Genomic DNA, 144179 nt, shown 5'->3' with positions numbered 1-144179 from the left:
TATATCTGAAGAATCATAAAGTATTAAATTTATTAAATCGTAAATATTTTCCAAGTAATTATTATATAGGTACGACCTCGGCAGTCAAACGACAAAAAATCTTAAACTGCTGCCAAAAATTGAATTGTTAATGATAAATTCGACACATTACTTAGAGTCAGTCTAACCTAACTTTGCACCGACGTGAGCAAAACGAAGTGAGGCAGTGTCCCGATGTTACTTATGGTTGTTGTACGTGATGAGGCATATACCCGGAACTGATTTTGAGAATATTATTTAATATGATATCACGCGTTCACGCTCATGTCATTAGTGCGAAAGGAAACAAGGAGTTCGGTACGATATCGGCATCTTATTGTTTATCTAAATACGGCTTCTTACTGCCCGATTCGAACTTTAAGATACGTCAATTAATAGATCTAGAAACGATACGGATTAGATGTGTCAGTGTCATAAGTGACGTTTTTGTTTGAAGAAAAAGAGGCATATCGTTTCTAGATCTATTAACTGACGTATCTTACAGTTCGAATCGGGCCGTTATTCGAATTTTCACTCCGGTGCTACGTGATTCGTAGCACGTTCTTCGGCCCCCTACGCTACGTCTCGCCGCTACGCAAAAGGCTACTACGCAGTTGCTACGCTTATGTAACACGCGGCGCGTCTAGTCTTTTGTTTGGTGGAGCGGGACCAACGAATAAACAATTTAGGGAAGTTGTTTGAAGAATCTAAATTGTTTTGAAACAAAAGCTTTTGTAAACAAGATGGACTTGCTAAGAAGTTAGTTAGTGTTTTGATTTAAGCCGAAATACATTAGTTCTAGGCAGTTTGTTTATTGACTTTTTGTCTACTGCGAGCAAAAAAATATACGTATATTGAAACTGAAATGTTATTTATACCCTTTCATACTTTTGTAGGTACCTATCTTGATAGTATCTCACAATTTCCATGCAAAACCTCTGAGGACCTAAAATCGCCATACAAAAACGGCTTTTGGAGAATGACGTTGCGTTTCACGGTGGCCCTAATAATTTGTATGCGTGATCAGAAAGCGTTTAAGCACCCATTAAAGCAAAGAGTGACGGCCTAATTCTCTCTCTCTCTCTCTCTCTAATTACTACAATTTTCTCTATTCTACAAACTTTCAGTTTGCCCCTCGTATTTACGTGTAAAAGTCGAATAGGTGCGGTTGCCCCATGGGGGTATATTTGACAAAATTAATATCCATTCATGGAAGCCTTCGTTTAGTTAACCAAGCAATCAGACAGTATTACCAACTAAGGTCACAGCTCTTCAATAACTATCAGTCTATCACTACACCTTATAAAACAAAGTCCCCCGCCGCGTCTGTCTGATTGTATGTTCGCGATAAACTCAAAAACTACTGAACGGATTTTCATGCGGTTTTCACCTATCGATAGAGTGATTTTTGAGGAAGATTTAAGTGTAAGCCGTGCGAACCCGGGGTGGGTCGCTAGTACAGAATAAAGCCATAACAAATATGTCTATTTAAATAATATATTGAATTGAATGGACACCGAAATTGGATTAGGAAATGCTTTCAACGACCGAATCAATAATTCGAGTTGTATGGCTAACTCAAGTCAGTAGCGATGTACAAGCAGCAACACTCCTAACTGTACATCGGTGGACCTTATTACAAAAGGCATAAGGTCCACCTATGTACAGTTAACAGTGTGGGCGATGGTACAGTCGAAGTTAAAGATATGTTTCTAATAAGGTGTAATCTTATACCTATAAACGAGCAATTCTTGTTTATTTATTTATTTATATATGTGTATATATATTGGGGATCTCGGAAACGGCTCTAACGATTTCGATGACATTTGCTATAGGGGGGTTTTCGGGGGCGATAAATTGATCTAGCTAGGTCTTATCTCTGGGAAAACGCGCATATCTGAGTTTTTATATGTTTTCCGAGCAAAGTTCGGTCTCCCAGATATTGAGTTGTAATAAGGCGAAAAGTGTAAACATATCTTTGACGTCGACGGTACAACACTCTCGTGGACACAGTTAGTTGACCATTCGTAAGTCTTATTGCTACGAGATAAGGTATAATAAGGTGAACCATAGGTTAATTAAGGTGCAGAAAACGTAGATTTTAAAAAGGCGTTGCGCTTTTTTGGATTACAATTTAAGCTGCCATAAATTTCATTAGCAGTCTTAAGGCCTTTCTAGAGGGACTGTATCTATCGATTCGAATCCTGAGTATTTTGACTTTCGCTCGATAGAAATGTATGTTGTTGGTACCTACTGTGCTTCAGTTTATTAGGTGTAATTACATTTCCGACCGTCATTCTCTTCGAGCAATACGGAAATGGCAGAAAGATTTGTACGGTGAGATATCGCTTGGGCCCCTCCCTTCCGACGTGTCGGAAGCCGGTGTTGCTCGAAGGTCATTCTAGACCTGTGCCACCTGTGCGTGCAGACGTGCAGATTTAGAATTTTCACACTTCCATCACACAACACTTGTTTGTGAAACTGAATTGTAAAAAGCCTTGGCGTTAGCCGAGTTTTTACTGTTGTAAGCAATGTAATAATAAGGTTGTACATGTTCTGTTTGGGTGGGTATATCAGCTTCTCGCTCTATCTCCGTGTGTCATGGCGCTGCTAGGCAGCACGTAATGTTCTGTGTTGGTTAACAATACATTTTATTTATTCATTTAAACCTATATTGCATTCTTATTTTATCTAGTTTTTCCAATATCAATCTGTACCTTAGATCTTAAATAACAATAACTCATGGACTAGGAAACAAGCCAATTTCATTAGGTAAGGTATTGATTTGACGTTCCTAGCTTTAGCCTTGAACAGACGCCCAACTCCAAGCCGAGCTTTTGTTTCAGGCTTTCAGACGTAACCTAGCGTATATCTCGGACTCGGACCATAGCAAGCTTTCTAGGTCACAACGGTTCTTTGTTCTCTGTCTTTTGGTTATGTATGAATTCATAAAGTAAAAAAAGTTTTAAGTACTTTGTGTAGCACTCGAAACAGAAAATTTTGAGGGTGTTGAATTGTTAATTATGAAAGCATTCAAAATCACGTTTTATTTGTATACTTACTCAAATGTTTTCAGGCAAATTTCTAAAGTTACATATTTTCATTCAATATTTGAGTTAAATTGTAATTCTGGTTAGGAAACAGTCAATTTATGAATTAAGTAGTTAAATTAAACTAAGTCCGTGTTTAATAGTTATTTAATACTTAAATAGGGAACAATGAGAACCTTCATGTTCCTGGAAATGTAGACGTAGTACTCCTGACTCGAATCGTTATCGAATTACCTAGGCCACTGAACATTCGTTGACGGCGTAATTTTAATAGTGTCATTGTTACACTGAATAGTATTTTATACAATCGTTATATAATGGACAGCTTTATAGGTCTGTATCTCCTAAACCATGCGTCGAGCTTTGATTTTTGCGTAGGAATATTAACTATAGTTTGTCAAAGGACTGTCTCATTTCAATCATAGACAGAGAGAATCATACTATCTTTGTCTTACAGATAGAGAGAATCATACTGTCTTAGTACTAGCACCCAAAAGAAAAGGATGAGTAGGTATAGTTTTCCTGGTTCTTACTGGCTGACAAATTGGTTTGACCAACTATAGTATGAGCTAACTGGTTAAAACAATTATTTGAAACAGAAAAGAGAAATGACTACCTACACTGGTTTCGTGTTTTGGTTTTGTAAGGTAGCTTACTTTTCCGTAGGTACTTACATAAAAAAATTGTAATTTATTTTTAAATTCTGGAAATTTTCTTACTGAAAAGTACTTGTAGCTTTTAGTGGGGCTATATGTTCTGATGAAATACAACCAACAACGTTAGATGTCGTTTGTTGCGTTCATTTCATTAATGCCAGGTATTGGTTAATAGATTTGAAGGTAATACCTGGTATACGTAAGTACGTATACATATGGAGTTGTCGGCTAATTCAAATGATCAATGGAATATCGATGACTGCGCGAGTGGCTATCCATCAAGCTAAACCAAACTGTCGGGCGAGACGTATAGCGTCAGCCGCTAATGGATTCTAGTTGTGTGTACATACTGAGGTACTTAAATACAATACATACATACTAAGCTTAGCCGAGCTTAATCGGTATGAATGGTGTGTTAGACGGTGATATCGTCACTCTTAACACCACGCCATTTAAGAGTCCGCAGCAAGCTCGGTTCTCCATACAAACGTAGTTACGCTCTCATTTTAAACCGACTACTTAGCTAGATTTAGAGAAGGTGATATTCAGCCGAGCTTGCTGCGGACTCTTTAAAAAGACTTACACAGTCATTATCACGCTGTTAAAATAGAAAAGTGACCATATATGATATTACATACTATACAAGAAGCCGTTTCGAACTTATAAAATGACGTCACATTTGTTACCTATCATCATGTTCCCGTGCACCTCGCTATGTACAGTACAGCCAAGTGTAAAAATATAGGTGTAGACAACTTACTCAAAAATATGTCCCATAGTTCTTAATTCGTTGACATAAGAGCTATTATGGGACATATTTTTGAGACGATTTGTGCACCCATATTTTTACAGTTGACTGTACATGGGTAAATATTGATGTGAGCAAGATGCGCAACTGGTAATATTTATTTAACCATATTGATAAGTAACAGATTTTCAAATTGCCTTCTCCTAGTGAAGAGTTTTTTTGTAGGTAGGTACCTACTACAGTTTTGCAGTTGCGAATGTTTTTACATAGGTACCTACATAAACATATTTTACCTACTTTTATACTGATTTGCTGATATGCAAGGGTGCTAAAAGGTATTTATTTTTGTTTCAGAATTTGCGAGCAACCCGCAAGAAACGATAATCAAAATTCTACCTCTTCTGATATTACTTTTTTGTCATCGGTGTCAGTGTCAGAATCACAATAATATCAAAGATGATAGACGATAATTGAGCAAAATCTGTCGCATTAACTTTTCTTTTTCAAAACACCTGTGAAAGTGCCACGCTTGTAACCATGGAGAGGATTCACTAGCGTTGTGAGCTAACAAGCTCCCCAACCCACGCTCATCCCATCAATGCTAAACTACAGACTAGTTTCAACACATTTCTTAAAGCAGCCGTAAATCTTTTAAAAACAAAATATAATATTGACTGTTTGTGCCGTACCAATATGTGCCGCGACCGAGACATGTCGGTGCAAAGGAGTGACATCATCAAATAGACTGCAGGAACCTTTTAGATATATATAAGATATAAGTTAAGTGTCAAGTTTCCGTCAAAACGGCGCTGGCTTCCGCCCTGCCGTTTCGTTTTGTTTATTTCCGTTTATTTTATATCAAAGGATAAGCAATAACCCGGTGGTTAAGCGTTTGGTTTTGGATTTCTGGACGGGGTTCAGCCCGTAGGGGCCCCAAGCGACCTGGCCAGCCGCAGTCGGGACAACATTTCTAGGATATTGGACTCCATAGTTGGTGCTGCAAGATACTGCATTGTAAGTAAACCTGAATAATTTTTACTCGTAAGTGACAGTATTGTTTTGGTGCGCCCAATTTGAGACATGAAGCTATCTCATAAACATATTCATAATAATATGATTTTGAGCTCGCTTTTCACAAATTTAGAACTCGTTTAAATTGCACTAGAAGTTTATCATGAGTAAACATATCTGAGTTGGATTTTGTGCTAGACGCTAGCCATGCGCTAATCAAATGATTCCCGAAGACTAAATGTTACCATGTAGGTATTGTAGGTACCTACTGTTCGCGACAAGCCGATTTGGCATTCGGAACGGCAAGACGAGCGACTGGGTGTAAGGTATATAAGTTTATTTCCAGCATGTCGCTCTGGTTGGCTAATGATCATAACTAATTTAACTGATTCCCGTCCGAAATATACTATACTTAGTCAGGATTTACAGCTTTATTTGTTATACCTATTGTGACTTAAATAGATTATGAAAACATCACAACTCTTAGATTATAGATGGCGTTTTTTTAATTCAAATAATAGATCCGTTTCGGCAAATGCGACGCTGCCCACCAAGTTTGTAAAGTTGTATTCGCTCTGTACAGTCACCTGCAATAATATGCTACTCTTCGAAGGCTTCAAAAATATGTGACACGCTCTTATGGCTCTACAAATAAGATCGGGTCAGATATTTTTGCGGTCTTCGTTGTGTAACATATTATTGCAGGTGACCGTACAGTCGGTGCAAAAGTGTAAACATACCTATATTTGACGTCGACTGTACATGGTGATTAAATTCTTACAAAATAAATAGTTCAGCTAGAATTGTGTTCGCAATTTTATTTTAAGATGCAAATATGTTTGTGCAAGTCCCACAGTTCCACTCCATAGTGTGGGTGGTATTTTGATATACGAGATACTACACTAACGAGGTTGTCTTATTTCAAGACAAGTGTAATATGCATCTGCACTCGTGCGTGGGTGTCGTCGACGCTTGCCTTGAAGAATCTTACTGTAGCTTAGACAGGTTTCGTTAAATTTAATTCAGCACCTGCTGTAACTATTAATGTATGATAGTAGCATAGATTTAGGTATTAGTAAGAGCATGACAGTAGCGTAGCTGGTTTACATTTCAATTTGCGGGGTTGCATTGATAGATAATTTGGTCAAGTAAGATAGAATCAGTAGCAAATAAATTAAATGTAAACTTTTCAAATGTAACTGTCAGTTTGTTTATTAATTAATGTCTCTCTGGAAAACTTGTTTATTGCACCTTGTAGTGCAATAAGGGTCAAGTCTCATTTTGATATTTAGCAAATACGCGTGATATACTCTGTCTATTGACACCCGACTTCAAAAAGGCAGCTAAAAGCCTGTAAGGAGGATGCATTTTTTTTTAGTTCATGCCTTTTTCTATTGACAAAATGGGTTGGTCAGAATACCTGTAGATACATTTTGCTGTTATCGGATACAAATATGTAGTAATAAAATTTTACGGCAAACAATAAAAACAGCCAATTCGAGTTGTCGCAAACAGTACCAATTGCCTTGTATTTATCGAGTAGATATTGACAGTATATCAGTTGCACTAGATCCATACATGGTTTATTTCAGAATCCTCACATAACGGCCTTTGGAAATTGGGGATTTTATTTCGAGTAAAGTTTTAAGTCAGAAGCGAACATGGTACAATTGGAAAGTCTGCAGGTACTTTTAAATTCTTAGGTGGTGGTGGGGCTTCACATGTGACATCATTGTAGAAAGTAGTGAACCTATTCTATATACCAATGATAGCTTTATATTCGCTTCTTTTTTTTTCTTAATTGGTACGGGAAAAGTTGTTAAAAAGTAGTCAGTGAAGTACATTAATGTGTTAATTTTTTTACCTAGTGCGACACTTTTCCTGTAACCATTTGTTTTAAAACTGAAATCTTTATGCGTAGATACAGTCACCATCAGATATATCGGAGCGCTCTACCCGCTCACAAATATCTGAACACGCCTCTATTGTCAAGAATGTCAAGGCGCTTGAGTACGTGTTCAGATATTTTTGAGCACCTCGGCCGCTCTGATATATCTGATGGCGACTACACATAAGAGAGCCGTTATTTGACGAAAACGCTTTTTAATCAAATTAACTGTAGTTTTTTGGAACAAGTTGCTTTAGACACGTATTATGCATCTAAGTAAATTACCTATATTAGAGATACCTACAAATACCTACTTACGTATAATTATGTATATTACCTTAATAGTAATTATAATAACACCATATCCCAAGCATATAAACACCCGTTCATTCACAAATCTGAATCCCATTTAAAGCCGCAAATATCAGCTTTAACCCACCTCGAGATTCACATTTGCGCACATTACACCAATACATTGTAACAACTGGTAGGGTTACGGGCACGAAAGCGAGTGCTCGAGCGAGCGGCCCGTTGTTATAACTGGCCCCGGGTGGCGTGCGCAGTGCTGCGAGCGGGAGCGGGAGCGTGAGCGAGCGCGGAACGCGGACGAGATGGCAGCGCCCGAGTGTGAGCGGGAGGCGCGCAAGCGACGCGAGCGGCGCGACTCTGGCTGCGCTCACGAGCGGAAAGAGAGGCGGCCGCACAGCGAAGAGCGAGCGCCACCACCGCCACCTCCACCACCACTACACGACTATAACCGCCTTGAGGTTAGTGTTAATAACTTACAAAATACTTACAATGCATTTATTTTACACATAATTCACAATGGAGAAACGATTACCAATTCATACCATCATATCCATTTACAAATCAATTTTTAAGATTTTCCCTATGGACGTTATTGAATAAGCTCGGGCTAAATTATTCAAGCATCAGGATCTCACCACGTTAAGTTTGCACTAACTTGGCAGTGACAACGCATACATGCCCCACAGGAGCACCATACTTGACGTAGCATTTAGCATGAAAACTTAGCGTGGTCTGATTCTATTCTCTGTATTAACCAAGTACTTATGTTTAGTCCGAGCGACGCGCCGAGCGGTTGTCGCGCGCTCGTCGCCCGCAGTTCGGCGGCAAGCGGAGGCGCGCGCCCGCCCGCCAGCACAAGCAACCCAAAGAGAACGAACTCGAAGACGTGCGGACCGCCACCCCGCCGCACTTGGACTTCACCCTGTTGCAGAAACCACAACGTATGTAAATGTATCCGTTTTATTTAAATTCCTAATGTACTAGACAGGGGCGTATTTTGTAATTTGGCGCCCCGGGCATTGGCATGTTTCGCCGCCCCAGAACTCAAGGAAGAAAAACAAAATGCAATCCGCCAGGGGCGGCATATGCCGCCCCCGGGGGTTGGCGCCCCGGGCCATGGCCCGGATGGCCCTAGGGTAAATACGCCCCTGGTACTAGAGGATCTACTACAGTCACTGTTGACTCATACTTACTTAACATTCAATTAATTTTGTGGTTTAACTGACTTGCGACGCGCGAGCAATGGGAACTGTTCTCCGTTATTAACCCTTCGGGTGGCAGCACCTCCGGTTGAACGGTAGGACAAATGGCGCGGCCATTTTTTTAAATATGCCTCGGCGTGGCAGAGGCCGCGAGAAGGTTCGGTCATAACAAGCCCGTAATTGGCAGAGACCGTCTCGCGGCCTCTGTGCGACGCTGCATTTCGCGCCTAAAATAAAACCGTTAAAACTATGCCTTGCTTGCTCACTCTTGCAAGATGCATTCGTCAATAAACAAGGATGGTATTCCCTAACGGTCGAATTCCCGCGTAAAACAAAGTTTGTTAGAAATGACGTGATGTTCCTGCCCTACCTCGCCCATTACGCGCCGACCGTCGTCGAGCCGCGAACATTCAAACGGAATACGCACTGATAAAAAGTGAAATAAACTGTGTAATCGTGTTAAATGTATTGTTTTGTCATAAAGACTGCTTTTTCTACAATCAATTGTTTTATTTCGTAACTATACGTATTTTTACATGAAAGTAGAAAAAAAGTGGTAATATGAGATTAGAACAAGTCTAGCATAATTCACATAAATAGAATAGAATTCATTGGTATACAATCAAATAACCCATTTTAAGCTGAATTCAGTGATATATAGTTTGTATATATCATTCATAGTTTTTTTTGGGAAACGGTCATATTTCTAACACGCGCCAAATTCGCGATGATCACCCGTTGAGGCCCCGCCACTTGACGTATATTTTTCCAAAATGGCTGTGCCACTCAACCGGCTTGTTATGTCTGTCCGTCTCGCGGCCACCGCCACTTACCGTAGAGACCTCGAGGAGGACAATGCCACTCGAAGGGTTAAGTGAATCTCCGTTATTATTTTTTTATTACCTTGTACCAATGCATTCGATCTCACTAAAATATAAACAATATGAAATCAATATTGGTAAACGGTTGGTACTATGTTCCAGTATGTGAGGAGCCAGAGACCCTAGATGCGGGCGCACTCGGCGTGTCGGCGGCGGAGAACGCGGCGGCAGCCGAGCGCATGCGTCGGGACGAGCGCATCGTGGCGCCGCACTCGCGCCGCGACCAGCCGGCGCCTGACCGCCGCCTCGACAAGATCAACAAGAAGGTAATATGACGGAAGTGGCGGCAAACAGGGCTATAACCGCGAAAACCGAAGTTTGCGAATTGCTCTGTCACTCTAATTGCGCCTTAAATGCAGTAAAGGAGAAAGACGCACGCAATTTACGAACTTCGATGTTCGCGGTAGACCCTCAGGCTCTTGCACTACATGTGAACGCACCTTAACACTTTTGCTGGGTAGTGCTCATAAATAACTGCCTGACCGACCGGTACTAGTACTAGCCCATCTGAGCAAAGCTTGACTTAAAGCTAAATCCCATAGCAGGAAGGCTAGCTTGGCAGGAAGCTGATTTATTATACTTGTAAGATCAGCAGATTTGTTTGAAGTTGACACATTTCCGATGACAAAAGTGACCAAGGCCTCTGGAGGCCTTCGTCCTTTTTTTTAGTCCGTCGTTTATACTGTTTTTTTTAAGCGTTGCATAACAAAATAGTAGTGTCCGACCGAAACATGTTTTTTTGCCGAAACCGAAACCGAAACCGAATGTTCGGCTTTGGCTCTAGTTTCGGCCGAAACCGAAACCGAAACCGAACCTTTTGTAGACTTGTTAAAATCGTTTAAAAAATGTCTTAAAAACGCTTTTACACACATACGAGTATTATGGAGCTGTCAACACCCAATGTCCTTGAAATTGATGTTACTTAAGCAGTTTTTTAAGAAAATTACTAGAGTTAGACCAACATAATTCTGCAACGATTTTGATAACACACGCAGTGCAAGTGTTATTTTAAACGTCAAAACTTCTATGAAATTATGACGTATAAATAACATTTGCACTAGTTGCACTGCGTATGCTATCAAAATAATTGCAGAATTTTCTTAGTCTAACTCTATTCATTCACCAGTCAAGCTAACATGTAGATACAGGGTCAACCAAAAACGCGAGCGCAGCGAGCGCGAATTTTTTTGTTAAAATATCGCAAGGCCGGGTACCGATCTTCACCTGGGCCTAAAAGTCCGAAGTGCCCCAGTGAGGCGAACTTTCATGCGAAGTCAAAGCCGTGTTTCAGGCTTCAGGATGAGTAGTTGAGCACAAACTCCAACCAATGTCCATTGTATTAAAAAGCGAGATATTTCCTTGAGCGCTGGTGGCCTAGCGGTAAGAGCGTGCGACTTTCAATCCGAAGGTCGCAGGTATAAACCCCGGCTCGTACCAATGAGTTTTTTCGGAACTTATAGGTATACGAAATATCATTTGATATTTACTATTTGCTTTCCGGTGAAGGAAAAACATCGTGAGGAAGCCGGACTAGTCCCGATAAGGCCTAGTTTACTCTCTGGGTTCGAAGGTCAGTCTGATGGCAGTGGCTTTCGTAAAAACTAGTGCCTGCGCCAATTCTTGGGATTAGTTGTCAATTGGACCCCAGGCTCCCATGAGCCGTGGCAAAAATTCCGGGATTACGCGAGTAAGATGATGAGTTTCCTTATTATTCCTTTGCCCAGGCCCAGTAACATGCGACAGTGCTATCTCATTGACTCCGATACAATGAGACAGTGTGCGCGTTATAGGTATTAACAGCCTCTTAAGACTGCGTCTAGTGGCGCCCTCATTAGTGGAATTATGTTTTGATAATAAACCAATTAATTACTGTACCTATACATGAATCAGTATATGTAGGTACATATTAATATTGTTGTCCTACTTATATTCCCCAACTTTTGGTCTTTATCACATAGTTAAGTTTCATAGTACGAAGTACCATTTCGTAAGATTCGGCCCGGCCGAAAGGTTCGGCCGTTTTTTGGCCGAAACCGAAACTACAGCCGAAACATGATTTTTTGGCCGAAACTGGCCGAAACCGAAACCGAAACCGAACCTTCGGTCGGACACTACAAAATAGCGACTAAGGAGCTGGCCTTTATCTAAATAATTATTTTAAACAGGTCCGTAACTTGTATGGATAGATACTGAAAAATTTAACCCCTAAGAGAGTGAAAATGGAAATGAGGCGAAGACTAGTCTACACATTAAAAAAAACCGGCCAAGTGCGAGGGACTCGCGTTCCAAGGGTTCCGTATATTACACAATTTTTAACAATCAGTGCCGAATTAAGATATTTTGATGCCCTAAGCATTTCTAGGTGCCCCCTCTTCCTAGGGTCATCAAGATTACATTGATTTTTTGGTAAATTGAGAGAAGTTCATTGCCGCATTACAGCTGAGAATGGAAATCAGTCACATCATTTTATCACGAAAATTGACAGTGCCGCAGCAGTAATGTTGCAACAGAGTACCTAATGCTGTTGCAGTCGCCACCCGAATGTCACCTTTATCATAGCTTAGAAAGTAATAGAAACGCGAGCGAAGCGAGCGCGGAAATTTTTCGATATAAAAACGCAATATGATAGACAGTTATACATTTTTACTTTTAGTATGGAAATCAGTCACATCATTTTATCACGGAAGTTGACAGTACTGCAGCAGTAACGTTGCAACGGAGTAATGTTGCTGCAGTCGCCACCCGAATGTCACCTTTATCATACCTTATAAAGTTATTGAAAACGCGAGCGAAGCGAACGCGAAAATTTTTCGATATAAAAACGCAATTTTAGTTATAAGTAGTCCCAACCAGGCGCGAATCCAGGATTTCATACAGAGAAGGGATGGGACAGTTTTCTATCAGCCTAGCTTCGCATACGGCTCGATATTTAAGGGTCTCAGCGAGGTTGTTTTCATGCATAAAATATGCAAGAAAGCAGAGAGCTTGGAATTGAATTGGCGAAGTGTGAGAAAGGCAGTAGGCCCAGCTGCGAAAGAGGAAAGCTTGGATTTGGATCCACGCCCAAGTGTAATTAAGGCAGAAGATCAACTTTGCCGTAAGGCAGAAGGCCTCGCATAAGACCTAACGCCGAACCGCAAAAGAGTGGGTTGAAATCGAATCTATGCATGTAATCCCGACTCTTCTACTGCTACCGATTGTTTCCCAAATAATTACGCGCCATTATTTTTGCAAATTAGCTTTTGGACAGCTAAAAAAATCGTGTGGTAAAAACGATGTGTGACCTAGAAATGCTTAGGGCATCAAAATATCTTAATTCGGCACTGATTGTTAAAAATTGTGTAATATACGGAACCCTTGGAACGCGAGTCCGACTCGCACTTGGCCGGTTTTTTTTAATTTGACCTTACAATTACTCGTAAGTAGGTAAGACCGTTAAATATTTAAAATGATTATCTTATCAGAAAATTATCACCAATTACTCTAAGAAAACTACTACTCTAAGTAATCCGGCACTGTTAACAATGTATTTTTTATGTGAAACGTGAGTGAAATCTCTTTAAAAAATCCGTAGGGGTCGGATCAAAAACTGTAATTAAGTCCGACTCACGCTTGACTGTACATTTCTAATAGGTTTTCCTGTCATCTATAGGTATAGACCTATTTTATGTATTTTTTTTTAAAATTTAAGACTTAGTAGTTTCGGAGATAAGGGGGGGGGGGGGGGAATGGTCATTTTTTGCCTATTTTCTTGAATAACTTCTAAACTGTTTATTCGAAAATTATAAAAAAATATATTTGAGATCCTTACAATAAGCTCTTTCATTTGATATGTAACATGATTAAGGTTGAAAAATTAAATTTTTTCATTTTTTCATTTACCCCCCAAAAGTGGCCCCCATGTTTAAAATTCATTTGTTAACGTTACATGTCCGTATTTGGGTCACAAACTTACATATGTGTACCAAATTTCAACTTGATTGGTCCAGTAGTTCCGGAGAAAATCGGCTGTGACAGACGGACAGACAGACAGACAGACAGACAGACGCACGAGTGATCCTATAAGGGTTCCGTTTTTTCCTTTTGAGGTACGGAACCCTAAAAACCGGGCAAGAGCGAGTCGGACTCGCGCACGAAGGGTTCCGTACCATCATGCAAAAAAAAACGAAAAAAAAAAAGCAAAAAAAGAACGGTCACCCATCCAAGTACTGACCACTCCCGACGTTGCTTAACTTTGGTCAAAAATCACGTTTGTTGTATGGGAGCCCCATTTAAATCTTTATTTTATTCTGTTTTTAGTATTTGTTGTTATAGCGGCAACAGAAATACATCATCTGTGAAAATTTCAACTGTCTAGCTATCACGGTTCGTGAGATACAGCCTGGTGACAGACGGACGGACGGACGGACGGACGGACAGCGAAGTCTTAGTAATAGGGTCCCGTTTTACCCTTTGGGTACGGAACCCTAAAAACCAAGATCATAAAAATATCAATAATTCACGTTGAGCCTTAAAATTTCAGATCAGCGTGCTCAAAAAGAACATTACGAAGCACGAGGCCGAATACGAAGCAAAGCACGGCTACGCCATCACGCCTGGCGAGCGCATCACTGACGTGCAACTCACGCGCATGTACGAGACGCTGCGGCGGCTCCAGGCGGAGAAGCGGTGCATCAAAGCGGACCCTGTCGAGTACGCGCTCAAGCTACAGGCCGCTAAGCAGCAGAAAGAGAGAGATGATAAGCTGGACGAGGCGCTGAAGAGTGAGAAAGCTATGACTGAGGTTGTGAGGGATATTGAGGAGGTATTGGTTTTTTGTGTAATTTTCCGTTTAACCATTCAATCGTCGGCTTAATGTTGTACGCTCCGATATTCATCCTACTTCTACTGCAGATGGAAAAAGACATACCAATGAATATTCCCACAACGATTGCGGATGACCGTAACTTTAATCTTTGGTGACGTACTAACTATGAATTTTAATTATGTAACTTCTCTGCAAGACAGCTATCGAATTCTATTCATCTTAATTTAGAAGTATTCATCATCTATTTCTTCTAATCTACCGACTGACTGGCTGACACTAATGTTGACTCCATATTGTAGTGAGTTTTATATGAAAACAAAATATGCTTGCTTCCAGTGGTTGGAAGGTTGTCGCCAAGCAGCAGGACGGCTCACTAGCGCCGAGGGCTCATGGACGAGCGCGCAGCTGGCGGCCGAGAAGTCTTGCGTGCAGCGAGCACTGCTACGACTCGAGGCGGCGCGCGGCCGCCCGCCGGCGCACTCCGCCGAGCGCGGCGCCGCCCGGCACCTGTACGAGAGATATAGGGCCGTCAAGCGGGCGCTGGCCTCCTCTAGACCGGATGCGGTAAGTGACACTACTATGGCAAATCCCAGCTACATTCCGGTCAGATAAGAACACATTAGATATTACCAAAATGTTAACACGAGAACGACTCATTAGTGCCGAGGGTTCATGGACGAGCACCTAGCTACCGATCAAAAAGTCATGTGTGCACGTTGGCTTTCTCTTAATAGGTACTTAATTACAACAGAACCTGTTATTTGACAGGTCGGTGGAGTGAACGGGGAGTTGGCGACGATACACGAGCATGAGGCGATGCTGTTCAACACCAGCGTGGACAGCTCCAGCGACAGCCAAGAAAAACCTTCCGACTCTTCACAGGTGAGCAGATTTTATAGTACAGTCAGCAGCAGAAGTTGCTAAGCGGGCCGGGTGTTCAAAATGATCTAGACGCGACTTTATTGTTAAGAGAATACGAGCGTGTCAAGGTAATTTTGAACACCTCGCCCGCTTAGCAACCTCTGCTGATGACTATACCTATTTATGGCTTCTGCTAATCTGCTCGTGAGATAGTCTGCTTAGAATTATGATTCCCGTGGTAAAAAGCTTTTGGTACAATCTTTTATCGCTGACTGTATTTTTTTAACAAACATTCATAGAAGCTCATTGAGGTTGCGTTGTTTTGTCATCTAGTTCCTATTTTTCTAGGCCATTTTCATCTTCCATCATCAAATCAAATCGACGTCATCATAATATTGCATTGTCACCTATGTCAAATTTCTGCGAAATCGGTTACTAAGAAGTAGACACAAAACGGTTTAAAAATTTTGAAGACAATTTACATCCATTATTATGACATACGAATTATAGCTTGTAAAAACCCGATTGCATTGCATACATAAATACCTTTCGGCCATGTACAGGAGACAACAGAAACGCCTCTCCAGTCGCCACCTACTCGCGACGGCGAAGAGCCGCCCTCCTCCACCTCGTCCGCCAAGTCTGGCACCACCAGCGAGGAGGCTACACCGTCCAACGAGGGCCTGCACTGCCTCGGCCTCGAAGACTTGGCCAGAGCTCTTGGAGAAGCAAAACTACAGAAATGTGTAAGTGTAAAAATATTACTGTGTAATTAACCGTAATGATTACGCATTGTCCATATCCATTTGAATCCTATCTGAACTCCAAAATAATCTCGTAGGAGGAAACAACATAAAAAAAGATTTATCTAAATAATTTTATTGTAGGTACACCAGACGTTTGTGTTTTTATGTTTCTTTTCAGGCATAATCCTAATTTGAACCATCAATACTCGATTTTTGGTTTATTGAAACCACTGAAACGGTAAACATATAAATGGGGTGTATGAACACCTTCACATTCCTTTTCAATTTTCACAAATTCATATATGAACGTTTTATTTATAGGTATTGCGAAGGAGCATAAAAGAGTACGAAATAAGCTTTGAACTCCAAAACAGTAGGAAGGTCCAGCGCGACGACAAGAAGGGCCGCGAAGAGGAATATCTCCGCTACAAGGCAGTGAAGGCAAGAATAAAACTTATCAATGCCCTCATCAACAAACAAAAGACTTTAAACTTTTGAACTTTGAACTGAAGCTCAAGAAACGCAAATGCTACAAGCCAAACTTTTGGCATTGCAATGAAGAGCGTAGGTAAAAGAGAAGAGTTCTAAGTTTTGGACCCCGACGAGGGTTGTTCGCTCAGTTTTGTTGGAGCAGAAGGATATATACACCATTTTGAACTCAAGAGCGTCGAGAATGTACAACATGAAATCGGTTAATACTAACCAGATGCGCAACACTGAGTTACACTGCGAAACTTAGTAATGATATATATTATAATGAATAACTAAGCTTGTTATGAGTAGGGTCCATTTTTCTCAGAACGAGGCATTGTCAGTAACCAGACAGTTTTGTTACTCTCTATATACCTACAGGAAAGTAACCGAACGGTATCTTAATTCTGCGTACAATAAGTCTGATTTATTTAAAAGGACTGTGTTTCATTAAAATATTAAATTAGGTAATACTTTGGTTTGTTGGTTCTTATAATAAATGTAGAGATGTCATAGGGACAAGTATAATTAATGAAGTGGATCAAGGAATTGTGTAGCCCAAAGGGAGAAAAGGTATTCAAAGAAAAAGTGCTTCCCTTGATCGATGAAATCCGATGTAAAATATTGGTAGAACGGTTGAGAATCGACTTGAAATACTGAAGTTATTGCACACCCAATAACTGAAAGACAATTAATAAAGCTGTGCGGTGATAATGCGCTTGCTAAAAAACCGCAAGCGCGGTATGCAAACCTTAAATATTTGTAATATTATGTTATTACTCGTAGTTAGTAGTTCGCACGCATTTATAGATACATTTATAATTGAGAGCGAGACACGCTGCGAGTACAATAACATATCGATAACAATTTTTTTATATCAATCTCCGCCCCAGGACGGATCAGCAACTCTAGCGCATGTAGCGATCATGATCAAATACCTACACCCTGATACATATGAACATAGTTTGATCTATGACCAAGATGTTGTATCTACTTTATAGATTACGATTGAATTGGGATATTAACTAAAGTACCTGACATCACCGAGTGTGGTGTGCGAATAGAGGCAAATTTACTACGTTTGAAATACATATATAGCAAAACCAATAAAAAAGGTATTCTTTGAACCTATTATGATAAATGATCTTGTTATTTAAAAATTATACGAAGTGTAAATATATACTACATTTACGAATAACATATAGCACAATATTGCTCTGTGTTGTACAAAGATTACGAAACGCATGGGATACTTTGTGTTAATAATACTTGAGCTGCTGTTTGTCGGTTTGTGTCAAGTTATATTTGCATAAGGTGTTTCATACACGGGCAACTATTTGATATATATGACTGTCCGTCAAAAATAATGGTTAAATCTTTCACTGTAACATCAAAGTAAAGGTCCTGGACATGAGTAAATAATAAATTCTAGTCCTAATCCTAAATTAAAAAAAATCCCTACCTAATATATATTAACATAGGGGGGAGGTTTAATTGCCACGATTTAGGCTGCTAGATACGTTTTGAGAGTCTTCTTTAAAAGAGGAACTTACTTTAGAATCGCTAATAATTAAATTATTGAAAGTAATAATTTATTACTAATAAAAATATTGTCTAGTGTTAAGCTACTTACCTGTGATTTTTTATTACGATTGTAATGTTCTTGTAAGACAAGAAAGTCTTTTTATTAGATGTTTTTAATTTATTGTTATTATGTCTCATGATTTGATTTTTATGTCGTTTTTAACTGTGTTGTATTTAGATATATTGACAATCTTTGTGTTTATAATTGTACAAGTCAAAAGTGACCTGAAAGATTTCTAAGAGGTGTCAAACAGATGTCTGCACTGCACCTCCTCTGTGTTGTTTCTAAGATCTTATAAGCAGGTCAGAATTATATTAAATTCAATATTACAAAGATCAACTCACTTTTTATATAGAAAAACTTTAAAATGTATCCGGACTGCAATTTTTATACTATTAAAGATTATTATTATTATAAAATAATGTGTAGCTTGTGGTAGATGCCTGCAAGGTATCGAGGTACCAGTGAAATTTGTACATATACATATCTTTATAAAAATGATGGTAAAGTACCACTTTGTTCTGTAAGTCGTTTAATGTCAAACGAATTATTTTAAGTTTATGTACTTACCTACTACAAAAAGGTCCTTCCAGATATCTAGAACATAGCCCTGGTACCTACCTAGCTCGAGAGAAAACTTTGTATGGTTGAACGCTGATGTACCTTGCCTAATGTTATTAAAGTAATCAAACAGTAATTAGGTAGATTTCTGTAAATTGCCATGATTATCCATATGCGAATATGTTTAAAAATAAAATACTGATCTATCCGACTGCGTATTATTGGAAACTTATTCCTAGGTCTCCAGATAGTGCATGATGTAACAAGAGGGAAGCACGCAGGTACCGTACCTACCTACATATTATCTTGTGTACACATACACAATTGTGTATACATACACAATCTATACATACTTAATAACTTAGGCATTAAAAAGCGAGAGATTGACGGTTACACATTACCTACTTACTTGAATTTATTATTAAATAATTAAATGCGTATGTACAGTCAGCACCAAAAGTAATGGATCAGGGGGCCGATTTTTGAATTTCGATCGCTCGATTTCGTCACTCGAAAATCGGTGGAAAACGGCGAAATGCTAATTTTTGAAATACGAGCGATCGAAATTTGGAATCTATTGGTATTGACCACTCGATTTCAATTGTATTAGTAGAATTTAAATGCCTAGTAGTGGAGATATTATTTAACGAAATACACGAAATCGAGTGGTCCAAATTCAAAAATCGGCCCCCAGGCTACGATTCTAAAGTATCAGTTTCATTAATTATCATTATGTTTCTCCGTTTTGGATTTAACGGGCCTATAAAACCCGGTCTGTTGATAGGCTTGCGTGGGGATATAGACCCAACACGTAGAGGCCCTTTGGAGAGCTTTAATGTCATGTATAACGCCTGCTGGAACCCGTTCAAAGGAACTTCTAAAATCGGCCCGATTTTAGAATTTCGACCACTCGATTTCATGTATTTCGTTCAATAATATCTCCAGTACCCGGCATTTAAATTCTACTAGTAGAATTGAAAACGAGTGGTCAATACCACTCGATTCCCAATTTCTATCGCTCGTATTTCAAAAATTAGCATTTCGATGTTTTCCACCGATTTTCGTGTGACGAAATCGAGCGCTCGAAATTCAAAAATCGGCCCCCCGGCTCAACAATAGACACCCATGAACCGGTCGCAGAAGGCATTGGGACTATTTATCATTATTATTAAGTAAGTTTAAGTTTTATTAATTATCATTATTATTCCCTGTGACAGATAGGTACTTACTTTAGAACGCGAACTGTAGAAATCTCTCTCTCTCTCTCTCTCTATTTGGAAAAAAAAAACATCTGGAGTGTTGTTTCATCCGCTACCAACTATTATTGATGCTGACTGTACCCTGTAGTCTATAGTTACAAATACCTGCTTACTCAACCCAACCTACCTATTTACGTTAATACGATCTACATACCTATACTCTGTATCTTTAGGTATTTCAATAAAAGTAAACAAACAATTTGTACATTTTCGGGTAGTTATAACTTATAACTGTTGTAGTTGACCTCTTTTGTGCAGACAACTGTTAAGTTTTCTATTTTCTATTTTTGATATACATGTATTTTAAATTTGCCTAGTTACCTTACTTCGAATAAAACACTCTTGTCATGAACATCTCTTTCTTACTTTATTTTACAAATACCTAATTTTCACAACACGTTATCAGCACGAATGCTATAATTTATAATGCAAAGTTTAGTGTAATGTGTATTTCGTAAAATATTGAGTTGTAGTGATTCTGTGATTGATGAAAATAATAAAAATCGTAAAAATGTCACACGAATCGGGAGATGCTTCGAGTGGTTCTAATTCCCGTTCGAGCTCATCTTTTCCATCGTTTTGCCTGAGGAGCAAAGATGGATATCCTGCGTGGAAATTTAAGATGCGCAATTACCTATTGCACGAGGATCTGTGGGAGACAATCGGTGGCTACGCTGAAGGAGACACGACCCCTGCCTCTACAAAGGTACGAAAAGATTCGAAAGCCCTGGCAAAGATATGTTTGACAATAGATGGTGCGGCAATCATTCATGTTAGATGTGCGAAAACCGCAGCCGAAGCATGGAAATCTTTGCAGGAAGCTTTTGAGGACAAGGGAATGGGACGAAGACTTACTTTAGAGCGAAAATTGTACAGGTTGAGTCTGTCGGACTTTTCGAATATGGAACTGTACATTAACGCAGTTATGTCAACCGCACAGGATCTGGCGGATATAGATGTAGTCTTAGAGGATAAGTCTATTGCTGCGATACTTTTGGGAGGTCTCACTCCAAAATATGAACCTCTCATTATGGCTTTAGAAAACTGTAATGTTGATGTGACTACAGACTTAGTTAAGACAAAACTGCTAAATGAAATGTCCAAGGATGCGGCTACACCACTAGAATCGGTTTTTCATGCGAAAAGGAAGCCGAAGTCAAAGAAGAAGGATCTGGTTTGTTACGAGTGCAAAATGCCTGGACATAAGCGACCAGACTGTCCGATGAGAGGCAAGAAGGAGAAAGCCAATGAGGTAACTGTCAACGATACGACATTTACACTTACAGCTCTTAATACTTCTGGCAGCTCAAGTAAGGACATCATTTATGTAGATTCGGGCTGTACTAGACACATGGCTTCTAGACGAGATTGGTTTCAGAGTCTTACGATACAGAATCAAGGTACCGTTACTGTCGCAAACGGAGAACAGATTAAGTGCTGCGGAATTGGAAACATATCAATAAACACACCCGAGAACGTGGTCAACAAGATCAGTGATGTTGATTTTGTACCAGATTTAAAAGCTAATTTGTTGTCTGTATACAAAACTGTTGAAAAGGGTTTTATATGTGTTTTTGATATTAATGGATGTAACTTTTATAAATCTGATAATTTTCGTTTTACAGGTGAATCTGTTGCTCATGCCTCGCCCTGTGGTGGACTGTACGTTTTAGACGGTACTGTCAATGTTCCCGAGAATGTGGCAGATAATTATATGACACAGGATGTGCACTCTGACTGTCAGGATAGTTATCAACTTTGGCATAAGAGGCTAGGACATTTGTGTCGCATAGGCATGAACCAACTGAAGAATCACGAGGTAGGCGTAAAGTATTCAGTAGTAGATAAAAATAGTTGCATCGCTTGCGTGGAAGGTAAACAAGCGAGGAAACCTTTCAAGAAGGTAGCGTTTAATAGAGCTACTTCCCCGTTAGAGCTGATCCATATGGATCTCATGGGACCGGTGTCTACAACCTCTTTTCAAGGAAATAGGTATATGTTAACGATAGTAGACGATTATACACGAAAGGTGTTTGCTTATTTCATTTCTTCCAAAACAGAAGTAAAAAATAAATTCTGTCTGTTTCAAACCTTTGTTGAAAATCAATTAGACAAGAAAATAAAAGCGGTTAGGACTGACGGAGGTAAAGAGTTCGTAAATAAAGAGTTTGTTGATTATCTTGCTTCGAAAGGTATCGAGCATCAAACGACGACGCCTTACAGTCCTCAACAGGTTGGTGTCGCGGAGCGCACACATCGTTCGGTTACAGAGAAGGCGCGGACGTTGCTAGCTGAGAGCTCACTGTCGAAAGCATTCTGGGAAGACGCATTTCAAGTTGCCGTGTACCTAAAGAATAGGTCTCCTCATCGAGCCTTAGGTGGAAAAATTCCTTATGACAGGTGGTATGGTCGTAGAGGTGATCTTAGTCACCTGAAAGTGTTCGGATGTAGAGCACTTGTCCATATACCCTCGTGTCAGAGAAGGAAATTAGATGTCAAGGCACAGGAAGCGATTTTCGTCGGTTATTCAGAAAATCCAGGTACTTATATTTTTAGGGATCCTGCTAACCCACGAAAAATGTATATGTCCAGAGATGCAACCTTTTTTGAGAATTGTTTTACAGAGCTGAAGCAGAGGTCACCAGAACCTGAGGTACAGTCAGACTCTATTTTATTGTTCGAAGATAAAAGGGAGACCGAGTCTGAAAACTGTCAAGATTGTCAATTTTATGACTGTGACGAGAGCAATGACCCTGCACCACCGCCTTCTCCGATAAATCTAGAAAGTGCCGAAGATTTAGTATCTATGGAAGAGCGAGAGCCCTTCAGTGAACCACGGCTACCTAGTGCGGATGAAGAGCCTGCAAGTGTGGAAGAGGAAGCTCATCCTGAGCCGAGATACCCCTCAAGAGATAGGAAACCACCAGATTTCCTAACATACAACGTGTCTACGGTTGATTCTAAAGAACCTACGACATATCTTGAAGCTACTCATGCCGATGATGCAGATAAGTGGAAGCATGCTATGGCTAATGAGTATAGTTCACTGAAAAAACTCCACACATGGGACCTAGTAGATAAGCCTAATAAAAAGGTCATACCATGTAAATGGGTATACAAAATTAAAAAGGACGCGTACGGTAATATAACCAAGTATAAAGCGAGACTCGTCGTGAAAGGCTTTCATCAAGTCGAGGGAGTAGACTACGATGAGACGTTTGCACCTGTGATTCGCCATTCTTCCCTCCGCACTTTATTTGCATTAGCTGCAGAGATGGGGTTAAGAATGAAGCACTTGGACGTTGATACCGCGTTCCTAAACGGAGATTTAGAAGAAGAAGTTTTCATGGAGCAACCTCTTGGTTTCATCGAAAAGGGCAAAGAAAACAAGGTTTGTTTGCTGAAGAAATCCCTTTACGGCCTTAAACAGGCACCGCGAGCATGGAACAAAAAGTTAAATGAAACGCTTTTAAAAATAGGTTTTACAGGAACTCCTTCCGAGCCTTGCGTATATACGAAACTTTTTGGTAAGGAACTCGTGATATTGGGTATTTTTGTCGATGACATAATAGTCTTCTTTAAATCTGATTCGACGTTTGACGCTGTCAAAAGGAATTTGTCGAAATATTTTTCTTTGAAAGATCTCGGAATATTAAAATGTTATTTAGGTTTACAAATTGATTGCGATTCCGAGTGTATTAAATTAAATCAGCGAAGTTATATTCTTTCTATATTGGAAAAATTTAACATGAAGGATTGTAAGACTGTGGATACTCCTCTAGTTAAAAAGAATATGGAAAGAAGAACTGATGGTCAAGAAGGTGAGTCTTATCCGTATCAGAACTTAATAGGATGCCTCATGTATCTTACGGTAAACTCACGACCCGATATCGCTTACGCTACGAGCTATTTAAGCCAGTTTAATACGTGCTTTACTAAAGAACACTGGAATGCTGCGAAAAGGGTTCTGCAGTACCTGAAGGGTACTTTAAATTACTCCTTGGTTTACAGGAAGAGTGGAGAACCTTTAAAAGGCTTTAGTGACGCGGACTGGGCAAATTGTCCGATTGACAGAAGGTCGTACACTGGATACACCTTCAAGTTAAGTGGAGGTCCAGTATCCTGGGAGTCCAAGAAGCAGCCTACAGTGGCTTTATCTTCAGCCGAATCGGAATATATGGCACTAGCGTCTGCCACAAAGGAAGCATGCTACTTACGACGGTTTATCTATGAGATAACAGGTAAATTGCATATAGTTCATTTAGCTTCTGACAGTCAGAGTGCCATCAACCTCGTTCGAAATCCTGTACACCACAACAGGACGAAACATATAGATACCAGATTTCACTTTATTAGGGAAAAGGTCTCAAATAATGTTGTTAAATTAGAATACATCAAAAGTAGTGATATGCCTGCCGATGTACTAACGAAGCCACTAGGACCTATAGTACATAAACGGTGTATACTTAACTTAGGAATAGAGACTTAAGTTTTTGTTTTGTGTTTGTCTGGCACAACTTCGATTAAGGGCGGATGTTGTAGTTGACCTCTTTTGTGCAGACAACTGTTAAGTTTTCTATTTTCTATTTTTGATATACATGTATTTTAAATTTGCCTAGTTACCTTACTTCGAATAAAACACTCTTGTCATGAACATCTCTTTCTTACTTTATTTTACAAATACCTAATTTTCACAACAATAACAATTATTGGTTAACCAACTGATCTGTCACTGGACGACCTGACTTTAACCATGGTATAATAATATACTCCGCCTGGTACTCTATTCCGAGATTCGCGTATGACCTAACTGACACGGGCCTACGTCATCATGCTGTTTACAGGTTCTCAAACTTTAAAAATGTGGGAGAATTTTAACCAACGGTGAAAATTATTTTAACGGCATTAATTTTAAGTTATTCATGTAGAAACATAGTAAAATAAAACAAATCTAATGTATTAAATTAAACTTTATTTATCTATACAAGACAAACGTTTGAAAAACTAATTCACAGTTACACATTAATTACCAAGCTTACGACGTGAAAAGTTTGGAAAACACTGCGACTGCTGACACTGAGCGAGAAGGAAATAACAATTAACACGCGTTCGACAAGGATGACGGTCAGTGCATGAAGTTATCTAGATCCGAATTGTCAAATGTGACAGCGCTATCCTGTGTTGCCAGTAATGTAAACAGAATTACCCGAACGTCTGAAATTTCTTTTGTGAATCGGAAGATATTGCTAACGAATAATTAAAAATGACGTGTTATTGTAAAATTTAAGATAAAATACATATAAATGAAAATTATAAAATTATAAAGAAATATTTTAACTTATTAACCATAGGTATAATGTACCCATGTAACATGTTATGTTGAAATAAAGTGGCAATGTTATTGTGACGTAGGCCCGTGTCACTCTGGGAATAGAAGACCATGTTTTATTAGACCATGACTTTAACCTACATCATTTGATCATGTAATGTTTTCATCTACCTCAGTTAACTGGCTTAAGGTGCCATTTGAGGGTAGATTTTGTTTACTTTTTTACCCGACTACGGCAACGCAAAAGGAGGGTTATGATTTTGACCGGTATGTATGTGGGTATGTATGTATGTTCATCTGTTCCCCCATAAGTACTCATTGAAATTTGACGATGTGTCATTCGAATTGTCTTAATCGTCCGCTGGTTATAGGCTATATGACGTCACAAAAAAAATTACACGGCGCCCTCTAGAGGTCATAAAGTCACGAACCAAAAAAATAAAAATAAGTAATGATGACGTGTTGTATATCATTTGAAAGAGCTCAATTAGCACATTTCAAATATATACATATTGTTAGCTTTTGCACCCGGCTTTGCTGGGATGCACGTGATAAAACATTAATTTATCGGGTAGGTAATTCGAACAACGAATCTACACGCGCTCTGGATTCTATCCGCGTATTACCCGACTACGGCGATACAAGAAGGTATTTGCAAAAGAAATTTGTTTGATAACGTGAATAGGTATAGAAGTCCAGATCAACCAAAATGTATGAAACAGCCGTACAAGAGACGTACGAGGTACGCTGTACGCGTTCCAAAACCGGGCGCCGAAGGCGCCCTCATACCAAAAGAGTCGGGCGTAGCCCGACGTACGAGGCACGCTGTACGTGTTCCAAAGCCGGGCGCCTTCGGCGCCCTCATACTAAAAGAGTCGGGCGTAGCCCGACGTACGAGGCTCGATGTACGCGTTCCAAAGCCGGGCAACTTCGGCGCCCTCATACTAAAAGAGTCGGGCTTCGCCCGACGTACGAGGCACGATGTACGCGTTCCAAAGCCGGGCGCCTTCGGCGCCCTCATACTAAAAGAGTCGGGCGTAGCCCGACGTACGAGGCTCGATGTACGCGTTCCAAAGCCAGACGCCGAAGGCGCCTTAATGCCAAAGGTTGTCGGGCGTAGCCCGATATATGCGGAGCTCTGCGTGCATTTCTGTACTGAGGACGCCCTCGCAAAAGTAATATAAAGTGACTTCAAATATTATTAGTAAGTAACGAAATCCTGACCCCAAAATGAATTAAATAAAAAATAATTTCAAAAACTAAAACCCGACTACTTACTGCAAATCGCGCTCTAAAAAGTATGAAACAAGATAGAATTCTTATCTGAAATTATCATACAGGAAAATTATAAGAGTTATCATTTTTTTATATATTTACAGAGCATCAGAGGATAGCCGTTGTCGTATGCCACTTTACCTTTAAGTTTATAATCGTGGCATACGTCCACGGCGATCCTTTGAATATCTCTGTAAATATATAAAAAAATGATAACTCTTATATGTTTCCTGTATGATAATTTCAGATAAGAATTCTATCTTGTTTCATATTTTTTAGAGCGCGATTTGCAGTAGTCGGGTTTTAGTTTTCGAGCTTATTTTTTTTCCAAATGTTTTGATTATACTTTTTGTGGGTGCGAAATACATAATAAATCAAAATTATAATATTTTTAGCAATAGATATGCATGAAAAATACCTTTGTGAGGGAATGGTTTTAATGGTAGAAGAGCCGGCCGCAAAATTTCTAACCGACTTGATACCACGATGAAATGCACAATGGTTTCCCAGAAAAGTTATGCTAAGTCCGAATTCGATAGTCTGCCACGGCGGAACTTGCCGAAAGTACGAAAAAGAAGGCCACTTCCGGTGCGAAAAAAGGGGCTGATTTAACCCATCTGATACCGAGATAGTAGTTATGGCAGCAGTTAGAAATTTACATGTAGACACAGAAAAGCGAAGTCTGCCACTATTTTTTTTGCCGGAAGTGCTTGGCAGACGCTCTCAAAGGTGACCATCGGGACCCCTAAATTAACCCATCTGATACCACCATGAAACCAATGCCAGTCGGTAGGTATGAACTCTCATGTCAGGAATATATAAGTCTGCCAAGGCTTTTCCTGCCGAAACACCATGGCAGACGAGATTATGTAAGCAAGGTCGCCATCGGTTACCCTACACTAACCCATCTGATACCACCATGAAACCAATTCCATTCGGTAGGTATGAACCCCCATTTTAGGAATATATAAGTCTGCCAAGGTTTTTCCTGCCGAAACACCTTGGCAGACGAGATTATAAGCAAGATGACCATCGGTTACCGTACACTAACCCATCTGATACCGCCATGAAACCAATTCCAGTCGGTAGGTATGAACCCTCATTTCATGAATATATAAGTCTGCCAAGGCTTTTCCTGCCGAAACACCTTGGCAGACGAGATTATGTTAGCAAGGTGTACATCAGTTACCCTACATTAACCCATCTGATACCTCCATGAAACCAATTCCAGTCGGTAGGTATGAACCCTCATTTCGGAAATTTTTAAGTCTGCCAAGGCCTTTCCTGCCGAAACTCCTTGACAGACGAGATTATGTAAGCAACATCCGCATCCGTGGGACCGGTATACGTGATTACTGTAGGCTTATTTATTACTTTATGCTTTTACATATTTGTATATTATTATGTTATTAATGAAATATATTTATAATTTATTAAACCTATACCTAATACATTGGGAATTCATTACCTGCTTACGGCAGTAGTAGGGAGTAGTGGGTGAGTTCTGGCTCACTTATCCAGGCCAACAGTCCCTCCCCCTTTTTTTCCCTTGTTGAGGCCCTGCAACCTTACCTTGAACCCAACCTAATGTCATTGTAGCTCGAATCTAACCTAATCTATTTTTATTGCTTTTAGAAAATATTCTAATAACAATTATCTACTTTTGCAAAGTTAAATGTTGAATTCTTTATTTCGCAAAATGGAATTTTAATGTGACTATAATGTATGTGCAATCTACTTAGAAACTGGGTTTAGAAATATAAAAACACACATTTTATATAGGATAATAAGTTTATTCAAGTAATATTCTGAACATATGAGATATAGTAACATCATTACTTATTCTGTGTACAGTGGAGAAAACATGCAAGTTGACATTTTTCGTTTTAAAATAAAGATAAACTAAACAGTATTTGCCACAAACCGATGTAAAAAAAACTTTGCAGTTGTTGATTACAATACCATATCTTAAGGCCCCAGTACACAATGGGCCATCGCCGGCCATTCCAAGGGACGCATTTATGCGTTAGAGGGAGCAAATGATATTGCTATCTCATTCTACCGCATGGCTGCGTCCCTTGGAGTGGCCGGCAATGGCCCATTGTGTACTGGGGCCTTTACAATTTCTCTCCATGAACATTTTATGATACCCAACCAACCTTCCGGTTTTCGCCCGAATGAATTAAAATATTCACCAACACCATTGACATCAATATAAATGGCTATCCGATGTCAGCCAGGTTTAAAATCCGGATCTAAATTGATAATAAGCAATTTAAACAGGTGAACAGGTAGCTGAACAAACATTGGCATTTTGTTGGCTGCAAATACATTCGATTCCACGCCTATATTCATTTTACTCATATAGTGTTACACAGAACTCATTTGCTGTCAAGAATTACCGACAATTGTCGTGTTTCTTGTGACAATTGTCATTAGCTTCGCAAAATAAGTACTTAGTATTTGGCGATATAATGGAGTTTTTATTTTATTAACATGTTGGTGGCAAACAAGCACACCGCCCGTCTGATGGTAAGCGGTTACCGTAGCCTATGGAGGCCTGTAACGTCAGTACCAACTGTGATGTCGACAAGTGTCGCACCTGCCACCGTAGTGAAATAGAGGCCAGGCCCCAATTTCACATCGGTGACAGGTGCGACGAATTGTAAAATCACTATCGCTGACGTCACAGGCATCCATGGGCTACGATTACCACTTACCATCGGGCGGGCCGTATTCCTGTTTGCCACCATCATTGTATTATTAAAAAAAAACTTTATTATATCGGAAAAAACAGATATTTCTCCTGTGAAGTTTCTGACAATTGTCAAAGATCTAGAAGAATTGTAGGTAATTCTTGACAGGTAATGAGTTATATGTCGGAATTTCGTGACAATTGCAGTGTTTCTGTGACAATTGTCATAAACTTAGCAAGAGAAATATCTGTTTTTTTTCCGATATCATAAAGTTTTTTTTTTAATAATACAATGATGGTGGCAAACAGGAATACGGCCCGCCCGATGGTAAGCGGTAACCGTAGTTCATGGATGCCTGTGACGTCAGCAACAGTGATTTTACAATTCGTCGCACCTGTCACGTTGGTGAAACAGGGGCCAGGAGTTAAGTCAAAAGCTAGTAAACAGTAATCTCCTCCATAGTCCTCTCTAACTTTCAGGCAGTTTTATTAACTTCTTATGGTATCAATGTGGAGTATAAATAGTCTACTATACATATATCCCAAAAACTTTAACGTTTACGTTTTTAAATACAGGGTGACCTTAGCCATTGGACAAACCCTGAAATCCCACATAGGGTTACTTCTCAGAAATGCTCTAACGGTAATTTCTTTTTAATTAGAACAAAAGATAAAACATTAAATTATCAAACAAAAGTTAATTCCAATAATCGACAACAAAAAGAAATATACTGTATTAATCATTGGCAGTGCTTTTGACAATTTGTTTGAAAATGTGCGGCAATGATGACATTTGTCAAAAGTCAGAATCTTATTAATGGCATAAATAAAAAAGATAATCAAAACGGTCGAAGAAAGTTTTAATTAATTTAATTTAATTTAATAATTTAATAATTAATAATTAATCTTATTTAAAGCTGCAACACGACTGATTAATTGACATGATTGTTCTCCCAGAAGGAGGTTCGTGGGGTGTTAGACTTTGGTACGGTCGTATAGAGGGCGGTCTCGTGACTTCAGAAAATTCCGACTTTTGGCCTACCGCTTCCGGTCAGAAAAATGTTCGACGGCCCGGCCAAACGGTAGGAGGTAGGTGGGGGGTGCTCGACCAAATGTCATAGAGGGACCCTGGCAGTTTTTGACGCCGCCATTTTTTTTCAAAATGGCTGACTTTTTTTTTTAATTTTTTCAAGTTTGTCCTAGCGCGCTGAAATTTTGGTCACGGAATCTCGGGGTCCTCTAGATTCGTATGGGAAAAAAAATTCGAAAAAATCCAAGATGGCGGAAAAAATGGCCCCTTTTATTTTGTATGGCAACTTTTAAACGGTGCGAGATAGGTGGGGGGTGCTCGACCAAATGTCATAGAGGGCCCCGAGACAAAATAAACTGCATTTAAAAATTTTCAAACGGGCCGACTTTTTTTTTTTTTTTTTTCAAGTTGGTCCGAGCGCGCTGAGATTTGGAATGGCGAGAGATAGAAGCCTCTAGATTCCTATGAAAAAAAAATTTTTGGAAAAAATCCAAGATGGCGGAAATAATGGTCATTTTAATTTTGTATGGCAACTTTTAAACGGTGCGAGGTAGGTGGGGGGTGCTCGACCAAATGTCATAGAGGGCCCCGAAACAAAGCAAACTGCATTTGAAAAATTTCAAAATGGCCGACTTTTTTTTTTAATTTTTCAAGTTTGTCCGAGTGCGCTGAGATTTGGCATGCGGCGAGCTAGGGGGCCCAGCATTACCATGTAAAAAAAATTTTTGGAAAAATCCAAAATGGCGGGCGACAAGGGCAAAATTCAAATTTCCAAGTAGGGAGGCCGAAGGCCGACCCCGCGTAGGGCCGTCAGGCCCGGAGCTTCACCCCGAATATCCAAGCGTGCCCCGCCCCCAGTAATTTTGGGCGAGGCCGAAGGCCGAGCTGCGGGAATGACGAACAAAGCAAAATCCTATACAAAAAGTGTGTTAAGCGAGCCCGAAGGGCGAGCTTCAGGCCGGGAGGCCGAAGGCCGACCCCGGCGGAGGGCCGAAGGCCCGGAGCCTCCACCCCGACTCCCAAAACGCGAGGCCGAAGGCCGAGCTGCGTGAATTCAGTTCCCCCAAGCGTTCTACAAAGTCAACTGTTTTGATAAGCGAAGCCGGCGGGCCGAAGGCCCGACGGCGAAGCGTCGAGGCTCGCGAAGGCCGAAGGCCGAGCTCCGCGTAGGGCCGAAGGCCCGAAGCGTCACACGAGAGGGGGAAGTTGGCCTACGGCCTTCGGCCTTCGGCCCGCCGTTTCGCTTGTCTAAGACACTTTTCCTATTGGGTCGTGTTTAAGCTCCAACTTCCCGCTTAAGCCCCGAAGCAAAACCAATCCTCCCAACTGTTTTAATAAGCGAAGCGGCGGGCCGAAGGCCCGACGCTGAGCTTCGAAACCCAGCGAAGGACGAAGGCCGAGCTCCGCGTAGGGCCGAAGGCCCGGAGCGTCCCTTACGAGTTCCCAAGCACGCGAGGCCAGGCCGAGCTGCGGGAATGTAGTGCTTTCACGCGGATCTTTTCGTCCTAGCAAAAGTACAACTTTATTTCTTTTTCCCTTTGGAAAACAAACTACTACTACTACTACTACAACAAAAACAACAGCACCAACAACAAACTACAAGAAGACCGCGGGGCCCTCGGGCCCCGCGCACAGGGCAAAATCTAGTCATACTATTTATTACCTCAGGAGCTACTAACACATACAGGTTGCTCCTAAGTAAAAAAGTCGTAATTTGTTATGATACTTTGTATACTGGTTCTAAATACCATTGACGTGTAGAATTGTATTGATTTTATGAATAAATTATTGAATATTGAATATAAATACCCTAATGCATGGACACCCTGTATATCAACTTGATAGAAAATGTTCAATATTTCTTTATAGTGCGACTCCTTAGCTCGATTTAGTATGGAGGTAGAGTCTGGCTAGTAAAAGATGAACCTGCAAAAATGCGGTCCTGGTCTGACCCATCCTAAATCCTGTCCCATCCGGCAGAAAGCACGAAACTTGGCATGCAAACTTCAAACTTCAACATTTATTCAGCAAATAGGCCGCAAGGGCACTATTACATGCCGCTAAAGAAATTTTCACTTCAAAAAGTTTTGAGATGTAATGTGAAACCAAGTCGGTTATTTTAATCAGTGCCAGGGGGTGTTAAAACAGTATCAATAAGATATCTTTAATTTGTAATTTTTAGCGAGTTTTAGCGGTGGGCAAAGTAATCCGGTGATTTGGCATCCATACCAACATTGCCCACCACCAAAAACGGATTAGGGTTGTCACTTTCATCTAATTTACCCAACTTCGCATGTAAAATAAGGTTATGTTTGTACACTAAAGTAAGTTTATAAATATATACTGTATTTAATTTGTCTTATTATCCTTTACTTAGATGTTTTATCCCGTTAACTAATGAAAAACACAGCAAAAATCATATTTTTGGCCATTAAACTATTGTAACAGATTTTCTCAAAAGTGACAACCCTAGCCTTTGTAAAATGCTTAGGCGAGCCTTATATGGAAATGAGCAAAAACGGGTAGGCAACATTGCCCAGCAAATTTATTTAAAAGTTTTTACACTTATCGCTAAGTTATTAACAGGGAATGGTAGGATTGCCCAAAACCAGTGATCCTTAGACATCATCATCATACGAGCTGTATTTGAATACCAAATTGACGTGGGCAATGTTGGCGAAAACTCCGGATATCTTTGCCCACCCTCTAAAACGCAAAAAAATGGGTAAAAACACGATAAAAATATTTTTTCTTCAAATAAACTGATGCGTTTGATCACAATGGACGTGCTGAGCAAAAAAAGTAATTACGATTTGTTTTTTTTTTTGAGAAATTCGTGTTTTTTTTTAAATGCGGGCAAAGTTGGTGATAATGACCGGTACCTACTCTTCGAAGGCCGCAAAAATATATGACATGCTCTTATGGTTCTACAAATAAGATCGTGTCAGATATTTTTGCGGCCTTCGTTGTGTGTTGTGTAACATAAATTGCAGGTGACTGTATATTAGGAATAATTATTTTATTTAGTTTCAACGAAAGTTTCAAGTTTAGTACGAAAATACTTCAGATATACAATATGCACAAAATGTAGACCTAATCGAAATAAAACATTGCTTTTTATAGTAAATTTTTTTTAAAAACATTCGATACATAGGTATACATAACAATAACCAGGCCACAGCGGTATTGGCCTGTAAGCTTTATCTCGGTCTCCAAAGCCGCAAAAACTCGCTAGTACTAGGTGCTGGTCTAGCCGTTATTTTTTCTTGAAGATTTTCAGAGAACAGCACGTACACGCATTATACATATAGACGGAACGAACGGCATAATCATAATCATTTATTCGTCGCAATCCATGGTATTACAGATCTAGGTACAAGACTTTCAGGTATTACTTATACGAATTACATAACGCTTCCTGTTAATAGGCAATATTTTAAGATAAAAGTTCTATAACATATTACAAGATTACAATTGTCATCAAAATTAATTGACGTACAGAAGTCAAATACGTTTTTAAAATGACGCAAAATGAAAATTAATCCCAATCAGTAAAGGATGAGTCTTTAAACTTTTTTCATTTTAAGCGAGTTTTGATTTGAAGGAACATAATACTTAAATTCGACTGTAATCGTATTGTTTTAAGATAGTTTACTGAGGTTTTCAACCATTATGACCCGTAAATAACAGCAAATCAAATTTAAAGGAGACGCGAGCTGATATTTATGTACCCTATTTTTTGAAATACAATTTATCTACTGGTATACTTTCTCGTGTGCGTATATGATTTAATGTCAAATCAAGCTGTCATTTTTATTTGAAGAATTATACGTGTGCTCCGGTGCAGCCCCAGCGGGCATCTGACTTGAAGAAGAATTTTGAGTGATGTCGTCAATGTATGGAAATTGTTCGAAGGTTTACATTTGAGATTGAATTTCTGTGTTGTCTTTGTGAGTAAAAATATAAATCTTGAATTGTCTAGCTTTCAAAATCACACAATAATTCAATTACTGTCAAAGACAAAATTGTTTTGCTTCTTTCTCAAACGGAACTCCATATTTTGATATTTTGATACTTTTAGTGTCGATTTGTAGAGAATAACAGCAAATTAAAAATATAATGGCATGAAGAGTCGGTACACGGTTTCTTCGTGAACAAATTTACGTGTAATAATAATAATTATAATATAATATACAGGGTGGAAAGGCACTACGATCCTTCCCGGAAGTATTAGGTCGTTTAAGTGATACAGAGCAGATTAGTAATGGTAAGAATCGTTAATTGAGTAAAAAATAAAAATACCAAATTTTCTACTTTTTAACTGTGGTGATAACCCTATAGCATGTGCACATGACGGCTAGATTAAGGATCTCCGTCGGGAAAGCTCGGGACTTTACGCTTTTTTCCGATCGTTGACAGAATCGCAATGATGTATGAATGACGCATAAATGACAAATAAATCAAATGAATGCAAAAATATTACAAACAATTTTATTACTTTCTTAGATAATTACTTTTTGCCAATATTTAACACTATCTTCTCTTCACATACGGTGTTCAAATGTAGCTCCGTGTCTTATAATGTACGCCGCAGCCCGCACCCGAGCCCGCGCACATTGCCCATGCGATAGTGTATGCTCTTCGTCATTTTGCCTCCGCAGATTGTCAAAAGCAGCAATTAGCCTTTAATGTCTCATTTCGTCCGCAGTTTCACATTCCGTTTGGTACACCATATCTTTTACACAGCCCCACAAATTGAAATAACCACGAGCATCTAACAACGGCATTTTTATTTGAAGAATATGACATTAGATAAGTTCAGTGACAATTTAATTTCAAATATCAGACGTCTTGTTTGACGTAAGAAGGTTTGATAGTTAGATATTTAAGAAGTATTTATTCTTGATTTATTCTTAGTATTTCATTTTTGCAAGTTCATTTGGTGCATCAAACACAACCTACTTGTAATTTTTTATTATTTTCTTCTTCTCCGTCGAATTACTCTTGGCAGAGCAGTCGTGGTCACGTTAAACGACGAACGATTCTACGCCAGTTCTCCCTGGCAGATGCTTCTCTGGCACATGTGTTAAGTGGGGTGTTGGTAAGGGCTTTTATCTGATCCGTCCAACGCATTGGGGAACGTCCTCTTGACCTACAGCCATTGACCCGTCCCTGGACAACAAGTCTCTCCATGGCCTGCTCTCCACGTCGCGTCACATGTCCGAAGTATCTGAGGCTGAGGATACGCGCTCTGACCGTAGCTGAGAGCCTCTCTTTCACCTTAAGTTCTTCAAGTATGGAGGCGTTTGTACGGTGTTGTGTCCAAGATACTCGCAGCATTCGTCTCCAACACCACATTTCGAGTGCGTCGATTCTTTGTCTCTCTCGCTCCTTCACTGTCCACGTCTCAGCACCATACAGTAATGTAGGGAATACTAGAGACCGCACTAATTGAACATTGGTGGCTTTGGTGATATTTCTGTCCTGCCATATCCTCTTCAACTTCTCCATGGCAGATCTTGTAATAGCAATTCGTCTTTTAATTTCATCTGTAGAGCCTCCAGAATTAGTTACAAGTGATACTAAGTAAATGTAAGACTCTTTTATTATTTTAGATAGTTTCTAATTAGAAACTAATAATAATTATTCGAAAATAATTTTGTGAAACGTGTTAAGAAACTAAAACCTTTTTACCAGTCAAGGAAACCAGAGATATTTATAAGACGATTGCGTACTTTTGAGTGGTTGTCAATGTCACAATTTGAACTGTCGTAAACAATGTTGTGGTTAGTATTATTAATATTAAGGAATAATATAACTACTTCATTCAAGTATTGAACAAGTGGAACCACTAAGAAAGCGAAAATCCTGCAACGATTCTTACCGTGTTGTAAGCAGACCTAAGAATGGTTAGATGGCAACAAATTAGCATAATTTCCTCTCGTATACTGATTGTTTACAAGTAAGTTCATTGACCCTGTCACCTGTTAGGGTTAGAACAAAGTAGTTTTTTGCATGGATGTTTAAAAGGCCATAATTTAGAAACGGTTGCCCATATTAACATAGTTTCTATGGAGAAAATATAGAGCTTAGGCTAAACAATCCCCCTTTTGCGGAAAGGATCGTCGTGCCTTTCCACCCTGTATATTATAGTGGTTTTCCGGGTCAAGGTCCGAGTCCGGGTCCGAGTCTGAGTCCGAGTCCGGGTCCGAATCCGTGTCCGAGTCCGTGTCCGGGTCCGAGTCCGAGTCCGGTTCCGAGTCCGGTTCCGAGTCCGGGTCCGAGTCCGAGTCCGGGTCCTAGTCCGAGTCCGTGTCCGAGTCCGAGTCCGGGTCCGAGTTCGATTCCAAGTCCGGGTCCGAGTCTGGGTCCGAACCGGATCCGGGTATGAGTCCGGTTCTGGGTCCGAGTCCGGGTCGCAGTCCAAGTCAAAATCGAAATTAGAAATCACCAAACGTGTACTATGCGTCGTTGAAGAGTTTTGTTCTGGTCATCATCAGCAGTTCCACTTCATCAAATGCGACAGTTTTTAATGTAAATGCTTGATTTTATGATGAAAATACAAAAAAAATCTATACTTATGCCTTTAATATTTGAGGAGTTCCCTCGATTCCTTATGGATCCCATCATTAGAACTCGAGCTTGACAAAAATGTGGCTTTAAAACTTGACTTGCTTAACAAACATAACGAAGAGGAAAAATCGCCAAACGTGAACTATGCGTGGTTGAAGAGTTCTGTTCTGGTCATCATCAGCAGTTCCACTTCATCAAATGCGCCAGTTTTTAATGAAAATCCTTGATTTTCTGATGAAAATACAAAAATGTCTATACGCATGCCTTTAAGATTTGAGGAGTTCCCTCGATTCCTCATGGATCCCATCATCAGAACTCGAGCTTGACAAAAATGTGGCTTAAAAACTTGACTTGCTTAACAAACATAACGAAGACGACAAATCGCCAAACGTGAACTATGCGTCGTTGAAGAGTTCCGTTCTGATCATCATCAGCAGTTGCACTTCATCAAATGTCACTTTTTTGAATGTGTATGCTTAATTTGATGATAAAAACCCAAAAATCACTATATGTATGAGTTTAAAATTTGAGGAGTTCCCTCGATTCCTCATGGATCCCGTCATCAGAACTGGGTTTTGACAAAAACGGAACCAATCTGTATGCATATACATACGATCAAAAAACTAATTTTCAAAATCGGTCCAGGAATGACGGAGATATAGAGTAACAAACATAAAAAAAATAAAAAATAAAAAAAACATACAACCGAATTGATAACCTCCTTCTTTGAGATTTGGAAGTCGGTTAACAAACTAATATTAGCCCAAAATCTAAAATAAATGAAGTACCGATCACATAAAAAGTAAAAAATTAAATTAAGTAAATAAAAACAGGAAGGTATCATAAAATGTTAATGAAGAGAAATTGTAAGAGATGGTATTATGCCAACCAACAACTGCAAAGTTTTTTAACATCGGTTTGTGGCAAATACTGTTTAGTTTATCTTTATTTTAAAACGAAAAATGTCAACTTGCATGTTTTCTCCACTGTACACAGAATAAGTAATGATGTTACTATATCTCATATGTTCAGAATATTACTTGAATAAACTTATTATCCTATGGGGCTGTCCATAAATTACGTCATCGTTTTTTGACGATTTTTGACCCCCCCCTCCCTACAATCATCCAAAAATCATGCTTCAAATGACCCCGTTTCCTCCTACGTCGTGCTACCGTCATCCGATGGCCGGACCCCCCCCCCTAATTTGAAATGACGTAATTTATGAATAGCCCCTATATAAAATGTGTGTTTTTATATTTCTAAACCCAGTTTCTAAGTAGATTGCACATACATTATAGTCACATTAAAATTCCATTTTGCGAAATAAAGAATTCAACATTTAACTTTGCAAAAGTAGATAATTGTTATTAGAATATTTTCTAAAAGCAATAAAAATAGATTAGGTTAGATTCGAGCTACAATGACATTAGGTTGGGTTCAAGGTAAGGTTGCAGGGCCTCAACAAGGGAAAAATAGGGGGAGGGACTGTTGGCCTGGCTAAGTGAGCCAGAACTCACCCACTACTCCCTACTACTGCCGTAAGCAGGTAATGAATTCCCAATGTATTAGGTATAGGTTTAATAAATTATAAATATATTTCATTAATAACATAATAATATACAAATATGTAAAAGCATAAAGTAATAAATAAGCCTACAGTAATCACGTATACCGGTCCCACGGATGCGGATGTTGCTTACATAATCTCGTCTGTCAAGGAGTTTCGGCAGGAAAGGCCTTGGCAGACTTATATATTCATGAAATGAGGGCTCATACCTACCGATTGGAATTGGTTTCATGGCGGTATCAGATGGGTTAGTGTACGGTAACCGATGGTCATCTTGCTTATAATCTCGTCTGCCAAGGTGTTTCGGCAGGAAAAACCTTGGCAGACTTATATATTCCTAAAATGGGGGTTCATACCTACCGAATGGAATTGGTTTCATGGTGGTATCAGATGGGTTAGTGTAGGGTAACCGATGGCGACCTTGCTTACATAATCTCGTCTGCCATGGTGTTTCGGCAGGAAAAGCCTTGGCAGACTTATATATTCCTGACATGAGAGTTCATACCTACCGACTGGCATTGGTTTCATGGTGGTATCAGATGGGTTAATTTAGGGGTCCCGATGGTCACCTTTGAGAGCGTCTGCCAAGCACTTCCGGCAAAAAAAATAGTGGCAGACTTCGCTTTTCTGTGTCTACATGTAAATTTCTAACTGCTGCCATAACTACTATCTCGGTATCAGATGGGTTAAATCAGCCCCTTTTTTCGCACCGGAAGTGGCCTTCTTTTTCGTACTTTCGGCAAGTTCCGCCGTGGCAGACTATCGAATTCGGACTTAGCATAACTTTTCTGGGAAACCATTGTGCATTTCATAGTGGTATCAAGTCGGTTAAAAATTTTGCGGCCGGCTCTTCTACTATAACTAATTATCAAAGTTAAGTAACTAAAGTGGTATGTTTTTGAATGCAATACCAACGTGGGTGCAAGAGATAACCTCTGCGCCCGATAACTATGTCGTACCATTCTACAAATATGTACAATAGTTGAATTTAAATTGTATCTAATCGTAGCACCGGATGAGAGGTTCGGTAAACAACGAATATTTTTATTCTGTTGATACACAATCTTAAATAACTAGTGTTTATACATTTTTTTATTTTATTTAAAACCATAAACATATTTAATATCAAACTTATTACAATAAAAGAATACCTAAAATTAAAACTACCTACAAAACTAAAACTAATACCTAAAAAATAAATAAAACATAGCATGGGTGACCTAGCCCAATATGTATATATTAGGCTAGATCACCCAGGTCCGATCCCTGTGGAAGGGTTCCCATGAGGCTGGCTGCGTTCCCCCTTTGGATGGCTATGCCAATCCGTTGGGCGAGGAACGAGCCAGCCTTACGGTCCCCGGTGACCTCGATGATTTTTTTTGATATCTGCCGGATTAGTTTGTGAGCTCTTGGGCACCACGGTCCCAGAGTTTCAACTGCAAATGCCGCAAATATATGCCGGTCAGTGAGCGCTATTTTATACATTATTTTTAAATTACTAATTTCATATCACATCTTTTCAGCTTATTTTTGTTTACGGCAGCAAACGAGTTGCCGTCTCCCACCACTAAAGTACATATTACAATAAGTCAATGCTTTAATATTAATAACAAATACTTATTTGATTGTAATTTTGAACATCTTTATAACACATTAATTTATAATTTAATTTAATCAAAATACTAAGACAGAGTGCTAGTGGCTAAAAAAGCTTCTCTCCGTGACTAGGGGCCCGATTCGGATTTTGAAATAGACATCTATTAGACATCTTTTAGACATCACCAAGATACGATAACGATATGTTTAAGATCTAACCTGTCAAATTTGATATTTGCGCGATTCTGGAGATACTGTTGAACGATTTCCACAGGATATGACTTAGAGATCCAATTCACATAGATATCTTACTCTATCTAACGTAAAAGTGACATTGGTTGCCCGAATTGCGCTGCAAAAGAGAACTCGTTGATATCTAAACTATAAGAATGGATCTAGTACGTGTCGTCTCTTGTGAATATCTTGAAGTTCGAATACGGCAGGGTGTCCGTTTAGAAATCTTTAAATTGAACAAAACGCAACGAACATGAACATCCGGAGAATCTTTGTTTATTACTCCGAGGGAGAATCCAACGTTTGTAAACATTTCCCAGAAACCGATAATAATTATCCCCAATGAGGTTAAGTACGCTGTTATCAAAGAGATATAAATATTTATTATCTTATGTTTACTGGGAGACCAGACCTGCTAGCATGAGTTGCGTTCTCGCGCGCGACTCCATACATCTAGCGCGACTTCAAGTAGGTATAGACTCGCGCACGAGAACGCAACTTATGCTAGACCGCCAGAAGACGCAGCATACGAAGGCCACAGACTAGATGGACCGACGATCTGGTTAAAGTGGCGGGAAACCGTTAGTTGAGGGCAGGGAATGACCACTCGTTGTGGAGATTCTTGGGGGAGGCCTTTGTCCAACAGTGGACGTCTTTCGGTTGAGATGATGATGATGATGATGACCGGGAGAGCCGCTTTTTTTGCTTTCTACTTTGGCCTTTGGAGGGTCTACCGCCTTCTGTCCAAAATCGAAAGTCTAAACTTGGCATTGACACTACACACGAATGCAAGAGGATTTGGAAGTGGTCATCAAGTCGGTAGCTACATATCGCTGGCCCTAAGTATTGGGGTTCTATGTTTCTCTTTTATCGAACTGAAATTTGAACATTGTCATAGTGACATTAAGTCGAATTTCTATTGAAAATGTAACATAGAACCCTGTAATATTGGGCCAGCGATATGTAATTGTAAAGACGTGCTTTGACTGTTCTTTGTGAGCTTTTACAGCTTAGGCTACTTATGTTCATTATTCGAGGCCCGGCCGTCTGGAATAATACATGTATAATTATCACCTTATGCTGCTGGAAATTACTGACCGATAAAAGTATTTAATACGTTATCGTATCGTATCGTAAATACACCGTTGCCGGTTACGAATTAGAACTACTTGCATATCGTCCCATAAGTGCATAGTCAAGTACATTACCAAAGAGTATAGATAGTATAGAGGGGTCCTGTCATAGTAAATTTTGTAGTCACAGTACATTTACTGCCATCTAAACACACGACTAAAACTCAAAATGAAAACGTATGAAATTATCAAAACAAAAATATATATGGATAAATGATTTTATTATTTTTATATCATTTTGACCCATGTTCATTCACTGATATCTATGTATTAAAATTGTTAAATATGAAACAGTGTCGTCACGCCATCTAGCCGAACATAGGCCAAAGGTGTGTGCGCCGTCTATCCGAGAATGACTTTTTCTTGATTTCCGAGGCACGTTCTTTCCTTAGACTTTATTCATCTTATACGAAGTTACATATGTCTTTGACATTACTATATTAATTACTGAGGATTAAGTCGGACCCAGGCTACACCAAACTGCACATGTAACATGTATAGTGTAACACATCTCTACGCCTATACCAATAAAGCCTTGTTTGTTTATAGAGTTTGTGCGGAAAGAGAAGAGTCGTGGAATGTATGAGGCCCAATACATTCCACGACTCTTCACTTTCCGAACAGACTCTATTTGGCTATTTTAGCTGCTGCTATGTGATGCCAACTGTACATATACCGGGTGTGACCTGTAACACGAGCAAATAATTAAAACATAGATTGTACTCCTCAAACGATGACACTTTTGTTCAACAACTATTAAAAAATAGTCGCAATTCAACGCGGGAACGCAGCGAGTGTGATGGGCACCTTTGCGCCGGGGGTAGCGCGGGGAGGCCTCTTTGAGTAGTTTTTATATTCCTTGTTTTATTTTAGATATATTTACGGTTGTTAGTTTTAATTTAGTATTATTTATAGACGTATTTAGTTCATAAGTTATTTATTTGTCTTTCTACTGTCTTTTTCCTATGAAATAAACCAAATTATACTATTAAAAATTATAAAGTATTTAGAGTCCCTATTTTTCATACAAAATAAATATTGTCTTCAATGGACGCCATCGCCACGCCATTATCATTGTGATTGACGTTGCTTGTCACGCCTTAAACATAACAAAATTCGCAATACATTGCGTCTTAGAATAAACTTTATAGTGTATTAAAAATCAAACGACAAGTTATTTTTAAAAGTTGCTGAACAAATGTTGGTCAGTATGAGGAGTACAGCCTACAGTTAAATTGTTTGCTCATATTACAGGCCACACCCGGTATACTTAAGTAATCTAAAGTAAGGCACAAAGTACCTATCTGGTTAACAGTGTATATAATACATCTCATTTACTCGGACGTGATAAACCAATGACGGTGACAAACAAGTAAAAACCCGGCCAAGTGCGAGTCGGACTCGGGCACGAAGGGTTCCGTACCATTAAACAAAAAAAAATCACGTTTGTTGTATGGGAGCCCCACTTAAATATTTATTTTATTTTGTTTTTAGCATTTGTTGTTATAGTGGCAACAGAAATACATCATGTGAAAATTTCAACTGTCTAGCTATCACGGTTCATGAGTTACAGCCTGGTGACAGACAGACGGACAGCCAGACGGACAGTTTTTACCCTTTGGGAACGGTACCCTAAAAACCATATTAGTGCTTTAATCAGTTGTTATTGTTAGGTATTTTGCAAAGAGAAAACCTCACCTTTTAGGTATTTGCCTCGTATAGTTAAATAAGTAATAATAAAATAACTAAGTTACTAGTGGTACTGTTTATAAGTATGTACCTAAGTGCTACCTACTTAATTGGTACTGTAGGTACCTACTGAGAGTGTGACAAAAAAAGTTTTTGAAATATCCTATGCTATAGCGGATTTTCTTATCACCAGACATAGGAATCCGCGGGGCAAATTGTGAATGAAGACTTTATGTTTGTGCATAGGTACTAATTACAACAAAATAGTTAAAAATTAGTTTTTAATTGCCTAATCGTTTTAAAACAGCCACAATTTTGTTGTAATTAGTACCATAAGTGCACAAACATAAAGTCTTAATTCACAATTTGCCCCGCGGATTCCTATGTCTGCTTATCACTAATATAGTGGTTTGGTGGATATAGCATAATTCTTTATCACTCTAGCGAGTCAGAACAACCAAGTGTGAATAATTCATATACTTGGTACTTAATTGAACATCGATATACGTTATCTCGTAGCAATAAGGTACACAAAGGGTTAGTTAAATATGTCGTTGATTGTACGTAAGTACGTATATAAGGTGCCCCCGGGAGCAGATTCTTCAGTATATCTGCCACTGCGTAGCCGCATAAAACGTACTCGAATATTTGAAGCTCTAAAATGTTGTGGAAGCTTTTCTGCGTTGCTACACTAGCTGTATGTAAGTACAGCACCATTTACACCATACACTGTACACTATGTACAATGTACCTATGTCAAATAATATTAATTTAAATTATTTAAAATAAGTATAATTTGTGTAACCTTATAATAATAAGTGGGATTAGCATAAGAGTTGCAGACGTGAAAAACCGGCCAAGTGCGAGTCGAACTCGCACACGAAGGATTCAGTACCTTTACGCAAAAAACGGCAAAATAATCAAGTTTGTTGTATGGGAGCCCCACTAAAATATTTATTATATTCTGTTTTTAGTATTTGTTGTTATAACTTCAATAGAAATACATCATCTGTGAAAATTACAATTGTCTAGCTATCACGGTTGATGATATGTCAGACAGACGGACGAACAGACAGACGGACAGCGGGAGTCTTAGTAATAGGGTTCCGTTTTTACTCTTTGGGTACGGAACCCTAAAAAAACCACCGATTTTAAGAAGGGTCACAATTCTAACCTAACTTAATGGCTTTTACAGGATACCGTTTTCAAAAGTTTAAAAACATTAATCGAAATAAGTCCAACTTGACATTTAAGAGCTGGGAACTGAAAATTTTTATACTATAGGAAGTGGGTATAACTATATTACACTTATTTTTTTACAGGTGTGTTCGGACGCACCACGTTCAATGGTGTTTCCAACATCTACGCCTACGACCCCTATGACGAGTACAGTGAAATACTCGCCACAGAATACTGTAAGGCCAGTCATGCTGAACAAAAGATCCCAGAAGTTAAGGTAAGTGTCATATTAAGAAAGAAGAAACGCGGCAAATTTTAGTTAAATTTTTAATGTATTTTTTATTGCTTTAGTATTAACAGGTATTAAGTAGTAACCGATTTGGATACAATTTAACATAATATATTTTATGCCAGATTAAAGTTTTATTTTAAAGTAGTGATTTAAACATTATTTTAATCCCTGTTATTAAAAAAAATATGGTACCTAGTGGTTTTACGGACGTAACCAAAACTGATATTTATGGTTACCCCGGTTTATGCCGGTTTTTGAATCAAAATTTTACGTAGTAGGTATGTGTGTGTGTGTCTAGTAATTAGGTATGTTAAATTCGGTGTAATGTACCTAACAAACTTATTTTTCAGTCTTCCATAAAAGCGTTCGGAAGCTGTTTGCTCGGCTTGTTTGATACTGCTGCTATTAGCGCCGATTTTGAGGCGGCACAGGCTAATGGATCTTATGACACAATAATCAGGAAGTAAGTGCATACATACATTGTTTTCTAAAGTTAACAAACCCCTAAACAGTGGCGTAGCGTGAACCAATCTAGCCGTGGGCAAAAACCACATCTGCGAGGCCCTTATTTTCAATGTATTTTCTTAAGGTAATAATAAGGTTGGCTTTGCGAGGCCTCGTCACTAAGTGCGAGGCCGTGGGCGAAGGCCTCATTCGCCCACACCTAGCTACGCCACTGCCCCTAAAGCTTAGAAAAGGACATTCGTATAAATAGGTAACTGTGTTCATGTTTATAGAAGTTATACATTATAAAACCCAATTAAGTATTAAAATTAGGAATTTCAATATAATATTATTTGAAAAAGGCAATATACATACCTACCAAATTGCAAATAAGTAAATGAAATCTAAATCTAATATCACTACGTGTTTTTAAAAGAAGTTTTAAAATATATATTACTTCATAACGGTAAACCAAAAGTTTAAAATAATCATGGACTGATCTTCTAGGTACTGTACTAAAGCACCGCAGCTGAAGGAATGTGCTCGTGGCCTGGTCGAAGGCATGGCTCCGTGCCTGCCGGTCGAAACTACTGCCACGGGTCTAAAGAGCACCACCACCCTGATCGACTTCGTTTGCGACAACGATGGCGCGAGGGTTTCCTGTACGTACCACCACATTATTTGCTATTTACTTTACAGATCCTTTTCTATAATGTAAATAACCTAAGACCATGTAAAAGGAAATATTTAAATAAAAACAGCCAGTTGGGCTATATAATTGAACTGGCATAAACAGATAAAATTAATTTTAAAACTTGAAAATACTTAAAACTGAAAGGAGATCGTCGATTTTGGGCCCAGAGCAAACCATCACGTATATGGTACAGACTATTACTGTAATTATATACGCATTTTATTACTAAAAAAGATATAATATTGGGTAATAATGAAACGGGAATTAGAAATATATAATTAAAAGACATTATATTATTCATTTCCGTAAATCAATGTATTATATATTTACAAAAGCCTTGCCGTCGTCAACATCTTTATTAGCATTGACATAACGCTCAAATTCATACAAACCGTGAGGTTTTTTCACTAAGGAGTTATAAAATCTCATTGCTAAACTATAAGGTGGGTAGTCATAAGTCATAGTTGACATAAGTGCGTTTCGATACTATTCAGAATATTATGAGTGTCATTCATTATTTATTTATTATATACCTACTTACTTTTAAATTCTAAATCGACTGTAAAAATGTCTAAAATAAGTAAGTTAAGAAATATAGTAATTTGACTTTTTATTTAGTTACATAGTTTGGAGATTTAAACGAATTCAGGATAAGACGACATCATGGTACTTTTATTTAACTAAACGCAACCATTTTTAACAATCCGTCAAATATTTTCAAGTAACGCCAACCTTAAATAAACCTTACTTCATTGAAAGAAGATTTAAAATGAATCTGTTCAATCTCCGTAGAAGTAACAATGAACTTCCGAATAAGATCAAAATATAACTTTTTATTGAACGCGGATATGATTTCAGTTTCATTTACATGTCAGACTTTGTCTATTTTCTCTTAAAAAGTCAAAACAGTTTTACAGAATAGTGTGAGTAGTATACGCTTTTGTATATAAAAGTTTTTCTTGTCATGTTCAAGTCTTTATTGCAGTATTTCTCAAAATTCCCGTTATATTTCGTGATTCTGTTTTATCATCATCATCTAGCAGTTATAACGATTAATTTCCTATATATATTACATGTATACGTTCAATTTGCGAGTGGGCCCAAACGCCTAAGAAAATCGACGATCTCCTGATATATTATAATTTTGATAGAGCTAAATATAATTATTTATTTCTCAGTCACCCGTTGACCACGAATGTTGTAAAGTGTTCGAAACGTCGGGATAAATTCATTATGCGCGATATAATCCGTTTCTATCGTTTTATTTCTTGAAAATACTTCTTGAAGAATTTCCAAATCTTATTCAAATTGATTCTTTTAATCGAGTCTATTTCACAGTTGTGCAGCTGGACATCAAATTTTAACTTTCATGTCGTCTTAAGTTATGTTTTTATGTATTTTGCAGCTTTCGTTAAGGAAGGAGGCCCTCAGTGCATTAAAGAGAACCAACTTGATATGGCATTTTGCCAGCAAGCCATGAAATCCAACGTGACTAAACTTATGGACGCACATGGAGGTGGAGTGGCCGGCTCACTGGCAGTGTCTGAACAGGTAATACCTCTTTGCCTCTCGTTCTTATCCTTAGGGATTAATCAATTTGTAACTCACTCACCATTCAAACCTTATCAATGAGTTTCTCGGCACTCACATACGTACCAAATCTCATTTACATTTCGGTGATGGAAAACATCCAGAATAAACTGAAGAAGATATCCGTACACTGCTACGGCGTACAGGATTACCTACTGGAAGCAATTCATCTAAATTGGCATTTAATTCAAGTAACCACATCGTTTTTACTTTACCACACCTTTGCCCCTTGTAAAACAAGTAAATATTGATCGCAGGAGAGGTGTACTATCACGGACGAGGGTTTGATGTGTCTAGTGAACGTGCTGAAGGGCTGCTCAAACCCCATCCCCAGAAGATTGGGTCAGGAGTTCCACGATGTCTACTTGGAGAGCATGTCCTGCTCTGAGGTGAGAAGCATTGCTAAATAGGTCATGACATGCGATTAATTTTGCTTTTTTAAGTAGAAACATCTGCAAACGATCTCTGCAAAAGTGGAAAAAATCACTATCTCGTGCGATGCCCAAACTCACTCTGGATCACTAGCCTATCGCTCTGCCAACTACGCTACCGAGACCTCATCCACTTTTAATTTATTTCTAAGCTTACTTGTTGTATGTCCCGATTTTTCCGTCAAAATATGCTCAAAACCTTCAATGATTTCATTTATTAAAATTTACCAGATAATTCTTAACATCAATTTCTTAGCTATTTACCTAAATAGCCTATCGATCAACTAGCGAAATTAGATTGTTCTTATGTAGGATAATAAGTGTATTTGAGAAGTAAATTATCATTTAAAAAATATCTTGAAAAATTAAGTCTGCTATAAAAGCTTGTCTCGTAAATTAAATATTAGACATAATTGACATAAACTTTTTTACAGGTAACACAAGAGCATCAAAAAGAAGTTGCTCAGGCGTTATTGGGTCCAGTAACGAGTGAAAACGTGGAGCAACTGAAGAAGAAGAAGCTGGAATTAGAAGTACGGATCGCGGAACTAGAGATGTGGAACAGAGAAAACGAACTGAACGTACAACACACTGTCCTCACTTCGGACATAAAGAGGAATTAAAGATCCATTATAGCTTATATACCAAGCCCCTTCTTTGTAGAACTTCACTACAAAGTGGCCTGTCTGAGTGTCTTTATTTAAGTTTTTCTTGTACTTACGTAATATTAACAAATTGAAATTCAATTATTTATTTCAGCTATTATACCCATGTAAGAGTAGTTACAAATTTTCTTAAAAACAGTGTTAGTAACTATACAAAATTATTATTATAGTAGATGTAAGTATACAAAGCCCAAGTTAATGTTCATATTCCTATAATGGTTTTTCAACAAAAGATTTTTTTGTTGTATACCGGGTGTGGCCTGTAACACGAGCAAATAATTAAAACATAGATTGTACTCCGCAAACGGTGACACTTTTGTTCAACAACTTTTAAAAATTATGAAGTATTTAGACTCCCTATTTTTCATACAAAATAAATATTATCTTCAATGGACGCCATCGTCACGCCATATCATTGTGATTGACGTTGCTTGTCTAAATTCGCAATACATTGCGTCTAAGAATAAACTTTAAAGTGTATTAAAAATCAAACCACAAGTTATTTTTAAAAGTAGCTGAACAAATGTTGGTCAGTATGAGGAGTACAGCCCACAGTTTAATTTTTTGCTCATATTACAGGCCACACCCGGTATATAATTTTTGCATAGAACCTACATGAATGGAAAGTAGGTACCTTTTTTAAAATAATTCATAAAAGCTTTTGAACAAAATTTAAAAAACATATTAAACCCCCAGTTAGACAGTACCTTTATGCATTAAATAAAATGGAAATACCTCTATTTAGTTTACTTTCGTTTCATATCCTACAACTTCCTTATTTAATTAAAAGTTTGAGTGTAATTTATATTAAATTTCTAATAACGAAGTGGATTCTGAAAACATGCATTGGGTTTTAAAGGATATTTTAAATTCTAGTTTCCTATTTAAAGTACCTACTACAAGGATCATGCTTAAAATAGGTACTGGTTAACACATTTGATCTATACAGGGTGGGAATGAGTGAGGGTCTCCCCAGATATATCGACGCGCTTTCGGCAAAAGCCGATAGGGAAAAGCTTTATGTCTGCGCAATAAGTTGTGTATTTCGCGGTAGTTACCTTCTTATAAAATGTAATAAATATCTAACAGTATAACGTTCAGGTATATAACATCGATAACAGACATGTCGATATTTCATTTTGTCAATCACTTTATTTTGCCACAAAAACTTCTATGTCTGCTTATGAATATTATAAGAGTTCACAGCACAAGGAAAAACTTGAGCAGCTGTCTCACTCACTAAGTAACGCCATATCTTTTTTTTTTAACGAACTGGTTTGAAGATTTTTTGGTTTTATTTTTTATCTGGTCAGCGCCTCATCCCAAAGTGAAAACGCGAATTATTATCACCTGTTATCACTTGAATGAGATAGAAGTGTGTGTGTGTGAATACAAACTTACTTGGTTTTGTAGCAGTATTGTGGTGTTTATAACGTGCTCCGCAAGAGTAGGGCTCCAGTTGCAGATGCATATTTGGCACTTGAAACGTTCTCGGAGGTGAATGTGGGGCTTCGATATGTTGTGGAAATTTCTAGTTGTTGCTTCTCTAGCTTTGGGTGAGTACAAAAAAGCTTATTTCGTAAAAATACGAATGCAACATTTTTATTTTATTCACCCATGTAAGTTATTTAAAGAGCTGTTATTTTTTCTTAAATATTAAATGTTTATTTTCTTAACTTTAAACTACTTATATGTATAATTATAAATGTTTATACGTTTATTATTTGTGTGCTTAATAAACTATATAGGTACCATTATCCTATTATCCAGATTTTTTTTCTTTTTTTTAACCGACTTCAATTTCATAGAAGGAGGAGGTTCTGTATTCGGTTGTGGCTATTTTTTTTTTTTTCTATGTACGTTCACCGATTACTCCGACATCCGTAGTCCGATTTGAGTAATTCTTTTTTTGTTTGAAAGGAGCTACCTCCGAGTTGGTCCCATTTTAATTTGGTTCTGTTCTGATGATGGGATCCATGAGGAATTGAGGGAACTCCTCAATTTTTAAAGGCACATGCATGGTGTTTTGGGCGTTTTCTTAAGCAACTCGAGCATTTTCTCTCGAAAACCACTAATTTGATGAAGTAGACCTGATGATGATGATTATTTTGATGATAATGATGATGATTTCTTTAAATGTAAATATGTTCAGCGATTACTCTGGCACCTGTGATCCGATTTGAGTAATTCTTTTTTTGTTTGGAAGAAGTTACCTCCAAGGTGTTTCCGTATTATTTTTGGTTCTGGTCTGATGATGGAATCCATGAGGAATTGAGGGAACTCCTCAATTTTTAAAGGCACGTGTTAAGTGATTTCGGGGTTTTCTAAAGTAACTCGAGCATTTGCTTCCGAAAACCACCAATCTGATGTACTGCAACTGTAGCCTTACCACGAGTTTGACATTGACATATTCGCTAACGTCTTATGCATCTAAATGTAACTTTTTATGCATCTCGCTCACACTAAGGTTAGTACGAGCGAGATGCATAGGAAGTAAGTTACACACATGCTAGCGAATATATCAATGTCAAACTCGTGGTAAGCTGGTAAGGCTACTGATCGGGGGTTAGGGTTAGGAGTTAAGGGGTCAGAGATTAACGGGTCGGGGAATGGCGGTTGAAGGGTTGCTGGTTCAGGATCGAGGGGTTCCTGGATCAGGGGTTGATGTGCTGTGAGGTTGAGTGATCGGGGGGCTGAGGGATTGGGTCAGTGGCGGGGCGGGCGGATGGATTTAGTTGACAGGAATTATAATTTCCCAGACGGACTCGAGACAATTCCTGGTTCAGGGTCGAGGGGTTCCTGGATCAGGGGTTGATGCGCTGTGAGGTTGAGTGATCGGGGCGTTGAGGGATTGGGCCAGTGGCGGGGCGGAGGATGGATTTAGTGTAGTAGTGACAAGAATTATAATTTCCCAGACGGACTCGAGAAAATTCCTGATTACATACATATTTATTAAAGTAATAGGTACACGAATTTAGTGTTAAACATGATCTTGTGTTTCATTCATGCGTCGCGCTCTTACAATGCGTTAAAACTAAAAATGGAAAAATAAAAACTTTTTACAAAAAAAAGCAAACCGACTTCAAAAAGGATGAAATAAAATATTATCCTTTTTGAAGTCTATGCGTTACCAACTGATATGTTTGAAGTCGGTGCTAAGCCAAGTAGTAACAATACCAGTCAAAATAATCAGCTTTATAGCTATAAATCCCATTAGAACTGCACTAATAACTATTACAAATGTGTAAGTAATTTTGTCTGCCTCTTTGTCGCCTTTTCATGGCTAAACAACTGAACCGCTTTAGGTGAAATTTGGCAAGAAGGTAAATTTCTTAAATTGTTTTATATTTTGAAATGTAGTCCTCTGGATAAGGGACGGGAAATTACTCAGTCCCAATCTCACACTTGCGTGCTATAGACTGTTCGAGCATTAGTAAGAAATGCTCTTTAAAAAAACCGACGAAAAAAAAATGCATTGGATTTCCACTAATGTGCCGACAAACATGGTACAGACTGCGCCAAGAAGGTTTGATCGTGTGTTCTGAGGTGTGTTCTTAGATACAATCGACGTCAAAGATATATTTACACTTTTGCACCTTACTCCTTTGTAATAAGGCGAAAAGTGTAAACATATTTTTAACGTCGATTGTACCTACAGAAAGTACGTTCATTGTCGTCGTGTAAGGCAATCCAACGTAGGTACATCCTTATCGAATCGCACCAAAATCATGGTATGCTTCAAAATTTGGCTTGGCACCGACTTCAAACATATCAGTTGGTAACGCATAGACTTCAAAAAGGATAATATTTTATTTCATCCTTTTTGAAGTCGGTTTGCTTTTTTTTGTAAAAAGTTTTTATATAATACTAAATTACGTATGTACTACATATATTAATTTAAGTATGTTAAAATAAGAGAGAAATGAATAGAATAGTGTAATAATAAACAGTGTAATTACTTCTCTCTGACAACTGCAAAGTAATCATCATTAATCAATCATTCACCAAACATGAAATGTTGTAATTTTATTGTAATTCTACGCCAATTTTTATATCAAGCAAGTATGTATTATCACATTTGCATCTTATTCGAGTGTTTCAACCGTTTTAGAATCGCAGCTACCTACATGTTATTTAATGCTGCACACTGGTTTAAGGATGACTCATGCTAGACTGGGCCGACCCAGGGCCGAGGCGTCCAAAATGTAATTTTCTATGACGGCTGATCGCTGGTCGTGGTGCTTTCCATAGTGTGACGTCCAGGCTCCGTTGTGTACTGGGTGATCAAATGAAACAACTGTTATTGCTCGTGCACTCCGCCAGCCACCCGCACGCCATGACACTTCTCCACGGAGTGAAGCTAGCGGGTAGTTGCGTCGTACTGTTTATTGTGTAATCGTCACACATAGAAAACGAAGCGCCGGAAGCTCCGGCCCGGCCCCGGCTCGGTCTAGCGTGAGTCATCCTTAATACACCAACATTTCTGCAATAAATATATGCACTTTAGTAGGTATTCAAAATAATCACTCGACATAACAACAACTAGAGTAGGTAACTTTTAGTTGAGCTGATAACTTATTATTCGTCCTTATTATTCAAACATAAAATATAATTAATGCTCATTATCTTAAACTTATCTGCTTTGTCTGAAGGTTGAGTGCTAGAGAATGCTCATATAACACTGAGTTCGCCTGTTTCTATGCTATAAAGATTAATTAAACAAATGGGTAAAAGCGTACATTTTGTACCTACATGTAAAAATATGTTCCGACTGATGAGCTGGTGATATATATTTCGCCTACCACCGCAAACCAAGCAACTACCGTAGCGTATGGATCAACTCCAGGGGTATCGGGACCTATTACAGGAGAGAAAAACACGCATAACCGCGCAAGTTCTCCTAAAGGCCCCTGTACACAATGGGCCAGCGCCGGCCACTCCAAGGGACGCATTTATGCGTGAGAGGGAGCAAGTGATATTGCTATCTCATTCTACCGCATGGTTTAGTAAATAAGAACTCTATATTAAGCACGTTTCAATATTAAAGAAAAAATTATTTTCAGTTTCAGGTAAGTAGATGGTATAGTCAGACCGTGAAAAGTCTGCAGCGGATTTGATAGCCCCCGCAGTGCAAGTGTCATTTTAAACGTCAAACTTCTATGAAATTATGACGTATAAATATAGATGGTCAAGCAAATCTTGTCAGTAGAAAAAGGCGCGAAATTCAAATTTTCTATGAGACGATGTCCCTTCGCGCCTACATTTTTCAAATTTGCCGCCTTTTTCTACTGACAAGATCTGCTTGACCAACATAACACGTACACTGCGTGGGCTATCAAATCCGCTGCAGACTTTTCTTGGTGCGACTCTAAAAAGAAAAATAAACTAACTTATCTATAAAATAAAACTAAATAAAAACTAATACTAAATAAAATTAAAATACGCCTAAGAAATTGGGCCCCTTTGGCATGGTGCCGAGGACGTCGGCAGCGTTTCCCCGCTGTATTGCGATGGTAATATAATATAATGGCGGGGTAATTTTTATACTGGTCTATTGTCGTTCATAAGTTGCCGATGAAGAACAGCGATGAAAACTTTGAGAGCAGTACCTATATTTGCTTTTTACATTAATTATCTACATACCTATGTTGACTTACGAAATTTCACGTGGAGCGTGACACGGTACCACTTTACTTTTTAAAATAACTTCTAAAATATTACTTATTGTACGATGTCTATCTTTATAACGATTTAACGGTACTTATATTTTTCATAGAAATTAACCGGTAGGTATTCAATTTTGGTATCACGGTTGTTTATGTATATTTTCACATTTTATGCTCTAGAGCATAAAAGTAAAATTTTCTTCTAAGACTAAGGTAATCGGTCTCAACACCCAAACAGTTAAAACATATTGTTATATTATTTTATTTTTGCTACAATTTATGGCAGAAAACCAAGCGTCTGAAACTCTGATCAAATGTTGAAAATTTAAAAAAAAATTTAAAAAGTCAGTTGGCGGGAATTGGTTATGTACAGGGTGGCCAAATAAGAGGTAAACACTTTATTTTTAAAATTTTATTCTATAAAACATAAAAAATATTAAGTATTCCTTGTTAAATATAATATGTAGGGTCAGCAATTACACATGGAAAATAATGTCAGACAAATGTCCACCTCTAGCAGCATGGCAGATGCGAACCCTTTTCATCGCGTTTTTCATCACTTTTTCACAAATTTCTGGCGTTATCTCAGCGACAGTGTTTCGAATATTTTGTTTTAATTGCTGAAGGTTCGTTGGCCTATTAGCATAGACACTACGTCCCTTTAGATAGCCCCACAGAAAAAAGTCAGGAGCTGTTAAATCAGTCGATCTTGAGGGCCAGTCAATGTCACCGTTTCTCGAAATTAATCGACCGGGAAACGTTATTTTTAAGGTTTCTATTGTAACTCGTGCCGTGTGACACGTTGTTCCGTCGTAAAACGCTCCATAATAAATTTGCCGTATCTACACAAACTAATTTTCATGCAATAACTGTCATATTTACCGCCAAAAATATAAAAAATAAAATGGCGGCAAAAAAAAGTTGTATACCTCTAAGTTGGCCACCCTGTATTATGTTCTTTCGCTTTACGACAATTTCGTAGTGTAAATTGCCGTGAAAAATATAATTTATTTTCCTCGCAATCGAAGTGAAAAGCAGAGTGTACAACAAGGGCATAAATGTCAATTTTTACCCTCGTCTACTATATTTTGGTCTTCGCCTCGCTCAGACCAAAAAATTGCCTCGGGTAAAAATGGGCCACTTTATGCCCTTGTTGTACAATCTACTATTTTGCACTTAATTTAGCTAATCTGCTCAATCATTATCCTTACCTAAATACTATTCTATAATAAGTATCAAATAAATATTGTGAATGCTATGAGATATTTTAATTTTTTGTTATACCGGTAACGGCAATGCAGTCGACAGCAATCCTGCGCTGTCGTAACTGGAATTTAACTTATAGGAGCGATCCCTAAAATTGCATTTATTAACAGGAGTATTTGGCCGCTCCACGGTCGATGGTCCTGACAATGCACCTTTTGATGAGTACACTCAACTAGTGATTAAGGAATATTGCAATGTCACTCATGCCGAAGACAAGGTGTCAGAAGTCAAGGTAAGTTCAAAAGTAAGAAGGTAAAAGTCGTATTGTTTGACGCACTGAGATCACATTCCGTTTGTCACCGCTATTCCATATCCTAGCAATTGAGATTAAGCCAGTGGTACATACGGTATTTATTACAGATTATTTCCTAGGCTTACTTAAGTTTTTATAGATAAAATTAAAAATATTTCTCTACAGAACCATCCAACCAGTTCTATGCAAAAAAATTGTACATAGTTAAGCACCTGTAATTAAAGTTTATTGATTCCATTGTGTTACGGCAGTTAAGCCATTTCTATTTAAGTTACATGCATGAAAGTGTGTTAGCGTGTGCTATAGTTATATGTGTACGAATTAAGTACCTACAATAAATACAATACAATACAATTTACATAGGTAATTTTCGTAACACATTGAATCAATTAAGTTAAGACTAATCACAGCTTCTTAACTGCGCTTAATTACGTACAATTTTTTTTGGAACGAACTTACAATTTCAAACTTCAGTGCTTTCAAGATAGAGCATTTAATACGCTTAACCCCTCGTATGCAGCCTGTCAAACTTGATCATTGAAAAAGTGACCTTGATTAAAAAAAGTTTTAAATTCACACGCACGGATTCGGGTCTAAGCGTGGGGTTACTAAGGCGCCATTCAATATCTTGCCTTATAGACGGTCACACACTAAATTACACCAAAATTGCCCGTTTAGGATAAAATGTCATGTATGCGGCCTCCTAATATAACGTATGTAGTATATTTATTCGTAATATATGTAGATTATAAAACAGATATCATCGTGGAAATATAACTTAATCTGTTCGAGATCCTGAAAACGGTGAAAAATAGGGATACTACTCCTAAAAATACGTGTGATACCTCATTAGATTCGTCATGATGCCTAGAAAAATGTATTCGAAGCGTGTATTAGCACACAAAAAATATCAAAAGTTATAAGCAAAAAAAGGGGAAATAAAGTAGATATATTTTATTTCCCCAACATCTCAAAAAGTATTCATATTTAAGAAACGGAAATTAATATTATAAAAAAGGAGGATATTTCCAATAAAACATTCCATACTTGCACAACTGTATCTTCATTATTTATACTTTTTATTCAAAGCTGAACACAGTCCTCCGCGCGTCATTTTCTGGACATGCGCGCGGCGTGAAAAAGCAAAGTCGTAACATTAAATATAATTTTAAAGGTCCATGGGGTCCCAGCGCGCATAAGTTGTTCGCAGAAATCGCGAAGCGTCTGGTTGATGTAACTGGTGACCGAAGAGCTGGCGGCTACCTCGCACAACGTATCAGCATTGCGATACAGCGAGGAAATGCCGCCAGCATCCTTGGTACAATGCCTCAAGGGCCTATTTTAGATTTAAGCTAGTTATTAATTTAGTTTAGTAGTACCACTGTATATATATTGTATGTAAATAAATGATTTTAATCAATTTTAAAGGTATTAAATATTCATTAAAAAAATGGTGTAATTAACACATTTCAACAAATGTACTTCTTGTAGAAATTTATATTAAAATTATTTTTTCAACAAGTTAGGCAATTGTTAATTAGCAAAATTTTCTCAAACTTCCTTCTTTATTGAAAACGAAAAAAAATGTATAAATAACTATCATGTTATTCTAAAACTTATTTTAAGCAAAGTATTAACTTTATAAATTTGTTTATAATGTGATCTTATTAAGCATTTCAATAAAATTTAAGCGACAACATATAACTTTTACAAGTTTCAATAAAGAAGGAAGTTTGAGAACATTTTGTTAATTAACAATTGCCTAAATTGTTGGAAAAATAACTTTAAGATAAATTTCTACAAGAATAACATTTGTTGACATGTTTTAAATACGTCATATTTAAAAAAAAAATTATTCCTTTAAAATTATATTTAATGTTACGACGTCGCTTTTTCACGCCGCGCGCGTGTCCCGAAAATGAGGCGCGGGGCTGTGGTCAGCGTTGAATAAAAAGTATAAATAATGGAGATACAGTTCTGCAAGTATGGAATGTTTTGTTGAAAATATCCTCCTCTTTTATAATATTAATTTCCGTTTCTTAAATATGAATACTTTTTGAGATATTGGGGAAATAAAAAATATCTACTTTTTTCCCCCTTTTTTTGCTTATAACTTTTGATATTTTTTGTGTGCTAATACACGCTTCGAATACATTTTTCTAGGCATAATAACGAATCTAATGACGTAACACACGTATTTTTAGGAGTAGTATCTCTATTTTTCACCGTTTTCAGGATCTCGAACAGACTAACTTATGAAATAATATATGTTTTCTTTGTCAAACCGTACATGTGTTTCTATTTCAGTCTGCAATGATAACATTGGACAAGTGTTTGAACGGCGTGATCGATTTTGAAACTTTCGCGAAAGAAATGGAAAAGGCGGAGAACAGCGGAGTATATGACGAAGTCATCCAAAAGTAAGTGCAGATTTTACACAATAATGTGATTTTTAAGTACCTAGTAACTTATGCCCAGAAAACCCTCTCCAGAGAAATTCACTGACCGACTATAACAGTTTCAGTCCCAGTTCTCGCAGCCTTATACAAAATAGCAATATAATAAAATTAAGGATAACAAAATCCCTTGTTTTCTTTAAAATATATATACTTATGAGTATGTAAATAACGTAAATATGGGACAAGTCAAACCTAAACCATTCAGGATTATTCAAAAATCCAGCCGATATCAATAAGTAGGTACTGCAAGAGTATTTAAAATATGTTCAACTAGACCTTCCGATTCAAGGTCGACTACTTAATTAGGTACTCATTAATTAATTATTATGGTCGATACAAAAAGTTATTATTTACATCACAATGACCTTGACCGCTTGCGCGAGATAATTTAACACACAAAACAAAACAGTATATGATTAATATTATTATAAAATAAGTAATATACCGTCAGGTGACATCCAAAACTTTTTTTGAAGGTAGAGCAATGATTTATCCAACACAGATTAATATTGTCAATATCTGTGTCGGACCGTTTTGCTTTTTTTGATATTTTTGTTTTTTAAGGCGCTAGAGCCCTTCAAAAATGGCCAAAATGGCCTAATTGACTATGCCGCAATGAGAGGCGTGGCATTCAAAACTGATATCAATTAGCCAAAAAAGCAAAACGCTCCGACACAGATAATTTCATAATCATTTAGCTTTCCAAATTTGGTTACGATTGGTTAAGTTTTGGAGGAGGAAACAGAGGAGTACGAAACCTCGATTTTTGAGATTTTTACGCAGGATTTCTCGCCTTGTCCTTATCGCACTACTTTTAGGTGCCGCTTCCGTTAGCGAGACGGGTATATTTACCTAAAATATTTAAAACACAGCTCCTGTTTCGTCTTAACTAATGAGTTTTGGTTGTCACCTGACGATACAATAATGCTGTATAGCTTTTTACTAACCCCTACTATCAGGGATCGAATACCGGTATTTCGGTACCTATGTCAACAGTAAAACTCCTTTATACCTTTACTTTAAACAAAGTATTTTATTCATAACCTACATGGTTCGTATAAATTAGTGTCATAATTTTTAAAAAAGCTATAACTACAGCGGGAACAATATAGGCCTTTGTCCTTCAGTACATTCATATCGACCAGGATCTGAACCGAAACTCTGAAAACTGATGTAATATTTGAATTTTTAAATACTTAAATTGACCAAACCTTAATTTATATTATTACTATCTGTACATATTATTGTTAATGTTATTATCTGTTTGACAATGTATAATCATTACTGAATAAAGGAATATGAATATGAATATGAATACACCTGCATGAAATTAGGTATTTTTCGAGCAAGTGTGATGAAAATATTATTTTGCAAAGCATTGTATAAGGCAGGGATTGGATTTTCCGGGCAGTCATGCAACGGAGCATTTTTGGCCTGGTTCTGTAGTTTAATGCAGATTTATATAAGAAGTATCACCGCTTATCGATGAAGGAACATAACGCGAGGAACCGGACTAGTCCCAATAAGGCCTTGTTTTCCCTGGTCAGACACATCTTTCCTATGTCCATTCTTGGGATTATCCCCGCTACCGATGCTCCCCTAGTGAGCCGTGGCAAAATGCCGAAACAACGATATAATATTTAAAATGTGAGTACCTAACTCTGTCTATTCGTACCTACTTAAGTAAACCGCTAAACAAATTTTGTATGGAGAACATGTAATTTGGTATGAAGATAGTTTGAGGCCCGGGGAAGAATAAAGGATGACTCACGTTAGAATGGACCTTGTCCGGGCCGGAGCTTCCGGCGCTTCTTCTTCTTCTTCTTTTTTAGGGGCTATATAAGGCTCCAAAGCGACCACTGCGACCATTCCTGATCTATTGTGATCGCCACAGACTACCTACAACTCTCGGTCCAAACCTTACTTTTTTATGAAGTGACAGGTGATCACGTGATGCTTTCCATAGAAAATGATGCGCCGGAAGCTCTAACATGACCATGAGTCATCCTTAAATAATAGTTTTTATCAATCATCATCAGCGTTCAAGCTAGTACTATCATACCCGTAAACACTGTTTTCTAGGTACTGCCCTATAGCTCCGCAGATAAAGGAATGTGTCAGCGAGATGGTCAAAGGAGTGGCTCCATGCCTGCCGGCCGGATTGGACCGTGCCGCGGTGAAGAACGCCAACGCCCTGATCGACTTCGCTTGTGATAATAAAGGTGCAAGGATGACCTGTAAGTACAACCCACCAAAAACATTCTGTAAAAAACTAGCCAAGTCTCGATGGAGCTGCTTGTTTATCTCTAAAAAGTAATGAAATCTAGACAAAGTCGTGCCAAGTCTAAGGTTCCTTACTGCGATTTCTTTATTATTATAGTTAATGTTGTGTGACTTGGCCGTTGAAGGGTACACAAGGGTACAAAACCAGGTGCTCCATGACACCATAGCACCAATCTGTCGCCAGAACCGCTATCCATTGACGGTGGAAAATTGCCACTTGGAAAACGTTGATTCAATAACCAGTCAATTGTAGGCTTGATAAAGCTGCGTATTTCAATAATACGTATAGGCGAGCCTGAAACAAACACTTCTTTTTGAAGCGTCAAATCGACCATCGATCTAACATAAAATAGACGTACAGACGGACTTCTATCAATGATTAGAAGCCCGTCTGTACTGGAAATAATTTTTTATACTGTATGTTTGGTGTCATGGAGCACCTGGTTTTGTACCCTTGTGTACCCTTCAACGGCCAAGTCACACAACATTAACTATAATAATAAAGAAATCGCAGTAAGGAACCTTAGACTTGGCACGACTTTGTCTAGATTTCATTACTTTTTAGAGATAAACAAGCAGCTCCATCGAGACTTGGCTAGTTTTTTACAGAATGTTTTTGGTGGGATTTCACTTCTTTTTGTAGAAACGTGGGCATATTGATTTATTTTATTAGATTTTCTTATTTGACACATTTTTTTTCCTTTTAGGAGTAGTTTTTTTATTACCATATCTCTAAAGGCTCTGTCACACATGAGCGTTTTCAAAGCGCAGCGTGAGCGGGGCACGATGCGAGCGTGACGCGAGCGCGTGGCGCTCGCGATCTGCGCTTGGACGCAGCGGCCCGCCGGCGCGCTGCGCGCGCGACCCGCTTTGATCACGCCCGCGCAGTCACACACAACACAGCGCGTGTTGCGAGCGGTCACTCGATTACTGAACGTTGGACGTTGGAAAGCATGATCATGGACGTTGAATAGTTTCACGAGCGTTTTGTAGCCTGCAGCTAGGGTTGCCAGATGGTCGGGATTTGGCGGGATTCTCCCGATTTTTAGCATGTGTTCCCGATTCCCGACAAAGTGAAAATTGTCCCGAAAAACAGCTTCACGTTATAAAATAATAATTTCAATTTCCGAACTGTCGTCGAGCGAGCGAGCGACCCGCGTCGAGCCGCTCGCCGTCGCGATTTTTTTTTTGTTTGCTCAAGTACTCAAAGAATTTATTATATAAAAACGTCTATGGGCAGAACAGCTGCCGTAGTGCCAATAATGTAAAATATCGTTATTTTTAATACAATTACTTTAATTTGAATGTTTTTTTTTCCCCGCCTTAAGTACCAAAATCCCGAAAAAAATATATTTTTTCCCGATAATAGCGCTTTTCGATCTGGCAACCCTACCTGCAGCAGTATATTGCGACAATACTGCCGACTGCATTACTGCAGCAAATGTCAAATACGATGATGCTGACCGAATTTTTGATATTTACCTCAGTAATTCAGTCGGCAGTAGTGCATGCTGCAATCGTGCTGCAGTATAGCTGCCGACTGCATTACTGCCAAAAATGTCAAAGTTGATGTATTTTTAACCGCCTTAAAATAAAGGTTCTCAGTTTGACCCGTATGTATGTTTGTTCGCGATTATCTCTCGTTTGGCTGAACCGATTTTGATGCGGTTTTCAGAAAAGTGTTTGTTACATTCTGGTAAAGATTTAGTATACATAGATCTGAGCTGATGCTGAACCCTGGTTGTACCTAGTGGAACTCAGGTTTGGTGCAACATAAGCCCACGCTATTTTGGTCATCCGTCACATCTTGATGAGCACTTGGGAGAGCAGTGCCTTAGACAGAGCTGATGCTGAACCCTGGCTGTACCTAGTGGAACTCAGGTTTGGTACAACATAAGCCCACGCTATTTTGGTCATCCGTCACATCTTGATGAGCACTTGGGAGAGCAGTACCCAAGATAGAGCTGATGCTGAACCCTGGCTGTACCTAGTGGAACTCAGGTTTGGTGCAACATAGGCACACTTTGTTTTGGTTAACCGACTTGTCGTCGTGTGCCTGTTGCAGAGTTCCACTAGGCGGTCATCAAGATGTAACGGATGACCAAAATAGCGTGGGGCTATGTTGCACCAAACCTAAGTTCCACTAGGTACAGCCAGGGTTCAGCATCAGTTCTATTTCAGGTACTGCTCTCCCAAGTGCTCATCAACATATGATGGATGACCAAACTAGCGTTGGCCTATGTTACACCAAACCTAAGTTCCAGTAGGTACAGCCAGGGTTCAGCATTAGCTCTATCTTAGGTACTGCTCTCCCAAGTGCTTATCAAGATGTGACGGATGACCAAAATAGCGTTGGCCTATGTTGCACCAAACCTGAGTTCCACTAGGTACAGCTAGCGTTCAGCATCAGCTCTATTTCAGGTACTGCTCTCCCAAGTGCTCATCAAGATGTGACGGATGACCAAAATAGCGTGGGCCTATGTTGCACCAAACCTGAGTTCCAGTAGGTACAGTCAGGGTTCAGCATCAGTTCTATCTTGGGTACTGCGTTCCCAAGTGCTCATCAAGATGTAACGGATGACCAAAATAGCGTGGGCCTATGTTGCACCAAACCTGAGTTCCACTAGGTACAGCCAGGGTTCAGCATCAGCTCTATCTTGGGCACTGCTCTCCCAAGTGCTCATCAAGATGTGACGGATGACCACAATAGCGTGGGCGTATGTTGCACCAAACCTGAGTTCCACTAGGTACAGCCAGGGTTCAGCATCAGCTCCATCTTGGGTACTTTTCTCCCAAAGGCTCATCAAGGTTTGTCGGATGACCAAAACAGTGTGTGCATATGTTGCACCAAGCCTGAGTTCCACTAGGTACAGCCAGGGTTCAGCATCAGCTCCATCTTGGGTACTACTTTCCCAAAGGCTCATCAGGCGTGTCGGATGGCCAAAACAGTGTGTACATATGTTGCACCAAGCAAAACGCCTATGTCTGACGAAGCCTTAATACAGCTGAGACCAGCTGAGGGTTCTTCATCAGATACTTCAGACCTTCGATTGTTGACATCAAATGAAGCGGCCCACCAATTTGATTATTTTTTGTAAAGGCGGTATGTCGATCTCCAATAGTTTGGTTGGGCTCTTGTGTTTTCTAATCAGGGTCACCAGGTACTCCAGATCTTCGATTATCCTAGTTTTTATAGTTTTCCCTTTATGTGGCCATTAAACCCTAACTCTGTACCAAATTTCAGCTCTCTGAGTTTATGGGAAGTACTAGTTCTATTCTGATGATCATAAGTGAGTGAGTGTGTGTCATAAATGCCAAACTTTGCTTTCGCTTAACTTCGGAACTAAATGACCTACAGACTTGAAATTTTGGATTTTAAGTATGTGATTATAGCTTACTGGATGACGAAAATTTCTGCGTTCTGGTCTTATCCAGAGGTTCTCAAATAGGGACCTGAAAATGCGGCGAAATGGTTCCAGTAAAGGATGGTACGGCAGTGTTTGCTTCGCGCTCGACTTGGCGGGGGCACTGCCGTGCCCCCCGATACAATACAATACAAATACTCTTGCACACCAATAAAAGAAGACAATACAAAAGAAAACAGAAATACAAGGAGAGTGTGACGTTTATACAATAAAAGTGCAATGCGAACTACCTGCAAGTCGACATTCTGTTGTCAACTGTCATGGCGTACAGGCGGGTCGCGGAGCACACCTGACTGACCAACTGAGTTTTATTTATCACCTTGTAATACAACAGAATCTAGACGTCACAATGGCGACGAGGATAAAGAACGTAAGAAAAAACAAAAAAATCGATGTAGTTGCTAAATAACCGACAAAAAGTTATCAGTTTGAAATTATTTTTTCAATATAAGGGAGGGAGACGAATGACCCAAATAGCACAGGTATGATGGACCCATTGTGGACTTAATTTATAGCTCTGAGCACATAAACATCTTTATAAGGTACACTTCTGGTATTTAAACTATATTTTGATCGAGAAAAGAACTATTTTTACGCTAATATTATTACTATAGGGCACATTTCAACGTCTTATTCAGTTTAAATACTATTTAATGCTTTTACCTTTCCAAAAAACGGGTCGGTGAACAGAAATTAAGCCAAATACAGTAAAATAAGTTATTATAAAATAGAAATAAAACTTTTATAGCGACTGTGTATTTAAGGAAGCGTGTAAAACTATAATTAAGTTATACGTATAATAAATAAACTGTCGCGCATATTGCTGTGTAGTGCTGAATATGTCTGTTCACCGGTTATTTACTACAGGTAAGTAAGTATACCCACGTGGTGCTGTCTGCGTTAACGGTTGTTGAAACAATATCTGGGTGCGCTGTAGTTTATTATTAGCTCACAAATGTATCAAATTAACGACAAATGCTTAATAATAGTTCACATAATAGGGTTAACACTTTTAACCAGAAGTTATCTACCTAAATAAATAATAAGTGTACGCTTTATTTAGCGTCAGACTCAATAAAAATCAACAGATCATCTGCTATACAACATGGTGCTACTTAGCTTACGTGTGCTAGTTAGATATGCATTTAAATTATTTAACCAAATCAGCATAATATTATCTGGGTCTTGTTTCTATAATGCAAAAGGAAAAATAAGTAAACAAACTGATACTGTCGGTGAAATTTGTCGTAAAGCTTAAGCTTAATACGAGTATTCTCCAAAAATGGAATACTTTTATGGTTGTAAATGTTGTTGTGTTAATATTGCACTCACCCTCCTGGGGCCCAGCCATACAAGGAAAAAGTCTGAAATTTGCTATTGAAATTTGAATCTATAGTGTAGGATTCAGGGTTGATTTTGTTTTGTTTAAAATGGAACTAAGCAAAACAGATGCAACTCTGCTTCAATTAAACATTAGGTTGTGTCGCTAAGGAGCAAAATGTCATGGTTACGGCGACGGCGAACATTGAATCCTGAACGAAGCGAGGTATTAAAATGGAATACTGAGCGTAGTGAGGGATTCAAGTGTTAACGCCCAAAGTGAAAATAATTTTGCTACCATGTGACCCATACTGCTTTTCACATCACATAATATATGTATAAGGAAATAGAAAATAAAAATAAGTTAGTTTAAAGAGTCTAAAGAGTCTAAAGAGTCTAAAGAGTCTAAAGAGTCTAAAGAGTCTAAAGAGTCTAAAGAGTCTAAAGAGTCTAAAGAGTCTAAAGAGTCTAAAGAGTCTAAAGAGTCTAAAGAGTCTAAAGAGTCTAAAGAGTCTAAAGAGTCTAAAGAGTCTAAAGAGTCTAAAGAGTCTAAAGAGTCTAAATAGTCTAAAAAGTCTAAAGAGTCTAAAGAGTCTAAAGAGTCTAAAGAGTCTAAATAGTCTAAAGAGTCTAAAGCGTTTAAAGAGTCTAAATAGTCTAAAGAGTCTAAAGAGTCTAAAGAGTCTAAGGAGTAAATAGTCTAAAGAGCCTAAAGAGACTAAATAGTCTAAATAGTCTAGAGTCTAAAGAGTCTAAATAGTCTAAAGAGTCTAAAGAGTCTAAAGAGTCTAAAGAGTCTAAAGAGTCTCAAGAGATTAAAGAGTAAAGAGTCTAAATAGTCTAAAAAGTAAAGTGTCTAAATAGTCTTAATAGTCTAAAGAGTCTTAAGGAGACTACAGAATCTAAGTTAGAGTCTAAAGATTGTAAGAGTTTAAATAGTCTAAAGAAGTCTAAAGGGTCTAAGAGTCTTGAGAGTCTGAAGAATCTAGAGTCGTACATGTGTGCAGTAAACAGATATTGTTGAAAATAATTATAATAAAAAAAAACATTTTCCGAATAAATGTAAAAAAATCCTCCACCGAACTAAGAAAGTACCTACTACAGCTGGTAGGACCGTGGGCCTTGGGAAGGTATGGCTATGCTTAATAATTCTGCCGCGCCAGCAATGATTGCGCGGTGATCGATTACATTTGGAAACTCATGAAATGCTTACCTTGTCCTCCTTAAATAAGTTCTTTATTTTAATTATTTAAACGAGTTTTCAAATGCAAGTACCGCGGTTATGGTGGTGGGGCGGGTTTGCTGATGCCGACTATGGTGTATTTAAAATAACTAACTAGACATTGACACAACCTTGCCTATAAATATGAAAACTAGAAAAGTCGAGTTTCATAGGCTGAAAAGACAATGGTATTAATGTATAGTTTATGCAAGATACGAGTTCCGTATAAATAAATACCTACAATTGGAGTGAAGACTCCGTGAGTGGAACCTAAGTCCGAATAAGGAAATACCATTGGAGTGAAAACTCCGCGAGTGCTGCATGGGATATCGGCCCATGTAGTGCAAATGATAAGTTCTTCAGAATTAAAAATAAATATAGCTCAGGAAAAATTCCATAAAATTTAAATTGTTAGTAATATGTGACTATAATTAACGTTAAGGAGTGAAACTCAGGTTATTGTCACAAAGACTCGTTGAACTTTAATGTATGTCTTGGGGTCCAATCCTATGTATATGTGTCTACCTGTTCTGTTTGTTACACGTTAGGTTACTTCGATAACTCCTTAAGTACAGAAACTCGGTAGTTAGAAGGTACTTACCTAACGCACATGTTCCGTGCTTACTTACGGATAGTATTACAATGATGTCTTAATTGTCCGCTTTAGAATGTGCCTGAGTGTCGTGTGCCTGCTATCTGCGAGCACTCTTCCAAGTACGCACGTTTCAGAAGCTAGCGTAATGGACATTTTTAAAGTTGCTGTCGACAAATTATAAGAATACTTTTCGCAAAAACAGAGTTTGTATGAACGATTCGTGTTTCGACTGATGCAACAAGAATTGTACTTTGGAAATTTCTAATCTAATCTATTCCTAATGATTCTAAATGTGATTTCAATGCGGAAAATTGAGCCTCCGCCGATCTAAAGGAAAATATTGAATCTAGGGGTTTCAGTTACAATAAACAAGTGATTATGGGAACAAATTTGATAAAATGTTAGGAGGCAACTGAAAGAGTTTTTGGGCAAACATAACAAACAGGTAGACAGGATTGCGATAATGGCGCCGCCTTCCCCCTAAAAGATAAAATGTGCCGGCATGTGATAAATGTGCCTACAAAGGCCAATTCAAAATGCAAAGCTGCACTAGGACTAAATGAGTACCGATAAAAGTCGACGGGCCGACTAAATTAAAGTCCAAAAATAAATAAATTACCTAAAGCCAATCAACTAATTTTAGTGCCAAAAGAACACAATAGTAATTCTATAAATTTACAATCAGGTGAAAGGTCAATTTAAGGTAAATAAATAGACGCTGGGTCCGTCACAATGCCACACATTGTGTAGGTATCTAAAGTAAATGCTGGAAAAAATACAAAGTACCAATCAGTGACGATGCGTGAAACCTTGCACTCCCACTGCGCTACTTTATATATGACTTGTTCCTAATAGTGAAAACATACACATACGAACATAGTAACCAAATCCGTAAAATGGACGGCCAAGCGATGGCGTCAATATCGGACAGTTACCCAGATAGATATGAGTTTTAATTAAGTGTAATAAAAAGGCACGTTAGTGGGAAATTTATACTGTGTACGTATAAAAACGTAAGGACCAGACGTGATCTTGATTGCACCAAATTGCAGTTTGCCTAGTTGAGGTTGAAACTAACAAAATCAAACAAACCTTGTAAATTGAGGTTGCAGATCGAGCCTCTATATTTGCAAGAGTACATATATATTATCAAAGAGTTATTTACTTAAGTCGTTGTTTAATTATCGTACAGGTACTAAGTACCAAGTATGAACTAAAACCCAAAATGGCGCAGTGTTTTATTAAAGCAACGGAATAATAATAAAGTAAATCTTCGAACAATGTAGTCGGTGAAACCGTGTTCATGGTAATGAAATTCCATTGGTTCCTTGTAAAATATACATAATTAGAGTTAAACAATATATGCCACCATCAAAATGAACATACATAGGTGCTAGTTTTGCTCTATAATATATCTGTAAGTAATTGAACCTAAGGGAAGCAAAATGTCTATAAAAAAAATTATTAATGTGACTGTAACCATGGTCAAATTAAGGCTGTGTATATTGTAGTCAAGGGCTATTGTAGACTATAGTCAAGGCTAAAATCAACTTCCAATTGTAAGCAGGGATTAAAGTTGTTTTCATAACATAAATAATATCATTCATTGTATAAGTAACATTAAGTTGCTAGATTAACAGTACAGTCGATATACCATACTTGAATATAATTGAGGTCAATACTGTATTCAGCAAGTATTATAATTAAAAAACGGTAATAAAATAATGTATCCAATGCAATTTATAATAATAACGGTCAAATATGTAGGTACCTACATCATTTTACCCGAGTAATAGAAATCTATTTGTATAGATCATGGTTTGCGTAAATAACATACCAGTAAACAAGTAAAACTAATTAGGTTGTGATATCTGGTATGACTTTTTACCTTACTTAACATTGGACCATTTACGTATATTATAAATTGCATTATATCTATATATTATACTATATTACCTATCAAACAGCCAAGTAAAACTGAGGAAATCAGTTGTTGCCAATAAATAATGTACATGTACGAGATGTTATTGGAAAGCGACCTGTATGTTACAATTTTATTGGAAATTCACGAAATAGGTATTAATTGTGTGACACGTGTATATAGCTTGAACGCTAATGAAAATACCTAGAAAAGTGTAAGCATCCAAAGAAAATATGTATCAATTAAGTTTAAACTGGTAAGATATTTAAACCTCGAGTTATTATCAATTTGAATAAAAGAAAGCAGACTCGAAATTCAAAACTGAAAAAAGGAGGAGAGAGACTGATATTGTAAAAGTAAAACCATAATTGTATTAAAACACTTTATTACGCTAAACAAGTACATAACAATAAGAGAATAGAATAAATGTGTACAAAGGCGAACTCATCCCTTTAAAGGATCTCTTCCAGCTGACCGCTAAGCAACTGAGAGAGATACTAGGAATAGTGTAAATATTCCAAGGTTATATTGTTAAAAAATGTTTATTGTTGAACTGTTGAGAAATGAATATATCCACACCTCGCCGAGTTTCTTCCGCCGGTTCTTCTCGGGTCTGAGGTTAACGCTGTTTTCCGAACCGGTGGTAGTATGTCGGAATTAGAATCTAAATTAACCTAGCAGTTATAAGATAAACAGATGTGAGATGACTGAACTATTGTTGCATGGCTAACGCATAAAATAAAATAAATAAATCATTATTAAAAGGAAGAGATGTGACGTTTATACAATAAAAGTGCAATGCGAACTACCTGCAAGTCGACATTCTGTTGTCAACTGTCATGGCGTACAGGCGGGTCGCGGAGCACACCTGACTGACCAACTGAGTTTTATTTATCACCTTGTAATACAACAGAATCTAGACGTCACAGAGAGGTAAACAACAGACCTACCTTCCTACCTACCTTCCGACTGAGAGCGCCTATTTCCCCAACTTGAAAATTGACACCTTGACACCTGAGCCTGACACTGACAATTTCCTGTACATTTCTGGTTTTACATTACATGTCCGTCTTTGAGTCACAAAGTGACATATGTGTACCAAATTTCAACTTAATTGGTACAGTCGTTTCGGAGAAATTAGGCTGTGGCAGAGAGACAGACGCACGAGTGATTCTAGAAGGGTTCCGCTTTTTTATTTTGAGGTACGGAACCCTAAAAAAAACGTTAGTCTCTCTAATACTGGTATGAAACAGTAGCTTATCATTTAATTAATGTGTAGGGTAGGGTTAGTCCTGCTCACTTCTCTTGAATCAGCCTATATCATGCTTAGCTAAAATGACTTGATTTTTTTTTCGTGTTTTTTGCAGCATTTATTAAAGAAGATGGGCCACGGTGCATTAGGGATAAGATGTTTTATATTGCATATTGCCAAGATGCCATAACGGCAAACTTCACGAAGTATACAAATAGCTCCGGAGACGGAATATCTGCTATAGCTAGTTCACTGTACACTATATCTGATAAGGTAAGAACGACTCGACAAACCGAACTATACCTCGCGCGTCATATGATGGGCCTATGACAGTTCATTGGTATATGGAATATGCCATGTAAAATGTTTGAAGACATTTTTTGGAGATATAGCACATTAATTCGTTTAGAAAATTAACATTTAAGTAATAAAAATGCGGAGTAAACATATTTCATTAACAATTTTTAAATTAAGCCCAACCAAAAGAGACTTGAAGGAACCAGACCATCAATGCACGGCTACGCTACGGGTACGAAATAAATTTTCGTAGTCCGGACTCTTTTTAACCCTTTGAACGCAACGCGAGGAGGCATATTGTGACTGTGATAGTAGGTTATGAATTTGATCTGGATTTGTTATGGATATGCTCTGTCGGTTTCAAAAATGCCATTTCTGGTTGAAGAAATTTCCGTTGAAAAAACAGCATTGACCTAAGCAGATTTCAAAGTCTGCCGAAATTTGGCACAACAATGGGCTAGTGATCCTTAGTCGTGAGTTCAAGACTCATTAGAGGCAGTGAAATTTTCCACTTGTAATTTAGTTCTAAGGTTAATTATAGCATTGTTTGCAGACGTTTCTGCTTAATACAAAAAATCATATTTTTTTTTAAATATTATTCTCACATTTAAATAGTTTTTTTTAAGTACCTAGTCTGGAGTCTGGTACTTCTGATAGACTTTCCCAAGTGGGTAGCAGACTGGGAGACGAACCAATGTACGAGTAACAGTAATATTGGATACGTACCTAGCTGAGAATTATTTTGGCCCTTTTTACAAGCTTTTATTTAGTTTCACCTGACCGTTGTCTGTAATCAAATCTTGCAAGTTAAATTTGATCCACTTCCCGGTTTCCGATTGAGCTGAAATTTTGCATGCATGTATAAATCAGATGACAATGCAATATTATGGTACCATCGAGCTGATCTGATGATGGAGACAGGAGGTGGCCATAGGAACTTTGTGATGAAACAGCGCAACCTAATTGTGTTAGGGGTTTTTAGAATTGTCTAGATGAGTATTAGTTGTCTGTCGTAAGAAAAGTACAGTCAGCGATAAAAGCTTGTACCAAAAATGAAATTTATGCCAAAAACTTATTTAGTAAGTAAAATGGTTCAAGCGTCCGAACGGTCAAGTCTCTCAAACTCCCTCTGCTTAAACTTACGGAAATCTTGCATACCTAATATTTTTTTAATAACAGGATTGGTGTGTCTTGGTGGACCAGAGCTTGGAGTGTCTGGTGAACGTAGCAAAGAGTTGCCCGAAGCCAGCCATCGGGAAACTGGGCCAGGAGTTCCACAACATCTACTTAGAAAGCCTGTCTTGCCCAGAGGTTAGTACCTATCCTCCTAAGACCCAGAGTCATTTTTGCAGTTTTGAATTTGGAACCTTCTTTTATTCCATTATAGTTTAAAATTCGATTTTAATTTGTTATTTTTAAAGGAACTCAGAATTTAGGAGGCTAAATACCCAGTGCTAATTATTATATTCTGGCATTATTGGCTTGATTAAGGAATTCCAATTTTCAATTTTAGTTTAAGGCATGTATTTCAAACACAATACCTGGGCCGTGTTGCATAATGAACTACAACTAATAATACAAGCGGACCTCCTTAGTTGTAGTTTATTATGTAACACGGCCCTGTATTGTTTTTTAGGGTTTTAGGGTTCCGTAGCCAAATGGCAAAAAACGGAACCCTTATGGATTCGTCATGTCTGTCTGTCTGTCTGTCCGTCCGTATGTCACAGCCACTTTTTTCCGAAACTATACGAACTATATTGTTGAAACTTATTGGTAAGTAGATGTATTCTGTGAACCGCATTAAGATTTTCACACAAAAATAGAAAAAAAAAAACAATAAATTTTGGGGGTTCCCCATACTTAGAACTGAAACTTAAAAATTTTTTTTTCATCAAACCCATACGTGTGGGGTATTTATGGATAGGTCTTCAAAAATAGAATAGAATAGAATAGAATAGAAAAACATTTATTTATGACAAACAAACACAGATGACAAACATGTTGACAAATATACAATTTAGTGCAAAATGCCATAAAAGGGTCACAACTCAGCATGTAGCTGGCAAAGCCAGCGCTGTTCTTCCGTTGTGACCCAGGTGTACGCCGTTCGACGACGAGGCGGTTATGCTTTAATTTACTAAACTAATTAAAAGCTAGAACTATATCTAACACATAAAATTGAAACGAAAACTATTCATACAACTGCAACATTGCGGCAATTTACGTATCCGGAACAGCCCTGACAGCCAAGTGACTGGCCGCCACGCCAAAATGATATTGAGGTTTCTAATATCATTTTTTTCTAAACTGAATAGTTTGCGCGAGAGACACTTCCAAAGTGGTAAAATGTGTGTCGTCGTCCCCCCCCCCCTGTAACTTCTAAAATAAGAGAATGATAAAACTAAAAAAAATATATGATGTACATTACCATGCAAACTTCCACCGAAAATTGGTTTGAACGAGATCTGATCTAGTAAGTAGTTTTTTTTTAATACGTCATAAATCGTAAACCGCAATTTTATTATGTTACTTGCTGCTACGGAACCCTTCATGGGCGAGGCCGACTCGCACTTGGCCGCTTTTTTAAATAAATATATGACTATGACTATAATTTGTAATATTTTCATAGGTAATTTAACATACAATTCGTTGCTACGTGTATTACCTATGGGGCTGTTCATAAATTGCGTCATCTATTTTTGATGATTTTTGACCCCCCCCCCCCCCCCCCCTAAAATCATGCTTCGAATGACCCCGTTTCCTTCTACGTCATGCTACCATCATCCGATGTCCAGACCCCCTCCCCCCCCCCAATTTGAAATAACGTAATTTATGAATAGCCCCTATATAATAGCCATTCGTTACACCGTTTTACATTTTCTAATACCTACCTATAGTACTTGCGGGTGACCAAAATCAGCTGCAAATGGTGTTAAAGGTCTGAAAATCGGCACGATTAATCTTTAGGCCAAAATTCTCATAGCTCAAAAAAAAACGGAAAGGAGTTCTTTTTGTTGTATGGAAAAAATAGAAAAAAATGCCCTTTCATTTAATACCACACACGATAGGTTTCTGAATAAAAGTTTTATTTTTTCCACACAAAAAAAATGACGTCATAACTCCTTTCCGTTTGTTTTTTTTTTTGGTGCTACGGGTCAAATTGATTCAAATGGCCTAAAGATTAATCGTGCCGATTTTCATACCTTTAATACCATTTGCAGCTGATTCCCGAATTTCAGGCTGTACCGCTTTCACTACTAATATTTTTGTAGGTAACGCAACATGCAACAACAGAATTAGTCGCAGGAACTGAAGGAGCAGTAGAGACTACAACTAGAAGCTCCGATGCGGGTAAATATATATCAATCAGCTTATGAAAATAAAACTTCAATTAGAACTTGAGATAGTTTAGTTGAGATTTGGAACAGAGAAAACGAACTGAACATACAGCGTACCTTATTCACTTCAAATATAAAGACGTATTTTTATACAAGTTTTCTACTTATTTAAATAAAATTAACACCTGATTTAAGGTTAGATTTGCAGCATTGCAGCAGCTTGCATTTACACTTCATGCAGTTGACAACTTGACAGTAATCCGGCGCTACAAAGTCGTCGTTACTGTAGGTACTTAGGGGCTATTCATAAATTACGTCATTTCAAATTAGGGGGGGGGGGGGGTCTGGACATCGGATGATGGTAGCATGAAGTAGGAGGAAACGGGGTCATTCGAACCATGATTTTTGGATGATTTTAGGGGGGGGGTCAAAAATAGATGACGTAATTTATGGACAGCCCCTTATAGGTGCGATCCCTAAAGTTGCATTATGTATTTTTCATTGACAGGAATATTCGGCAGCTTCACGTTCTCTGTTCCTGATAATTCGCCTTATGGTAAATACAGTCAACGAGTGGCTACGGAATTTTGCAACGCGGCTCATGCCGAAGACAAGACGTCAGAAGTCAAGGTATGCTCTTAAAAAATGGAGGGTATACGTCGTAGTGTTTGACAGACTGAGATAGTTTACATTCCGTTTGACACCTCTATTACATTATAGCAATTGAGATTATAACATTTAATTGAGCCAGTGGCACATTTTTGTAAGAGTATAGTGGTAATCTTTGAGTATTAAGCCCACTGGAGATGACATAACGTAAACTCTTCGAACAATTTTTTCGCCATTTTAAGCGGGGGGCGAGGTAAACACCTACAGCACACCACCAAAATATAAGTAACTCAACAGACACAGATTTTGCTGTTGCGACAAACGCACACTACAAAAAAATTCAACACATCAAAAATTACACGCACACAGACAGAGTTTTCACGTAACTATGCAGCATACATACAAACATGATCGTGATGGGTCACATCTGAAGAATGAGTCAGATGGGTCACATCTGAAGAATGAGTCAAATCAGTTTGATGAATGAACTGAATTGTCTTATACTATTTATTATAAAATTGTAAAAGTGAAAATTCTGTACATTGAAGATATTAGGTACCCAATAAAATGATTGTTTGTATGTATTATGGCTGTCTGTATTTATGTGTATTTGTGTCTTAGCCCTCTCGCACAGCTAAACTGTGGAATGAACTGTCGCCCGCGGTTTTCCGGGCTGATACATAGGTATTAAAGTAGATTGGTTGTTACCGACGCCCGGTAACATAATACTTGCTTTTAGCGTAGGTATTCTATTTATTTATTATATATTATTATAATTCTCAAATAAGATCACACGTTTTCATTGACATGTTTATTTACATATACTGCCATGACAACGTCAAACATAGGTGAGGCGTAAAAAAGGTTAAGTAGCTTTACACTCTTGAAAAGGAGTCCGCAACATTGACTTTGTCACTTCCCTTAAGACCGATTCGTCCCCGTACCACTGTATTCATGTTTACTTACATTTTTCTGTCGTTTATATATCGCAACGGCTTTTTCTTTAAATGGAGATTGTACTTCAATATACTTTTCACGCCACTGTTCGGAAATGTGGCAATAGATGGTCTAAAACCAAGCTGGAAAGTAGGCAATAGCTGTAGCACCTGAACCACCACTACTACAATGTTTCATTGTTATAATCATCTGTCATTGATGACGGTTCGCTACAGCAATGAGTATCATTTAAAACATAAAAATCAATAAAAGGTCTTTTATGGCGCAACTTTTTCCTTCAAAAATAAAATTAGATTATTTATAGGACCAATTTCTTGTTTAAAAAAAAAGTAATGTCAAAACCATTCAGTTATTTTTTTTTAACAATTACACATTCAGTTCACGCTTAAGGCGTTTTTTACTTTTAAAGCTGTTTGTGTTTTTTTTTTAAGAAAAACGCTTCTAAGTTTAGAGTCGGTTTGAAGCAAATAACAGAAAAACGCCTCTTAAAAGTGATAAAAAAGCAAAAAAGGCGGGATCTGAAAATACTTACTGAATTGGATAGTGTAAATTGTGTTTGATTAAAAAATACAAGAAACACGTATCTACGCTCGCTATAAAAATGAGTTAGTGAAGAAAATCATATTCTTACGCTGACGCCTACCGAAATTCAAGAGACAGCACAGGCAGTGGCTAGTAATTTGCTACCAGAGAAATCGCGGGATAGTACCTATAGTTATGCAAATGTTTTTTTATTTCCTCGCAGTAGTCGTGAAAAGCACTATGTAATGCCTCGGCCGGAAACGCTAAAGATGGACTCGTATTATTAGAGGGCCTCCACTAACGTGTCGGCCCTCAAACGACTCGTCCATCTTTTAGCGATTTTCCGTCCTCTCCTACAATGTACTATACATTTAATAGTTAGTATTATAAATACTTACCTATGATAGAAAACGCGATCTTGTTGCGAATTTGAACTATCAGATCGCCTTTTACACGATAATACTGCACAAGTCACCATTTTTTGAGAGAAACGTCACGCGACACGGAACGATGCAAAATGGCGGTGAAGCGACTTCAAGTAGTTTTATATAACGTGTTTGAACAGTTGACCAATGTACTTTGCCGGAGGGGGTCGCCCGTGTATGACATCTCCAGTGGGCTTAATACTCAAAAGTCACAGAACACCGCCTCTAGAAACCTAATATTGGCCATTTTGTTCGAGACCCAAATCACCAAACTGTGAGGTGCGGGAGGGGCGCTCACGGCATTGCGATTGGTCGTTTCAAACATGGCGCGCTGACACGTGCAAGCGTAGGGATGGGACATGTTCATTACAGGTAGTGGGTACTGCTACCAGTGATATCGAAATTTATTGTGGTAAAATTGTTACAAGTAGTATACTTAGAGTAAACTTACTTAATAATTATATTGATTAATTTAATATTTCATTAAGTAATTTAACAATGTACCTGAAATTTTTACTTAACATGTTAGGGTATTTCTGTTTAAAGTACCCAGAACATGAATTTTAAAGTTTAGATTTTTTATATTATTTCCACTCAGAATCGCAATCTCTTTCGATACGAGAAAAAAGTGTCGCCAAAATCTCATACAATTATTTTCTTTTGTCCGTTTTATTAAGGTCATTGAAGGTTGTATTGAAAACATATTCAAATGGACCAATAATATATGCCTATTACAAATCAACTCCGAGTTCTCTCGCGCTTCTTTGAAGTTCATCATCAGGTCCATCTTGTGACATGAGACCTAACTGCTCACCTAGAGGATTCTAAAAAAACCATACTACATATGTCTATCACAAACCAACACCGAGTTCCCTCGAACTTTCTTTGAAGTTCATCATCAGGTCCATCTCGTGACATGAGATCTAACTGCTCACCTAGAGGATTCTAAAAAACCCATACAACATATGTCTATCACAGACCAACACCGAGTTCCCTCGAACTTCTTTGAAGTTCATCATCAGGTCCATCTCGTGACATGAGACCTAACTGCTCACCTAGAGGATTCTAAAAAACCCATACAACATATGTCTATCACAAACCAACACCGAGTTCCCTCGCACTTCTTTGAAGTTCATCATCAGGTCCATCTCGTGACATGAGACCTAACTGCTCACCTAGAGGATTCTAAATAACCCATACAACATATGTCTATCACAAACCAACACCGAGTTCCCTCGTAGGTACTTCTTTGAAGTTCATGATCAGGTCCACCTCGTGACATGCGGCCTAACTGCTCCGCTGGCCTAGAGGATTCTAAAAAAACTTACACAACATGTTACCTATATATTATGTCTAAAATGGTACAATACGGTATGACGAAGCACGAAGTTTCCGCAACTGAAAAACCATCATCGTCACATCACTAGTCGAAAGGGAAAGGGATAGCGCATTGCATTTTCAAGTTGACGAAAAGGGACGGACATACTTCGCCTCTGCTTCTGACCAGTATAAAATGAACCCCGCGGACAAGAAACGTTATTCAATGAAATAATAAATTTGACTTTCCTGTGGGATGTTTTTCCATCAGTTTCGTATGTAGATGTCTTAGATGACTTGCCACACCATTTTACGCTGCAATATCCCATGATTTCCCAATGAATTCAATAGTTTACGATTTATTTTCTTAGACTCGTGCACACTGCTAACAGGTCGTAACCTTGGGCGCAACTGATCGGAGCGGCGCGCGAACAATCTTATATTTGACCTATACACCATACGGGCGGTGACCGCGAGTCGTCCTATAAGCTCGGTCTATAGGGGTTGGTCTGTGTCAAAAGTGGTAATACCATTGACATAGATATCTAGGGACTGGCTTTACGGACAATAATAATGAGGCATGACAGGGGCCAGTACAGCGATGTGACACCGGTACAACGCGATTGGTTGATGAGTTCGCATCACGCGCGCGATTGGTTGATGAATTCGCATCACGCGCGCTATTGGTCGCAACTAGTTGCGTTATGGCGTTGGCCCATCGTGTAGAGGAGCCATTAGACTGCACGATTGGCTGGAATTCGTGAGTCACACCGCTAAACTAGTACCATTTTTAGGGTTCCGTACCCAAAGGGTAAAACGGGACCCTATTACTAAGACTCCGCTGTCCGTCCGTCCGTCCGTCTGTCACCAGGCTGTATCTCGTGATCTGTGATAGCTGTCTAGCTAAAATTTTCACAGATGATGTATTTCTGTTGCCGCTATAACAACAAATACTAAAAACAGAATAAAATAAAGGTTTAAGTGGGGCTCCCATACAACAAACGTGATTTTTGACCGAAGTTAAGCAACGTCGGGCGGGGTCAGTACTTGGATGAGTGACCGTTTTTATAGATAATGGTACGGAACCATATGTATGTGTGCGAGTCGGACTCGCACTTGGCCGGTTTTATTAGTGCCCGTAAGGCCAGTGCATAGATATATACGTAATGGGTAATACGTAGAGCCTACGTGGTCACGTACACACGTACCTAGTCGTAGACGTATTAGAGAACACTCAACACAAAAGTAAAAAGTTAAATACTCAGAGAGGTTAAATAAGTACAAACAGCAACACTCTTAACCGTCCATCGGTGAACCTTATGCCTTTTGTAATAAGGTTTACGAACTGTCAGTTAACAGGCCCACAGGCGATGGTATATAAAAGAGAGTAGGTTACGATTAGATATTGTTACGATCAAAACTATTTATTGTGCAACATAAATACAAGGTTTTATTTACCGTGCCCAGTTAGTTAAAATTTGCCCCAGTTCCTGACACTCGATATACCTACCTATAGGGCTCAATTCAGATATAATTATGAAAGACCGGTGACAATAAAATGTTCCGCCGGCATCGAGCCGATCTGAATTCTGATACTTAATGGAAACCGAAGGTGGCCAAATTTTAGTTCTTCTAATGGTAGTATTTAAAATAAAGTAGGTAACCTCGGCGATACGTGATTGTAATCAAATATTATTTATTTTTTATAATATACATACATGTCATTTATTTATATTTCAGTCTGCAATGATAACATTCGCAAAGTGTTTGAACGACATAACCAATATTGAAATGTTCTTGTATGAAATAGAAAAAGCGATGAAAAGCGGAGTATATGACAAAGTAATTCAAGAGTAAGTGCAATCACACTAAAATATATTTATTTATACCTATAGTAGTTCTTGTTTTTACTTACAAACCCCCCTTGAGAGAAATTCACAGACCGTGTAAAACAGTCTCAGTTCAGTTCTCCCAGTCTTGTAACTACAAAATAACAATAACTTAAAAATAACAAAACCCCCTTTTCTAGGTTCTGCTCTAAAGTTCCGCAGATAAAGGAATGTGCCAGCGACCTGGTCAAAGGAATGACTCCATGCCTGCCAGCCGGATTTGACCGCACTGCGGTGAAAAGCACCAACACTCTGATGGACTTCGTTTGCGACAATAATGGAGCCAGGTTATTCAGTAAGTACCTACAGCCGCACCTCTTTCTTGTTTTTTGAACTTTTTGTTAAGTATAAACGTTTATTTCATGATCACCCTTTTAATGCCTGATACAAAGCAGTACCTTATCATTTACTGAACGCGTAGGGTTGATAGCACTCACTATTATTTACGTATAGCAAAAAATAATTGTTTCATGTTTTTTTTTTCAGCATTTGTTCAAGCGGGTGGTCCACGGTGCATTAGTGACACGATGGTTAATACCTCATATTGCGAATATGTATACGGAAAAGCTAGTTCACTATTCACGAAGTCTGAAAGGGTAAGTCCAATTCGACAAACCGAACTAGACAAACGCTTGGGGGTTAGGCTACGTAAACGAAATGAATTTTCGTATTCCGGACTCCTTTTAACCCTTTGTACGTGGCGTCTATTAAGACGAAAGTGGAGCTCCCGCGCGAAATCGCCTTTTCGTACATACGTAGTCCTCATTTTCCTCTCTGGATATTGACATTATCCTCTTAATAACACACACACCATCGTAAACCTGCAGGGGAAATTCACTTATTAGCACTCTTATATAGTGCCCTCCGTCTGTGCGCTAGTTAGTTTAGTTATAATAATGCCCCATTTACACGGGGCGTGAGAACTTGCATGCAATATTCAATACATTGCTGACTACAGAGTACAATGAATACAGTCGATCGACCATTTGCCGCAATATAAAGCAATTTTCATATTTTGAGGTTTTGTGCAAAATTTGTTACAAATTTTTACAGTGCATTATTTACACCTATGTTCGTAATTTTTTTCTATCGGGCGAAAGTCAAAAACTCAGGATCCCCATCGATTACGAATCCCTCGAAGAAGTCGTCAAGATGCTCAATTAAATTTATGCCAGCCGTATTGGAATCCAAAAAAGCTTTACAACTTTTTTTAAACTCGTTTTTTTGAACCTACACCCTGCACCTTAAACTGTAACCGCACGCGTCTATGTTATTTCCACATTTACCTACTAGTTTATTTTAGTAGAGTTGGTTCGGTAAGCTTGTCCAAGTTGGATATATGGACCAACGGACGAGTAACATATTATAAATATTGTGTTTTTGGCCCTTTTTAGGGTACCGTACCAAAAAGGTACAAAATGAACCCTTATGGTTCGACTCTGTCCGTCTGTCACATCGCTATTTTAATAAAATGCTTCAAGTCTCTCAGACTCCAACTGCTTACGAAAATCTAGCATAATACTTTTTTAAATAATAGGAAAGGTGTGTCTTGCTGGACCGGAGCTTGGAGTGTTTGGTGACGGCGATAAAGAGTTGCCCGAACCCAGCCATCGAACAACTGGGCCAGGAGTTCCACAATGTCTTCTTAGAAAGCCTGTCTTGCTCTGAGGTCAGTGGCACTGAATTTCCTGAAATTAATGGGTGGATTAGATAATCCCAGGATTTGTAGTTGATACATATATCACACGAAATTGAACACTACTTATTACTCGTAGATCGTAATATTATCATGAATAAATTTCAAGGCATGGAACATGCTCGTAACCACTTTGGTACAAGACCTATAAATTAGGTCAACCAGCTTTATACCTATTAGTTATTTACGATACAAGTGCGAATTACCTAATCGCACGTGTATCATACAACCTTTTACAGTACATATGGCCCTATAATTTTTTGACGTAATTACGTAATGTGCTTATTATGGCACAGGGTATCGTAATGGAGCACAAGATGTACTGTAAATGTAATTATATTAATCTCTATACAGATACGATAGTGTATTTCGCGTTTCCATCCACAAATTACTTAACTCAAGTAGGTAATTCGCCAGTAACTGGCCGGTTTTAGTAACTGGCCGCCCTAAACTAAAAATGAATTCTATTCACCTATAAACAGAATTCATTTTAGTATAAGGCGGCTAATTATTGAAGGCTGGCCAGTTATTGAAGCCTTATACTAAACTGAACTCTGTTTATAGGTGAATAAAATTCATTTGGTGGCCATTTACTAAAACCGGCCAGTTACTGGCGAATTACCCTAACTGTACTAACAATATTAAAAATAAGTTGCCTATCTGTAACCATTTTTACACGTTTTTATATCATGTAACACCTGCCTAATATTTTTATAGCTAGCTCAACATGCAAATACAGAAGTGGTCGCAGGAACTGAAGGAACAGTAGACACTACAACTGGAAGGACAGATGCGGGTAAAGATATCGATCAGCTTAAGAAAATAAAACTTGAATTAGAGGTGCGGACTGCGCAACTCGAGATTTGGAAGAGAGAAAACGACCTGAACGTACAGCATACCGTCCTCACTTCGGATATAAAGATGAAGGGTCATTAGATCTACAGACATGTCGAGTCTCTTCATAATAATTTAAAATATCCCAATGTGGTGTCGCCAAAGAGTAAAGATATTGCATGCATTTAAAATGTTGTTTTTACTTGGCACTTGCTTAAAAGTGAATGCCCTGCTGGGTATTTGTATAAAATGTAAAAGTTCTAATAACAAATTAAATTACTTTCTATATGGAAATTGTATTTTAATTTGTGTTATTTCAAGTACGAGTAGACACCCTACTATTTAAATTACAAACCGAAATAAATATCATACTATACGAAGGAAATAATGACCAAGGCCTCCAGTATACTACTAGAATGTGCCTCTCCTCTCCATCTCCTCCCGTTGGTCATGCTGCAACGTCCACGACATTCGTGTTCGCGCCATGTTTAACCAAGACCTATGTAGTTTCATTTCAGAATTTGTGATTCCTTGCTGCGAAGTGACGTAATTTTCATGATTAGCTCGGCAACATTTATAATGATCATGATAATCATGATGCCCACTTTCTCAGTTATAAAATATAAAATTATTTACATAATAGTTCATACAAATCTGTGAATCTATTAGAATTCGTCTTGAAAACTAGTCATTTGGTTTTATATCTACCTGTCATGTGTCCCATTTATTCATGTTCAATTGACTTCTCAATCGTTTTGACGTTAAGTAGCGGTCGGCAGTCTGGGCGTCCGGTCTCTTCCTATTGTATGTAGCAGTAGTATCGTGCATCAGGAGATTTGACTACTATCTGGTTTTATTAGTGTTTTGGACTGAAGTTTTGGTTTTGGTACCTATAAAAAACATCTTTCAGCTGAAGGTTCGATTTCGACCAAAAAACTCCCATACCATTCAGCAGCGAGAAAACTGTATTTTCGGTAGTGTCTGGTCGAAATTTCGGTTTCAGTGTTAGCAGGTTTCGTCATAACATGATGTTTCGGCCGAAGGTACGAAACTGGGACAAAGCCGAATCTTCGATTTCGGAAAAAAATACCGATTTTGGTCGGACGCAGTTTTTGTCATTCATAAAATAACAAATCTTTCATGTCAAAAAGGGTAAATTCATATAATTAGGTCAAACTCAATTGCAATTAATTAAAACATACCTGTTTAGTTACCACTGCTTGGATGGGTTGTACAAAAACCACTCAAATGGCGGGCTGCGCTCTATTTTTTTAGAAGTACATCTAGTCACACTAGCTATCTCAATCTACGTTGTTATAAAAAGTTAGGTACAAGTGTTACAACTAAGTACCTGGGGGCCTCGCTAAGATCACAATCGTTGATAGAAAACGCCACTCGACACTTATAATTATGATGTATGGAAAAAGTCGCATGACTTTTCGTAGAATCTGTCTCTCCGATACATTTTTAACCGACTTCAATTTCATAGAAGGAGGAGGTTCTGTATTCGGTTGTGGCCATTTTTTTTTTTTTTTCTATGTACGTTCACCGATTACTCCGACATCCGTAGTCCGATTTGAGTAATTCTTTTTTTGTTTGAAAGGAGCTACCTCCGAGTTGGTCCCATTTTAATTTGGTTCTGTTCTGATGATGGGATCCATGAGGAATTGAGGGAACTCCTCAATTTTTAAAGGCACATGCATGGTGTTTTGGGCGTTTTCTTAAGCAACTCGAGCATTTTCTCTCGAAAACCACTAATTTGATGAAGTAGACCTGATGATGATGATTATTTTGATGATAATGATGATGATTTCTTTAAATGTAAATATGTTCAGCGATTACTCTGGCACCTGTGATCCGATTTGAGTAATTCTTTTTTTGTTTGGAAGAAGTTACCTCCAAGGTGTTTCCGTATTATTTTTGGTTCTGGTCTGATGATGGAATCCATGAGGAATTGAGGGAACTCCTCAATTTTTAAAGGCACGTGTTAAGTGATTTCGGGGTTTTCTAAAGTAACTCGAGCATTTGCTTCCGAAAACCACCAATTTAATGTACTGCAACTGTAGCCTTACCACGAGTTTGACATTGACATATTCGCTAACGTCTTATGCATCTAAATGTAACTTTTTATGCATCTCGCTCACACTAAGGTTAGTACGAGCGAGATGCATAGGAAGTAAGTTACACACATGCTAGCGAATATATCAATGTCAAACTCGTGGTAAGCTGGTAAGGCTACTGATAGGGGGTTAGGGTTAGGAGTTAAGGGGTCAGAGATTAACGGGTCGGGGAATGGCGGTTGAAGGGTTGCTGGTTCAGGATCGAGGGGTTCCTGCATCAGGGGTTGATGTGCTGTGAGGTTGAGTGATCGGGGGGCTGAGGGATTGGCTCAGTGGCGGGGCGGGCGGATGGATTTAGTTGACAGGAATTATAATTTCCCAGACAGACTCGAGACAATTCCTGGTTCAGGGTCGAAGGGTTCCTGGATCAGGGGTTGATGCGTTGTGAGGTTGAGTGATCGGGGCGTTGAGGGATTGGGCCAGTGGCGGGGCGGAGGATGGATTTAGTGTAGTAGTGACAGGAATTATAATTTCCCAGACGGACTCGAGAAAATTCCTGATTACATACATATTTATTAAAGTAATAGGTACACGAATTTAGTGTTAAACATGATCTTGTTTTTCATTCATGCGTCGCGCTCTTAACAATGCGTTAAAACTAAAAATGGAAAAATATAAACTTTTTACAAAAAAAAGCAAACCGACTTCAAAAAGGATGAAATAAAATATTATCCTTTTTGAAGTCTATGCGTTACCAACTGATATGTTTGAAGTCGGTGCCAAGCCAAGTAGTAACAATACCAGTCAAAATAATCAGCTTTATAGCTATAAATCCCATTAGAACTGCACTAATAACTATTACAAATGTGTAAGTAATTTTGTCTGCCTCTTTGTCGCCTTTTCATGGCTAAACAACTGAACCGCTTTAGGTGAAATTTGGCAAGAAGGTAAATTTCTTAAATTGTTTTATATTTTGAAATGTAGTCCTCTGGATAAGGGACGGGAAATTACTCAGTCCCAATCTCACACTTGCGTGCTATAGACTGTTCGAGCATTAGTAAGAAATGCTCTTTAAAAAAACCGACGAAAAAAAAATGCATTGGATTTCCACTAATGTGCCGACAAACATGGTACAGACTGCGCCAAGAAGGTTTGATCGTGTGTTCTGAGGTGTGTTCTTAGATACAATCGACGTCAAAGATATATTTACACTTTTGCACCTTACTCCTTTGTAATAAGGCGAAAAGTGTAAACATATTTTTAACGTCGACTGTACCTACAGAAAGTACGTTCATTGTCGTCGTGTAAGGCAATCCAACGTAGGTACATCCTTATCGAATCGCACCAAAATCATGGTATGCTTCAAAATTTGGCTTGGCACCGACTTCAAACATATCAGTTGGTAACGCATAGACTTCAAAAAGGATAATATTTTATTTCATCCTTTTTGAAGTAGGTTTGCTTTTTTTTGTAAAAAGTTTTTATTAATATTTATTACGTTTGTCATCTTGGTTAGTATACCCCAGAGAGTATAGTAAGTATATGGTAGACCCTCTGTACCCTACCAAAATAGTTGTATAGGTATTATAATGCCTTTAATATTTTACTATAGTCGCACCAATAAAAGTCTGCAGCGGATTTGATAGCCCACGCAGTGTAAGTGTTATTTATACGTCATAATTTCATAGAAGTTTGACGTTTAAAATTACACTTGCACTGCGTGGGCTATCAAAATCGCTGCAGACTTTTTACGGTCTAACTCTAAATACAAAAACATTTTCTCCTAAATTTTTGCGAGGTAATGTATGGACGTACCTTGTTGCTATTAATTACCTATAAACTAAGACAACAATTGGGCTACTCTCAAAATGCCTGTATACGGAATGTTAAAGCAACACAGGTACATTATACGTGTACAAGGACTACTCGGGACAGGACCTCAGTTGCCATCTATCTGCAGAAGCGAAACACACTCCGCTCAATTGTGCTTCACAATGATTTGGATACTTTCTCTGCTTGTAGCTCTAATTCCTGTTGTAACTGTCGGTATGTGTTTCATTATTATATTTAATTCTTAAAAATAATTTGGTACCTATATATCTTATGAGAATTAACAAGTGTCCTTAAGAATAAGTACGAAATCATAGCAATCGACGGTATTGTGATAAACAGTTTAGTACCAATTTAGTTATTGGATGATTGGCTGTCGTCCTAGTTTGTTATTTGGAAGCAACCTTTTCAGACGCGTGGGGGAAGTACAATGCCCTTGACCAGAAGCAAATAACGGAGTATGTGACCAAACTCTGTACGAAAAGTGGCGCTGAAGATAAGGTTCCACAAGTTCTGGTGAGACCTACTTAATTTTGAATAAAATGAGCTCAGTTTCTTTACCTGAAAATTGGAACAGAGACAAACCTCATATACTCGTATTATAAGAGTAGCTGGCTGTGCTTGCTCAATGAGCGCATTTTCCCTGGGGAACCTTTACACCAGCGGTCGGCAACCTTTTAGCAGCCAAGGGCCAAATAGTAGTTACCGAAGTTGACGCGGGCCGCACTTTGTTAATATTTATGACTTTATCAGACATTGTCGTTTGTCAATATTACATACAAAATAGACAGGGAGGCTCACGGGCCGCAAGTGAGAGGTTCGCGGGCCGCGTGCGGCCCGCGGGCCGCTTGTTGCCGACCGCTGCTTTACACCTACATAGGTGTAAAGGTTCCCCAGGGAAAATGCGCTCATTGAGCAAGCACACCTACGTAGGTTTACAGGAAATTAGGTAGGCTGCTGAAGAGGCAAGTCTGGTAAAAGTATTCTCAGAACTGTGATAACTGTATGGTTAGACGTGCCCCTAAGTGGCCAAACCACGGATCACAGGATAACTAAAGAGAAAAAGATGGTATAAAAATTTAACTTGGGGCGTTAAAATGTAATGCTAAAACAGACTTAACTATCTTACAGGATGCAATCGAAAACTTCGAGAAATGCTCCGTAAGCCTGTTCAAGGACGAAGTCCTGTTGGAGGAGGTGGCGACTGCCATCCGCAACAATGACCTCAATGGAGTCTTCAAAAAGTTAGTACTATTATCTATTCTCTGCCTTAACAACTACGCTATTAAGGATGACTCACGCTAGACCAGGCCGAGGCGTCCGCAGTACCGTCTTTACCATAAGGGCACACGGGGCCCGTGCTCAGGGCCCCCATCCTTAGGGGGCCCCGAAGGATAGACAGTAACAGTATATTTGATTACTCATAATAAATAGAAGATCATAGTAGTTAAATGTTAGTTTAATCATGTTTAATTCGCTTTCTTTACTTTCCAAAAGGGCCCCAAATTTTTATGTACTCAAGAGCCCCAGCATAGTTTAAGACGGCCCGGGGCGTCCGACACGTCATTTTCTATGACGGCTGATCGGAGATCACGTGATGCTTTCCATAGAAAACGAAGCTCCGTAAGCTCCGGTCCGGCCCCGGCGCGGTCTAGCGTGAGTCATCCTATTTATACTTCGTTCCTAACTGCCCGCTCATCAAATTGGTAAACGATCGGAGATCAACAATTAGATCCGTTACTGCCATAGAGTGGTTACTCCACTCTTGTGTTCATGCACTTATAGCCCCTGTAGGTATATAAAATAACCCTCCTGTTTTAGCTTGGCCGCAGTCTAGTAAAAAATGCATAGACTTAAAATGAGTTATTCGATTTCACGATACAAATCTATTATTATTCACACATTATCTATCACACGCAGTCAAACTTTCAACAAGTCCGTTTTAACGATGACTCACGTTAGACCGGGCTGTGGCCGCCCCGGGGCAGGCCGGATCGAACTGACACACGGGCTTTCCGGAGCGCCACCCTCGTGACCCTCGCCGGGCAGTTCCGGATCCGGTGCGTCCGGGCCACCCGATCTACTCTCGTCGAGTCTAATAACTTCATATTAACCTCTTCATCCTATACTTAGCCAGTGGCGGATTTGCAGTGTTGGCCACCCTAGGGCCCAGGCCCTGTAGTACTAGCCGCCCCGTTTAGCACCCATCTATAGACTGCTGCCACTAATATCTTGCCACTCTAGGCCCGGGCCTACCGGGCCTTAGGGCAAATCCGCCACTGTACCAGGCGTAGCTCACTCTGCGATTTCGTCGGTTTGCAACGGGTAGCTACAAGTACATCCGTCCCACACCAATCTTGGTGGCTAGCCATAAGCCGCGCGTGGCGCTGTCGCCACCTAGCGGTCATATCTGTCCTAATTAGTCCTGTCCTAGTTTTGTTAGAGAGTGAATCTTCTGTACCTAGTACTATTATTTATTCTGTGACTGTACTTAGCCTATGCTGGTTGTAATTTGTCGTTTGGTCCCAGGTACTGCGCACGCACAGGGCGCTTAGCCGCGTGCACCTACTCTCTGATCGACAGCGTAGGGCTGTGCGTGGCCGGCGCCGACCTGCCCGCCGCGCACAACTTTATCGATCAGCTACTCGGCTTCGTCTGCCACAACGACGGCGAGAGGATCGCACGTAAGTGTTGTCTACGGACTCTTTACTGCTTGGGGGCACTAGCCGTGTATAAAGGATGATTCACGGTAGAACGGGCCGGGTCCGGCCCAGAGCTTCCGGCGGTTCGTTGTCTATGGAAAGCATCACGTGATCAGCGGATCATCTGTCATCGAAAAGTAAGCGCCGAAAGCTCCGGCCCGGACCCGGCCCGGTCTAACGTGAGTCATCCTCTCTGTGTGCTTTTAGTACCTATAATGTTGTTATAAATAATCATACGAGTGTTCAAACAGCTGAGACTTTTAAGCCAAAAATAAAGCGGTCAAGTGCGAGTCGAACTCGCGTCCCAAGGGTTCCGTACTGCACACATTTTCGAACGAGCAAGCAAAGGGAAGTTCATAAGTACATTCAACTGTTCATTCAATTTTTCCACAAACGGCTGGCTATCTTTAATTTTGTTCGAAGTTCGCAAATTGCTGGCATCACACTCTGTCACTCTAATTACGGTTTCATTGGAGTAAAAGAGAAATCCCCGCAATTTGCGAACTTCGGTGTTCGCGGTAGACCCTCTGATATACGGCAGTTCAGCCTTCTCATTTAGCTACTCGTACTTAAACCAATTATTTGTTCTGTTTGAGCACTAACCTCCTAAAGCTCATCCTTGCGTGGAGGCGCACCTCTCTTGGATGCTTCAGGCTTTCGGCCCAACGCAGAGCTCGGCCTTCGATCTTCGCACTAGCTGTCCACACCACGTTTCACGTAAATCAATTGCGGTTGTGGCCCTGATAGAGCTTATCCGCAATTCTTATTCTTAAGTCCGGCTCACGCTTAATTGCAAACTTCTCATACGTTTTCCCAGTAATCTATAGGTATCGGGCCCAATCACTGAACAAAAGATATAACAAAATCGACGATCTCCTTTGCAGGAAGCATGCACATGTCGGAGGCTCCGGGCCTTCGACCTTCGCATTCAGACACGTGTACTATAATTGTTCTGTGTTTGAACACTAACCTCCCGCAACTCGGCCTTCGGCCGTGCGTTTCAAAAAGCTACTGGGGGATGCTTCGGGCCTTCGGCCCTACGCGTAGCTCGGCCTTCGGCCTTCGCAAAAGCTGTCCACACCGAGTTTCACGTAAACCATTACGGCTGTGTCCCTAAAACAGCCCAACCGCGTTTTTTTTCCGTCCGACTCATGCTTGACTCTAGATTTCTAATAGGTTTTCCTGTAATCTAGAGGTAAAGAACTATTATATGTATTTTTTTCAAAATTTTAGACCCAGTAGTATCGGAGTTATAGGGGGGGGGGGGAATGGTCATTTTTTGCCTATTTTCTCAAATAACTTCTAAACTATTTCATATAAAATTATAAAAAAAAAATATTTGAGATCCTCAAAATAAGCCCTTTCATTTAATATGTAACACGATATGGTTTGCAAAACTTTGTTTTTTAATTTTCTCATATTCCCCCTAAAAGAGCCCCCTATGCTTAAAATTCATTTGTTTTTAGTACATGTCCGTCTTTGGGTCACAGACTTCCATATGTGTACCAAATTTCAACTTAATTGGTCCAGTAGTTTTGGAGAAAATAGGCTGTGACAGACGGACAGACGGACAGACAGACGCACGAGTGATCCTATAAGAGTTCCGTTTTTTCCTTTTGAGTTACGGAACCCTAAAAACAATAAAATTACTACCAATCCTGGTTCTAACGTGAGTTCGTGAGTTATCCTTTAATTTGTTGTCTTGTTTTCAGTGTTCATTCAAGAAGGCGGTCCCCAGTGCTTCCAGCAGAACGTGGGCTCTCTCAACGGCTGCGCCGCGAAAGTGTTGAGCGAGATCGACGGCGTGCAACCGGTTAAAGTAAGAAATACTCGGCTCAATTCCAACAATGCTTATAAGATGTCACAACGATACGATACCGATGTGTCAGTGTCCAAAGTGACGTTTTTAGTAGAAGAAAAGTCACTGACAGTTTAGTATCGTATCCGGGTGACAATTGACATCTTATTAACCATTGCTCGAATTGATCGAGCCGACAATCTTTTTCAGTACACTGCTTCAGTGCTAAGAGGGCACTGCAGTGCTGAGAGGGAAAGGGAAATATAATATTATATGTTGTTACTACAGACAGAGTGAAAAAAAATTAAAGGGCCCGAGGGAAAATGCCTTAAAAACTTAAGTTAGCTCATTCTACTTAAATGAAACATTCTTTTACTTTTAAAAAGACACATAACTTAAAAAAAAAATTCGCTTAGTCTCGCCCGGGAATCGAGCCACTGAGTGTAATAATGGTAACACACGCACCGATAAGTAAGAGCGAGAAAGAGATATCGCTTTCTCGCTCTTACTTATGGGTGCGTCGCACAATGACCTTGGTGCGGTGCGATAGTGTGTTACGGCCTTAACGCTCCTGTGCTAAGCCTATTGTATTCTCCAGGAACGCTGCACGAATTTCGACGACCTATCAAAATGCCTGGTGGAGACGGTGAGCACGTGCTCTCCCGCCGCGCCGGGCGACATGATGCGTGCGCTGCTCGCGCACGTGCGGCAGGCCACGCCCTGCGCAGCCGACGACGACACCTTCCGCACCTACATGCGGTGGCTGCAGGACCGCAAGGACAACACCGACCAGCATTAAAATACTCGTCATGCCTCGGCCGTGAAACGCATGCACACAAAACAACTCCTCGGCCACAGAACGGACGCTCATGGCTCCTCTACACGATGGGCCAGCGCCGGCCACTCCAAGGGACGCAGCCATGCGGTAGAATGAGATAGCAATATCACTTGCTCCCTCTAACGCATAAATGCGTCCCTTGGAGTGGCCGGCGCTGGGCCTTCGTGTAAAGGAGCCATAGCGTGCCCGCTCAACTCTGGTGCCGACCATCATAATATATTGATTAAAAAACAAATGTATGGCAGTCGGGGTCAGCGTCGAGCGTGTACGCTTAGATCAGTGGTGGACAACATTTTTTCATGGCGGGCCAGAAAATTAAAAAAGTCCGAGGATGGCTGGAACTGCAGAAAAAATGCATATTGATTGTCATCTTGGCTAGGCCCCCGGGTCAGTTTCAATGCAATATGCTAGTAGCTGGATGCCCTGTAGATTTGCCACTTTTAATGTCACCGATTATCGTTTCAATGACGATTCGCGGATGCCTTTGGCAACGTTAAAGTTTGATGGAATATCACTATGATTATGAATACTTATTTGTATTTTTTTTTAATACCAAACTTTTACAACTTGTCACGATTACTTGAACAACTTTTGACTTAAAAACAATACGTCTAATCATTGAGTGCCAGAAACTAAAGGCTATACCTGTTTTATAGTTTTAACTAATAATGTATTTAAATATGTATTTTATATTAACCATGAAATGTGATACCTACGATAGCTTTTCATAGATCATACAATTTGTTACAATATATATTTACAATATTTATATAGGACTATGCCCCAGGTGACATTCGGCGCGATTCGGGAAATGAATTAGAGATTCACTAGATATGAAATACTAAAGATATTTGACGTTCCACGGCAAAAGGTACCTTATGGCGCCGCAATAATATTATTGCGGCGCTATGCGACGTAAGCGCCAGCCGCCGTAAGGTACCTTTTGCCATGGAACGTCACATATCTTTACTATTTCATATCTAGTGAATCTCTAATTCATTTCCCAAATTGCGCCGATTAGAGTTCGTCGAATGTAAATACCTACCTTCGTACATAAATAATAGAGAAACCATTTTATTCCGTCATTACTTTAGGTGCCTACACAGGGAAAAGAGAATTATTTAAATTTATTATTTTCATACCAGAAAGTGTACATTATTTGCAAATTACACATTGTATTTCTAATGAATAATAATGTCATAATGTTTTTACGTAAATTTCATAATTGGGAATCCATTCGTTTTGGGGTTTTAAAGAGTGTTAAGTGACTGACACTGATTAAGTAGTGCAATTCGAATTTGACTAGGCAGTTATTCTTGTTATGACTATTATCTGAGAATTGTTTTTTTTATAATTAACTGAAATACATAAATACTTATACCTCATATCGTATCAGGATCAGAAAGTCTTGTGTTGAATTTTCTTTATCATCTACCTCCTACCTACTACATCTACCTACCTACCTGCGAGACGGCTATATACTGCGAAAATCGAAAAAGTCTATGACTAATGGTCATCTCTATCGCTTTTACGACATTTGAGTGACAAGGGGGCAGATAGACAATTTTCGAATGTGGATGTTCGCCGTAATGTCTATTATAACTAGGTACCTACCTTCGTCGGTACAAAGTCGATGACGCCCCCTTTCCACTCGTAATAAACTATGTTGAAGGTACATTCACTGATTTCGATGACAACGACCCTAGCGATAGGTGTAGTAGGTCCGTCTAAGCTAGGGTTGCCCCGTACGCCGGGACAGGTCCGTGTTTGAAACTTGGCGTCTCGGTGTCCCCGCCAATAAGAAAATTCTCCCGGTGTGAAAGTAATAGAGGAATTAAGGACTGTATTCGTCATATTTATATTCGCACAACTTACATTTCGCACAGCGTTAGAAAGTCAGAAAATTTAAAAATAACATATTAATGCAACTGCAACGGCGGCGTGCGGTCCCCATACAAGTTGCAGTCGGGTTGCAGCCCGTCTGTACCGGCCTTAAATTTTTACATACACATTAACGGTAGCAAAGATATAATATCTATTCTCTTTGACGGTAGGTACCTAACGGTTTTATATTGCTAGAAGGATAATGAACTTAATGAAGTTAACTATGATATGTGTTGTAGAGATACCTACTTTGAACTTCCCATTTTTCCCCTAGGAGGTAGGAGAAATTAGGGAAAAATATACATACCTGGTCTACATAACGGATAAAAGGTTAGTTTTTACTAGTTAACTTATAAAAAACCTAAACTAACATCTAAACATTTGACCCATATTTTTTCACGAATATGTGTTCTTGTATTCGTGGGTTGATTATTTTTTACAAACGATTTACCTTATTTCGTCCCATTTGAGGAGTGTTTTTGTTTAAAAGGGCTTATTTTATTTTTGTATGGTGTTCATAGAGAAATAAGCCCTTTTGAAAAGACTCTCCTCATTTATCCTTTAAGGAAAAATAGAGTTTTGACAGTTAGTAGGTAGGTATATTAATAAAATAAAACATAACTCCTTTGGGGTTTTTAATCGCCAATTCAAACTAAAGTTTGTAACAATTGATATAAATTATGCAGTTTTATAAATACTTGAACGAAAACTATCTTCCTCAACCGAATAATCAGTAGATACCCACAATTAACGCACGACTGCGCTGGGGTCAAAAAGTTATCATCCTTATGAAAATCATTCAACTCGCTCGTGAGACACCGATAAGTAGATTTATTTCTTAACAAATAATATTTTATTAATACCATATCATCACAAAATATTAAACATTTTAATTTAATTTTAAAGAACTTTAATAATGTAAAACGTTGTGCCGCCTTCCTGCAAACTTTTTGATCCTGAGCGCTGGTCCTGGCGTGGTAGATCCTCCGTGCTTCGTATACAGGATATCTGACGGCAGCATTCTTAGTACAAATCTCTCTTCTACGGGTTTTTCAGGGTAAATACCCATAAAGGTATTTAATGGTGTCGTCTTCTCGTATGGTACGCTACCTGGCTCGTCGGGCAACGTGTCTCTGCCGTCAAATCCCGTAGGGGCGCTAGAAGCTATATCTCCCAGCACGAATACAGCCAAAACATTTATCACAGCCACTTTGGTTACACACGTTCTAAATGATCTCATTTTCTATTATTTATTTAACGATGACACAATTTACTCTGCTGCTGGCTTGAGACACGAGATCCCAGAGAGTCCGTTAATATTTATATGCGTAGTGTCGGACGGATTTACTAATAATATGTAAGTATATTACATTACGTTCGTATTTGTTATTAATTAGCTCTTATCATTCGTCCAAGCCGCGACAGGCGTATAAATTAAGACGCAGTAGGCAAATGCGATTGGCAAAACAGAACAATTCTTGGAAAAGGAAAATGTGTTCAGGAATAAACACATGATGTAACTTTTCCAAAGTCGATGTAACAACAGGTAGAGTTAGCTAAAATCAACTCTTTTTGCAACAATAACAACAACTAGGAAACATCCAATTTTTTCATTAAAATATTATCATTTCTATTGTTTTAAGTATGGCATTTGCCGGGAATGTAGAAGACGGTCGACCCCAGGGCACTCTTGTACCTGATATGAGTCCGGATATCCGGATATGGAGTCCTTGGCCACTTTTTCTTTCGTATAATTTATAGTTTTGTCATTTAATTTACTAAGATCTTTATCTTCATATTATTGCTAAAATTACATAAGCACGCCGACCAGAAATTATTCTTAAACGGGACAAGTGCAAGAAGTTTCACGAGCTGTCTACGTGCGTGATGGCTGCGATTCGTAGCCCTGGATCGCAGCCATCACGCCGCCAGGCCGCCACAAACATGACCGAGGCGCCGCTGTTCAGATGCGCCAAGAACGAGTCGGCCTGCGATACTGTTGTGTTGTGTGTGTGTCAGCATATAGTAGCGAATAAGTCTACATGTTAAAAGTATTATCTAATTCATTATCAAATTGTTTGAAAAAAAATCACAGATTTCGTGCCTCACACGACTATCGAGCACATTGGAAATGAATCTACGGAATTCGAAAAAATATTGTCGCTGAGCGACGAGAAAGTCTGGATAAGGAAAAGGTTACAAAATAAAACTACAACGTTGAATGATAATTATTTTATTCTTAGATTAACATAAGTATCCTGGACATAACGCATGTGAACAAACAAATTGCAAAATTTCCACACGCGTATCGAAGTTTGAATAATTGTCGCCGTGGCGCATAAGTATAGGTACATATTTCATTTTTCTATTAATAAGCAGGATATATTAATGTTCAAAGTACAAGAAAATTATTACACGGCAAATCCGTAGTCAACTCGAGAAGTGGTAACCACATCGCCGTTATCGTCACTCGAGTCTTGATCGGCAGCGGCCCATTTGTTGCAAGATATGAAATTTTCTTGACAGCAGTTTGACGCGACGAGAGATGACCATAACAGCGTTTGTCTATGTTGCACCAAACCTGAGTTCCAATAGGTACTACCAGGGTTCAGCATCAGCTATCTTAGGTAATGCTCTACCATGTGATCATCATGACGAATCGGATGTCCAAAACAGCGCGTGCCTAGGTTGCACCAAACCTGAGTTCCGCTAGGTACAACCAGGGTTCAGCATCAGCTCTATCTTGGGTACTACTCTCCTAAGTGCTCATCAAGACGAGTCGGATGACCAACACAGCGTGTGCCTATGTTGCAACAAACCTGAGTTCCTTTAGGTACAGCCAGGGTTCAGCATCAGCTCTATCTTGGGTACTACTCTCCTAAGTGCTCATCGAGACGAGTCGGATGACCAAAACAGCGTGTGCTTATGTTGTATTAAACCCGAGCTCTACTAGGTACTGCCAGGGTTCAGCATCAGTTATCTGCTAGCAGCCGCCAGCAACTTGCTGAGGTGAGACTATTTCGTGGCACTTTCTCTTTTTTATGTTTCTCTGTATAAGTTTTTATTTTGTGTTTGTGCTCACGAATAAAATTATTTCTATTTCTATTTCTATCTCTACCTCTACCTCTACCTCTACCTCTACCTATACCTCTACCTCTACCTCTATCTCTATCTCTATTTCTATTTCCACCGCCACAAGAATGCATAGATTGTCGAATAGTGAGTTGAACACGTTATCTACGCCCGTCTCAAACAGGATAGATAGAGTTAGACCAAGAAAAATCTGCAGCGATTTTGATAGCCCACGCAGTGCAAGTGTTATTCTGCCGTCATAATCCCGATAATTTACAACAAACACCGATAACAACCTCTGCGAAACATGAAGTCATAAATGTCATGTGAAAAATGTCGTTCTGACTTTTTGACTATTTTAAGGTTAGGTTACAGGGCAAACCCTTAACCCCATCGTCTTTGTTTTAGGCTCAAATTCTAGCTGACTAAATTGTCCAGAGCCGTTTTTCTTAAATTTTTGATATCATTCTTCGTTTCCAAATTATCGAGCACCAAAATCAAAAATTCGGAAAAAATTGAATTTTATTTTCACTATTTCGACCATAACTTTTTTCGTTTTTGACTTTCTCGAATAATTATTTTTGCACCTTACAGCTCTCGTGATTATGCGTCTTTTGAGCCTTTTTTTAATATCATATCATATCTTCCAGATGGAAGCACAAGTTAACTCTGCCAAAATCCAACTTTGGTATTATTTCAAAAAAATGTTTACTTTATGGCAATAAAGGTATATAATAAGTTACCTGATGATCTAAAAAACAAACCAACCACATTGTTCAAACATTATTTAGATTCTTACCTACTTAAGCATTGTTTTTATAGTGTAAAAGAGTTTCTGGATCAAACTGATTAGCTTCATAGTTTAGCTGTTTGATTGTACCTAGTTATATTTTAATATATTGTGTAAACCAAAGATATATATGTAAGAATTAGATATAAGTAAAAATATTTGTACACCGACTTCACGGTAGAATATGATGGAACTTGCATTCATTCTAATTTAAGATCACATCAATGTACCATATTCTGACAAATAAATACATTTCATTTCATTTCATTTTTCATTTCACAACTTTCCGAGATATAAGGGGATCGCACGTTTTCGTGAAATCGGACCCTATATACTGGAGCGAACGAAAAGACATTTCCAATGTCAAAAGTGACTCTCAGTATGGTAAACAATTAGAGTTGTGCCAGACACATTTATTTATAACCCGGCCTATAAAGGATGACTCACGTTAGACCGGGCCGGGTCCGGGCCGGAGCTTCCTGGGCTTACTTTTCGATGACAGATGACCGATGATCAATGCTGTTCATAGAAAACGAAATGCCGGTAGCTCCGGCCCGGTCTAACGTGAGTCATCTTTAAAAGTGTAGAGATATATCCCTACTTGTAAAGCTTTATTGGTACCATCGCGCACACTGTTAACTGCACATCGATGGACGGCATGCCTTTTGTAATAAGGTCCACCTATGGACGCCTGCGACCCTGACTTTACATCCTTACTCACTTATTACAAACCTACTCTTAGGCCCATTTGCACCATCCCACTAAACCGGGGTTAAGCGGTTAAGCCAGCGTAAAATTGTACCGGTAACCATGGTAACTTCAGGTTTAACCAGTTAACCCCGGGTTAGGTGAATGGTGCAAGTGGTGCTTAGAGAGTCATTTAATCCTCAGCAGCAATGTTTTGTTTTTAATAGGGAATATTACGCAAAACTCTGCGTAGAGGGCGTCACTAGCTCAATCACATGGCCTACCGCGAAACACGACAATCGAAAGTTCGGTTTCTGCCTCTCTATCACTCTTGCCTATTCGATCGATAGAGAGTAGAGAGGCAGATAACGAAATTGTCAAAAAACTGTTTAAGGCCTAGTAAGTATAAGTTACTCTATGGTTTACTTTAGTGCTGCACTCTGGCGGCATAACATTGCAGTAATACTCCCTAACCTTAGAAAACCCTGGTTACTACATACAAGGGATTCTTGCTTCGTAGGAATCAGTAGGAATATACTGAGTGTAATTTTAATTTTAAATTAGTTCATGTAAAAACAATGATATTTTAACTAATAAATGTTTATTACTTTCAATTTATGTTGACATTGTATAACTAGGTAGTGTGATTGATATAGTTATTGGCTACTACATAGTAGTTCCTAACAAATCAGAAAAAAACAAGCGAAAAGAATAAGTCTTATTGTTAGGAATGGCGAATTACTATGTAGTGGTCAATAAGTAATAACTATAGCAGACACCCACTACCCCTACCTGCAAGAAATAAAACGCTTTTTTGTTTTATTATTAAGAAAGCATCTAATATGTACATGATGTAACTTTGTATTTCATTTTTCATCGGGAATCCTAAAAATCCTATAAGAAATGATGTTCTCGTAAAAATAGTAGTTTGTGTTACAAGGGATCAAAATCATATATTTCCGTCAAGGGCGTACATTGAATCCTGAATGAAGCGATAGATTCTACAATAGAATCCCGAACGTAGTGAGGGATTCTAAAGTAGAATCCTGAGCTCTAATGAGGGATTCAAGTGTTAACGCCCAAGACGAAATAATTTTGATACCGTGTGACACATACTGCTTTTCACATCAACTATGAGGAAAATAAAAAAAATCTTAGTGTTGACACTACAGTGTTGCCACTTTTTAATTTCTATTATGTTTTCCCAGGCTGTACATACGATGTTCATAGTTAATTATATTAATATTTTATACTGGCAATGAAAGAAATCTAGAGTCACTCCTGTACCTAAGAGTGGTTCAAGTACGGAAGTAGAAACGTATAGACCCATAGCGGTCCTGTCTGTCTTTGGCAAGCTTTTTGAATCGATGATAGACTGTCAAATTAGTCATCAGATTTCTACCCAGCTTGCTAACGGCCAGCACGGGTTCCGTAGGGGACGCTCGACTTCCACCAACCACACAGTTTTTGTGGACTATGCCGCTGCAGAGATGGACTCGGGCCGCCAGGTCGACGCGGCGTATTTTGATTTTAAGAAGGCGTTTGACCTTGTTGATAATGACATCCTCTTGCAGAAGTGTGCTTCCCTAGGTTTCTCGCCAAAGCTTCTTAAATTCTTCGCAAGCTACTTAAGGGATCGGTCTCAGGTGGTCAAGGTTGCTGGATGCGAGTCAAAGCCGTATTTCACCCGATCCGGAGTGAGCCAAGGAAGCACCTTAGGCCCGACACAATTCATGATCATGATAAATGACCTGCCGGACGTTGTAGCCACTGCCAAGTGTTTATTGTTTGCAGACGACCTCAAACTCTTCCTGAGTGTTGGCGAAGCAAGCGACTGTGAGGCGCTGCAGCGTGATATAGATGCGGTGGCTAAATGGAGTGAAGTCAATAAATTACATTTTAATGTCTCCAAATGTAAAACTATCACTTTTAACAGAATCCGCAAGCCGATAAATGCATCATACACTCTGCATGGTATCCGATTGGAGCGCGTCACAGAGATTTGTGACCTTGGACTAACGCTTGACAGGGAACTTAACTTCCGGCAACATATCACTACCATATGTCTGAAGTCGAGCAAAACACTAGGATTTATCATGAGGATGGCATACCAGTTTCCTAATCCTAATGTTGCCATAAGGCTTTACAATGCATACGTTCGCAGCAGACTGGAATTTGGCGCTATAGTTTGGGATCCCCATGAATCAAAATATATCCTAAATATAGAGAAAATACAACGCAAATTTGCTAGGTTTATATACAGACGTAAATATGGATACTACCCCTATATGTATCCGTCACTATTTGTTTCGGCTATGGTAGGGTTGGACACTCTGGAATTGAGAAGGAAGTTGCTGCTCATAGTACACTACTACCAGCTTCTAAATTATAGAGTTGACAATCCGAGTGTGTTGGGGCAGATAGGACTGCACGTCCCCATTCTAAAGCGCGGAGGTGGCGCTGCGGTGGAGCCGCGGCGACGCCCGCACCCGTTCGCGCGGAGCGTTGCGCGCACTCGACGGGGTGATAATGCTCCCACGCGTAGAGCACTTCTGCTGCTGAACAATCTGTACATGCAGGTTGCTGATGCAGATATATTCCACGACAGTATGGGTGTTTTCGTGAGACGTGTTAGGCTGTATCTTGGCAATTGCAGAGCTATATAGGTAGGCAATTAATTCAAACTTGACATGATTTATATATTATTATGATGGTATTATATTTGACTTACTTATATAAAATAAAATTAATGATTTCTTATAATGTTAACTCGTAAATTATTTATAATGTAATTTAATAATATGGCTGTATATATGTTAGAAATAAGGTTTGAATTATTCTTTGACATGCATGTATTAATATAATGTAATTTAATGTTAATTATTGTAGTATGTAAGTGCTTTGGTCTAGAACTGCATATTTGGAAATAAATAATAAATAAAAATGTCCTTGAACAGAAAAGTGCCACTTTGATCCCTCCTAGCAGGGAAGAAAAATCCATTTTCTGATTAGGTGATGTGAAATATATATACTCGTACCATACCAACCTACATATATAATGTCAAGATATTCCATGCAGCTATCAGAAAGCGACGTCGGGTCACCGTCAGATCACAATACAGTCGTTATGCTGCCGTCGATTTGGGGGTGTATTCTTAACGTAGGTGATAATGCACGTATATACACGGTGGCGAAAAAATAACTGCATTCCCGTTGCCAGGGAGGTTTTGGGATTATACTGAGCAACTTTTACTAAACTGGGACCAACCCCGAAATCGCGAAAAAAAATTTACCCTCCCATAGAAAATGGACCAGCCAAAATGTATGAAAATGCCAAAATTTTTCGCGATTTCAGAGTTGGTCCCATAGTAAAAATTGCTCAGTATAATCCTAAAACCTCCCTGGCAACGGGAATGCAATATGATGATTATTCAGTTATGGATGATTTATCTAAGATGTATGTATTTGATTTGCAAGTGTAGGTATGTGGATTGGCAACTGTATCGCATGTTATGCAGGTAATGCGTTTCTGTTAATGTTTAGTTGCTTTACCTAGTTGGGTAGAATGGGTAGGTAATATGACAGAAGAGGCATCAAGATCTTGGGGCCAATTCGAACGTAGGTACATTTTGATATCTAAATTATGTACCTATACTTACCTCCCCTGAGGGATTCAAAAGGGAATTGACACTTATAAGTTGTTTAAATAGGTATTGAACAACTTTTCAACACGAACGGAATCGCGGGGAGTGGCTAATAGTATCTTATAGGTAATTAGGTACCTTTAAACGAGAGATTCTTGTATAAGTATATATTTATTTATTTATTTATATATTTCGGGGATCTCGGAAACGGCTCTAACGATTTCGATGAAATTTGCTATATGAGGGTTTTCTGGGGCGAAAAATCGATCTTATCTCTGGGAAAACGCGCATTTTTCAGTTTTTATATGTTTTCCAAGCAAAGCTCGGTCTCCAAGACATTGCATATAAATTAGAAAACAGACATTGTAGTCAATACGAACACAAGAAACAACAAATACGGACAAACATTTCTGCATTAATTATCTCAGATCATTAAAAGTCCAACACTGTTATTATCACTTATTATATTACCTTTTAAGATTCAAATTGATTATTTATACAAGAAGTCACAAACATTCCTTATCGCGCGTTAGAATAGTCACCCCCGTGACTCAATGTGCGTATATATAGTGACCTAGGAGCCACTGAGCTTCTCAGTTGTCACTATTAAGTCTTGTCTTCAACATACGCGTGTTCTAACCATACAATAAGATGTTGAGATACGTTTTCGTTGTTGTCCTGGCCGTGGGTAAGTTTAGATGTTGTTGTTGTGTGTGTTGTTTGTTGTTTAAGTGTTGTTTTTAATAGGATTTGTTTTTAAAGCTATTCCGTTTCTATGGTAGGTACATTGCTTGTAGGTAAAAGTTTTTCAGATCTGCAAAGGGCATAGGTTAAGTACATACTTAATCTTAAGAATAAATAATTCAAAAAAATGTCTACCTATTGAAGAAATCTAGTTACTACGATACTAAGTAATCTTCTCTTTTACAAAAAGTTAAGCATTAATACCTATAAATAAATAACGCTTACAAACGATGTTTACTTTAATATTTAACACCGTAACAAACCGTACAAAAACAAGTGCTGCCACCACGTATAACAACTAAATTATTAATGAGAAAAGCCGTTGAAAGACAATAGTAGACAGCGCTCTCCTAGATTCCATAAAAGCTAATTACCATCCAAATATGCCACCTCGCAACTTTTTTCTATACACATTAAGCACCAAAACAATGCATCCTTATACAACTTTTCAAATAGAATTTAGTATCTTTTAAAACTGCGACTGATATATTATCTAATGTCTACCTTAATATTTTTGTGGGTTAGTACATTTTAAAAATAAACTCGCATATGCATAATGTGGATGCATGGCTATCTAAAGCCACTCAAGGCGTCCCCTCTTCCTGTCGCCGGTCAACCTATTTACCAATTTACCTTGTCAAGTCGGCTTAGCGACCGCCACAACTGTTTTTTGATCCCATTTCTATCACACTCCTATCCAGCAGGCAAATTCGACTTGTTTTGATAATAATTCGTGACATAATGACATTGTTATGTTAACATTGTTAATTGTTAACAACATTCACAAAAAGTGACTTAAATACTCCAGTGAACTATTTTTATATCTTTTTAAAAAGTGATATGTGCCTAAGTGCGAATTAAAGTGGACGTAGGTAATGCCTACATATTATAAGATTATAACTGTTCTACTAAATACGTGGCAAATTATGTTGTCTGCGATATGAAGTAAGTACAATAAAACTATGTTGAATTGCGCCTCAGAACGAGCTTACGACGATTAAGTATGATTATCCTATATAAAAATATATAGGTAAATAGGTACTTCAAGTTTTACCCGGCATAAAATACTGTTATAATTTATTTATTTATTTACAAACTTAGCATTATAGTTACAGTATCAATGCGTTTAATACCTATTTGTACCTACTTATCATTTTCGCAATATATGTACAATGAAAACAACTTCCCGCTTTAAAAAAATAGCTTTATTAAGGACCAACGTTAGCAATGTGACTTTTAATACTTGTTTTCCCCTTTTCAAACAAGTATTATTTCAAAGGCGACGCACAGACTATACCTACCCAATGACTGAGGACCAATCGTTATTCGCAGTAGGGTCTCTGTGAACTGGCTACTTGCTTTGAAAATAAATACATGTCACACATGTAGGGTTGACGACATCCGGTTGACACGTTTCACTAAATAGAGGTTGCGAGGTCAAGAGATATTAAGTTAGCCGGGATTGTTATGACAGTAAACAATGCGATAACGATGTAGTTAGTAACAATATACATAATGTGCATTACAAGCCAAATTGGAGTTTATGATAATAGTGGCGTGATACTCATTTAAAATGCTGATTTAAAACAAACACAATACTTACGTAGAATACAATACAAATACTCTTTATTGCACACCTCAATAGAAGAAAACAATACAAAAGAAAGCAGAAATAAAGCAGAGGTAATATAAACAATATGCGGGCTTCCAGACAACCTTTGGGTAGCGGAAAATAGATTTACATAATGTCAGTAGGTGATGCAAATGTTTACTACTTACTATGACGAATAACTAAACTAACAAGTCACCAACATTGACAGGAGTGCTCGGAGAATACCAGGTCACGGAAGAACAGCGGCAACAAGTCAGAACTGCCATCGGCGAGGTCTGCAAGAAGGCTAACGCTGAAGACAAGGCGTCAGACGTCCAGGTAGGAAAATACTTATTTGTCTTACGAGGGGTTGATCGTCTTTTAACTCCTCGTGCCCGATTGATACCCGAACAAAACTGAAAAATTGAGCTTTGCAAGGGTTTCAAGGTACGATGGTTAAACAAACTTTGCTACCGAGTGAAATATTTTTCACCACACCAACGCGAGGAAAATACGAGTACTAACCGTAAAACATTACAAATCAAATCTAAATGAACGCTATTAGATATTTCTCATCCAAAATCATCATTCTACCACCAGCCAACATGAGGAAACAACTCAAATTTTGCATTAAATTATTTTCCCACTCTTGTGGATAAAATGCAACTGTCTCATCAGTTTTTGAAGAATATAGAGAGCCTCTACCTGGAGGTTTTCAGAAAAAATGGTACCATTTACTTTTTTTCGAAAAACCATCTAGTTTTGGGTTATTTAGACTCAGAGTCACGAGTACTATTGAATGAGAAAAAGAAAAAAAGTGTCCCCAATTTTTCATACAAATTTTGGGTGTCAGTTTAGTAACGGTCCATACCAAATGTATGTAAAAATGCGTTACAAAACTGAAATTTTTTTGGAACACATTTTTCTTTTTAAAAATCGATAGTCTTCGTGATTCTGAGTAGAAATAAGCCAACAGTTGATGGATTTTCGAAAAAAAGTAAAAGGTAATTACTTTTAAGTGAACGTATTGGGATGGTGAAAAAATCAAGTTCATTGAAAGCCTTAAATGTATAATATTAATGTTGTTTCAGGCTGCCGTTCATGCGTTCGCGGAATGTCTGAAGGGCCTCTTTAACATTGACCAAATCAAAACAGAAATCGAGGAGGCGAAGCCTAATGGTGCCCTCGACGAGGTCTTTAAGAAGTAAGTATATGCCGTGCCCCGGACGCCAGGCGACCGCGATTATTTAAGCGAAATTGAACTTTACGGAGTCCCGCGTAAGTCCATTGTGTATTGCATTGGCGAAGCTGACGGCTGTGGCCATCGTTGGAGTCCGTGGCAAGACTTTCCGATTATGGCCACAGTCGACTGTGGCGGTCAAAAGGTTTTAAAGCACGGCGTACGAGCATACGGCGTGCCTCGATGGTTTTAGTTGTATACTGGGCGCAAAAATATGTTGGCAAAATTTTAACGGAATACTTTCTTACTTACACGTCTTTTATACCTACAAACAAACAGAAAATGGCAAATTGGGTTCAGCAATGTGTGCAGTAAGGTAAAGGCTTTGAATCAGCATTTTATTGCAATTCGTAAGCGACGCAAATTGCAACGCTGATATTCTGCCAAGGCCTTAGGAAGTAACTTTTTTAAGAGTCACAACTCTCACGAACCTAGTAGACGTCGCCATACAATCGAAGTCACATTCTCATCCCAAAACAATAGCTATTGTTTTGAATGTTATGTTATCGAAAATAAAAATTCTCATTACTTTTAGCCAACCCAACCCGTTGTCTTCCGCTAGTGTTTGGAGTTAAATCGAAACATTTAGTACCTATACCTACAACATTTCCGTCTTCATCGCTTTAAAATTAAATGGTTGACAGTTCTCAACCGTGCGAACTTGTGCCTCGCACAGCTAAACTGTCGAATGAACTGAGGCATGCGGTATTTTCGGACCGTTGTGACCTTCAAACCTTCAGAAAAGAGCGTACTCCTATCTTAAATTTCGGCAACGCACTTACAACCCCTCGTGTTGCGGCATCAGGCGATTCGTCTGCACCCAATGCAATAACTACTGTCTCAATTTAGGAAAGCGATCCTTCTACAAACTTTAAGTACTTGATTTTTCCTTTCTGCAGGTACTGCGCGAAATCTCCGCAGCTGAAGGCGTGCATCAACACCGCTATCTCCGGCGTGACGCCGTGCGTGCCAAGCGACCTGCGCGTACATCTGCCCACCGCCTCCAACGCCACCGATCAGATCATCGACTTCGTTTGCTACAAGGATGGCGACAGGATCGCTTGTGAGTACCTACAGTACCTATCGTAAAATCTTCTCATCTGAAGGCGTGCATCAACACCGCTATCACCGGCGTGACGCCGTGCAGACACAACAACCTGCTGCACGTACATTTGCCTACCGCCTGCAATGAGAATCTGTTTTTAGTCGAGTACGAATGAATCTGTTTTTGGTGATTTATTTTCGCATTCATATTTGTTACACTCACTTGCACTCATTGTTGAACATAAGCTCGACTCTTTCTCTTTCGCTGTGCGGGAGCTCGTTAGCCCATGCACATGTGCACACACACGACTAAAGAGCAATAACTGTACAATTTGTACCTACAATTTAAGGGCTTCAATTTTTAAAGTCATATAACCTGTATGGAGTTATAATATCACTCTGATAAGGGCCAGATGTAATTGTAAAGTTGCATTTTACAGTGTTTATCGCTGAGGACGGCCCCAAGTGTTTCCAAGAGAAAGCGGAGGACATCAAGGCTTGTGCTGAGAAGATCAAGGGAGGCATCACCTCCGTCGACGAAGCCAAGGCACTCTCTACTGAGGTACCACTATACTTGGATTACAGGTTTATTCTTTATTGTGTGGAGGAGGCCGTCTATAAGGGAAGAACTTCTTTAAGCTGTTTCGTCCCTTTAACTCCAGCCTTTTCATTTGCACACATAGATTACTCCATTTACAGAAGGTTGGTAGAGCAGGAGTGAAGTTCTTCGTTTCTCCCTGTGTCTGAGCGATGTACGTTTACAAATACAAGAGGTCTAACCCTATAACGTTTTTCTGGAAATCAATTGTCTTCTTTAGGACAAAAAGTTAACATTTAGTTTGACTGTAAAGTGATATATCAATCTCACTTATCTTCCTATACAACGAAGGCTTTTCTTCACACATGTACAGTCGACGTCAAAGATATGTTTACATTTTTCACCTTATTATAAGGGAGTAAGGTGCAAGCCCATATAATAAAATATATCTTCTACGTCGACTGTACCTAATCAAAACTGTTTGTGTGCAGAACAAATGCAAGAAGTTTGACGAGCTGTCAACGTGCGTGGTGTCTAAACTGGAAACCTGCGAAAACTCGACCCCTGCGAACATGGCCGAGTCACTGTTCAAATTCGTGAAGAAGGCATCACCCTGCAACACGGTTAGTATCTACTTCTTTTTACCGTAGTATCTACTTCTTTTTTTTTACCGTTGTTGTGAAGATCCGGGACAATTTTTGGCTTAATCTGTCCGTTTGTGGTGTGGACGCAAAACTGAAATTGAAGGACAATTTGGCTCATGGGCGTCATCAAGACACATACACATAGAGAACAAAATGTCTCAACTAAATGTATGCCCCCTCCCCCAGCCCATTAGCTGGCGACGCCCTTGGTACCTATGTGTGGAAATTGTCTCGTATCTGTCTTGGTATCGTGCAATAAAGATTTAATAAACAAAATATTAATTACATGTCATTTCTTCCGCAGAAATAAGGAGAACCCAACGACACAGGCTGTGATACGCAAGAATGCAAAGACGTGCCATGAAAACCATAAACAAAATTTATTAAGAAAATAAATTGAATTAAATCCCCTCATACAAATAGCTTGGTTTCATAACCAATGTTTTATATTATCATTATAGTTACCTTCCCATTCCTAAACATACAAAGCATTGACGTCATACGAACCCGCCACTAAAAAGCCGCTCTCAAACAATCGAAATTACGCTACTACAAGTTTTACATCCAAAACTTCTACTCGCTCTATTTTCTTTGTAGGTATATAAGAATTTTTAGCAACGAAAACTAGAACTGTTACGTAGGTAAATGTCATATTATATCGATATCCACTTGTCGTTTGACTTCAGTATCTACATATTGTAGTGGTATATGGAGTCTATACCTAAATATAAAGATACTCCATTTTTTGCCATTTAAAAGGTCAATTATGACACGATAAAAATAGTAAAAAAAAAAACAAAATTGATTGTAACCATCCCATTTATTTATTCTGAATTTTCACTTTCACCTACAATACAGGTATCACATAAAAACTACTTTATCACACGTATACCCAGAAACTAAATTAACAACCGAACAAACATAGCGTATAAAATAAAGTAGGTCGTTATTTAAACATTATAAGTATCATGTGAAATAAATAATTCTCTAAGAGTAACATTGGGTTATTTGGGACAAGATAAAAATGTCATGTTTAGGCAATTAAAGTATAAATCGGACACCTTGTTTTTCATTTTCAGTCTTAAGTGTGTTATTTTATAAATTTTCGGCTTTCAACACTAAATACTTTAAAAATGTATCACAAACCTTAAAGTCTCGTGGACTTTCGTAGCCTAACTGATAACATTTAGTGACAGCATGATTCCTCCAGTCCAGTACCTCAGTATATCACCGACATAATATGGGCAACCCATTCCGTTGCGCACCAAATCTGATACATGTGCGCGAATTTTATTAAGAGAATTACATTACGTTATGTACTTTCTTAAATCCAAAATCGAGCACATATCAGTTTTACATGTATACTATTCACTGATAAAGTTATTTCGATGATACGTTAGTGAGCTGTCTAATGATATAATTGACAATAGGTATAAGTAGGTACATATAGGCGAAACTGTAACATGCGTAACATGTCACTAATATGTATATGCAAGTAAATTGCACGAAATGATTCAACCAATTTTTCTACTATTCTGATTTACGACTAAAATGACAGTTAATAAAGCACCAACCCAAAGATAAGGTAATAATGAACTTCTTAAACCAACTAATTGAGCAATATACTTAAAATATAATATAAAAAATAATATTTTAACAATTTGACGCAACAATAAATATAAAAAATGGCAATGTAAATCAATAAAAAAATATAAGAAATACATCTCTTAACGACTATTTCAAACACTATAAATGATGAAAAAAAATAGAAAAAAAAACGAGCCACGTTACATGCCGTCATTCATTACAGTAAGGACAGTTAAGTATATATTGTATAATGTTCCTCACATTACAGACAAATATGTATTAATATTGATCGGACGTTTATACTGGACATCAATGATTTAAAGAGAAATGTCAATAGTTGCCACAAACCAAAACTAAATAAGATAACAAATGGAATGTACACATTTTTGTCACAACACTCACAACCGAAATAGCCTTAACTTCATTTTTTGGCATTTAAAAAAAATCATTCGATGTATTCATGTATCATTTGTACAAATTAGTCTCAGGAACCTCAGGTCCGTTGTACAACTTCTATTTTAAAACAGGAGCTGTTACTTAAGCCTTAGACTGACTACCACGTACATACTACGCTTTAAGCTCGGTTTAACCCCTAAAAAATATAACTATAGGTACATTACTTCCAAAACTATTGCAACAATTGAGGCAAAAAGCGCTCTATACGTTTCACGTACTATGTATCTAGTTTTAAACGTAGAAATTCAGTTGGCTGCCAGCGCGAATATTGGTATAATCCATCTACACTTACTAAACTATTTTTAATCACCAGCTAAATCGCACTTTTTAAGTGATTTTTAAAATGCAGGGGTCTGCAATTGGCACACTTAAATTGTGTAACGATATGTATGTCGTTGTTCTATAAGCAATGGAAGCTCTTTCACAGAGCGTAAGCGACCAACATTTCACAGCAATATTGGACTAATTATGTTGCTGGTCACATATAAAAGCTGTAACAGACGGGCGTACCAAACCGCGACATTGGTCCGATCAAAATGTCTCTTTCTCACTATCACTTATAGCTGCGTCCTTAATGGACCAGGGCTCGGACCGGACGTAGTTCGCGGTCCGGTACGCCCGTCTGTTATAGCTTTAAGTCGTGACAATGCGGTCCGTTTAGGCGCATCTTGAATAATATACCTACTTGTTTCCACCTTTTGGACAAGCCTACTACACTAAAGTAATGTATTCCAGTAATAAAGGTGATAGTTAGACCAGAAGAGTAGCTGCCGCCATTGCAAGAGTGAGTGACGTCACAGCGAGCACGTTAGCCGAGCCAGGCTTGTTTTTGTCAGTAGCAGCATCCTGCAATATAATTTTATAGTGAGGAATAGTATATATACTAGAGAAAATTACATATAAAGGCCGCTATAAGTATCCAACATACAAAAAAAGAATAATGTTTTTGTTAAATAAAACACAATACACCGTGTTTTTATTGAATTCCGTTAACTTCGGGGTATAGTTAAGTACGTTTATAAGAACTAAATGGCATAGTTAATTTTCAAAAAAAAATTTTTTTTTGTTTTTTTTTTTGTTTAAAAAGTAATTAAATGTAGCATATAGCGTTGTTGTAACACGGGCATTACATTTAACTCAACCAAACAATTGAAATCTGTGACATATCAATGTCATTTCGTACATCAATCGACCGAGATTGTACTTAAGTCTAGTAGCAAATGTATGAACTCATTCTAAACACTAATCAATATGTAAGCCGGCCCTAAGGCAAGTGTACACGCTTGTAGAGGCCTTATAGGAAAAAAATAAATTATGGATTATCTCCGAAATGGACTTAATTAGAACATCGGTGTCTTTGAGAAAGTTACTTCATTGAAGCTCAGAAATGCACCCTTGAAATTAACGGAAATAAAAAAAAACACGGTGTATAGCACACTTATAATACTGGCATGCGAAAACGTAAACTTTAAAAAAAACTTACTAAAATAAAAATAGTATAAGACTACCACAAGCTTCTTAAATAATAATTAGTCCAAAAAGTATCTCACAAGAACAAATTTTCTTTTTTGATACATCGAGCATAATACTACTAATACTAGTGGACCTAGATATAAACTAAGCAAAACGTGCACTATAGGCGATGCGTTAATACACATACTCAAACAAATAAAGGAATACTTAGACACATACAAGGTATGGTATCCAAAGCTCGGGAACAAATATTCTGGACAAGTCTCAAATAAATGCCCTTAGCAGCATTTCAACCCACCTCCGGCTTCATAGGGTTCACTACCAACTAAACTAAATATGAGGTTACAGCTTATCGTCAAAATGGTAAACAATTGATGTAAACTGAATCAAAACAACTAAGCTGCAGAAAGCTTAGACCTTCAAAATGTTATTAAAAGATTTACAACTTTATGCGATGATACTCTTAATATTAATATTTCACCGCACAGCTTTATAGTTAAAACTACAGCTTTTTTGGCTTCTTATGTTTAAGGCACCGCTAATAACAAATAATAGCAACTAACAAAAAATGCACACAAATAGCTACCATCTTCTCTAATTCACAAGGTTTAAATTGCAATCGCTTAACTCATTAAAAAGGTATTTTATCATTGAAAGCCGTACACAGTACCAATTTGAACCACGCATTTATATATGAACTGTCAACAATAGAAATTTCACGAACACATGTACAAAAACCACAACACAAATTACTTACAACAGTACCACTCCTAGGGCTAGCTTGCTGTTCCTGGTTAAAGGGAATATCAGTAGTGTTAGTAGTGTTAGTCATATCGGATGGTAGATTGGGCAAGCAAATTATCAAATGATAATAAAATTATTATCAGGGGTAAAAATACAGTGCACGGTGACTGTGCTAATTAGTAGGATTAGATTACTTACTTAGTTTTCGGTTAGGACAGAGAACGGCAAGCCGCGGCTATTTGAGCCACCCAAAATGTTAGCACTTAGAGTTCTTAGAAATCAACATTTGTGGCTCTTTTCAAACTTGGTTACTGTTGGCTCTTCTCCAAAGTTTGCCAACCCATTGGTTAACGTGTTTAGGTTCTTAAGAGGATAGTGGGGAACGGCTTCTCCATTCAAACGCAGTCCCCATTTTCCTCTCTGGATATTGACATTTTTGAAAATATTTTTAAATATTCTGGTGTGCCTATACTAACGACAGCTATATCACTTCGATTATTTTAGATCTTTAATTATCATAAAAGTTAGCTATTTACAATTTTGGTTGCAATATGTTTTCCGCTCCTTAATCTTATATGTAATAGTAAAAAACTCGAGATAAAACAAACGAAGGGGCATTGCTATGGTTAATATATAGTACATAAAATTCTGCAAAAATATTTTACATAATGTCAATACCCAGAGAGGAATATGGGGACTACGTTTGTATGGAAAAGCCGTCCTCCACTATCCTCTTTACCCTTAGGCATAGTACGATATATCGACCACGTACGCGTCAATAGAATTTCATCGTTAGCATTCCGGCTTAAGGTTCAAATTAGATTGCACTTTTGGGAAATGTTGTTTTGGGATTAGTTGGAATATATTTAGATTTTTTGGGAAAACCTGGTACTTAGATTGATGCGGCCTGGAAAAAGGCATTGTAATAATGATAAGGAAAAAGCGCTAAAATGTGTTAGAAGACTCACGGTGAATTCCTTGCAGGGCGTGGCCTTGCGGATGAACTTGAACAGCGACTCCACGATGTTGGCCGTGGTGGGCTGCTCGCACGTCTCCAGCTTGCGCACCACGCAGTGCTGCAGCTCTGTTAACTGCCCGCACTCCTTATTCTGGAATAACAATGTGATAAATGGTTTACAACTGCTATATGAGAAACTGAGGAGACAATATCCTTGTACAGTCGACGTCAAAAATATGTTTACACTTTTGCACCTTACTCCTTTGTAATAAGGCGAAAAGTGTAAACATATCTTTGACGTCGACTGTACAAAATATTTCCCAACCCTTATACAAATCCGATAAGAATTTCGTTGTGCGAATCGACGCAGCCGGTTCAATGCCATCTAGCGTGATATTCGGTAAACCTTTTTGTATAACGTTACTATACGAACCATAGAACTCAATTTTCCCCGGCTTGCCTGTTTTGCGGCAACTGAGCACCTTATCAAACAAGTCTTGATGAAAAAGCAAGCCAGGATCCGATTTGGCCAACTGATAAGTTAGGGTGGTATTCCCCCTGTCCAATTTCTTTATCTAATGTGTATTTTGTCTCACATTTTTCTTAATGAGAGAGTGAGATGCAATGATATTGGACATATGGAATACCACGCTGATATATTTTATTCTGGGGGGCCTACTGCGAACACCGAAATTTCTTTATCTATCTCGGTCGCTCGAATATGAATGTGCGATAGAGAGGCGGATAACAAATTTTCTACTTATTTTCGATGTTAGCGTTAGCGTGTGTACTTACAGTAAATCTGATTTCGGGGATGGATTCGGCGGAGATGTTGGCGTTGAGCTGCACGTTGGAACCGAAGGACTCGTTGGTGCAGTTCTGGATGGCCTCCTGCTGCGCCTGCATGCAGTCGATGCCGCCCTCCGCGATGAACACTGACAATGGAGAAGTATACTCATTAGAATTAGCGAGATAACAATAGGGTATAGTTGACGGCTTTATATATTTTCCATTTCTTACAAATATATAAGTCAAAATGACAGACAAAGACAAACGCTTATTAGTTAATTGAGGCTTGTAGCGCGTTTATGAATAAGGGTAGGGAATTTAAAATGGTACCCACGCGCAATCCTGTCGCCATCCTTGAAGCAGACGAACTCGGCCAGCTGCTCGGTGACGTTGTACACTATCTTCAAGTTCTTCTGTTCGTCGCTCGAGAAGCACGGTCTGGCGGCCTCCACTGCCACTTTGAAGCAGTCCTTGAATTGTCTATTTAATATACGCACGCGCGATCCTGTCGCCATCCTTGAAGCAGACGAACTCGGCCAGCTGTTCGGTGACGTTGTACACTATCTTCAAGTTCTTCTGTTCGTCGCTCGGGAAGCACGGTCTGGCGGCCTCCACTGCCACTTTGAAGCAGTCCTTGAATTGTCTATTTAATATACGCACGCGCGATCCTGTCGCCATCCTTGAAGCAGACGAACTCGGCCAGCTGTTCGGTGACGTTGTACACTATCTTCAAGTTCTTCTGTTCGTCGCTCGGGAAGCACGGTCTGGCGGCCTCCACTGCCACTTTGAAGCAGTCCTTGAATTGTCTATTTAATATACGCACGCGCGATGCTGTCGCCATCCTTGAAGCAGACGAACTCGGCCAGCTGTTCGGTGACGTTGTACACTATCTTCAAGTTCTTCTGTTCGTCGCTCGGGAAGCACGGTCTGGCGGCCTCCACTACCACTTTGAAGCAGTCCTTGAATTGTCTATTTAATATACGCACGCGCGATCCTGTCGCCATCCTTGAAGCAGACGAACTCGGCCAGCTGTTCGGTGACGTTGTACACTATCTTCAAGTTCTTCTGTTCGTCGCTCGAGAAGCACGGTCTGGCGGCCTCCACTGCCACTTTGAAGCAGTCCTTGAACTGGGGCTTTTTGGCACAATATCTGTAAGTAACCAAACAATTAGACTCGATATAAATTTCAGATTTTTTCTGCCTGTACATTTCCTAAGTCATATTAGCTTAACGGAGATGGTATACATGGTTGGTTATATGGCATTACCTCTTTTCAATAGCTAAAGACGGAAAAGACCTGTAAAATTACAGTTCCGCTTTCCGTGAACAATTAGCACTCGAGTAATAAGAATTAAAAAAAAATCTAAATAAAGATCTAACTCATCAATAAGTAAATAAACATGGTCGCATAATTAAACATAAAGTATAGACACCGGAGGTCACGCACACAAGTCAAGTCAAGGTGGTTACATTTTGCACTAAAATCACATTCTTTGGTTTGTTGACTCACTAACTTTTTGTACAATTAGCACCTGCTAAGGTGCTAAGATGAAAACTGATGAGAACATATAGGTATATAATAGTCACAACAACAGAACACGAGAACATATACGTAATAGTGTTGTTTAACCTCTTCTTTTCTGTATTATTTGTGTTTTCTGTAATGAGGTGTATTGACGACCGATCTGGCCTAGTGGGTGCCTGCCTATGAAGCCGATGGTCCCGGGTTCGAATCCCGGTAAGTGCATTTATTTGTATGTTGATACAGATATTTGTTCCTGAGTCATGGTTGTTTTCTATGTATTTAAGTATTTATATATATCGTTGTCTGAGTACCCACAACACAAGCCTTCTTGAGCTTACCGTGGGGCTTAGTCAATTTGTGTGAAAAATAGGTACTTACTTCTTAAAGACCTCGTCCATTTTGCCGTTAGGTTTAGCAGCCTCTATTTCTTTTTCCAGCTCGCTCGTCACCACCAGGCCCTCCATGCACGATTTCAAGTTTATGAACGCTTTCTGAAATCAATGATCAACATATATTCTTAAACCGATACGTAACCTACGATTTGACCAAAGTGAAGTATTGTTAAGGTGCAGTAGGCTCAGAGAACGGAGCTTTTGAAAAGTAGTAGCGCTAAAAATTTAATCAGTCAAACGGTGTACATAAGTAGGCAGTAGGGCGTGCCGAGAAAAAAACAGTGAAGGGGGCGAAGTGCGCCTGTATACTTATATATCGATACATATAGGCCTAGTTTCCCCCCTGGGTTGGAAGGTCAGATGGCAGTCGCTTTCGTAAAAACTATAGTGCAGACGCCAATTCCTGGGATTAGTTGCCAGCGGACCCCAGGCTCCCATGGGCCGTGGCAAAATGCCGGGAACAACTCGAGGAAGATATAGGGGAGACGCACCCACAAGGCAGGAGCACTTCGCGCCCATTATCTCAAATACGATTGAAAAACATAAACCTCGGTTGCCTTGATGTTTAAGACTATTTTTTTTTCTCCAGTTTCCATGAGTCGTATGTTAGCAGAGACAGATATTGTAAAGTAGATAGGCAAAACTATTTAACAATAACTTTTCCCCACGACCCTTATCGCTGTGGTGATTAGATAAATTGACTTGGTCACGTTAGTAAATTATTTGCTCGTGAATGAATCGTTATAAATCGTAGTAAATTAGCACTGAATAATTATATCTCATTAACAGTTATAATTCACTCGGGAGATAATATATAGGTAGTTCAGATCTAAGATTGAACATCATTAAGTACCAAAAAAATATACCTATATTAGTTGAATATTGATAAAACAAAAACCATCACATGAGAGATTTTCATACTAGTTATAAAAGGCTTAATAATTATATAGTTCGTATTTTTAGCATTAGAAAAAGACTACGCGATCTTAACGTGTATTTTAATTGAAAAAAAAAACGTTTTTTTTTTATCAGTAACATTCTTTTGCTTTTCATAAGTAATACTGAAAGCAAAATAATGTAAATAATTATATATGGGTGGTGGAATACCACCCTAAGTAATCTCTTATGCCCAAATCACATAAACAACCACAAATTAAACTAAAAGAGTCTTAAAAGTGGTATGAACGGTGACCGTTTTCCTTGAATGTGCCGTTGCTGAGGCAAGAATGAGTGCAGTTTAATTACCATTGTCTGAGATAACACGCATCACTAGAAGTAGAAGACGATTAACCTCGACATAGTGGCCATTAGCGCGGTATCTTTGGAAACAGTAGGAAACCAGACATTAAATATGCATCATTTGTAACGAAATATGCGTCGTACACACTGAGCGGCTGAGACGTTGCGGTGAATATTTTAGACACCTTACAACGACATACATAATATATACTATTATGATCGCCGCGCTGTTTTGTGCCTCTAACAATACATACATTATATTTTAAATTTAAAATAAATGCCGGGGCAGAGGAAGACCAAACCGGAGATGGCGGGACGACCTTGACACATTTTGTAATATATGGAAGGACCAAATGGCAGGAAAGAGGGGAGGCCTTTGCCTAGCAGTAATATACTCCTATAGGCTAATAAAAAAAATACACTACAGATACATTAAGTAAAACATACAAAGCCATCTGTTAGCTTAAAACATTTATAGAAATGATCAAAACAGATAAATTGTAAACCTACGTATTGTAAGAAATAAACTAGAAAATTATAGAAATATATTGTTTTCAGAATTCTAAAAACGTCGTAAATCGTCTAATTGTGGCGAACATAATTGGACTTAGACCCACGTCTTACTATCGACTAGCTTGAACTTTGACACCGGACGGGAGGGCAGAGTCAATAATAATAACAAGAAATCGTCAACAAGAAGTCCCTGCGCCATTGCAGCAAAGTTATATCATCACTAGTATCACTAAACTTTATAAGGGCTGATTTAGACGGCGCGCGAACTCGCATGCGATTTTAGTTACATTGCGTACTGTTGGTTACGTTACGTCCAATTCAACCGACCGATCAAAACCCTCAATGGTATGAAACTCGCATGCGAGTTCTCGCATCGTCTAAAATTCTAAATCAACCCTAAAACAAAGTCCCCCGCCGCGTCTGTCTGTTTATGTGTTTGTTCGCGATAAACTCAAAAACTACTGAACGGATTTTCATGCGCTTTTTACCTATCAATAGAGTGATTCTTGAGGAAGGTTTAGGTGTATAATTTGTTAACCCGTGCGAAGCCGGGGCGGGTCCCTAGTACCTATATAAAGGAGTACATAATTGGGAACGCGCATGTGACCTTTGCAGTTTATTTACTTACAATAAAAGGTGTACAAAAGGCAAACTTAATAGTTAATGTCAGAAGGCATTATCTACCAGTCAACCCTTGAGCTAAACAGATTAACAGTAGTTTTAATAGTTGAATTACAGTGATTAGCGACTAGGCGGGTCGTATGCTTGCTTGCAACCGATTTGGTTTAATAGTCATTTGTTTATCAAGACGCGAGTGATTCAGAAAGTGGAATCTAGAGCATTGCGAGGGTTTTAAGGCACGACACGTGAACAAACTTTGTAAACACAAAATGTTCCACCACACCAATAGGTAAGTACCTTATAATGCTTTACATGGCTATTTTTCGTAAAAATGTCTATGCTACATATGTCTGTAAGGGTAACACAGACAGGAATAGTTTTTATCATCATCATCACCCTCCGCAAACGAAGTCGCGGGCAGAAGCTAGCAATACTAGTAATACTATAACGTTATTAAATTGTCCAAGAAACAGTAGTCACTTAGTCACACTGAACTTTAGACTCGCCGTACCTACCTACCACAGGTAATTTACCTGAGCCATGACAGTTTAAAGGAAAATCAACTTAGAATATAGTACGCTTAGGTGGGAACTCCGTTGCAAGCACATCGCGTGTATAAGGAGTTTACGTTAGTCCTGTTTACTTCTTCATTATGTTTCTTAACAGTTAACGTACTGAACATTGCTAAACTGTTTTGCATTGAAAAATCTACAATGTTCTACAATGTTGCGATAAATATTAATCATTGCTGTTGTGCCTACAGTCAGCAGCAGAAGTTGCTAAGCGGGCGAGGTGGTCAAAATTACCTTGACACGCTCTTATTCTCTTAACAATAAAGTCGCATCAAGATCATTTTGAACACCTGGCCCGCTTAGCAACTTCTGCTGCTGACTGTACCAGCAGCTGTGCTTTAAATGTATACACGGGTCAGGGTGGTATTCCATCTGTCCAATTTTTTTGTCCGAAATCATTGCGTCTCACTCTCTCATTAAGCAAAATGTGAGGCAAAATGTGAGACAAAATACACACTGGACAGGCGGAATATTAATTTGAGAAAAAAATCTAGGTATAGGTATCCAATACAATAAAAGATAACAAACACCGGTAAATAATATAACCGTTAAGTAATATAATATAAACGTTAACCGTTAGAGAGCCCGTAAAAAAATGTAGGTACCGCGCCTGTAACGTTACAGTGCAGTGCAAAAATAGTTTTTGATTATCTTAATAATGTAGGTTAAAGTCAGGTTCTTCAGTAACAGATCCAGGCGGTTTTGTATTTGGATGGTTAACCAATATTTAGGGAATGCAATCTCGATCTCGTAATTTCGAGATCTCGCGCGATTTCGCACGAATTTTCGAGATTCAATCTCGTTGACAGGCAATCTCGATTTTAGCAATCTCGGTCGAGATCTCAAACGAGATTGAAAGATTCATCCATGTGAATTATGTACTTTGTTTTGAGTAATCTTTTTGACCTTATGTTCATGTTGTTCAGGCAGTTCTACTGTGTGCGGCCGGCTTTAACTGGTGATAAAAGCACTGTGGCGCGCTCTGTGCGGAAAAATCGGACGAACTTAAGACGAAACGGGAGCTGAGCTAAAAGTCAATTTTGAGATTTCAAGCTGAATATACCCGTCGCTCTGACGGGGCGTGAGAGACTGTATTTGTGTGTGTAATGCACGCACACAGATGCGTACGCTTGCACCCGCGCGCGCCTCATTGCCGACAATTTGCAATGTTATTTTTCGTGCGTTACTGCCACGAGGCGTTCACTTATTACTTACTGTGTTGCGATTGAATTTTTTGACCCGGCTTACGTTTACGGAACTCGATAATCTTTCTACTACTGTGACTTGGCTTTGTTTACTTGACTTTGCTGATCAGCTTATTGTTTTAGACTCCGTGAGTTGTGGTTACCTATTGGACCGCACGCAATTCATCTACCTTTATTCAAGTAATTAAGCGTAATTAGCCGAAACCTTTATAAGAGTGTAATTCATAAGAAGTACATAAGATATAATTTATGTACTGGTTTGCTGTTAGCTTTTAATTGTATCACTTTACATATATGTTACTCAAATAACTAACACGGTTACACTGTTGTAAGAACATTATTTTTCAGGTAGGCCTTATTATACCTACTATAGGCCTTATTACCTCCTAGTACCTTAGTAGTACTAGTACTACTACGGAAATTGATTCAAAGACTCAAGACTGACTTAAGTGGCAGTAGGGTGTAGGGTTTTTTCTAGGCTTAATGAGTTCGCTGAAGCTTATTTTTTATACTTAGCGCACAGAACCACTAGTTTAACAGTATCAGCTCTAACCACATGTCACCATTTTGTCCTTTACGTAACAAGCTCAGGGGCCCAGAATATCCGATGTACCTATCAAATCAAGGTTCTGTACCAAATAAGGCCCGGTTATTATAGTTCGTTATTTTTTAGCATTAGAAAGAAGGTAAACAATCATGACGTGTCTTTTTATTAATAATTATTGAAAAACGCTTTCAAAAATTAGTTTATATTACTTATGAAAGCAAAAGAATATAAAAAAGTATATGATTAATACATACATACATACATACATACAATCACGCCTATTTCCCGGAGGGGTAGGCAGAGACCACGGATTTCCACTTGCTACGATCCTGACATACCACTTTCGCTTCCTTCACATTCATAACATTCCTCATACACGCTCGCCGGTTTAGGGTGCTCTTGCTCATTAATATGATTAATATGATTTATAATTCTAACATATTTGCTATGACTTATTTTTCAATGGTAATTTTTAATAAGACATGTCAAAATCTGTTACCTTAATGCAAAAACTAGGGTTCCGTACATAAGTCCGACTCACGCTTGACTGCACATTTCTAATAGGTTTTCCTGTCATCTATAGGTAAAGAACTATTTTGTGTATTTTTCAATATTTTAGACCCAGTAGTTTCGGAGATAAAAGGGGGTGAATGGTAATTTTTTGGCTGTTTTCTTAAATAACTTCGAACCTATGTATTTTAAAATTATAAAAAAAACATTTCCATCTTTAGGTCACTAATTTACATATGTGTACCAAATTTCAACTTAATTGGTCCAGTAGTTTCCGAGAAAATAGGCTGTGACAGACGGACAGACAGACAGACGCACGAGTGATCCTATAAGGGTTCCGTTTTTTCCTTTTGAGGTACGGAACCCTAAAAACGAACTTTAAGCGTGCTAACTTTCAAAATTTCATTTTTTATAAGATAGTATAAGTGAGTAAGTGATTGAGATACCTAAACATTTAACTTTATAATGTAAAATGATATAATTTACTAACCTACTCGTTTAATTTCAGGTAGGTTGAATAAGGAACCAAGTAACCATGGGGAGGAGCAGTATTTACTAACATTTTCTTTTTGGGTCTTCAGAGTGTATCGTTTCCTTTTTTTTGCTCATATTACACTTAAATATATATTCTCTGTGTAAACCCTTACGTCTTTCAATGACAAAGGCAAGATCAGCAAATGTACAATTTGTATGATCGTGCCTGATATTTGAGATCACAGAAAATAAATATTTTAAATCCACTATTCTGCGACCTTCTAAAATTTTGTTTTATCATGATTCATGATCAAAAAGCTCGGATTCAATAGTCATATCAAACGTCGATTATGCAGTTGATGATGAGCTTGCATTTTCTACCATTGGTGCTGCAAATGCATCAACCGGTGGCGATAAACTTTGCCCTCTTGTAAAACAAATTACTATTGTGATTGTGTCCAGCAAAAGGCCAAAATTCGGTTTACTTTCCTGTTTAAAATATTACTAATTTATTCATATTTCAGATTAGGTACATAGGTAACTGTCTGAATGTTACAATGCCAGCTGGCAAATTCTATCACATTTGTTTGTTTGGTAGTCATGGTAACATTCACTTACATTGATATCCTTATTAAGATCTGTATCTTATTATCCAGACCTTAAAATATTGCCACCGTTGCCCTTTAAAAAAATACTGTTTAAATAATTGACTACTCAAACAATGCTTCTATAGTATAAATAATGACTACACAAAAATGGGTAGTATTGTATATAATGCACGAAATAAGGCCCGATTCTTAAGCGGGTTTAAATTTTGAGGCCATGTCCGCTAATACTATAGACAAAATATCAAGTTTAATAAACACAAAAAAAAAAACATTGATGGGCCTTATTTTATAATTTAGGCCTTACTTTGTAATTTAAAGTAGAGTTAGGCCAAGAAAAATCTATAGCGATTTTGATAGAACACGCAGTGCAAGTATTATTTCAAACGTCGCTTCTATGAAATTATGACACACTATATAACACTTGCACTGCGTGTGCTATCAAAATTGCTGTAGACTTTTCTTGGTCTGACTCTAAAATATTCTTTATTACACCACAAACATAAAAACAAATTTAAAAAAAACCGGCGAAGTGCAAGTCGGACTCGCACACGAAGGGTTCCGTACCATTATTTATAAAAACGGTCACCCATCCAAGTACTGACCCCGCCCGACGTTGCTTAACTTCGGTCAAAAATCACGTTTGTTGTATGGGAGGCCCCACTAAAATTTTTATTTTATCCTGTTTTTAGTATTTGTTGTTATAGCGACAACAGAAATAAATCATCTGTGAAAATTTCAACTGTCTAGCTATCACGGTTCGTGAGATACAGCCTGGTGACAGACGGACGGACGGACAGCGCAATCTTAGTAATAGGGTCCCGTGTTTTACCCTTTGGGTACGGAACCCTAAAACCGATTTACAATGTAGATAAAGGTAGCAACAGGCGGTCTTATCGCTGTTAGTTCTTATTCTTCGTTTGTTTAGCATTAGAGTGAAGGTGACGTGTCTTTTTTAAGCATGCAATCGTATAATTATTTAGCTTTTTTGACATTGGAAATGTCTTTTCGTTCGCTCCAGTATAGGGTCCGATTTCACGAAAAAGTGCGATCCCCTTATATCTCGGAAAGTTGTGAAGATATGATATTAAAAAATAGGCTCAAAAGACGCACAATCACGAGAGCTGTAAGGTGCAAAAATAATTATTCGAGAAAGACAAAAACGAAAAAAGTTATGGTCGAAATAGTGAAAATAAAATTAAATTTTTTCCGAATTTTTGATTTTGGTGCTCGATAATTTGGAAACGAAGAATGATATCAAAAATTTGAGAAAAACGGCTCTGGACAATTTAGTCAGCTACAATGTGAGCCTAAAACAAAGACGATCGGGTTAAGGGTTTGCCCTGTAGCCTAACCTTAAAATAGTCAAAAAGTCAGAACGCACTATTCGACAATCTATGCATTCTTGTGGTGGTGGAAATAGAAATAGAGATAGAGGTAGAGGTTGAAATAGAGGTAGAGGTAGAGGTAGAGGTAGAAATAGAGGTAGAGGTAGAGGTAGAGGTAGAGGCAGAGGTAGAGGCAGAGGTAGAGGCAGAGGCAGAGGCAGAGGCAGAGGCAGAGGCAGAGGCAGAGGCAGAGGCAGATGCAGAGGCAGAGGCAGAGGCAGAGGCAGAGGCAGAGGTAGAGGTAGAGGTAGAGGTAGAAATAGAAATAATTTTATTCGTGAGCACAAACACAAAATAAAAACTTATACAGAGAAACATAAAAAAGAAAAAGTGCCACGAAATGGTCTCACACCTCAGCATGTTGCTGGCGGCTGCTAGCTGATGCTGAACCCTGGCAGTACCTAGTGGAGCTCGGGTTTAATACAACATAAGCACACGCTGTTTTGGTCATCGGACTCGTCTCGATGAGCACTTAGGAGAGTAGTACCCAAGATAGAGCTGATGCTGAACCCTGGCTGTACCTAAAGGAACTCAGGTTTGTTGCAACATAGGCACACGCTGTTTTGGTCATCCGACTCGTCTTGATGAGCACTTAGGAGAGTAGTACCCAAGATAGAGCTGTTGCTGAACCCTGGTTGTACCTAGCGGAACTCAGGTTTGGTGCAACATAGGCACGCGCTGTTTTGGACATCCGATTCGTCATGATGATCACATGGTAGAGCATTACCCAAGATAGCTGATGCTGAACTCTGGTAGTACCTATTGGAACTCAGGTTTGGTGCAACATAGACAAACGCTGTTATGGTCATCTTTCGTCGCGTCAAACTGCTGTCAAGAAAATTTCATATCTTGCAGCAAATGGGCCGCTGCCGATCAAGACTCGAGTGACGATAACGGCGATGTGGCTACCACTTCTCGAGTTGACTACGGATTTGCCGTGTAATAATTTTCTTGTACTTTGAACATTAATATATCCTGCTTATTAATCGAAAAATTAAATATGTACCTATACTTATGCGCCACGGCGACAATTATTCAAACTTCGATACGCGTGTGGAAATTTTGCAATTTGTTTGTTCACATGCGTTATGTCCAGGATACTTGTGTTAATCTAAGAATAAAATAATTATCATTCAACGTTGTAGTTTTATTTTGTAACTTTTTCCTTATCTAGACTTTCTCGTCGCTCAGCGACAGTATTTTTTCGAATTCCGTAGATTCATTTCCAATGTGCTCGATAGTCGTGTGAGGCACGAAATCTGTGAATTTTTGTAATAGTTATGTACTTAGTGGTTAATATTAGTATTTACTATTTTTTTTTTCAATAATGCTTAAAAACGAAGTATAGATATGACAACCAAATATTAACGCCATTGTAGGGCAGGATATACAGAACATGAATCATTTGTACTGTCACGCTCCGTGATTGTTGAGCCATTTAGGGTTCTAGCTAAATTGGACATTCCATAGAGCACGAGTAAGTATGGAACAACCAATTCAGCTAGGACCCTAAATTGCTCGACAATTACGAAGCGTGCCTGTAGGTACCTAAAAATTTTGTTAACCCATTTTAACCATGCAATAAAATATTTTTGATTTTGATTTCTAATTTGAAATATTAGAATCAAAAAGTTCATAATAGATTGTATATCATAACTACAAAAATGTGTTCCCTACTCTCAACCCAAAACCCCTTGTATCTTAGGATCTAGATATTTTCACACAAGACGGTTTATCGATAACTTCTTACATCACTAGATTATCGACATTAAATGTCGACTATTGCCCATCACTTTTCTGGCTGTGTACGTATTTAGAAACTTGACTCCGCCCCTAAAATTAGTGCGATAGGGACAACTGCAGCTGAGGCGAAAAATCCTGCGTAAAAATGACAAAAATCGAGGTTTCGTAGTCCTCTTTTTCCTCCCCCAAAACTTAACCAATCGTAACCAAATTTGGAAATCTAAATGATTATGAAATTATCTGTGTCGGACCGTTTTGCTTTTTTGGCTAATTGATATCAGTTTTGAATACCACGCCTCTCATTGCGGCATAGTCTATTAGGCCATTTTGGCCGTTTTTGAAGGGCTCTAGCGCCTTAAAAAACAAAAATATCAAAAAAAGCAAAACGGTCCGACACAGATATTGACAATATTAATCTGTGTTGAAAAAATCATTGCTCTAGCTTCAAAAACCACGGAGGAAAACGAGGACTACGTTTGTATGGAGGAATGACCACTCCTGTTGGCTCTTAACGTACCCAGTCACAATTATTAATGATTTTTGCTCGCTTACCCTACATTTTTTTGTAAGTTGCTGAGTGCTTGTCAAAAATATCAACTAAGCATGTTACTGCCTCTCCTTACAATTTTGGTAAAATTAAAAATAATTATTACCACTTTTTCGTAATTACATGCAAATTAGGGCTACAAACGTATTTGTATTTTTTTTTTATAAAAGTGGTTTTTTTATTAGATGTTGAAAATTTTTTTGTTTTTATCTTCAAAATAAAACATGACATACTCTAAATAAGTAGTATATGTATACGGAATTCTTAGAGATTTTTGCTCAAAATAACACATTTTTAATTACTTTGTCAAATCTCGATCTCGTCGAGATTAATCTCGATCTCGAAAGTGTGACAATCGAGATCTCGAAACACCCTATCTCGAACAATTTTTTCGTGCGAGATCTCGAATCACCAATCTTGGTACGAGATTGCATTCCCTACCAATAATGTTATAACTACCCGAAAATGTACAAATTGTTTGTTTAATTTTTTTTAAATACTATAGATACAGACTATATAGTATGTGTGAATCTATCAGCTATTAATTTTACGAGATGTCACTATCAGTTTGTTTTATCGCCTATTTGATAGGCCGAAATGGGTCAAATTGAGCGTCTGGCATAGAAGCCGGTTTAGAGCAGGGGAAACGATATACGTTGGGGAAGCAAGCTTATTTAGCTTTTTCAATAGCATCATCATTGGCCTGTAAAATTTATGCCAGACGATTCATTGCAATGTCCGAGTGAAAAAAAAGTAAATTAGACACTTCTCAACCCTTTTCCAAGCATAATACGATTTATCGACCACATACGCGCCGATAGAATTTGTTAGCATTCCGATTTAAGGTTTAAATTACATTGCACTTTCGGGAAATGTGACGATCATCAAAGCTGGGTTAATTGGAATATAGGTCCCTATTTGGATTTTTTGGGAAAGCCGTACGGCCTGGAAAAGGGTTAAGGTGGATGTACAAAACCAATACGGAACTGGCTGGGCTCTATTAAACCTATTTGGGATTGTATTATAAGGAGCTTAATAATTCTATAGTTCTTTTTTTTTAGCATTAGAAAGAAGGTAAGCGATCTTGACAAGTCTTTTAATTGAAAAACGCTTTTTAAAAATCAGTAACTATTACGTATGAAAGCAGAAGAATATAAATGATCGTATTAGATTCATAATTGTTACATATTTGCCATGACATATTTTTAAAACCTGTTTTTCAATTAAAAGATACATCAAGATTGTTTACCTTATTTCTAATGCTAAAAAAACGAACTATAAAGTGCAGCCAATGGTCATTTAATATCAACGTTGTTATTTATTTTAATTACTTTATTATTTAATAATACCAACTATTATTGTTAAAACACTGCCTATTCAATACCTACGAGTAGGTAAATATAAAGTCTATGAAGCGAAATTCGAGTTGCAAAATTGGAATAAACATGTAAGTCATTCTATTAGACATACTTTTACATCAATTTTCACAACATATTACAAAATGATACATTAATTTACTATATATAATAAAGATAAGATAATAACGAATTACTAATTGATCAAGCTGTTAAGTCCAAAACTATTATAAGGATATACCTACCATTACCAAAACCTACATCCGCTTGTAAAAAATGGAGCAAACTGCTGATTGCTGATAATACTGATAATTGAATGTGAATGCAACAATCTGAAGGCTGTTCTGAAATTGGGTAAATATAATCTACTAGGTACTGCATAAAATTAAGGTAACTGCACACAGTAGTAGTGTAAGGTACATAACTGCACTCAGCCAAGTTCGAATGGAAAAAGGTGACACACAATTCAGAAATCAGGACACTTTCAATCCAATCAAGATATTATTTTATCATACCTACTGTCTAGAAAACAGCCAAGCTAGACTAGAGCTCAAAATCATTATGTATTACAGCTACAAATTATTCTCAAGGTCTAGAATTGACCCTAAACTAATGTAAATAAGTAGTAAGGTAATGTAATCACTTGTCTGATATCACTACTAAATTTTTATACCTATAGGTAGTGTCCGACCGAAACATGTTTTTTTGCCGAAACCGAAACCGAAACCGAATGTTCGGCTTTGACTCTAGTTTCGGCCGAAACCGAAACCGAAACCGAAACTTTTGTAGACTTGTTCAAATCGTTGAAAAAATGTCATAAAACCCCTTTTACACACATTATGGGGCTGTCAACACCCAATGTCCTTGAAATTGATGTTACTTAAGCAGTTTTTTAAGAAAATTACTAGAGTTAGACAAAGATAATTCTGCAACGATTTTGATAACACACGTATTGCAAGTGTTATTTTAAACGTCGAAACTTCTATGAAATTATGACGTATAAATAACATTTGTACTGGTATCACTGCGTGTACTATCAAATCATTTCAGAATTTTCTTGGTCTTAAATCATTCACCAGTCAAGCTAACATGTAGATACAGGGTCAACCAATAAACCAACCAAAAACGCGAGCGCAGCGAGCGCGAAATTTTTTGTTAACAATATCGCAAGACCGGGTACCGATCTTCACCGGGGCCTAAAAGTCCGAAGTGCCCCAGTGAGGCGAACTTTCATACGAAGTCAAAGCCGTGCTTCAGGCTTCAGGATAAGTAGTTGAGCACAGACTCCAACCAATGACCATTGTATTAAAAAGCGAGACAGCAGGCCGAGCATGGCGCAGCGAGGCCAAAGGCTAAGCTGAAGTAGAGGACATGTGGAACACAAACCAATGGATTAAAACCAAAATATTACTTTGCTAATCTGCGAAAAGATAACGTGCTAGTCAATCAGTGCGACTAGCACGACTACTGACTGATTGACTAGCACGTTATCTTTTCGCGGATTAGCAAAGTAATATTTTGGTTTTAATTAATATGGATTTCCGCAAAGTAACGCCTGATTCTATTCACAAACCAATGGTAAATTAAGGTAAATAGTAATGCTACGGTCGAGCATTCGTATGAAAAACTGTACTGGGGACACTTTTAAGGGTTGTTTCTTGGTTTTAATCAATAGTCAGCTGTTCAGCCTCGCAAAATATTAACTATTGAGAAAATCAACTTTGCGGCACTAGTTCAGCGTAGCCTTTAGCCTCGCTTAAAATTTGCCATTTGGTAGATAGGAAAATTATTGAATAAGTGAGTGAATATGAGCGAATAAGACATCGTTCGACTCGGGCCGAGCTGATACTCGGCCAACGGCTACGTGCGACAGTGCTATCTCATTCACTCCGATACAATGTAGACAGTGTGCGCGTTATAGGTATTGATAGCCTCTTAAGACTGCGTCGACCGTTCAGTGGCGCCCTCATTAGTGGAATTGTGTTTTATAATAAACCAATTAATTTCTGTACCTATAAATGAATCAGCATATGTAGGTATTAATATTGTTGTCCTACTTATTTCCCAACTTTTGGTCTTTGTCCGAAGTATCATTTCGTAAGTTTCGGCCCGGCCGAAAGGTTCGGCCGTTTTTTGGCCGAAACCGAAACTACAGCCGAAACATGATTTTTTGGCCGAAACTGGCCGAAACCGAAACCGAACCTTCGGTCGGACACTACCTATAGGTACCTCATATAAATTAACCTCATTCGTACAAACTAGAGCCTATGCCTAATCTTGTCCCTGTAATCAATTACTGAATTTAGTAAGGAGTGTGAAGCACTTTAAAAAAAGTTGGGGATTTGCTATAACTACTAAACTACTTCTACTGACTACAGTTAGAACAATGACTACTAGAGACGACTCACCTCAGCATTTCCAAAAGCATCGGGTCCTCCATTCTTGGTACACTTGTCCTTAAACGCTGCTGCAGATTTGTTCTTGATCTCATCGAGTTGGGTCTTGTCCACCTTGCCCTGGAGCTCCGGAGGCAGGTTCTCTAAGGCTGTGTTCACTGCTTGTTCTTGGTCAGCGTCCAACTGAGCCCAGGCCGCCCCTTAATATTTGAATACAATGTAGAAGACATAATAATAAAATTCAATTTTAGATGTTATAGATTATAATTTTACTCAATCACATATTAACTCACATTCATAGATGGGTCTCTTCTTATAGATGGGTCTATCACGAATTTATTTTATTACCTTTATTTACCGACGTTTTGACACAGGTTTCACTGGTAGTGGTTGTGGCTAAGTGAATTCTGCGTCGAAATGTCGATAAATAAACATAAAATAAATTTGCAATAGACCCATCTATAAATGTGAGTTAATATGTGTTCAAAACGCGAAAGTTTTAAATATTATATTTACTCAATCACTCTGCACACAGACAGTTAATGAGCATAGGATGGTATTCCATCTGTCCAATATCTCGGTTCAATGTGTATTTGCATCTCACATTTTGCTTAATGAGAAAGTGAGACGCAATGCAACTTGGACAAAGAAATTGGACAGGTGAAATACCACCCATAGTGATTGCACCTCTATTTAGACATAATTTAGGTACCTATAAGCATTTTTTTCAACAAGTTAATCCGTTTTTAAGAATGCCTGGATTATGAAAATTACTATTTATAGCAATAGAAACATGTAAGGCAAATATAATAAGAAATACTATTTACAGATTTTGGTTACAAATTTGATAGCTTTTATAAAAACAGTTTTTACATAGCTACATCGGCTCCACATAAAATTGAATACCTAAACCTTACAATTCAAGTTCAAGTAAAACCGGATCTCCCGTTCAAAGTAATATCGTAACGACCTATAGGTTAAAAGAGACTTAAGTCGATATTTTCCGTAATCATAAATTAACTCAAGGGTAAGTTGTACATTTTATAAACAAGAAAACACTTACCTAACAGAAATACCGCTACAATAACACTCTTGACAAACATCTTGACTCGAGAGAATAAGTAATTAAATTTATAAATAAGATCACTTCACGTAAAATAAAGCAATATAACGTAAATGTGTTAAAAAAACGTGTTAACTATTTTGTCGGTTAAATCGATTTATCACACACCATGCTCCATGCCGAGATAGACGAAGACTGTTTTTTTTTTAATCATTTGACATATATGTGACGTCCCACGGTCAAAGGTACCTTATGGCGGGTATGGAGTTATGCATACCCCAGTAATCTACAATAAATAAGCTATCGATAACACAAAAGATCAACCTTCTAGGTTGCGTAGTTACAGAGATATGATTTTTTGAAAATAATGTTGTGAAATGAGCAACTTTACGATAGAGAAGTTTTAAGTTTAGCCGCCTAAAAAACTATGTTCCTGAAGTAAGTTACATAGTTGACTACAAATAATAATGCCTTATATATCTGAGATTAAAAAAATATTGCGACTTGTTCTGTAATGCAAATAGAAACTTTTGATATCGACTGATTTATGTGTATACTAACCAATCTCTTGAAAATAAAGTTTTATTTCATTTTCACGATTGATTGCAATGAGCTCTCAAGATTTAAATTTTATCTATTAGAAAACGACACTGACAGACAGTTTAAGCAAAAAACAATACCGATTTAGAGGTGAAAATGTATTTTCTGACTTTTTCATATAAAATCACAAAATTGAATATTTTTACTTTTAATGTGACACACAATCAATTTTTCTGAGCACATATGAAAGAAATTCTGTCATTCAAATGAAATAAATCCTAAAACCCCAACTAAATACTATATTTAACCCCTTATGCCACTTTACACTTACATAACAATAACAGTATTTGCTCCATACATTTACGAAAAGGTACCTTATGGAAATAAATCTAATAATACATCACTACAAAATATCAATCATATTGTAGTTTATCTTTTATGAATAGAAAATATTAATTTACATTAAACTGCCCCCAATTTAATTAGTTCTTCGTCATAATAATCTTAAAAAAGACCAATAATTTGTATGTAATGAAAAGGTACCTTGTGGTCAAGTTACATGATGAGGCATGATGATGATGGAACAGTTAGGATAAACTAATAATATTTTGGGGTTAAGATGGTATAAATCGTCTATTTCTTATCAATAATATATTTCGGTTATCGGTATAGAAGATAAGCGGCATTGAGGTTCAATGACCTCAGATATTCCATAAGGTAATGCGTCGGGTATTGGCATTTTTCAGCAAACCAATGGCTGATTTACTGCATGCGACCAAACCAAATGAAGATTATTCTAGTTAAGAAAGACTTGACGAGAGTAACTTTGGTATAATAGCAGTCTACTTGGATTTGTGATGTCGGTCTATGTACGGTTATAATATTTGCGAGGCGCCCCAACCAGAACTGAAATTATCAAATTAGTTTTGCAGAATGCTAATACAGTTCTCTACCAAACTTCTTTTCCCGTATTGACTAGTTCTTGTATCTTTTTTCCATAAGGTACCTTTTCTACTAAACTCTGAGACGACATTACTAGGCTTATAACTAACTTATAACAAAAATAAAAACAGGTAAACAAACGTTACGCATTAAGGTTTCAGATCACACTATAAAAAAATATTGAGCATTTTTTCACCTCTTTACAAAACATTTAATATCTCCGAAACTAGAAACCCTCATAAGGTACCTTTTCCCGTGGAACGTCACATATTATGACATGACATTAAAGCCATAACAGACTACCGCACCGCGATCTTGATGCTTGGTGAGCCGCATCCGCATCCATAAGTGAGAGCGAGAAAGAGATATTTCTTTTATAGCTTTAACACACTACCGGTAGTGCGGTAGTGGACTACGGCTTTAAAGGCCATAACACACTATCGTACCGCACCGCGACCTTGGTGCGTCGCACCCATATGTGAGAGCGAGGAAGAGATATCTGTTTCTCGCTCTCACTTATGGGTGCGACGCACCAAGATCGCGGTGCATTGCGATAGTGTGTTATCACTTTTACAGTCGAGTTGATGATCAGCCATTAGCCCCCCCACGGGCGCTTTTACAACGCGCGTTTAAAAATCGTTTGAATGTCACAAATGGATACATGTGTAGAGTCTGGCTAGGCAAAAATTGTTGACAGATATTTCGTTGTTGTATCACCAATTGTCTATGATTTGAAAAAAAAGCTAAAAGTCAGTTGACAATTTATGTCATTCATTCAAATTGTTTGCGGTTTATAAGGGGTTTATTTTAAGTAATATTAATAATGTCTATACTGAGTGACGTTCGCAAACTATTATTTAAGCTCGTAAATAATTACGACAATGTGCGAAGTCGACGTGTAGCGTTATATAACGAAAAACTGCAATGTTTACAACTCCTAAGCAAATGTAAACAAATTAGAAGGTTGGTGCTCTATAAATATTTTGATACTTAGCATTTAGCATATTTGGCATAGTACTTGTGTATTTTTTTGGTGATGCATTAATATTACGGTATGATCGAGCTAGGTCTTATTTACACTACATTTCATTTTTCGCCTTGTTACAATGGTATATGGTGAGAAAGTGTTAACATATGTGTTTATCGTTGACTGTACTTCACATAGTGGTAGAAATTATGTGAGCCGGCTTTGAGTGCACGTCAACGTATATTTAACTTATATCCTTAGGTACCTTACGTGTGCACAGAAAATCAAAAATATTTTCTAGTATCAAAACTATAATTCCTATTTTTTTTTTTTAATATTTATTTCATGACCATGGATACAAGTCCTTCAGTCGTATTCATAAACATTACATAAAAACCATAAAAATACACAATAATAGCCATAACAACATAAGATAAACTAGTACACAGAAGAATAACAATTTTATAGCAATTAGCAAACACAACTTATTTAACCTTAACTCTTTTGAAACTTAATATACAAGTAATTTATATCTGTTATGACAATGAAATATATACATTTAAATTAAATTAAAATTCTTTTACAGTATTTAAAATAAAATTGAATACTGGTATAAAATAAACAGGGTTAGATAATAAATCTTGAACGAGGCGGGGAACACTTAACGAGTTATCTTCAGCAACATCACTAATGACACTGACAAGTAACAGCCTTTGCACAGTGGCGAGAAACTCTCTTACTACGAACAAACGTATAGCAAAGATATTTGTCATAATTAGTTCAGCGGCGTGGCATTGGCGGCAGCACTGTTGAAATGCCAACTTGACATTATGCGTATACGAGCGGCAACCATTTTGAAATACAAAATTGACATAATTCGTGAGCAAATTTTGCAAAATAATAACAGTTTTCTAAAGTTGAGTTTGCTTCTCCTGAGTTTTGTGGTGATTTGAAACAGAAACCCGTACTGTTGTAAAATAGTACAATGGCCGGCAAAAACCGATATTGTGAAATATGCGGTGTCTGAGAAATCACTCGAGGAGGATTCTTTGCCAGATTTCTCAAGGATGAACAGCGGTAAGTCTACAAGTTCCGAAATACAACTACCAGGGAACAAATCAAATTATTTTATCAAACATTTTGAATTATCAGCCGCGTAACAAGCTAAAGACCGACAGAGACGCCGGTTCGAATCCGGTCTCCGCCGTACTCCGTAATAGGAGGATCAAGCACGTATTGCTCGCCCTAAATGTTATTTATTAATTTATTATTTATTTAGTAAAATACAGAGGTATTCTTAAAAATAGTCACAGCCCAGCAAAACTCAACAATGAGTTTGACTGTGGGGTCATCAGTCTCTAGTTATCAAAGTTGTTGGTCAAATACTTCCCAGGGATTCAAAGATGACGTCTATTTCAATTTATAAATTCCTAAAAATGTTATTTGCTACTTATGCGGTGTATTATTTGAATTTGCTATGTTTGCTACCTGTAAGTCTCTTCTAATAGTTAGGGCACAGGGTACTTATTAGACCGACACAACGCACGTTGTTTATCATCATCGAATCTCTATAATCTCCATTTCTTTTTCAAATATGACCTTTTATTACTATAAAAGCTTACGTGTTATTCAATTTCATATTTTAGTTATCTGAAAGTAGTCCTGCATGAACCCAAATGTCGCAATCACTTTAAAGCACATACTTACTACTACTATCTTCCTCTTATGTTTGCAATACTTATTGATTTAATTTGCATCATTTGTGTCCCTCAATATTATGTTTACAGTACACAATGAAAAGGAAGCCAAAACCACTTTGCTTACAGGTGCATAACTTGGGTTAGACAAGCTAGACTGGAAAAGAAGATCTCGTTCATTTACCCATAGAAAAGTTGCAGGAGATTCGTCACGTTTGTGGCGATCATTTTGAACGGAGAGACTTTGGCAAGACAGGAAATAAGCTAAATGGCGAGCCATGATCAGTGTAGAGTTTCGTAGTTACGATTCTGTCAAAATAGGCCAAAGGGGGGATATTCGTAAGTATCATGTAGGTACATTATAAATTGCAGGGAGTACCTATTTGCAGCGCTTTGTATACGTCTTTTTACTAAGAAAAAGGAGATTTTTAGCAATAACTCAAAAACGACTGGACCGATCATGTTTGCTATAGTTTTCATTGAAATTATTTATTAAGCTTTTGTTTCACGATTATTGTCATACTTTTTGGACCCATGGTTCAAAAGTTAGAGGGGTGGGCACATATTTTTTTCTTTCAAAAAAATTAACTATATCAAAGAAGGGTCTCCTTATTCGTTTTGAAAGACCTATCCAACGGTACCCCACGCCTGCCCCACGCTATTGGAACAAAAAATTTTTTTGATAGTTTTTATTTTATCGTTCTGCAGCAATGCATGATATATGTACCCATGCCAAATTGCAACTTTCTAACACTAACCATCAAGGAGCAAAGCCTCGGACATACAGACATGGCGAAACTATAACGGTTTCTAGGTGACTACAAAACCCTAAAAAGAGCCTATCCAAAGTTAAATCTTTCCGCACCTCCATGCACTGTCGGAATACCATTTATTATGAGAAATTTCCTCAACATGCTGCAAGTAGACAAGGTAACTTTCTATTAGCCATAATTAGTAATTACTGTAATTAGCCTTAGTTGTAGCCCACTAAGGGCCACTTGCACCATTCACTAACCCGGGGTTAACTGATTCAACCTAGAGTAACCATGGTTACCAGTACAATTTGACACTAGGTTAATGGTTTAACCGGTTAACCCCGGGTTAGTGGTATGGTGCAAGTGGCACTAAGTGATTAGGTAAGTAATAAACATTTTATCGTAGGTAAGTTTAAAACAGTCCAGCACAGCAACAGATACCTACATTTTAAATTATAAAGATGAAGTTATCCCTTCATCCAGCTAACCCAAAACAAGACCTAATATTATAATTTAAAAAACCGGCCAAGGGCAAATCGGACTCGCGCACGAAGGGTTCCGTGCCCATATGCAAAAAACGGCAAAAAAATCACGTTTGTTATATGGGAGCCCTAAACTAAATATTTATTTTATTTTGTTTTTAGTATTCCTTGTTATAGCGGCAACAGAAATACATCATCTTTGAAAACTTCAACTGTCTAGCTATCACGGGTCATGAGTTACAGCCTGGTGATAGACAGACAGACAGACGGACGGACAGCGGAGTCTTAGTAATATTAGGGTCCCGCTTTTACCCTTTGGGTACGGAACCCTAAAACATGTATAAACGGCATACACTACCTACCTTCTAAGGAGTACTGAGTACCTAATATAGGTACTGTAAACAATTTATCATATAATTGGGTGTTTGTGAGGTTGGATCATAATGACATCTAACTAATGTCATTCAAATATCGTACTTTTCCGTACATGTATTGGTGCGGGCAAGACGCACGATGACTAAATTTAACAATGAATGCATGATGATGATTAAAATAAATTATTATTCTGATTTCAGTGTATGTTCGAATTGGCCTGTTTTTGTGCACATCACGGTTATTCCAGTCCAGAGTAGGTACTTACAGCTATTTCATTATTTTTAATTACTTATTAGTATTACCTACCTATTTTTTGATGGAAACAATGTCCGTCTAACAAGAAACTTCAATCAATAGGTACTAAGTATGCTATGCTATGAGAGATTGAATTGAAGGTACATAAGTACTTATTTCAATTTCAACAACAGCTAGTATTCTTATGACATTATTCATAAACGCTTTTAAGCCCTTGATAATCGATTATCTTTATCCGTCATTTTGTCATTTGTGTTTGTTAGAAAGGGACAAATTTAACACAGGTAGATGCTAAGTTTTATGAATAAGTGGTTTAATATATATAGTCAGTACGTCTTTCCCATAAAGGCACACGGGGCTCGTGCCCAGGGCCCCCATCCTCAGGGGGCCCCGAAAGACAGACAGTAACAGTAGGTATATTTGATTACCCATAAAAAATAGATCATCTAAAAATATTAACATAATTTTTCACCAGAATTTAAAATTTCAGCTGCAAACCAGATCCATGCACTTTACATGCCAGACCATCGACATCGAACAGTGTAGGTAAATGGTAATTAAATTATGCTAGTTATCTGTATTTTCACACAGACTTCAGAGGGCCTACCGCGAACCACGTTCGACGTGTTGCCTCTCTGTCGCACTTGTAAATTCGTACGTAAGTGCGACAGAGAAGTAACACGGCGAACGTGTTTTGCGATAGGCCCTCAGTTTACCCACGTTTCTCTTCGAATTGGTTAGTCCGAATTGTGATCGTTTTCAGGGTTCCGTCCGTAGCCAAAATGGCAAAAATGAAACCGTTATAGTTTCGTCATGTCCGTCGGTCAGTCCGCCCGTCCGTCCGTCCGTAGATCACAGCCATTTTACTCAAGAACTATAAGATATAAGGATATTAAAATAAACATAGGCTTTTCTATATAAGTTATATAGGAGGCAAACGAGGACACGAATCACCTGTGGCCTATTTTATAAAGCTACAAGTTACAATTTACAAGCGGAAGTCTCTTTATTTATTTATTTATTTATTTAAACTTTATTGCACAAAAGAAAACTTATCGTACAAAAGGCGGACTTAATGCCAAAAGCATTCTCTACCAGTCAACCTTAAGGCAAAGCAGAGAGATTGTGGGCGGTGCAACTGCTACTACTACTAACAAAATTTAATATAAGGACGCAACGCTAATTTAAAGAATTTTAACATACATACGCAAGTACATCAAAATATACACGATACATATAATATAAATATACATATAATAAAAATATAAATATACATATATATATATATATATATATACCTAACATTAAATATATACAATAAAATATATAACTTATATAACTAAAACTAGGAATCCTTCATTCTACCAGCAAAGAAAGCACGTAACGATTTCTTAAAAGCGAACTTGTTTGGGGCATTTTTAATACTAAGGGGGAGTCGGTTCCAAAGGCGCGCTGCCTGCACGCAGAACGAATCTGACATAAAGCCAGTGCGATGTGGAGGGATGGATAAGGACATATTGCCAGAAGAGCGAAGCTGACGGTTGCGAGAAACGCCGTAGTATTGAAAGAGGGACCTGAGGTATACAGGAGAGTGTGGATCGTTGAGGACAGAGTATAGAGTGCACAGCATGCGAACACTGCGTCGTTGACGGATGGGAAGCCAGCCAAGCTGGGAGCGGTATGAAGAGACATGATCGTATTTACGCAGACAAAAAATGAAACGAATGCAGTTATTGAGAAGGCGATCCAACTTATTGAGAAGTTCTTCAGTTAGGTCAGGATAACACACATCACCATAATCAATTATAGGTAGAATTAGAGTGTTTATAAGGAGAATTTTAGTCTTGATAGGCAAAAAGTGCTTTAGCTTATTTAGTGAATGAAGAGAACCCATAACTTTTCGGCTGACCTCAGAAACCTGCGCTTTCCAATCCAACGAACTGTCGAGCATAATGCCTAGGTCCTTAACACTGTGACTAAATTGTATTGGTGATCCGTTAAAGTTTACTGGTGCAATAGTGTCAAAGTCCAGTCTGGCCACCTGTCGAGAACTGCCAATAACGATGGCCTGGCACTTAGACGGGTTCACATAAAGGCCATACTGCTCAGACCACTGTTGGATGTGCAATAGGTCCAGGTTGAGCCTATCAATCGAACTCGAAATATTAGTCACTTCACACTGGTCGTAAAGCTGCAGATCGTCGGCATACAGGTGGTGGGAACAACGAAGGCCAGGTGTGATAAAATTTATGAAGGTGAACCCTATGTGTTAGAACGAGACTTTCGCTTGTAAATTGTAACTTGTAGCTTTATAAAATAGGCCAACAATCTTCGCCGTTCAAATTTAACCTATATTACTTTGACATAAAGTGCCCATGCCGAATACTAGTGCAGCGTCGAGCACTAGTACTTCTACCTTATTTCTTTTACAATAATTTAAAATTTCAGCTGCAAACCAGATTCAGATCAGATCTACACATGCAAGAGTACCTCTGTCAACATCAAACAGTGAAAATGGTAATTATGCTAGTTTTGCTTTTAGGCAAAAGTATTTTAGTTTTCACACAGGGGCCGATTTTTGAAATTCGACCGCTCGATTTCGTGTATTTCGTTGAATAATATCTCCGCTCCTAGGCATTTAAATTCTACTAATAGAATTGAAAACGAGTGGTCAATACCACTCGATTCCAAATTTCTATCGCTCGTATTTCAAAAATTAGCATTTCGCCGTTTTCCATGAGTTTTCCACCGATTTTCGAGTGACGAAATCGAGCGATCGAATTTCAAAAATCGCCCCCCAGATCTCAAGTAGTTTATCCACGTTTCTCTTCGAAACCGATAGTCCGATTTGTGAACGTTTTTAGGGTTCCGTAGCCAAAATAGCAAAAAAGAAACACTTATACAGTAATTTTACTCCAAAACTATAAGATAAGTATAAGGGTGTTTTAATAAAATTTTAAACATGTGTTTTTTATATGTACCTACATACCTACTTATATGATATAGGAGGCAAACGAGCACACGAATCACCTGATGATAAGATTACCGTCGCCCATGGATACCCGCAACATTACAGTCGCAACACCATATTAGGGGTTGTAATTTCGATGCTGGCCTCTTTTCTTGAAGGTTTGAAGGTCGAAACGGTCCGGAAATACCGCACGCGGCAGTTCATTCGACAGTTTGTCTGTGCAAGGTAGGAAGTTTCTGGAGAAACTCATACTTGAGGACTGCCAGCCGTCCATTAATGGACGTTAATTAAGTGGTGTTGATGTACTTTACGCTTCGGTACGTAGTTTAAAATACACTCCATGGGTAGGTAAATAAATAAATAATAAATATTAGGGGACATCTTACACAGATCAACCTAGCCCAAAACTAAGCAAAGCTTATACTATGGGTGCTAGGCGACGATATACATTACATACTTATACAGATAAATACATACTTATTTATATACATAGAAAACACCCATGACTCAGGAACAAATATTTGTGTTCATCATACAATGCCCTTACCGGGTTCCGATCGGTTTCACAGGCAGGGTCACTACTTACTAGGCCAGACCGGTCGTCGTCGTATGAAACTAAAATTGTTTTTTTCTTGAGAAATATCAACATAAGCACATCATTCGATAGGTCTTCAAAATTACTATTAAGCAAGTTAAGGTTTTAAGCCACATTTTTGTTAAGCTCGAGTACCTATACTGATGATGGGATCCATGAGGAACCGAGGGAACTCCTCAAATCTTTAATTAAAGGCATACATATAGTGAGTTTTGTGTTTTTATCAACAAATCAAGCATTTACATTGAAAAAAGTGACAATTGATGAAGTAGAACTGCTGATGATGGTCAAGAACGGAACTCTTCATCGACGCATAGCTCACGTTTTTAAGCCACATTTATGTCAAGCTCGAGTTCTGAACATGGGATCCATGAGGAATCGAGAGAACGCCTCAAATTTTAAAGGCATACGTACAGAGATTTATGTATTTTAATCAGAAAATCAAGCATTTACATTAAAAACTGTCACATTTGATGAAGTGGAACTGCTGATGATTATCAGAACAGAACTCTTCAACGACGCATATTAGTACACCTTTGGCGATTTCGATTTTGTGGGTTAGGTTAGGTAGGATAAAACTGTGACCCTTAGAGAAACGAAATCATCATTATCATCATCATCTTCCTCGCGTTGTCCCGGAATTTTGCCACGGCTCATGGGAGCCTGGGGTCCGCTTGGCAACTAATCCCAAGAATTGGCGTAGGCACTAGTTTTTACGAAAGCGACTGCCATTTGATCTTCCAACTCAGAGGGTAAACGAGGCCTTATTGGGATTAGTTCGGATTCCTCACGATTTTTTCCTTCACCTAAAAGCGACTGGTAAATATCAAATGATATTTCGTACATAAGTTCCGAAAAACTCATTGGTAGGTACGAGCCGAGTTTGAACCCACGAACCTCCGGATTGCAAGTCGCACGCTCTTACCGCTAGGCCACTAGCGCTTCTTAGAGAAACGAAATGCTACTATAAAAGTGGGTAAGGTTAATATTAGGTTAGGTAAGAACTGCGACCCTTACAGAAACGAAATGCTACTAGAAAAAGGTGACGAAGTGGATTACTATCAGTGATCAGTTAAATGCCAGCCAATAATTTACATATATGGCATTTCAGACTGTTTTGAGAAGTCGGTTTTTTTCTATTTAATATTATTTTTGGCATAGGTACATTTACCTTTACCTCAACTTAGTAGGTTATTCAGTGGAAGTTTTATCAAAACCGGTTTATCAATAACGTTCTAATGTACGTGTACGTAGTAGTATGATAATCTCGCTTATTGATAGGTACGAACTACGAGTGTGGTATCATTGGGAAGAAACGGGGCAAAACATCTTAAAGTTCATACCCCATGCAAGTTTCATCGAAACCGGTTAAATGTGTGCGTCCGCTTAAGGATTTATACGGAGATGGTCTTCGCATGCTCTTTAATAGTTTACTTGAGGATTCTTTACCTACTAGGTATTCGGTAGTATGCGAGTATTTGCTCTCACGTGGACGCCGATATGCATGTCTTCAAGCAGGTCATTAGTATCAGCTATTACTAGGTAAAACATAGATCGGTATAAAACAGATAAGAAGTTCAAAAGTAAGGTATTTAAACGGTCTAAGTCTTACCTGCTTGGTTAACAGCTAACTACGACTGACAAATAAAAATAAGTGAAGGTATTAACTATTAATGTTTTATGTTGGTACCTATGTTTGTAATTTATTTTTAAAACTTATTTTAACGTGTGAAATGTTCCAGCACAAACTTCAGCTACTGCATCTACGAGTACAGGCCAAGCTTGTCTGCAATCTGGAATTAGCATTCGACCGGATAAAGAGGTAAGCCTAGAATTGAGAAAAAAAATGTTATTGGCTCAATTAATGCTATTGCCTATTGAGCATGCGACTTGTCCACCGAACAAGAAATGGTTATGGTTCAAAACCATACATTAGACCAGACAAGTAGAGTCCGTATAAGTGAAGCCTGCAGTGAAGTATGTAATTTTAATAGAAAGGTATTTAATTTATAGGACTTGGCCGATTATAAGGTTATTTACTATAAGGGCCAGGTGTTCAAAATGATCTTAACGCGACTTTTATTGTTAAGAGAATAAGTCCGTACCAAGATGGTATCAAGGTAATTTTGAACACCTCGTCCGCTTAGCAACATCTGCTGCTGACTGTAGGAGTATCAAAAAAGCTCTACCTATGTTGACGAGCTCTTATTTATCACTACACCTTATAAAACAAAGTCCCCCGCAGCGTCTGTCAAAACAGGCGGTAATATTTCTAGTAGTGATGGTAAGATACCTGGTAACATTGGATAAGGAACCGCCGGAACTTGACACTCTTCGGCCAAAACTCCTCTTTGGTGAAGGTCACTAGATGTTCAGTCGGAACGACCAGCACAAATTAATTAAAATTCACACTGTGTCGAGATTCCAGCTTCACGACCCTAAGTAAGCATATAAGTACTAACCCTCTTTTTGCAATAAAATGATACTTTTCGTAATCAATAACATCGTTAGTTTGGTTTGGTTATTATCTTTTTAAATAATTTAACAACAATTTTTGATATTGGCCACCGTTTACGAGTTATTTTAAAAAAAACTAAAAAGCTACTTTAAAATTGACTATAATTAACTTACCCGCTGCTTTGTCTTTTTAAATATTGATCCTAACGAAAAGTGTTCTATATGTTTCTTGTAGGAAATTTTATGTTTATTATTTATGTATAAGATTTATTGTGCTATGAGTCATACTTTTCAAATTATTAACGAAGAACTAAAAACAAGGAACCTTAGAATTTATTATAAGTAACTTTCCCTCTTTATTATCTTATTAAATATTGATCCCTGCGAAAAGTGTACTGAATCTTTTTTGTACAAAATTTTGTGTAGATTATTAACGTTTAACAACATTTTTTGATATTGGCCACTGTTTACGAGTTATTTACGAAAAACTAAAAAAAGGGACCTTAGAAGTGATTATAATTAAATTTCCCGCGTTAATATCTGTTCGAATATTGATCCTAGCGAAAAGTTGTACTGAATTATTCTTGTAGGCAATTTTATGCAGATTACTTATGTAATAGAACATTTTTTGCTATGCGCCACCGTTTGAGGGTTATTTACGAAAAACTAAAAAAAGGGACCTTTAATATCAAATTTCTCACTTCCGGTCAAGAATTCGATCAAGCAACCGGCAAATTCGGATTCAGCGGGGTCTAATTAGGTTAAAAAACCCGGTTGCCAAAAAGTAATATGATTTTCCAGTCGAAATCGATCTTATGAAAAATATGACCAGTCTAATTGTATAATTTCAATAAAATGCATACATATTAGTGAAATAGTATATTTAAATAAATAATTACTTGATGAAAATTTACGTTTATTAATTTCTTTAGCGGCTGGGTAGATATTTGATGTAATCACTATAATTTACATGACAAACTGCAACTTTTTGTACCGGTTCCGCATTGAAAATCAAATTTATATTTTGTATACAACGACGCTCCACCCTAGTACTTACCTAGTCCGTATCGCATTACATTCCATGCTTGATACGTTCACGACAGCACGGTCATGGTATGATACTGCATGGATGGGTAGAGCATTTACGTATTTTTAGTCACTCGCGCGACGGGTTTCCGAAAGCTTCATCATCATCATAACCATCATATCAGCCGAAAGACGTCCACTGATAGCCAAAGAACTCCCTCAACGATCTCCACAGCGGCCGGTCACGCGCCGACCCCATACAACTCCATCTTGTCAGCCTTCCCACGCTGCGTCTTCCGGTCCGTGGTTTCTAGAGCTTATAGGTCTCCATTTTTAAGTATTAGGTAGGTACTAATACTACTAATAAAGAGGCGAGCAGCTAGTACGTCTATAATTATGCGGATTATTTGATTTCAGCGTCAATACCAGCGAAACGCCCCCGCTTTGCTGACAAATAACCTGGCGGATCTAGGGATACTCTAGTTCTTGCTTCTGATAATCGAAAAACGCAGCGAGCAAATCAAAAGACTAGGTAAGTGAATATGGTATTGTTACTCGTATTAAAAAAATATGTTTATCTCTCAGCAGTTTGAAACATTAATTCCAAAGTTATTGGTTAATATTTACGCACAGCATATTATTATCTCATCTTCGTTTTAAAGGATGTATACGGCGGAATAGTACCAAATAATACTTTTTAATCTCTGCCTGCATACATACCATTGCTTAAAACAAGCCTAATTTCATCCACTTGGTAAAAGGTTCTCATACATCTTTTAATTTTTCCGCCAATGTACTTATGTTGGCATTGTACGAATGCATTTAAGAGACCAAAGATTTCTACGGAGTTTCATTTAAATTAATTTTACTTGTTACAGATTACAATACAACGAAGAAAGAATTGCTGAAGAAGCTCATGAAAGTGAAATCGAGTTTACTTTATTAAGAGTCTGCCTAATAGGTAGCTTAGGACTTTAACCAGATAAATTGTTTTTTAAATCCATCTTTAAAACATGGTATCAAAGAGAATTTTAAATAGAGAGTTACTGTCATGGTAAATTATGTAGCTACAGTACCTACATTTACTGCCATCTTTCGACAGAAGATTAAACCTGTTAGAACGCCATTTGACTTTGATCATTATTCTTTCACTGATATCACAGAATAAGTAATAGTATTTGATATGTATAAACTTGTTCAATATTAATATTAACACCATCTACTCGAGAGTAGGCCAAAGGTATGGTGCAATCTTTTCGAGCGATGGCGCCATAACCTTTGGCCTACAATC

At 38.3% G+C, this 144179-nt stretch overlaps 6 protein-coding genes and 1 long non-coding RNA gene across 13 annotated transcripts in view; 6 read left to right on the top strand and 1 right to left on the bottom strand.

Moving 5' to 3' along the window:
• LOC134793586 (protein FAM13A) overlaps positions 1 to 19002 on the top strand; it is a 184677-nt gene extending 165675 nt beyond the window's left edge. The window contains exons 2-11 of one of the 5 annotated variants that reach the window (XM_063765202.1): positions 4827 to 5486; positions 7076 to 7168; positions 7863 to 8138; positions 8453 to 8621; positions 9866 to 10029; positions 14286 to 14567; positions 14907 to 15134; positions 15339 to 15452; positions 15995 to 16177; positions 16499 to 19002. In XM_063765202.1, coding sequence (XP_063621272.1) covers positions 7145 to 7168; positions 7863 to 8138; positions 8453 to 8621; positions 9866 to 10029; positions 14286 to 14567; positions 14907 to 15134; positions 15339 to 15452; positions 15995 to 16177; positions 16499 to 16675 — 1617 coding nt within the window. In that variant the 5' untranslated portion in view covers positions 4827 to 5486; positions 7076 to 7144 and the 3' untranslated portion in view covers positions 16676 to 19002. Of the gene's footprint in view, positions 1 to 4826; positions 5487 to 7075; positions 7169 to 7667; positions 8139 to 8452; positions 8622 to 9865; positions 10030 to 14285; positions 14568 to 14906; positions 15135 to 15338; positions 15453 to 15994; positions 16178 to 16498 lie in introns of all 5 variants that reach the window. The other 4 variants (XM_063765203.1, XM_063765205.1, XM_063765204.1 and 1 more) reach the window with 4 other exon arrangements.
• A 24719-nt stretch (positions 19003 to 43721) lies between these two features.
• On the top strand, positions 43722 to 49208 carry LOC134793578 (27 kDa glycoprotein-like). The gene is made up of 7 exons (XM_063765188.1): positions 43722 to 43878; positions 44500 to 44633; positions 44999 to 45111; positions 45600 to 45754; positions 47192 to 47337; positions 47634 to 47765; positions 48242 to 49208. The coding sequence occupies exons 1-7, from the start codon at positions 43839 to 43841 to the stop codon at positions 48428 to 48430; spliced, it is 909 nt and encodes a 302-aa protein (XP_063621258.1). The 5' UTR covers positions 43722 to 43838; the 3' UTR covers positions 48431 to 49208.
• A 352-nt stretch (positions 49209 to 49560) lies between these two features.
• On the top strand, positions 49561 to 73874 carry LOC134793576 (27 kDa glycoprotein-like). Its single transcript, XM_063765185.1, has 7 exons — positions 49561 to 50028; positions 55515 to 55636; positions 57965 to 58077; positions 60199 to 60353; positions 70250 to 70407; positions 71611 to 71742; positions 73704 to 73874. The coding sequence occupies exons 1-7, from the start codon at positions 49974 to 49976 to the stop codon at positions 73806 to 73808; spliced, it is 840 nt and encodes a 279-aa protein (XP_063621255.1). The 5' UTR covers positions 49561 to 49973; the 3' UTR covers positions 73809 to 73874.
• On the top strand, positions 72076 to 72934 carry LOC134794002 (uncharacterized). Its single transcript, XR_010144612.1, has 2 exons — positions 72076 to 72341; positions 72714 to 72934. It is a non-coding gene; the product is annotated as an uncharacterized LOC134794002 (long non-coding RNA).
• Positions 73875 to 74250: 376 nt separating the features above from the next.
• On the top strand, positions 74251 to 107547 carry LOC134793575 (27 kDa hemolymph protein-like). 3 transcript variants are annotated; one of them, XM_063765183.1, is made up of 7 exons: positions 101857 to 102011; positions 103888 to 103997; positions 104750 to 104862; positions 105798 to 105961; positions 106383 to 106504; positions 106972 to 107103; positions 107429 to 107547. In XM_063765183.1, exons 1-7 carry the CDS (start codon positions 101975 to 101977, stop codon positions 107432 to 107434), a joined length of 684 nt encoding a protein of 227 aa, XP_063621253.1. In that variant the 5' UTR covers positions 101857 to 101974; the 3' UTR covers positions 107435 to 107547. The 3 variants fall into 3 exon arrangements, with proteins under 3 accessions (XP_063621254.1, XP_063621252.1, XP_063621253.1); XM_063765184.1 differs by lacking the exons at positions 101857 to 102011; positions 103888 to 103997 and adding an exon at positions 74251 to 74399; XM_063765182.1 differs by lacking the exons at positions 101857 to 102011; positions 103888 to 103997; positions 104750 to 104862; ... (2 more) ...; positions 106972 to 107103; positions 107429 to 107547 and adding exons at positions 74251 to 74399; positions 79340 to 79452; positions 79629 to 79783; ... (1 more) ...; positions 81026 to 81161; positions 81906 to 82165.
• Positions 85999 to 91264, top strand: LOC134793577 (27 kDa glycoprotein-like). The gene is made up of 6 exons (XM_063765186.1): positions 85999 to 86124; positions 86321 to 86424; positions 87040 to 87152; positions 88438 to 88592; positions 90323 to 90429; positions 91007 to 91264. Exons 1-6 carry the CDS (start codon positions 86073 to 86075, stop codon positions 91205 to 91207), a joined length of 732 nt encoding a protein of 243 aa, XP_063621256.1. The 5' UTR covers positions 85999 to 86072; the 3' UTR covers positions 91208 to 91264.
• A 378-nt stretch (positions 107548 to 107925) lies between the features above and the next one.
• On the bottom strand, positions 107926 to 130020 carry LOC134793574 (27 kDa hemolymph protein-like). Its single transcript, XM_063765181.1, has 8 exons — positions 129827 to 130020; positions 128776 to 128963; positions 115035 to 115147; positions 114118 to 114281; positions 113138 to 113277; positions 112353 to 112493; positions 111398 to 111430; positions 107926 to 110013 (listed from the first exon to the last, which is right to left on the bottom strand). Exons 1-8 carry the CDS (start codon positions 129864 to 129866, stop codon positions 109918 to 109920), a joined length of 915 nt encoding a protein of 304 aa, XP_063621251.1. The 5' UTR covers positions 129867 to 130020; the 3' UTR covers positions 107926 to 109917.
• Between the last annotated feature and the right edge of the window lie 14159 nt (positions 130021 to 144179).

This window comes from Cydia splendana, chromosome 9 (genome assembly GCF_910591565.1).
Source record: "Cydia splendana chromosome 9, ilCydSple1.2, whole genome shotgun sequence".
Lineage (NCBI taxonomy): Eukaryota > Metazoa > Arthropoda > Insecta > Lepidoptera > Tortricidae > Cydia > Cydia splendana.
This window is presented reverse-complemented; position numbering and strand designations above follow the sequence as displayed.

Bases quoted from the DNA above. Each gene is read 5' to 3' on its own strand.
- LOC134793578 (XM_063765188.1), top strand. From the start codon at position 43,839: ATGTTGTGGAAGCTTTTCTGCGTTGCTACACTAGCTGTAT. The intron at 43,879-44,499 runs GTAAGTACAGCA...ATTTTTTTACAG, and splicing joins CGTTGCTACACTAGCTGTAT to GTGTGTTCGGACGCACCACG. The intron at 45,755-47,191 runs GTACGTACCACC...TGTATTTTGCAG, and splicing joins CGATGGCGCGAGGGTTTCCT to CTTTCGTTAAGGAAGGAGGC.
- LOC134793576 (XM_063765185.1), top strand. From the start codon at position 49,974: ATGTGGGGCTTCGATATGTTGTGGAAATTTCTAGTTGTTGCTTCTCTA. The intron at 50,029-55,514 runs GTGAGTACAAAA...ATTTATTAACAG, and splicing joins TGTTGCTTCTCTAGCTTTGG to GAGTATTTGGCCGCTCCACG. The intron at 55,637-57,964 runs GTAAGTTCAAAA...TTTCTATTTCAG, and splicing joins ACAAGGTGTCAGAAGTCAAG to TCTGCAATGATAACATTGGA.
- LOC134793575 (XM_063765182.1), top strand. From the start codon at position 74,259: ATGTATTTTTCATTGACAGGAATATTCGGCAGCTTCACGTTCTCTGTT. The intron at 74,400-79,339 runs GTATGCTCTTAA...TTTATATTTCAG, and splicing joins ACAAGACGTCAGAAGTCAAG to TCTGCAATGATAACATTCGC. The intron at 81,162-81,905 runs GTGGCACTGAAT...TTTTATAGCTAG, and splicing joins CCTGTCTTGCTCTGAGGTCA to CTCAACATGCAAATACAGAA.
- LOC134793577 (XM_063765186.1), top strand. From the start codon at position 86,073: ATGATTTGGATACTTTCTCTGCTTGTAGCTCTAATTCCTGTTGTAACT. The intron at 86,125-86,320 runs GTATGTGTTTCA...CAACCTTTTCAG, and splicing joins AATTCCTGTTGTAACTGTCG to ACGCGTGGGGGAAGTACAAT. The intron at 86,425-87,039 runs GTGAGACCTACT...ACTATCTTACAG, and splicing joins ATAAGGTTCCACAAGTTCTG to GATGCAATCGAAAACTTCGA.
- LOC134793574 (XM_063765181.1), bottom strand. From the start codon at position 129,866: ATGTTTGTCAAGAGTGTTATTGTAGCGGTATTTCTGTTAG. The intron at 114,282-115,034 runs GTAAGTACCTAT...GGTTACTTACAG, and splicing joins ATGGACGAGGTCTTTAAGAA to ATATTGTGCCAAAAAGCCCC. The intron at 112,494-113,137 runs GTAAGTACACAC...TTGTTATTCCAG, and splicing joins TCCCCGAAATCAGATTTACT to AATAAGGAGTGCGGGCAGTT.